Here is a 108,660-nt window from a genome sequence, read left to right as displayed (position 1 = left end):
CAAATAATATAAAATACCTTGGGATAACTCTAACTAAACAAGTGAAGGACCTTTTTGATAAGAACTTTAAATCTCTAAAGAAAGAAATTGAAGAAGATATCAGAAAATGGAAGGATCTCCATGGCAATCTTATCAAAAGCAATCTACAGATTCAATGCAATCCCCATCAAAATCCCAACACAATTCTTCACGGACTTGGAAAGAAAAATATTCAACTTCATATGGAAAAACAAAAGACCCAGGATAGCTAAAAGAATCCTATACGATAAAGCAACCTTTGGAGGCATCACCATCCCTGACCTCAAACTCTACTATAGAGCTATAGTAATAAAAACAGCTTGGAACTGGTATAAAAACTGACATACAGACCAATGGAATCAAATTGAAGACCCTGACATTAATCCATGCACATATGAACACCTGGTTTTTGACAAAGGAGCCAAAACTATACAATGGAAAAAAGAAAGTATCTTCAACAAATGGTGCTGGCATAACTGGATGTCAATATGTAAAAGATTACAAATAGATCCATATCTGTCACCATGCACAAAACTCAAGTCCAAGTGGATCAAAGACCTGAACATAAATCCAGTTACACTAAACTTAATAGAAAAGAAAGTAGGAAGCACTCTTGAACGCATTGGCACCGGAGAACATTTCCTAAATAAAACACCAACAGCACAGACCCTGAGCACAACAATTAATAAATGGGACCTCTTGAAATTGAGAAGCTTTTGCAGGGCAAAAGACACAGTCAATAAGACAAAAAGACAGCCAACAGAATGGGAAAAGATCTTCACCAACCTCACATCTGACAGAGGATTGATCTCCACAGTATATAAAGAACACAAGAAACTAGACATCAAAATACTAAACAGTCCAATTAAAAAAATGGGATAAAGAGCTAAACAAAGAATTCACAAAACAAGAATCACAAATGGCTGAAAGACATTTAAAGAAATGCTCAACATCCTTAATCATCAGAGAAATGCAAATCAAAATGACTCTGAGATACCACCTTACACCTGTCAGAATGGCTACGATCAAAAACACCAATGACAACCAATGTTGGAGAGGATGTGGAGCAAAGGGAACTCTCCTCCACTGTTGGTGGGAATGTAAACTTGTACAACCACTGTGGAAATCAGTATGGCAGTTTCTCAGAAAATTAGGAATCGAACTACCTCAAGACCCAGCCATCCCACTCTTGGTCATATACCCAAGGAATGCTGATTCATAGCATAAAGATACATGCTCAACTATGTTCATAGCAGCACTATTTGTAATAGCCAGAACCTGGAAACAACCTAGATGCCCGTCAACGGAAGAATGGATGGAAAAAAATGTGGTACATATACACAATGGAGTACTACTCAGCAGAGAAAAACAATGAAAGCATGAAATTTGCAGACAAATGGATGGAACTAGAAAAAAATCATCCTGAGTGAGGTAACCCAAACCCAGAAAGACAGTCATGGTATGTACTCACTCATAAGTAGATTCTAGATATCAAATAAAGAACAATCAGAGTACAACCCACAGAACCATGGAGGCTATATATATAGCATGGAGGTCCCTACGACGACTGTGGTTTATACTAAATTTTGGTTTTACTCAATTACTGAGCAAGCCTCAATGAAACATCTCACTATTAAGTTGTGGTTCCAATTCAATTATAAGCCAAGCTGGCTTTGGAGATGGAATTGGCTCACTCTTTCTCTAAACCCAAGCATATTGCTAGAAGAAAAGGTTGAGAGATTCTTTAGTCCCGTATCAGAAGAGCCCTCTGGTGTGAGACAGAAGGAAACCAATAAAAAGGAACCATTGTCTTCTAAATTCTAATTCTCTCCATGCTTACTCTTGATTTCTCAGAATCCTTTCTTACATGCTATGTCCTCTTTAAATCCAAACCTCCCATTTTTGATAACAAATAAGTTTTTCCAATAGCAATCTCAGAAGTCTCCAGAAGGAAGACGGGGTCCCAACAACAACAACTCTACCCAATCCAGAATGATGCCATGGTAATCATCATCATACTACACTTCTTGCCAGAATTTCAGACAATCTTACCCATTACTCTAAAACTTGCTGCAGAACCTACAGTTAGTCTAACTGAGATTTAACTATCTGAGCTTTCTCACAGTACCCAACAGAGATAACATCACCCCCTAAACAGCAGGAAGCAATTCTAAGAAAACGACGCCCCTTCTCCCTTAGGTTTCATAATTCTCAGGGTTATGGATGATGGTTATAGGGTTTAGGGTGGAAGAAAATATTAGACTCAGTATTCTAAAAAAAAGGGGGTAGAAGAAATGGAATGGATAGGTATAAGATATTATGGTAGATCATTGTATATACTAGTAAACAAATTTAGTAAAATAGCAACCTTAGATAAATTGCACTGTATTTTGTACTGTTATAGATTCTTATATGTTGATACAAATGTAAACTATTTTTATACTCCTGTTTAAGATAATTTGTATATTGATACAAATACAGAACTATATTTGTTATAATGTACATATATTTCTACTCTTATTTGAAATATTTTTATATTGATACAAATGTAAATTTATATCTGTCATACTTTATGTATGTTCACTTCTGTTTAGGATATTTGGTATATTGATATATATTTAATATTATTGTCATATTGCATATCCCACTATATATTTCTACCTCTGTTATAAATATCTTGTGTATTGTCACAATTTTGAAGTCATTGTTCTTCACCATACATTTGCTTATAGACTGTTTACCTTGTTTACGTGAAGCCTTAGTCCTTAGGTTATTTAGGTAGATAAGACTTACAGATTTATAGTCACCTATGCTTGTCATCTCTATAGTTACGTTAGTAAGGTTATCCAGATTTACAGATACATAGGTCAGATGGACAGGTAATCTTCAAACACTTCATAGACCTAGAGAATATGGCATTTAAATAACTTAGAATTCTGTTGACATGAGACACAATTGCTCCTGGCTGCACCAATTTGATCTTGAGAGAATGTTGGGCTTCTAAGACATTTCCATTTGGAAGTTTGTCTTTTTGGCACAAAATGGCCTACTGGGCAAAGAACTGCCCTTGCCTTGATGGCTGACAGTACAAATGCAATGCTGTCCTTTTTGGACAAGCGGGACACAAGGAAAGTGACCACTGTACTCTGCCAAGACAGGGTAAGATGGTCTTTCAGAATTCCTGCTTCTGAAAATGGTCTGTCAGATACTCTAGGCCTGTAGCTAATTTGAATGCACCAACAATGCTGAGAAACATTAGGCGACTGTCCAGGCTGCCAGCTGTCTCTGTCTACTCTTGAAAGACTCCCGAAAGTTGCTTGAATCCATCTACCATTTCTCAGGTACCATTATGTTCCTTTCCAGGTCTTTGATGGGATGGAAGACTAGCAGTTATAGTTACAACTTAGTATATATAATATCTTAGATAGAACATATTAAGTATTAGATTCAGGTTCTTTAGGATAGGACACCTTTTGGAATGATCTTTATAACATTCCATTTACCTATGCTCTATACTTCTCTGGACTTTAGTATGTGTTTCTTGCTTGATATTGTTTGCATTGGTTGTAGTTCCATCTTATCTAGGTCATTATCCCTCATTATTCCTGGACAATATTTGATAACCATTCCTTTGTATATAGTCTTGTATTCGTTTAGAACCTTCTTATTTAGACAAAAAGGGGGAGATGTAGTGGGTAGCCATTCCAGGAAATTCCAACCCCCATTGAGACTCTGGCAACTGTCACGCCAGGGGAGGCGCCTGGAGACCTGAGAGCTGGATGGGCGAGCGCGCTCAATGCTGGGACCTTGAACATTGGAGGTGGACCGAGCAGAGCTCCAGAGACCACCACTGGACTGCGACACACCTTCCCCAGACCCTGTGACCTACCTACCCCTTAGTTTGTGAGTTACACCATTAAATAAATATCCTTTTAACTACGTGGAGTGGCCTTAATAATTTCACCAATAACCCATGTCTGAGAAGCCTTCTCTGGTGGATACCCCACAAGGGGACTCTCTATCTATGCAGGTATGGGGTCCCCCCACACTCCTGTAACCACACAGCCATGCTCCATAAGCTCAGTGAACTCACCTTGACAGAAAAATTTATCACTGGTGTCCTAGCTAAGGGAGGTAATCCTTCAAACACCTGCTGGAACTCAGGTCGATCCTCCTGTCTCAGCCTAAGTGGGACAGCACAGCACCCATTTTCACACAGTATCTGCCGTCTGTGTTTAACTGAGGCCATGAGTACTGAAGGAAAAATGTATTTGTACCCCAAAATCTCCTGGAAGTCTTGCGGACACCTGTGACTTCCCTGATGAGTTGGAGGCACACTCCCTCCTGTGAGCACGTGTCCTTTGTGGGGTCTATGCAGGGACAGCTTTCCATTTGGGCTTTTTTCTTTATTTTTTTAAGCTTATTTATTTGCTTTTTTACTTACTTATTTATTTACTTGTATTTTTTTTTTGAAACAGGTTCTTTCTACAAAGCCCTGGCTGCCCTGGCTGCCCTGGACTGTGTAGACCAGGTTAGCCTGAACTCACAAACCCACCTGCTTCTGCTCGAAAGCACTGGGATGTAAAGGTGTGCACCACTATACCCGATCTACTTAAAAAAAAAATACACATGACCTTTTAAAAAACTATTTAACTTTATTTTTATGTGCATTGGTGTGAAGGTATCAGATCCCCTGGAACAGGAATTATAGATGGGTATGAGCTACCATATGGGTCCTGGGAATTGAACCTGGGTCCTCTGGAAGAGCAGCCGGTGATCTTAATTGCTGAGCCATCTCTCCATTCCCTCCAGTCTGCATTTTTAAGGAGGCTCTCACATTGCACAGGCTGGCCTACAGTACTCAAGAACGACACTGCGCTCCTGACCCTCCTGCCTCCATCTCCCAAGTGTGCTGCCACGCCCAGCTTACTCTGTACCTCACTCTACCCACTGAGCTACAGGCCCACAGGTTGCTGTTGCTGACCTCAGGTGTCCTGCTGTAAACAGAGTTTCTCTGTCCCACCCCATCCTGCAGCCACTTCCAAATAATCACTCAGAGGCTTAACATAAATTACAAGTGCTCGGCCATTAGCTCAGGCTTGTTACTAGCTAACTCGTACACTTAAATGAACCCATATTTCTAGTTATGCTTTGCCACGAGGCTCATGGCTTGTCACCCCATTTTTACACGTCCTGCTTGCTCAGTGGCTGGCTGGTGTCTCTCCTGACTCTGCCCTTCTTCTCCGTGTATCTCTGTTTGGCTTTCCTGTCCAGCCTTATTCTGCCTGGCTATAGGCCAAATCAGCTTTTATTATCAACCAATGAGAGCAGCACATATTCACAGTGCAGAAAGAGATCCTCCCACATCATTCCCCCTTTCTGTCTAACCAAAAAGGAAGGTTGTGGTGGCATTCCTGCTGAGCTCCTGGCCTGGCTCCAGAGAGCAGCACCTAGACCTAATCCTTCCTTTGTTTAACCACACCTTTTGTTTCTCTTACCTTTTGTTACCCCTATCACCCTGTTTGAATCTTGTTTGAGAGTCAAGGATCAGAGAGTCCCCCAAGAATCAAAGGCCTATGCAAAACTTGGTCTAGGAGACCCGGAAAACCGAGGTACCTGATAAACCAAGTAATTTGCCCCTGGCATTTGGTCTCTGGGAGCTCCTTTTAGGCTGCTTTGAAGGTACAGAAATTAACTATCTAGAGTGTAAAGAAGAGTAAATAAATATGCCCCAGGTGAAGGGAAAAGGGGTTCAGTCTTGAGGCTGGACCCCCTTGTAGCCATGAAAGGCTAGATTAATTCTTAAGCTGCCTCTGTGTCTTCATTCCATGGACCTGCGTGAACCCACACACCTGTGTAGCGACTCACACAGCAACAGGTTTTAACTTTAACATAGTAAAATTACATATAGCAAAACAGTTATCAAGCAAGAATTACAGTTACAATATTTAGTCTATTTGAATTTGACAAAATCATATAAAACATTCAATTATTTATTCTATCTTGGTGAGTCTAAGGTTTTATATCTAATTTATACTTTATCATAATTAAGGAAATTATAACTATAATTATTTAGTCTTCAACTCCATCAAAGACCTGAGAAGGAGCAAGGCGGTGGTGGCACACGCTTTTAATCCCAGCACTTGGGAGACAGAGGCAGGTGGATCTCTGTGAGTTTGAGGCCAGCCTGGGCTACAGAGTGAGTTCCAGGACAGCCTGAGCTACACAGCAAGTTCCAGGACAGGCTCCAAAGCTACACAGAGAAACTCTGTTTCAAAAACAAAAAAACAAAAACAAACAAACAAACATAAAAAGCAAGAAATAACAGAAACAGCTGGCTACCTGGACAGTCACCCAAGGTTTCTCTGAAATGTTGGGGCATCCAAATTTGGCTTATAGGCCTAGAATATCTGACAGACTTTTTTCGGAAGCAGGGAAATTTGAAGGACTGTCCCATCCTGTCCTGGCAATTTTCAGCAGTCCCTTTTCCTTGTGTCCTGCTCGTCAAGGTTGGACAGCGTACTTACTGTCAGCAGTTGAGGCAAGGGTAGTTTCTTGCCCAATAGACCAATTTTACCAAAAAGAAAACAAATTCCATATGGAGTGTCTTTGGTGCCCATCATCCTCTTGGGAGCAGATTGGTGCTGCCAGGAGCAGATGTATCTCATGTCAAAAGAATCCTAAGTTATTAAAACATTTTAATAATGTTTTATATTATAGCTATAATTGGTAGGTCTTTGAAGTATTTGAAGATTGGTTACCTATTTGGAGTATATGTCTGCACACCTAGAAAACCTAACTAACATGACTACAGGTTTGACTATTATAGATGACTATTAATCTGTATTTTAAATGATACATTATATTTTTAATTGAGCTGTATAAACACAATACCTTAAATAAGAGTAGAAATATACATATAGTATAACAAAATTGACTTTAAATTTGTATCAATAAACTAAAATCTATACCAATGTAAAATATTTTTAGCTTAACAGTTGTTTTTTGGATTAAAATAGATCAATAATCTACCATTTTTTCATCATAATAATCTACCTTTTCCCCATCATTTCTATATCATATCCCCCTTTCTTCTTTAGAAAGAGATTGACTATGACCATTAACAATTTACAACGAACCCCCCTTAAATGGAAACAAACATTCATAAACAATATTTTGGGAATTTGGGTGTAGTTCTCTCAACTACTTCCTGTTGATTGGGGGTGTTGGCAATCTAATGGGACCCTGAGAAAATTTAGAAATATGGTCAAGTCCTGATGGGGTATTTTGTGTGGCTGGTCCACCTCAGCCACCTTGAAGCTGTTTGGATGCAGAACTCAGAGGAAACGGTAACAGAGTATTGAACTGTTGGATCATCTAGGCCATGTGTTTTTATTGGTGTCTGGTTCCCTTGTTCTGAAAATATATAAGCTTTTAAAGGTGACATATACACCTATATTAATATAAGTATAAACAGTGTATTGTACACAAGCCAGCCACAGATAATTTCTTATTTTATGTTTGAGCAGGTAAAATATACATCACATGTCTTGTAGTTACTTTACGTTAATTTTCCCATGTCTGTACTCAGGATTTTTAGGGGATCTTCCTTGATCAAGCCTGATTTTTCATTTCTTTTTGGTTTTTCGAGACAGGGTTTCTCTGTGTAGCTTTGCGCCTTTCCTGGAACTTGCTTTATAGTCTAGGCTGGCCTTGAACTCACAGAGATCCGCATGGTTCTGCCTCCCAAGTGCTGGGATTAAAGGTGTGTGCCACCACTAGGTGCCTGATTTTTCTTAACCCAGAATGAGTCCACAGCCTCTTATCTTCTGTGGAAACAAAAGCAGAACCTCCTTCCCAAAGCAGCATATCTTCAGACTCCAATTTTGAAGTCAAGATATTTTCAAATTATATAGATTTATATATATATATATATATATGTATATATATATATATATATATATATATATATATATATATATATATAGCAGTCCCCACAATCAAATGTCTCTCAGCAGTTAGCTTGTTAAAAATCAAAATATCCAAAGAAAACACAGCATACATAATCCAGACTGTGCATTTTTCATCCTCTTGTGGCTCATTTTCTTTATATTACTTTACTCCCCTTTCTAAGGACTTTATTTTATTATTTTAAATCTATATTTTTAATCTAAGGCTGTATAATTTTTTTCTTCTTTTTCAAGCCTACATATGGTGGTATTTTATTTGTACTAAAAGGTGATTTTAATTGTATGTTAATAAATGAAGTTGCCCAGGAGTCAGAGCTATTAGAGCCATAGCAAGAGCGTGGCGGTGGTGGCACATGCCTTTAATCCCAGCACTTCGTAGACAGAGCTAGGTAGATCTCTGTGTGTTCAAGGATACAGCCAGCATTGGAGACACACGCCTTTAAGACCTGGAGGGCTGTACTTACAGGCAGTGATGAGGCAGTCACGTGTTTGGGTTTACAACCAATGAGAAGGCAGAACAGAAAGACTATTTAAAGACATACACACAGGAAGTAGGTCTTTTTCAGAGAGGTAGGACCACCACAGGAGGAAGGGTAAGGTTTTAGCTCTGAGGTCTGACCTCTTGGCTTTCTCTTTTACATTGGTTCTGTGTTTCTTATTTAATAAGACGGTTGGTTACCTCTACACCTACGTACATCTTTTAAATACACCGTGACCTGTTTAGAGGCCTTTCTGTCTGAATTTGTCCTTATTGTTCATCTCTAGCCCTTTCTGTCTGTCTGAGCAGAAACCCTAACCCACCACAGAGCATGTAGCTGTGTTCTCAAGCCTGTGGGCAGCAGCTGAGACAAACCTCTTTCTGCAGCCCATGTAAGACTAGGAATCCCCCATGTTGCAGCTCAATCCACATGCCATGGTGTCTTTGTACTGCAGCTCGCGTGAAAGATGCAACTACGAAGTTGCCTTTGGCTTCTGTCTGTGTTCTAGTGTTGTGTGATATTTTGTTTGTGTTCTGACAAACAAAGCTTGTCTGGAGATCAGAGGGCAGAGCTAGCCACCAGTTAACCATGGAGGCCAGGCCGTGGTGGCACACACCTGTAATCCCAGCACTTGGGAGGAGGAAGCAGGAAGATCAGGAGTTCAAGGCCACCCTGGGCTACATGAGATTGAACCAGTCTAGAAGAGAAGCAGGTGATGGTGGAATACACCTTTAACCCCAGCACTAGTGAGGAAGAGACAGGGATATAAGATGGGTGGACACAGGATCTCGGCCCCCATTCGGTCTGAGGATTTGTTTTTTATTTTATTTTATTTTGGTTTTTTTTTTAAGACAGGGTTTCTCTGTGTAGTTTTGGTGCCTGTCCTGGAAATCACTCTGTAGACCAGGCTGGCCTTGCACTCACAGGGATGTGCCTGCCTCTGCCTCCCAAGTGCTGGGATTAAAGGCGTGCGCCACCACTGCCTGGCCTATCTGAGGATTTGTAGAGGTAAGAAGTCTCTAGTGGCTGTTGCTGTGCTTCTCTGATCTTTCACCCTCGATATCTGACTCAGGGCTTTTATTTAATAAGATTAATGAGTGTTGGGGACTATTGGGGTCCAGCCCCTAATAGTCTCCTTTCCAGGGTCCGCGGAAGGATCTATCAACCAGCTGAGAATCTATTCTTTAGGGTCGGTAAATCAGTCTACGCATGCAGAGTTCTTTGGTCCATTCGCTTTAATTCCTCTGGCATAACATCCTTTATACACAGCTTCAGTTCTGTTCTCATGTCTAGCTCCTTTCTTGCCTGATTTCTCTATATTTATCTACTGTCCCCTCTAGGTTCTTTCTTAATTCCTTCATTTAGTTCTGTCCCTTCTAGGTTCTCATCTATCTAGTTCTTCCCCCTATCAGCTCCTCTCCCGTCTCCTTCTCTCTCATCTGGCTCTTTCTCATCTTGCTCTTCCCCATCTGACTCTTCCTCATCTTCCATCTCGTTCCTCTAGTCCTCTCTTCTAGCCTTTCAAACTAGTTCTTCCCCATCTCAGTTTGTTCCTTGAAAGTTCTTACCTGTCTAGTTCTTCCATTCTCTTCTTTTTTTTCTGTCCTCTCGTGCCCTGGGAGTCCTGGTATATATACACTTACAAGCAGTATTCCCTTAGCAGTGCAAAGCCAGGCTTCCAGGGTCAAATGGAGGGGTGATAAGAATCACACAGGGAGGCAATAACCGTTAATTATCATTTGCAACCCCAAAGGGAAGTGACCAATGGGGAAATGAATTAACTAAAGGCTAAATTCAGGTAATATCTAAGAAGAGGGCTCTTATGTGCTCAACTATAATCTTAAACGTGGTTGGTAGAAAGTGTTAAGAATCTATAAGTTGCTAGGTCAATGGGAGAAAATAAAACTGTCTTCTTTTTTCCTGTAGCTCCTATCTGTCCAAGCTGTCTGCCATTTTTCTGCAGGGTGGGGGAAAGTGTGTTCAGTCTCTAGGCAACCTGTGCACAGCTAGATGCCTATGGTGATAGTTAAAGGGTGATCTGGAACTGGCGGTAAGGTTTGGGAAAGGAGGAAGTAAGGCTTAATTGGCACATCCGCCAGGCCTTCTCAAACAGGTAACCTGGATGCTTAAGTCTGTTCTTAGAGAGTACAGAGGTATCTCTGATAAGGTACTTTCCTCCATCCGGTGATGGACCTGGCCGGATGCTACCAATAATGATAATTACAGGGAGGCTTGAACTGGGGTTCTGGCTGAGCATAGCTGTTAGCACAGAAGGTTATCTAAATATTCCTAGAAGTGGTTAGGTAAGTAGTTAGAGGTCTATAAAGTTAGTAAGGCTGTAAGAAAGGAGGGGTCTGAGCTAAATTGTGTAAAGCTATTACTTAATGTCTACCTGACCTAGGCGGTGTCCCCTTGTGGAATTTACCTTAAGCCAGGAGACTCGCCTGTGGGTTGTTATCACTGTTAGTCCTCGGAAATTGGGTGACCACCTGGGTGATGTCTCCTTTAGTCCTTGAAAATGGCTAGGGGAGATATCTGATTCCAGAGAAAGCCTTTCCTGAGGCTGTTCTCCAAATACCTGGAATGTGTATGTCCAGAGAGTGATCAGTCCACACTGTTAGCCCTTCTTAGGGAAAAATCAATTGGGAAAACTATGAAGGCACACATGATTTTCATAACAGAATACAGCTGATATATAACAAGCCAAGTAACACCAAAAACTCCTTGGGATTTGGCTTCCTCTGGAGGAATTCCCTGATTCCTCCAGGTAGTGACTTTGCCATAACCAGCTGAGTACTTATGATATTCCTGCGGCCTGCAGCAAATGAGGATTCTAGAACCCTTTTTAAAGCTTCCTCAGGCTTTATGTGAATGTTCCTGCAGCACATCGGAGTGCCATATGTAAACAGAGGTGAAACTTTTGTCCCTTCTGCCCAATTACACCCGGTAGTCACTCCCCAAATTAGCATACAGAGGCTTATATTAATTATAAATGTTTGGCCGAAGGCTTAGACTTATCACTAGCTAGCTCTTATATCTAAATTAACCCACTTCTATTATTCTATGTAATATTATGTGGCCCACGGCTTACCAGTTCCTTCACATCTTGAAGTGTCTGCCTCGACTCCGCCCTCTTCCTCTGGGTCCTCAGTTTGATTGAACCACTTCACCTTATCCTGCCTTGCCACAGGCCAAAACTGCTTTATTATCAACCAATGACAGCAACACAATTCACAGCGTACAGAAGGATCCTCCCACAGCATCCTGCCGAAACTGGAGCTCTAAACACAAAGGCTTCGTGTGCCTCTCCAGTGTCAGACAAAACCCAGGTTTGTTTCCAAAGGTGCCTCATGCCAACGTAGAAAACACCAGGGTTATTTCTCCCCTCGTCCACGCCCAAGTTTAGACAACCAAGAACAGCCGGGCTGCCTCAGGGTCATGTCTGCTAAGCTTTAAAATGAACAGGGTGTGAGACAGAGACGCAGCAAGCATGGTCTTTGTTCAGAAAAAGAGAAGCAAAGGCTGAGGGGAAGGGCTGAGGTTCACAGGAGGGCTGGAGGGAAGGCTCACCCATTGGGTGAACTCACTGCTGCTCCACGGGACCCACACTCTATTCCCAGCACCCACGGCCAGTGGCACACACTGTAACGCCAGCTCCAGAGGATCTGGAGCCCTCTTCTGGCCTCCAAGGGCTCTGGCATGCATGTGCACACACACATACATTCAAATGAAGATCTATGACACGTTAGAGTGCACCACCCTGGGCCCTCAGGAGAGGAGTGTGGGGTCTCACGCCAGGGCTTAAAATCTTGCAGACAGCCTGACATCCGCCTGTTGTTTTAACTTCGGCACAGTGGCTGCACCTTAATTATTATTAACTATTTCAGCCAGCAGTTATGACTCTGAAGTTACTGGCCTGCTTCTCTGGCAGCAGACTGGCTGCTCAGGTCACAGCCTGGCAGGAATTCTGTTCCCACAGGCAACTGGCTCTATCGCTGCCGCTAAAGGTAGCTTTAACTAAATCTCTATCATATTTATAAATAAGACTGGAGATTCAGAGGCTGGGGCGAAAACCTGCAGGCTCAGAGAGGCTGAGTAGCACCCAGCTACCCTGCTCTCCTTGCTGGTGTCCCCCAAAAGAGAGCTTTCTTCTGACCAAAGTTAATTTATTTAATTAATGCAAATTTGGGGTTCACAGTGTGATCAAACATCCCCCAACACCCGTCCCTCTGGGCTCATAGCCCACTTTGCAAGGATATAAAGTACACAGCTTGGCTTTTAAGCACAGTCAGTCTTCAGGGCTCTTATTATGAAGTGAGAATTATTGTTTCTGTGGGTAAACTCCAAGTGTGAGTTTTCTCTAAAGAGGGTAGGTGACAGGGCTCATCAGGGAAAGGTGCTTGCGGCCAAGCCTGACAACCTGAGTTCAAATCCCAGGACCCACATGGAGGGAGGCGTTGTATGACCTGGCTAGATGTGAACAAATATCTACTAACCCCAATGGGGAACCAACCACAAAGTACCAATTCCAACTTGAATGAAACACTGAGTTTATTTGGGTCACCTACAGGAGTAGAAAAGACAGACAGCTGCTTCACCAAAGCCCAGCCCAGTAGGGGTGACAGCTCACGGCTGGGAGCCTGGAGAGCAGCCCGACAGGCTGGTGTCCTTTCCAGGATTCTCAGCTTGTCCAAGCCTCTCTCAGCAGCTCTTACAGCTCACGCACTCGGGGGGCGGGACCTGGTGCATCTGGTCAGTTTTAGGGACTTCCTGAGGTGACTGAGCTGCTTCCTTCCTCAGCTGAGGGAGCTTCATTGTGGGAGGGAGGCGAGCCTCAGAGACAGCCTCCAAACTGTCTCTGAGCTCTGCACACAGCACTCAGGAGTCCCTCTTCCCACACGTAAATGAAAGTAAAAAATATTTAAGTTCAAGGCTGGAGAGCTGGCTCCACTACTCCAGAGGACCCGGGTTCAGTTCCCAACACCCACACGGCAGCTCACAACTGTCTGTGACTCCAGTTCCAGGGCTTCTGACACCCTCACACACATACACGCTGGCAAAGCAAACACCAATACACATAAAATTTAAGTTTACGGTCATCCAGGCTGAGCTGCACGAAACCAATGTCCAGAAAACTCCAAAATTTAAAAATAAATAACAAAGGCTGAGGCCTCACCTCAGCTGGCAGGGTGCACACCAGGCATGCACAAGGCCTTGGCACCCATGCTGAGCACCACATAAACCAGGTGGGCAGAGCTTTAAGACACCCCGGGCCATGCAGTGGGTTTTCGGACACCTGGACTACAGGAGACCCTGTCTCATAAATAACATAAAGGACTTGCAGAGGACATGAGTCCAGTCCCCGGTACCCACGTGAGGGAGCTCACAGCCACCTGGGGCTCCAGCTCCAGAGGAGTCAATGCTTCTTTCTGGTCTCCAAGAGTACCTGCATTCACACACACACACACACACACACACACACACACACACACACACACACACACCACACACCTGCACGCACGCACGCACGCACACACATACACACACAATTAAAATCTAAATAAATCTTAAAAGAAAGAAAACAAAAGACTCCACGCGGCGGGTACCAGGAAGTGTTTAGTGCCGGAGCATGGGCGCATGCGCAGCCTTCCAGACACAAGCCTTGACAAGTGAAGAGAAGGTTCCATCCAGGCCGCCCCTGCACCTCCAGGCAGGAGACCCTATCTCGGGGCTGCGAGGCTGGATGTCAATCAGCAGTGCTGGTGAGGTGGGTGGCGGCCGGGGGCACCCGAGGCCGGATTAGGAGACGCTGGGGGGCAGGCGCGCCGCTGCCGTCTTCTCCACCACGAAGCCATAGTTATACTGGGGGAGCGGGGAGAGGGGCTGAAGGAGGCGCTGGGGACTGGAGGGGTACACTGGGAGTGACTGAGGAGGGGGGACAGCCCGGGGCAGCTGCCCATCCCTGGGGAGTGGGGGACCGGGTGGGGCCCCAGCACTCCATGCAGCCCGGCGCTTACCTCCTTCTCAATGTCCGCCAGTGACTTAATGGTCAGGTCCCCGAAGGCAGAAAAGTTCTAGCGGACACAAGTGGGAGCGTGAGGCCCGAGCCCCACCGGACCGTGGTGTGTGTGCGCGCCACGTGTACGCACAAACACTCACCACGGCCAGGAGTCGGTCTCTCCTGCTATGTGGGACCCGAGAACTGAACTAAGGCAGCAAGGCTTCGTGGCAGGGGCCGGCTGAGCTATCTCTTCAAGCATGCCCCCAACTTCTCAGACGGCGTCTCAGGTAGCCCAAGCTGGCCTCAAACTATGTAGCCAAGGACGCGCTTGCTCCAGAGCCCCCTGCCTCCACCTCCCGAGGACTGGGATGACGGGCCAGCAACACCCTAGCCGGCCCTAAGTCTCCCATCTTTCAGGACTTGCTCCACAAACACTAGCCTTAGCCTCACCCCACTCCTCACAGCTACTCTGGGATCCCCTGGTCTCCATTCCCCACCCGTTCAGGTCACGGTCACTGTGCTGGGTCAAATGGCAGCGAGAATGTCACAGCCCCTTAAACGGGCTGACTCAAGCGCCCGGATCCCAGGGACGCTGACTCACCAGAGGCCCGCAGCTTTTGCCCTCGAATCGGGGGTGCAGCGTAAAGGGAACCCCATCCATGGCTGCAAGGAAAATCCCCGGAGATGCTGCGGTGGGGTTGGAATGGCTCGCTAGACCGGACAACCGTCCTGCAGCCACCTCTTCGTCGCCGCTTGTGATCCTCTGGTGGGATCCCATTGCTTCCTGCACACCAGGGAGCAAGAGCCGATTCCTCAGGCACAAACCCGCTGCTTCGCTCGACCTTTGAAATCTTGGACTCCGCTGCGGCATTCCTGGGAGGATTGGTGGGCCTCACATGGCGCTCCGACTTTGTTAACCTCAGCCCAAGAGTCCACCTCAATCAACACCCGACTAGGCCTCGCCTAAATGCTAAGCAGGACTCTGCATTTGGTCTCAGTTGTGGTGCTCACGTAGCTAAAATTTCTAATCTGCCGAGAAGATTTTTGTTATGTCATTGGTGTGCGAGTTCACACACCCTGGTTTGCCCTCGCTGCAGTTAGCTGCCACCAAGGGGGGAAATTACAGTCTGCTCCACCGCCACATGGCGGCTTCACAACCTTTTACTCAGTTCCAGGCGATCTTCCTCTCCACCCCACCCAGCCATGGCACACACATGCACACAGGACCGCATGCGGGCCAAAAAACATTGCACGTACATAAAATTAAAATAAATCTTAAAAATGAAAAGCTTGGTGGGAGGGCCGGGGAGAGGCCCCCACGCAGTGGGAAAGTCATAGCTCCACCCAGGCTGCAGTGTCTCCACCCTGGCTTCACCTGAGATTGCCATAGAGACTGGACGCCTCATAGATGGAGTCATTCCTCCGCAGAGTGGATGCCCGGGAGCCTAGCCTGGACAGCGTCCGCTCGGGATGGCTGCCTTTGCTGGGGAGCAGGGGACAGTGACCTCAGTCAGGCTGGAAGTCTTCCTCTTGGCCCATCTGCCCACCGGGGTGCCTGGGCCTCACCTGGGCTGTCTGGGTGGGTCCAGCGAGAGGCCCTGCATATCCTGGCTGATAGTGCGGGGTCTTGGGCACTGCCTTGGCGCCTTGGACTTCTTGCACCAGATGGCAAAACCACCCATGTCCCTGGAGCAAGGGGCGGGGACAGGAGGAAACCAATGCTCTGAGAAGCCGGGGCTGGCAGGGCGGGGCCTGTATCTCTGTGTGGCCACCATTTGGGGTATTTTTCTTTCCGAAGCGCTACCTCACCCCAACCAGCGTACTGACTTTGGGCCCCTGAGATCCTCGTCCCCACATTGCAGAGGGATGAGAAAGTAGGTCAGATCTGGAGGTCAAATGGCAGGAAGGAGCTGAAGGCCGGGGATGCTCTGTCCTACCCCACTCTCAGGTATCCAGGCACAGCTTTGGTCTTCCCGCTCAGCTTCACGTCACACACAACCATGTCAGCAGCCCCCAGGGGCATCAGCTTCACACACATGCGCTTCTTCTTGGACACAGAGGCCTCTGGGAGTGGGGGCAGGGGAGTGAGAGAGGGGAGCAGGCAGGGAGGGGGCACCCAGAGGGGAGCACCCAGAGGGAGCACCAGAGGGGAGCACCCAGAGATGCTCACCAGCAGTGTGTCGGGACAACACCTGGGAGCTGGGTAAATCATAAATGGTGATCACAGGAGGGGATGCACTAACTTTTGGAGTCATCGAAGCTGACTTTTGCTGAATATTTGTGGGGTGGCTGTGGAATCGACAGTGGCGTATCTATTTTGGCACCCCAACCTCACTTTCCCTGGTCCTATAAGAGTGTGTGTGTGTGTGTGTGTGTGTGTGTGTGTGTGTGTGTGTTGTGTGTGAGTGTGTGTGTGTGTGTGTGAGAGAGAGAGAGAGAGAGAGAAAACTTCTCTTAAAAAAAAAAAAATCCAGCCCAAGGCTGTTGTGTGTGCTTCTTGGGTGGGAAAGGCTATTTGTATCCTATGTATTTGTGTTTATGAGATAGAGTCTCAAGTAGCCCAGGCTGGCCTCAAAATCACTATGTAGCAGAGGATGGCCTCCTGAGTACTGGATGGCATGCCCATTATGTGGTGCTGCGGATGGAGCCAGGCTCCATGCACAGTGAGAAGCTGCTAGCCGGGCTACAGTCCCAGCCCTGGCTTTTGTGACAGGGTCTCACTCTGTTAGTCTATGCTGCCCTGGAATTCACCACGAAGCCCAAAGGGGCTCTGAACTAGAAGCAATCCTCCTGCCTCAGCCTCTCAAGCGCTGGGATAAAGAGCAGCAGCCCCATACCCGGCAGGTTAAGACAGTTGCAAGGCGCTGGGCATGATGGTTCATGCCAGTGAATCCCTGAAGGAGAGGACTGACGTTCCAGGCCAGCCGGGACTACACACTGAGACCCTGCCCCCACCTGCAAAGCCAGAGAGACAGCAGCAAAAGGAGGGGGATTTTCGGGACCCTCCTGTCTGCACACTGACCTGACCCTCTGCAGAGCTACTAAAGACACCTGGAGAACCAAGCACCATCGGGGAGGTGGGCGGCCGGGTCGGGCAGGGGGTGGGGGGAAGGGAGGCTGAGCTATGCAGAGAGCGGGGAAAGCCAGCTCCAGGTGTCCCCGCTGTGCAAGGGCCTGGAAAGGAAAAGAGAACGGCGAGGAGGATTCCCTCGGCCACAGGAGCGGAGGGCAAGCAGCGGTGACCAGCGTCCCTCAGTAAGGCGGGTGGGTGCGCCAAAAACATTTGGGGTTGTTGTTTGTTTTGAGACAGGGTTCCGTGTAGCCCAGGCTGGTGACAGGTGTGCCCCCCCCACGCCCCACTTCTCAGGGGAAGCTGGGACGAACCCACAGCCATCCTCTTGCTTCAGCGTGAGTGCTACTGTGACAGCTGTTTAACTTGGGGGTAGTGAGTTGAGACAAAGCCTCACTCTGTAGTCCAGGCTAGACGTGAACTCCCTACCATCCTCCTGCCTCAGCTTCCCACGTTCTTCATTAACAGGTTGTGCCTCTCTACCCAGGGAGGTCAAATTCTGTACCAGACAGGCGCTCCCTAAGCCTGGTGCTCTTCCGTGGGCCCACGGATCTTACTGGTGTCTAGAGGGTCGTTGACCGCAGAGAAGCCGGACGGCAGGGGGCCCTTGTCCATCACGATCTGCATGTCCACTACCACATTGTCCTGAGCGCTCTGGGCAGACGGAGGAGGGCGGACAGCAGGGGTGCAGCGTTAACGGTGTGAGCAGGGAGGAAGGGCAGTGGGTGTCACCGGGCAGGGTCAAGGGAGAGTTGGAAGAGGGTCAGGGGTGTCAGCGGGCAGGGGGAGGGTCGGGAAAGGCTCAGGCTCAGGCTTCCGGATGCCCCTGCTCACCCTCAGGCTGCCCAGCGGGCTCAGGCACAGGAAGTAGCCAGCCTTCTGCGCGAAGCTGCGGCCGAAGCTGGCGGTCGCGCCCTCCACGGTGCAGGTGATCTGCGGGTCGCAGGGATCAGCGGGCTTTGTCCCTTCCCTGCCCCGCCCCTGCCGCCCCTGCCCGCCCCCTGCTCACCGCGCTGAAACCCGGCGGCGGCGGCGTCAGGACTGAAGACCAGACCAGGCCCGCGAGCGGCTCCGCGTCCGCCCCGGAATCCATCCTTCCTGGGAACTCAGGAACCAGCTAACGCCCTCGGACAGCCTGGAACCTCGAACTACAACTCCCAGAAGACCTTGCAAATGTGCACCGCAAAGGCAGCTAGTGCGCATACGCAGAAACTGTGGACCAATCCGGTGGAGCCACGCCCTCCGGGCACACCCTTGAGAGATGTTTGCGGAAAAAGAATTAGAACTTCCGCCCTTAATCACCACTCAGGGCGACGAGGAGGCGGCTTAGCTCCCTGTCGAGACTACACTCCCCAGAATTCCATGCGACACCACCCACCGACCCCTTCTACTGTCTCAGGGAAACTGGTGGCCGGGCGCCGCTGACCTGTCACTCCAACAACTCCAAAAGGCGGGTGCTGGTGGGTGAAATGACCCATAAGAGATAGTTAGCAACAACCAGGCTCATTTAAGTAAGCCAATGAAAACTACAAGAGTGCTTTAATAATGAATGGCTAGATCAAGAGCAGCCAAAGGCCGGGCAGTGGTGGTGCACGCCTTTAATCCCAGCACTCGGGAGGCAGAGCCAGGCGGATCTCCGTGAGTTCGAGGCCAGCCTGAGCTACAGAGTGAGCTCCAGGAAAGGTGCCAAAGCTACACAGAGAAACCAAACCCTGTCTTGAAAAACAAAACAAAACAAAACAAAAAACAAACAAACAAACAAAAGAGCATCGGAAGCCCAGGAGTGCAGCGTTTTTAAAGACAAAACCTTTAAGAACCAATTGTGTCCGTGTGGGGCCGGGGGTTGGAGTCACGGGATAACATATGTCTTTTTGCACATTTTAGCAGTATTTTCCAACACAGGGCAATTATTTCTGCTTTACACTTCCTCTAGTTATTTTAGTTTTATGTTTTAGCTTGCACAAACATTATTTTGGTTAATACATCTGGACCATGGTCAGGGTCAAGGACAGCCCCCAAAGTGTTGCCAAGGCAGGTGTGGCTGTTAGCGGGTGGCAGGCTGAGAGTGTCCCGGCAGGCACAAACGGAATCAGAACAAGATGGTGTCAGTCACGTCAGTGTCCGTGACTTCGAGGTCCTGGGCTATATGAGATCCTGCTATAAATTAGAGATAAACAAAAAATGCTTTAAAATATTGGCGAAAAATAAACGAAAAAAAAAAGAGGAGAAAGGAGAAGTGTGAATACTTTCAGTTCTAGGACCTTTGACAAAGGAAATTATTGTGGCTGTGCAGCTGTTGACTTAAAAACGAGTAAGATGGACCTGAAGGCCTGATCGCAGGCAAAATAAGTTTTGTTTTTTTTTTTTGATGTGGCAGTGATTTTTTGTTTTGTTTTGTTTGAGGCAGGGTTTCTCTAGGCAGCCCTGAATGTCCTAGAACTCACTCTGTAGACTAGGTTGGAACTCAGAGATCTGCCTGCCTCTACCTCTGAGTGCTGAAATTAAAGGTGAGTGCCACCACTGCCTGCTAAATTTTATGGATCTTATAGAGCAAGGGATCCTCTTTCTATGGGGTTGAGGATGGAATGCAGATCCTCACACATACTAGGCAAGCACTCTGCCTCCAGGCTGACCCTGGCCCTGGTATATCTTTTCATTTATGTATGTGTTGCCTTTGAAAAAGGTTATTTTGCTTATTTTGGGGGATGGAAAGACTGCTCAGTGGTTAGGAGCACTGGCTGCTCTTGCAGAGGACCCAGGTTCAATTCCTAGCCCTCATATGGAGGCTCACGACCACCTGTAACTCCAGTTCTAGGGGATCCAACACCCTCTCTGGCCTCCATAGGCACTAGGCATGCTTGTGGTACACAGACACACTTATAAAAATATTCATACATATGAAATAAAATAAATAAGTCTAAAAAATAGAGTGTATTGTGTGTGTGCACACAGCACAGTGCGTGTGTGGCCGTGAGAAGAACGCTTTCTGGGGGCGGAACCCAGGTTGTCAGAGTTAGCGGCTGTTGTGGGGTTCCACCAGAGAAGACTGCTCAGACACCGGTTTAACCCAACAGAAACTCTTCACTAGCCAGCCAGCAACTGCATTGGGTGGTCAGGATCCCAGTGGAGCCCTGACCCTTTCTCAGGCTGAGCTTTTACGCACAAAAACCATGTTCTGGGTGGACATACTTCAGTTAACAAAAACAGTTAGTCAGAAGCAGAACTACAGAAGCCAAAAAGCAAGGTCAGCACATTTAGAGACTTCCCAATGTAAGCGTTATAGCTGGGATGGAAAGGTATCCTGGCAGTCAGGAGCCAAGGAATATCACAAAATCACATCGCACAACAAACCACACAAGAGATTTATTGGGAGGGGAAAAACCCAGGAGGGTGGCTGCCTTTGCTCTGGTGAGAATCAGCAGAGGACTGAGCAGAAGGCAGGGTTTATATAGATTTCCATGGGGAGGGGAGCAGAACTTTCCAGGTTGGGGTTGGTGGGATTTCAAGCCCAGAATTTGGGTTTTTACTCTGTAGGGTTAGGACAGGGTCTGGCCCTTAGGCCGGTTCGACTGTTCTGTGGGTGGAACCTGGAAGTTGGAGGTCCTCAGGGGAGGGGCTGCCCCTTGTGTACCTTGAGGGGCTTACATTCCCCCCTCTTTTGTTTATTATTGAAAAACAATCAGGTTACAAGCAAGGGGGGTGATGTTACTTCCTGTTGAATGGGGGCATTGAAGTCCTTGGGGCAAGCATGATCTCACTGGCAGGATATAAGTGGTGCTGTAGCCAGGAGTCCGCAATCCCGTAACTGATTAATATCTGGTTAGCAATCTTTAGGATCTGTTGTTGAAGAAATTTAGACAAGAAGTTTATAAGACAAGGTGCAATTAGTAGGATTAGGAAAGGGAGGAGGGGGGGTTAGGAAGGGAAGTATCTAGTTCCATACTGGACTGTCAAAGCCACTGGCCAGAGGCATCAAGATGACATGGAAGAGGCAAAGACCACCTTTCTCTGCTGTGAGTAAATCTCACCCTCGCTGACTTTGGAGCATACAGATCATCTGCACAACCCACTGGAGATCCTGGATGAACTAAGAAGAAACCCAGCTACTTCTCCAGTGGGATGAGGAGCAGCTGTTCTTCCTGGAACACCAGGATGTCGTTTTACAGCCTGGTGATCCCTTGCTGTCTGAAGAGACAGACAGGCTCTGCCGTATCTCTCAGAATTTATGTTTTTACTTATCCAAGACTTTTCCCCTAAATCTTGAGAACTGCTTTTAAACCATAAAACCCACTCTATGAGTGAGGTCCCCTGTGCTTTCCCAGAGCCTAAGTGACTTCTGTGTTTTGTTTACCTCAGTCAAACTCCCCAGACCCCGAATCTTGGCACTATCTCTGAGTCAACAGTGCCCATTCTTGTGAAAGAGGCCAGATGGACTTTGTAAGGAATCTCAGTGTAGACATGTCTTAAGCTGTGCACTTGGGGCTGAGTTCATTGTTATCTGAATACTTTATTTCAAAATCATGCTGTGCTTAAATATGGCTGAAGTAAAATGATCTGCGCCAGACTTAGAAGTTCTGGTCCAAGACCGGTTGTAATAAAATCGGGCTGAGCCACGTTTCATTCTTGTCTCTTCGTGGGTCATTTCTTCCCACCTGCTGTAAGGTCTGCAGGGGATCACCACACCCCACCACAGCAGTGGTCAGGTTGAGCCGTTGGGAACAGGTTTCCTGAACTTTTGATATCTTAATATAACAATAGTATGGAGGGAGAAAGAAATCTGAATCATTTTTCATTACCTTAAAACACTTATACCTTCAGAACGGCTGTTTACATGCCTTAAATCACTATCTTAGACCCTCGGGCCTTTCTACACCAGAGAGGCAGTTCCCACAGAGCATTGCAGCTGGCTGGCTGGATCCCAGCGTTGTCACTGGGCTCTGATCTGCCTTTTGTGTCCACTACCTTTTGTTTGAAGGATGTAAATCTTACCGAGTTCTTCCTGAAGGGTTCAAAGCCTCTGCAAAACTTGGTTGCAATGGGACCTGGAAAACCGACTGCTTCAGCCTGTCTCTTTAGGGAGCTCCAGATAAGAGGCTGTGGGATGTGGAAACTGACTTGCTAAGGTGTAAATTGTATAACAATTAAAAAAAAAAACTCTTGCATACAGTGGGTTCACCAAAAGTTGGCTTCCCTGCCTGTGGCTTGCAAAAGCTAAGAATCATCCTAGAGTGACCCTGTTTGTTCCAGGGACCGAGTAAAACTGAACACCTGTTGGTACAACACACTTCCTTGGACCTGCAGAACTTACTTTAGTCTTGTATAATTAGCGGGACCAGCCTTAACATCACACATCCCAGGGGCTCAGGAGAGAGAACTACTAATGGTAAGGACTATTTTCGGGAAATAGAATCTCAGCACACCGAGCTCTTAGTCCAGTCATTTATTCTTCCAAATCTTCTTCTCCGTCCTCCCGTGCCCTGGGAGTCCTGGTATATATACACTTACAAGCAGTATTCCCTTAGCAGTGCAAAGCCAGGCTTCCAGGGTCAAATGGAGGGGTGATAAGAATCACATAGAGGGACAGTAATTGTTAATTATCATTTGCAACCCAAAGGGAAGTGACCAATGGGGAAATGAATTAACTAAAGGCTAAATTCAGGTAATATCTAAGAAGAGGGCTCTTATGTGCTCAACTATAACCTTAAACGTGATTGGTAGAAAATGTTAAGAATCTATAAGTCGATAGGTCAATGGGAAAAAAAAAAACTGTCTTCTTTTTTCCTGTGACTCCTATCTGTCCAAGCTATCTGCCGTTTTTTCTGCAGGGTGGGGGAAAGTGTGCTCGGTCGCTAGGCAACCTGTACAGCTAGATGCCTCTGATGATAGTTAAAGGGAGATCTGGAACTGGAGGTAAGGTTCGGGAAAGCAGGAAGTAAAGCTTAATTGGCACATCTGCCAGGCCTTCTCAAACAGGTAGCCTGGATGCTTTAGTCTGTTCTTAGAGAGTACAGAGGTATCTCTAATAAGATACTTTCCTCCATCTGGGGATGGACCTGGCTGGATGCTGCCAATGACGATAATTACAGGGAGGCTTGAACTGGGGTTCTGGCTGTACATAGCTGTCAGCGCACAAGCTTATCTAAATATTCCTTTAGTAGAGGGGAAATGGTGCCCAATAAACGATGGAAAAGCTGCAACAGCACACAAGAAGCTCATAGCAGGAAACGGCTGATAATCAAAAGCCAAATATCATGAAGGTTCCTTGAGCCTCAGCTTGACCTCTGGAAGGCCCTTGGCTTCTTCCAGGTATTGGCTTTGTCATAATCAGCTGAAATCCTACTTTGTATATTTTTGTGGCTTGTACCGCTTTAGCTGTGACATTCTCAGATTTCCACAACGCTTTCTTAGACCCTCATTACAACTGGGCTGCCTTTTCACCATAAACCTCTCCTGGGCTCTCTAGGACCCTCGGTCTTGCCGCACAGTGCCAAACCTCAGCTGCTTCCCATGACTCCCTCATGTCTTGTTAAACTAGTACCACCTAGGTGACTCTTTTTTTTCCCCCAGAGTTGAGGACCGAACCCAGGGCCTTGGGCTTGCTAGGCAAGTGCTCTGCCACTGAGCTAAATCCCCAGCCCCTAGGTGACTCAAGTTACAAAGTTTGCCTGCCAGCACGAGTACTTTCCTGTTTGATTATGTGGAGTGTAGCTTTAACACCTTATTACATTGTTTTTTTTAATTCCATCATAAACCCTGTTTTATGATGTCTGTTTTCAGGGCAGGAATTATACAAGAATAGAGAAAACAGGCCTGGGGGGAAGCCCAGGAGGGAGAGATAGATGAGGGGGCTGAATCGGCCTTTGACAGCCTGATATAATTTCCTGACCCTGTTAGGACAGGCTGTTGGTTAGAGGTCGGGGACTCCATATATAAGAGCGGCCCTGGACAGATGGAGTGAGGAAGAAAGAGAGGGAGAGCGAGTTTAGCTATAAAAGATTTTCGGATCCTTTGTTTGTGTAGTGGCAGAAGTTGCCACCATTGAAAATCGAGCATGCCAGTTTAGGCCATCGAAATGTACTGAGGTCACGCTGTTCGTAGTAACAGAGTGAGGCTTTAATAAAATCCAAGTCATTGGAGGAAGAGAGGGCGGGTCTCAAAGACGGCCTCTTCTGGAGGGAGTTTCTATAGCTCCCCCACCTTCGCCTTTAAGCCATAAAACCTACTCTTCTGAGTGATGTCACCCACTTTACAACAGCCTGAGTGACCTCTGTGTTACTTAGGGCCAGGCCAGTCCTGACCCCCACAGGCATTGTGTTTACCTCAGTTATTCTCCTTAGACCCTAACTTTGAGCTTTGTCTGAAAGTCAACAATCCTACGATGAAGCCTTTCAAAGGCGAACTTCGCAAGCAGCCACAATATCAACACGTCTTTAGCTTTGTTGTATTCATGGGGCTGAGTTAATTATTATCTGAATACTTTTTTTTTCCAAATTTGTGCTGTGCTAAAGTAAAATGATCTGGGCCAGTTCCAGAAGTCCTGGTCCAGCACCAGTTACGATAAAGTCGGGCTGAGCTGAGTTTCATTCTTACCTCATCCGGATTGGTTTTCCCCGCCCGCTGTGAAGCCTGCAGGGGAACCCCCTCACCACACTGTGTCTCTGGCAGGGTCAGAGGCTGTCTGCAAGGCTGCAACATGGTTGTCCCAATAAATCAGCTCTGGCGGGTCTCAAGGGCCACCGTCCCGCCTTGCAAGACACCTAAGTCCTCTCGGGATGTGGAGCAGGTTCACAGCCACTACTCACTCTTCGGACACTGGGCAGCCGTAAAGGGGGATTCCAGGCAGAGGGGAGTTGGTTTGCTGCCTCAGGTACCCCATCAGGCCTTCAGGAAGACCCAGGGCCCCTACCTTGACTCCACAAGGTAACAAATATTTGGAAATGACCCATCAAGCCAGATGTGCACTGTAATCAGGCTGGAAATCTGGAAAAGTGTACAACCCCCTCCAGAAACTGTCAGACTGGCACCTGCAACTGGGCCTGTTACCTTCTGCCTCCCTCGGTCAGACAGACAGGAAGTCCCTTCCAAACCCCAACAGAAGGGCCTCTCTCCTGGAGTCTCCTTTGGGGTTTGGTTTTGGTTTTGGAGGTGTGGGAGGGGGCAGAGGCGTACATCTAAGGCAGGGTCTCATGTAGCCCCAGCTAGACTTGAACTCACCTTATAGCTGAGGCTGACCTTGAACTCTTGTCCTCTTAAGAGCTGGGGTGGCAGGTGTACAGCACTTCTCTGGGCCTCTCTTGCTCTGTGCTGCGTATGTCCTAAATAGTACCCATCGACTTTCCCCAAAACACGATGCAAGCTCCAGGCCATGTTTCATGGTAATCTGTTATTGGATTTTTCCCAGGGGCCTGCCTTGAGAAAATCCTTCTCAGAGTCCTGGGAAGACACTACATCCGGCGTGGGGTTATCTGAGGGAAAAGAATCTATGTAGGGCTGGAGAGATGGCTCAGAGGTTAGCAGCAGCGACTGTTCTTCCTGAGGTCCTGAGTTCAATTCCCAGCAACCACATGGTGGCTCACAACCATCTGCAATGAGATCTGGTGCCCTCTTTGGGTCTGCAGGGACACATGCAGACAGACCACTGTATACATAATAAACAAACAAACAAACAAATATTCTTCTTTTAAAAAAAGAATCTATGCACACCAGTTTCTTACGTCCGTTTACTTTATTTCTCTATAACAAACTTCTATCTACACAGCGTCAGTTCCATCCTGACTCTCAGTTCTCTGTCCCTTCTGTTTCTGTCCTCTCAAGCCCTAGTAATAACTAAGCTCTTCCGCTCTCGATCTCATCTTCATCCTCTGTTCCTTCATCCTCCATCTTTCCTTCCTCTTCTCCTCTCCTGAGCTGATTCAAACCCACCTACAGTCTGCAGAACTTTTTCTTGCTCCTTACTCCTCGGCCCGAGCCAGTTTGCCTTCTCATCCACAGAAACTCTGCCTTGTTCTCTTCTCTCCGGCCACTCTGCTTGCTCCAACCAGCACCTCCAGTCTTAACTGCACCTGGTTCTGCAAAAAGCCCTATTGTCTTGAGTGAACAGCTCTGCAATGCCACTAGGCCTGAAGGAAAGCAATGGTCTGAGCTTCATTTGCACAAGAAACAAAGCTATGCATCTTCAGTCCACCTGTCTCCTAGGTCTGTAGGGGTGTTACCTCGTAGATCAGCTGTAGGTCTGAGAAGCTCAACTGTTTGCCATATGACCTAGTAGTATATGATTGCATAAGAAATTCATAGCAGAAGACAGCTGACATATTAAAAGCTGAATAACACCAAATATTTCCTGATAAATGGCTTCCCTCTAGAAAGATTCCTTGACCTTTCTAGGTCTAGCTCTATTATATACAGCTGAATTATATTTTTGGTTGTGAGCCTAGCCTTTAACGGCTGAGCCATCTCTCCAGCCCCAGCTGAATCTCTATAACATATTCTTATGGCTTGCAGCAATCTGTGTGTCTGTCTTCCCCCACCAGCCACTGCAGGACCACCATTGAGTGCCTACTGCATACCGAAACACTTCTGTCTCCTCAGGGTCTCTCTAGAAAAGACGGTCCTTCCCATTCCCATTCACAGAAAGCTTGCTGTAACGTGGGTGGCAGGTGTCCCTGTCAGGATGCCCCTGGTGGCAGGACAAGAGCCTGCTTGCTGGCCAGGGCCATGTGGGGAGGCACAGCGTGGGCCTCCCCTGCCTGGCCTGCCGTGGTTTCCTGCAGGTGGCAGGTCATCCTCTAGGACAGATGTTCCATAGACCCATGGCCCTTCCACGGATCAAGGGGACACAAAGGTCACCACTGAGACGCTGGCCACAAACCCTGGCCTTTGCCCTTCAGTTCACAACTCAACCTTGCAGCCTCAGTTTCCCTATCCTGCCAGGGTCCAGCCTCTCAGGTCCTGAGATGGGAAGGGGTGTCAGTGCAAGGAAAACTTCTGACCATCAAGTGGATTGCACTCCAGTAGCCCCGAATAGCTCAAGCTGTCTTCTTACCAGGGTTACATGAAGAGCTCTATTATTGGCTTCTGTTTTTGACTTTAAGAAATACATCACAGCCGGGCAGTGGTGGCGCATGCCTTTAATCCCAGCACTCGGGAGGCAGAGCCAGGCGGATCTCTGTGAGTTCGAGGCCAGCCTGGGCTACCAAGTGAGTTCCAGGAAAGGCACAAAGCTACACAGAGAAACCCTGTCTCGAAACACCAAAAAAAAAAAAAAAAAAAAAAAAAAAAAAAAAAAAAAAAAAAAAAAAAAAGAAAGAAAGAAAGAAAGAAAGAAAGAAAAGAAATACATCACAGGCTGGAGAGATTAAGAGTCAGATTAAGAGCACTGACTGCTCTTCCAGAGGACCTGGGTTCAAATCCAAGCACCCACATGGCAGCTCACAACTCTCTGTAACTCCTGTTCCAGAGGACCAGACACCCTCACACAGACACACACAAAGGCAAAACATCAATGCACATAAAATAAAAATAAATAATTAAAGAAGAAAATACATACTAATTTAAGGAATCCATCGTGATCATTATGAAAGCCCCCATTGTTCCCCTTTATGCTTCCCCAAATACACCTTCCCGCCCGTGCATAACCTTATTCTATACACAGAGTTCAGCATTTGTCAGGCTTAACTAAGTATCCAGCCAGACACATCCTGCTCTCACAGCACTTACGTCAGCTGGCAGCTACTTGTGGTTACAAAGTTAGAAAGTAATAGACATGGGCACAATGCTGTAAGGGAAACAATATTCAAACACAGACAATCCTTTCAAGATATATTTTTATACAGTTCCCTTTTCTACAAGAGGGTCCCATGTCTCAATCTCTCTGTAAAAGGCAGACCTTGAAAAAGCACCCTTGTCCCATGCCGCTGTGCCATACTTCTTCCACCAATATAAGCTCCTATGTACGGGAAGGATAGGTCCATCCATCCCACATTTTCCAGTGTATTTTTTCCTCTTAGAGCACACCAGATCCTACCAATGATTCTATGCTTGGTGTCCAGGGAACTTACTCTCAACAGTTGGCACCATGTGTTTTCCCGAGGCTTTCTCCCTAGTCTGTGTATGCATGCCCTGCTCTCCTTTCCCGAACTGTGAGACATGGTTAATGTTCCAAGTGTTGTGTTCTCATATGTACCTAACTGTCTCCATTGAGTCAGAAAAGTTCCCAGGATTGGGAGTTGTAATTAGCAATTCCAGATAAAAGATTTTGAAAGACCCCCAGGGGAGATCTTCCTTCAGGAGAGACCCCAAACCCAAGGAACACACAGAAACCACAGATCAGATGCAAACAGCAAGAGGGTTTATTAGATACACAGGTACCCGGGGCTAAGTCTCTCGGAGGACTTGCGCCCCTTCCTAGGGCAAAGGGGACTTTTTATAGGATCCCAGGGGCAGAGGCGTGGTTACAGAAGCGAGAGTCATAGTTACAGGGCTCTTATTGGTTGTTTCAAAGAAGGCCAGGGTGAACTTGGGGTCGTGTTCTTTAATTCTCAGAAGTTTGACGTGTGGCTGACTTGGCCTTGCCCAGGGTATAGTGGGTGTTTTTCCAGCCCAGCTGCTTATTCCTCAAGGCCAGGGGGCCAGCCATAAAATATCCTGATTTGACTCAACTGTTTTTCTCCCAAGGCCGCTGACCACAGTTATCTCTCTCTCAAGGCCGGATGGCTGGCCATAGTTATCTCTCTCAAGGCCGGGTGGCTGGCCAGCCACAGCTGTGAACTCCTGTTTTTCTGATTCCTTCAGAATGGCGTTTCTTAGGCTAAGTTATTGGGACAGGGGGGGGGGCATTTTATTGGCCCAACGCCCCATGTCCTCATAATGGAGTGGGGGTCTTTCAATTTAAGAAGCATTAACCCCCTGCTGAATCTTGGGAAATATTTGAGAAAGAGCAGAATTTCCAGGGAAAATTACAGCTGTTGCATGTGTGACTGACAAATAAAACTAAAAACCACCCAAAGAATCACCAATATAATGAGAGAGAAAAAAGCCTGCAAGCTGCATGAATTTTGCAAATTCCTTCACTCTCCCGTGGACTACTGGTCCTTGCCAAGTAAGAGTCCGTTTCCACAGGTGCCTTGCCCCCAGGAAACCCGTGGGACAGGTGGTCATGTGCTGATCCGAGTCTAGGCTGGACTGCTCCCAACACTACCCAGAGACCAAACCAACAACTACTGTGGATAGCCATGGTTCAGATGAGTCCCAAGCCCACAAGCGCCCGGCATCCGGTTACTGGACAGGGAGGGTCAAGAATTTGAGTTGAGTTCCAGAAGTTTCTTTTTCTTTCAGGAGAATTCCACAAAGCCTAATTAATTCCTCCCTTTCCAGAGAAATGAAACCGAAAGGCTATCTTTTACTTGCTGGAAGCACCTCGGCTGCTCGGGGACTGCCCCCAGGTACTCTGGAAGTTGCCATTGGCTGCAAGCCGGACAGGCTGAGGGGCGTGGCCCGGAGAGGGTTCCAGCGCCGGGCTCCGGGCTCTACAAACCACATGGCACCCACTTTCTACCACTACCTGCCGGCGCCCATGGACGAGAAATGGCAGGAGCAGGGCCGGGGTCTCCGCCCGCGGTGCCTGGTGGCCGCGGCCTTGGCGGTCCTGTTCCAGGCGGCCTTGGTCACCCTGCTGATCTACTTCGCCGTCAGGGCGAACGGCGAGGCCTGCAGGGACGGGCTGCGGGCGCAGGATGAGTGCCGGAACATCACGCACCTGCTGCAGCGCCAGCTCACCCGCGCCCAGGACGGCCTGCTGCAGGCGGAGACGCAGGCCAACACCTGCAACCGCACCGTGGTAAGGCCGGGAGCCGTCCCAGGCCCCCGCCCCGCCCCACCCCGCGGCTGAGGACCTTGGCCGGGGTCTCCCACTCCCCACAGCTCCGAAACCGGGGACCTCAGCATCCTCCCTCCCGGGACTGCTTTGCGGAGGGTGATGGAGTTGGAGACGGGACAGCGCCGGGGCTTCTCCGGGGACTCCACTCGGCCCTGATGATCGGAACTTCTTTATTTTTTGAGGAGTCAGGGTCTCGCTACATAGCTCAGGCTACCCTGGGAGTCACTCTGTAGACCAGGCTGCCCTCGAATGCATAGAGTTCCCCGCCTCTGCCTCCCGAGGGCTGGGACTAAAGGCGCGCGCCACCACCTGCAAATACTGAAACTTTGAATGTGTCTCTTAGAGACCTTGACTGGGAAGTGTCGTTGTTGTGTTTGGGGAGGACTTGCTAAATCTGTGTGAGCCGCAGAACATCTGGAACTTTCTAGTAGGTTCTAGCCATGAAGAGCTTTCAAATTTCCGTGGGGAAGTGGGGGCTTGAAACTGTGCCGTTTTGGAGACGGCGCGTTTGTTGCCAGGACTGGTGGGTACCGAGGGGGAACCTGAAAGGGCGCTTGTTCGGGTCAGGAGGTCCTCTGATGACTTGGCCTGAAAGTGTCTAGGGACCAAGACAACAGCCAACCCGTGTTTCTGCCGCTTCTCTGACTCAGGTGACCCTTCAGGATTCCCTGGAGAAGCAGGGGTCCCAGGTCCGGGAGCAGCAGGCCCGCATCCAGGAGCTTGAGAGTGAGAAGGGGTGGGGTCGGGGGGTGCGGGGGCAGGGGCAGGGCTGGGGCGGGGGAGTGCAGGGGCAGGGCTGGGGCGGGGAATGCAGGGGGGGCAGGGGAAGGGCTGGGGCGGGGAGTGCAGGGGGGGCAGGGGCAGGGCTGGGGTGGGGGAGTGCAGGGGGCAGGGGAAGGGCTGGGGTGGGGGGTGCAGGGGCAGGGAAGGGCTGGGGCATGGGAGTGCAGGGGAAGGGCTGGGGTGGGGGGTACAGGGGCAGGGGAAGGGCTGGGGCGGGGGAGTGCGGGGGGAGGGGAAGGGCAGGGGAAGGGCTGGGGTGAGGGGGGGCAGGGGGCAGGGGCAGGGGCAGGGCTGGGGTGGGGGAGTGCAGGGGGCAGGGGAAGGGCAGGAGCAGGGGAAGGGCTGGGGTGAGGGGGGGCAGGGGGCAGGGGCAGGGCTGGGGTGGGGGAGTGCAGGGGGGCAGGGGAAGGGCAGGAGCAGGGGAAGGGCTGGGGTGTGGGGGGTGCAGGGGAAGGGCTGGGGCGGGGGGGGGGTGCAGGGGAAGGGCTGGGGGGGTGCAGGGGCAGGGGAAGGGCTGGGGCGTGGAGTGCAGGGGGCAGGGCTGGGGTGAGGGGTGCAGGGGCAGGGGAAGGGCTGGGGTGGGGGGCAGGGGCAGGGGAAGGGCTGGGCGGGCTGAGAAGGAACTAAGAGGGACTCCAGATCGGGACTTGGGGAGAGGTGGTGGCCCAGAGTGAGGGGACAAACCGAACCCCAGGGTGGAAGAGCCAAGGCTGGGGAGTGGAAATGGGCCGAGGGAAGCACCCTGTCGGGAGGGTGGGGCTGCAGTGCTGGAGGGTCCAAGAGATCTCGCTGCTCCTGGACAGCCCGTAGAAGGGCTTTCCTTGATCTTGCCTTCATCTTGCTTGGCCCTTGCCTTGATCTCCCTCTCCCTTCGGCGCTCCCTACCCCCCTCCCCACCCCCGCCCCCCACCGGCCTTGGCTGATGTCTGGCCTTGGTGTCAGACATTACTTTGGGGTAGTCCCCTGTCCCCGCCCCCCTCTCCCTGCCTTCCCCTCACTGACTGGCCCTCTGTGTCCCTGCAGGCAAGGTCATGACGTTGAACCAGGAGCTGGAGAAGCTGAGGTTAGAGACACAGCCCCCGCCCCTGCCTCCGCCCCCCTCACCCCCACCCCCGCCACTCTCCACTTCCTTCCTCAAGACCGGGAACCCACTTGGCTCACACAATCTATAGCTCAGGTCTGAGCTGTGAAGAAGGCTTAGTGAGGAGAGCTTGCAACGCTAGTTTAAGGACCTGAGTTCGAATCCCCAGTACCCACTTAAAAACTGGCTGTAATTATTATGTTCGTAGCTCCGGTACCGGGAAACAGGCAGAAATATCATGGGGCTCACCGGCCAGCCGGATGCGCCCAGGCAGTAAGCTTCATGTTCAGGGAGAGACCCTGTCTCTCCTGGAAGAGGAAGAGGGTATGCAGGCAAAACTGTAGCCTTCCGTCCCAAAGTTCACTGCCAAAATAGTAATAATAACAATTAATAAAAATCAGGTGGAGCCAGGCACATGGCGCACACCTTTAATCCCAGCACTTGGGAGGGAGGCAGAGGCAGGTGAGTTCGAACTCTGTGAGTTCGAGCACAGCCTGGTCTACAGAGCGAGTTCCCGGACAGCCAGGACGACACAGAGAAACTGTGTCTGGGCAAACAAAACAAAAAGCCTCAGAGGGAAAGCATCCCTAGACCACTGCCATAGGTGACCAATCCCAGCTCCCTTCCTCAGGAATGTGGTGGGTGGGGCAGCCTAGGAGCCTCAGCTTGGTGACAAGGGCCTGAGATCCCACGGGAGAGGAGGAAAGAGGAGCCTGAGTCCAGGTCGACCTGAGTGAGCAACTAGCGAGGTCTCCAGCAAAGTCTCAATGCTAAGACACTGGCTGCTCTTGCAGAGAACCTGGTGCTGGTCCCAGCAACCCGGCAGGACACTGGTCACAACCACCCATAACTCCAGCTCCATGAGCTCCACACCTCTGGACTCTGAGGGCACTGAATTCACACGCACGCACGCACGCACGCGCGCGCGCACACACACACGCACAGTTAATAAAATCAGGGCAGGTGAGGGGATTCAGTGGATGAATCACCTGCAGCACAAACCTGTCAACCTGTGTTTGATCTCAGAACCCACACATGCCTCTGACTCCACACATGTGCCATGGTATGTGAGTCCTCATGCATACACATCACACATGCACCTGTACACACACTAAATAAAATATAATAAAATTTTAAAAGAATAAAAATAAAGTCTAAGGAAAGAAAATGTGACTTTGAAATACTAAGAATAGGGCTGGGAGAATCCCAGTCTAGAATCCCCCTGTGAGGGGCGGGGGCGTTGCTTAGGGTAGAGCCCTGCCTAGACTTCCCCCAATTTCAAACCTGCACAGAAACATTTTAAAAGGAGGCAGGTCATCAGGAGTCAGGTGACCTCTGCCTGAGCCATCCCCTCTCCACCCAGGACCGCTGAGGAAGCTTCTAGAACATCGCAGAAGAACTCTGCCAGCCCCGTGATGCTCTCCAGCCTACTGATGTTCGCAGTGATGCTGATTCTGCTCTTTTGAGGATCCAATGCTTAGTAGGTGAGGAACTGGGTCCGGGGAGGTTGTGAGACCTCGGACATCTGGGGGCGAGGGAGACATTGTGTAGGTGAGTTATACTTGGGCCAAGAGAGGAGCCAGCTCAGGGAGGGGGTCATGGCCCTGCGGTGGGCGGATCGGGTGGCAGTTATCAGTTGACTGGGTCTCTCCTCTCTTTAGGCTACAGCCTGTTTTGACACAGATGCGGCTGCACCTGTTTGAAGTCGCTGAGGACCACGGTGGCTCTGGAGGCATCGTGGCAGCTCCGAGGACGCAGACGCCACTGAGTGGAGCCTGGATTGTACCTCCCTCCCCGACTTGTGACCGGGGAGGGTGAGGGGTGCACCTCCTTTTTTTGTTTTCATGGTTACTGGGGAGGAATTTCTTAGTTCTAATGTTTTTGAGTTCCGAATAATAATTTGGAAAGAAAACTTGCTTCTAAGTTGCTAGTGTCCCTGGGTCCCTGCTTTCCTGCCCTGCTTCCCACCTCTTGTATATTATTAAAGGGCCAGCCTTAATAATATCCTTCCCAGGGGCTCAGGAAAGAAACTACGAACGGCGAGGACTATTTTCAGGAAAAAGAATCTCAGCACAACGAGCTCTTTGTCTGTCTACGTTATTCCTCTGGGATAAAATCTTATCTACACAGCTATAGCTCTGTACTCAAGCCTCGCTCTTCTCTCGCCCGATTTCTCCCTGCCTTTATCTGCTGTCCCCTCTAGGTTCTATCTTAATTCTCTGGTCTTAATTTCTGCCTCATCTAGGTCCTTTTCATCTAGTTCTTACCCATCTAGTACTTTCCCATCTGACTCTTCTTCATCTTCCATCTTGCCCACACGTTCTCTCTGGTCGAAATCCTCCATATCCCTCTCAGTTCCCCGTCCTCAAGGTCTCCACTCCTCTCTTCCTCGCTGTCTCCTTAGACCTCTAAAGCCTCTCAAGTCTCTGAGGTGTTCCCTTATAAACCCAAGTTATAAACCCAAGCAATAGCATCCTCTGGCCGAGCAAAGTCACCAGGCTTGAATTCTTAGGGGTCATAAAGGCAGGTAAGAACTTTCCTCAGGCAGTGACCACCAGGCTTTCTTTTACAACCTGAAAGGAGAGGTAAAGGAGGAGGTCAACAGAGAGCTAATGCCTGGTTAGTATATCAAGAAGGGGATCTGTGTGCTCAGTCCACATTCCTAGAAGTGGTTAGGAAAGAAGTTAGGGGTCTATTAGTAAGGCTGTGAGAAAGGAGGCTCTCACCCTAAATTGCACAAGAAATAAAGCTATCCGCCTGACCTAGGAGACAAGTGTTTCGTTTGGCCTGGGATGCTTAAGTCTGTTCTTAGAGAGTACAGAGATATCTCTGATAAGGTACTTCCTCCGTCTGGGGATGGACCTGGACGGACGCTGCCAATGGCGATAGTTACAGGGAGGCTTGAACTGGGAGTTCTAGCTGTGCCTCAGCTTGACCTCTGGAAGGCCCTTGCCCTCTTCCAGGTATTGGCTTTGTCATAATCAGCTGAAATCCTACTTTGTATATATTTCTGGCTTGTATCACCCACTGTCGGGGGCCACCCTGCAAGCTGAGGTGGACACATGATTACTGACCACACCTGTCCACCCGCCCACTCGGCGGCCTCATTCAGTGGGTACAGAGGGTGGTGTTCAGGACTACGGCTCTCACCTACTGGCTGAGGCCAGAATGACTCTCCATGCTCCTCTGTCTCCCGCAGTGAGCTCTGGGCGGCAGGGGTTTGTCCTGGAGAGTAGGCTCTGATGGCGGTGAAGGAACGGACTTGCTCATTAGAGCGAGGGCGAGGAGGCAGAGCCCTTTACCTAGGCTGCCAGCAGAGGGCGTGGCCCAGACTGCAGGGGCTCTTCCCACCTCAGAAGACCTGGATCAGCAGTGGGTCTTCCCGCTGCAAATGATTTAGTCCGTCCTCACAGCCATGCCCAGTCCCTTGGGTTTTAGTTAATTCCAGATGTCGTCAAGTTGACAACCAAGAACAAACATCATGGAATTTACACCAGTTTACACTCAGTTAAGCCGCCTTCTGCGTGTGTGTGTGTGTGTGTGTGTGTGTGTGTGTGTGTGTGTGTTTGAGAGAGGGTTTCTCTGTGTATCCCTGGCTGTCCTGGGACTCTGTACACCAGGCTGGCCTCAAACTGACAGAGATCCACCTGCCTCTGCCTCCAAAGTGCTGGGATTAAAGGCGTGCGCCACCACCGCCCGGCCAGTTAAGCCTTCTTGAGGACTACTGTCCCCCAGTTTCCATCTCTCTCTCAGTCTCCAGTGCCTAGCTCTGATTACCCCTACCCTCCGCCCCGGGATATCTCTTCCTTCCTCCACATCCTCCTGGGACTCAGCTATTGTCCCTGCCATTTCCTGCCTGTGACACTGAGGTTCACAGTCTTGTTCCCTTGACCCCACAGTACCCACTGGAGACAGGGCTCCCCTGGGGACCCCCAAATGACCCTCACAGGCACCTGTAATCCCTTTGTGCCTTGATTCTTGTTTGCCTCACATCATTGTCCTTGCCTCGGTAAACAGTTGGTGACCATGCCCTTTCCCGTGTCGGGCAGATTGTGCAAGCTCTTCTAAACCCTCACACCTGAGGTCTTGCTCAACCCTGCTGTGTGTGTGTGTGTGTGTGTGTGTGTGTGTGTGTGTGTGTGTGTGTGTGTTCTGGAAACCAAACCCAAATCCTGATCCCTGAGCCACGCCCCCAGCCCCCTCACTGGGGGATTCTAGGCGGGGCTCCACCCTGACCACGCCCCCAGCCCCTCACTGGGGATTCTAGGCGGGGCTCCACCCTGAGCCACGCCCCCAGCCCCTCACTGGGGATTCTAGGCGGGGCTCCACCCCTGACCACGCCCCCAGCCCCTCACTGGGGATTCTAGGCGGGGCTCCACCCTGAGCCACGCCCCCAGCCCTCACTGGGGATTCTAGGCGGGGCTCCACCCTGACCACGCCCCCAGCCCCTCACTGGGGATTCTAGGCGGGGCTCCACCCCTGACCACGCCCCCAGCCCCTCACTGGGGATTCTAGGCGGGGCTCCACCCTGAGCCACGCCCCCAGCCCCTCACTGGGGATTCTAGGCTCCACCCTGACCACGCCCCCAGCCCTCATTGGGGGTACTTAGAGCTGTCCCTTCTCTGGTGGTCTTGGACGGTCCTCTGAGGCCGACACCCAGCTTGTGGGCTGTTGACTGTGACTTTAGGAGGGGAGCAGGCAGGGTCATCATCTATGCTGGACAGGTCCCCACACACTGCAGACCGTTCATCACCCCGCGTCATCCATTGCTGTGTAACTTAGGCTAATACAATCAGATTTCTTGGGGTGAATTTTGGAACAGTAGAAGTGGGGGACCAGGCTTCATTGGGTGGCTGCCCCTCCCTTGCAGACATTTTCCAGAAGCCCTGACCTGTTCGCTGCCTGCTGCTCCCTCCCTCCTTTCCTGTTTTCTGTGAAAATTTCCTGTGTCTGATTGGCTAGGGAAGGGGAGGGCGGGACTTTTTCATCTACTTGGGTCACTGTCTCCTTCACACTGGACCCTCGAGGCTATGGAGGAGTTAGAGGAGAGGAAGGAGACAGCGGTGCAGTGGACACAGACAGACAGACACAGACAGACAGACACACACATGCACAGACACAGACAGATACACAGACACACAGGCACAGACAGACAGACACACACACACTGACACAGACACACTGACACAGACAGACAGACAGACACACTGACACAGACAGACACACTGACAGACACACACACACACACACACTGACACAGACAGACAGACACACACACTGACACAGACAGACAGACAGACACACTGACACAGACAGACAGACAGACACTCACACACTGACACAGACAGACAGACAGACAGACAGACAGACACACACACACACACACACACACACACACACACACACACACACACACGGGTCTGGGGAAGCGCTGGGCTTGCATGGGAGCCCCGGCTGACCCGGCGGTGAGGCCTCCCCTGGGCATGGAGCAACCTCTCCAGCTGTGACCTCTGTCCTCCTGGGTTCCTGGAATGTCCCCGTGCATGGCTTCCACCCCCAGCTCCTCAGTGCCGAGAGGGCTGGCGAAGGCCGCTTGCCAACCTACATAGGAGGACAAACCCTGACATTTGGTCCCTTTTACCCCGAGTCTGGACCTCAAACCTGTGCCCGACTCGGCAGAGGGCTGGGCTGGGGACTCCAGAGGAAGCCAGGCTGTGCTCTGGGTTCCTGGTTTGCGGTACAACCTCTCTGGGCCTGACTTGATTTTCATTTCTCTTCTCATCTTTATTTTCCTTTCTTCAGATTTTTTTATTCTTTTTCATTTCTCCTTTTTTCCATCCTTTCCCCTTCTTCTCTCCTTATTTATCTTTCCTTCCCCTTTCTCTTTAAATCTCATCTTTTTTGTTGTGATGTAAATAGAATTGTTCAACCCAGCGGAAATTCCATCCAAGCACAGAAAGACTCAGTTCGTCACTGACTGGACTGGCTTCCCCCGGAGGCCGCTGACCAGAGGCAGCCACGCCCACGTGCATTTTCAGCTGGAGAGTGGCGACCTTCCCCAGGTGTCACCTCGACACTGGTCGCTGTCATTTCATCACGTGTTTGGCTCTTCCCACTTCTTGGGGATTCGGCTTGGTCTGCTGGGTCCTGACCTTCCTGTCTGGGTGAAGGAGCCGCCTGGGGGCTGCCTGACAGAAGCGATTGAGTTAAATCCGGGCCAGAGTCTCCCAGCTTAATTCCGTATTTCTATGAACTCAATATCTTTCATTTTGTTGTTTTTGTTTTCAGACCGGGCTGGCCTCAAACTCATAGCGATCCTCCTGCCTCTGCCTGAGTGCTGGGATCAGAGGCTTGGGCCACAGATCCTGGCTTAATGCCTTTGAGTTTATTGTAAATGTATTTTATTTATATTCTAATTGGGGTTAAACCTTCAGCCCCAGGTCTCTTGTAGCCCAGGCTAGCCTCTTACTCCATCATCCCACTTCCCCCCCCTCTGGGCCGACAGGTGTGTGAGACTGCAAACAACGTCCATTTCACGAACTGAAGGAGGGGCACACCTAGATCATCCTCAGCTCACACTTAGTGTGCACCAGAGTCATCCTCAGCTCACACTTAGTGTGCACCAGAGTCATCCTCAGCTCACACTTAGTGTGCACCAGAGTCATCCTCAGCTCACACTTAGAGTGCACCAGAGTCATCCTCAGCTCACACTTAGAGTGCACCAGAGTCATCCTCAGCTCACACTTAGAGTGCACCAGAGTCATCCTCAGCTCACACTTAGTGTGCCCCTGCTGTGTGCCCGGCCTGTGTGATAACAGGGTAGATGTTAGGGGCTCAGCTGGAATGTGGGGGGCAGCCAGGAAGGAGACTCTGGTAAAGTGCAGGCAGGAACCTGGGCGTCTGACGACCTTAGGTGCCCCGGACCTGAAAGAGAGACGAGCCGACCTGTGACTGGACAGCCCCTGCATTCCTCCGGTGCGCACACAAATACATAAAATGTAATAAAAACATAAAAAAAATCTTTTTGTAAGAACCTTGAAGCCGGGCGGTGGTGGCACACGCCTTTAATCCCAGCACTTGGGAGGCAGAGCCAGGCGGATCTCTGTGAGTTCGAGGCCAGCCTGGACTATCAAGTGAGTTCCAGGACAGGCTCCAAAGCTACACAGAGAAACCCTGTCTCGAAAAACCAAAAAAAAAAAAAAAAAAAAGAACCTTGAACCCCACTCTCATGGAAAGATTGTCCACATGGGTCCGAGCACAGCCAGCGTGGAGACCCCCTCCCATCTTCCAGCCTCAGTTTCCCCATTAACAGAATGTGCTCACCTGACACTACGGAGCTTCCTAACCATATTTGGTCTTTTGAGTCCCCCCACCCCCACCCTCCGTGGGCTCCTGACTCTCATCAGTTACTGAGTTCGGGGGAAACCGAGGCTCAGAAGGGCCTGGTGAAAAGGCTCTCGGTCTTTCCTAGAGTGCTCAGAGCTGACTGGTCCTGTGCACCCCTCCCCAGCCCTCGGGAAGCCGCCGCCGGGCGGGGCGGGACCGTGGGTGTCCCCGGAACCCCAGGGTGCCAATTAAGTGCTGGTGGCCCGTGTGGGGTCAGAGCCACGGTGGGATGGCAGAGCCGGGCCCGGAGCCGGGGCGCGCGTGGCGACTGCTGGCCCTGTGCGGGGCTGCGGTGTTTCTGGCGGCAGCCGCGGCCGGAGGGGCGCTGGTGGCCTGGAACCTAGCGGCCTCGACGGCCCGGGGCCCCCGCTGCCCTGAGCCCGAGCAGGTGAACGCCACGGTGTGGCCCCCAGACTCGGCGCCCGAGGTCGAAGAACTGCGGCGGCGGCTGGCCGAGGCCGAGCAGCGCCGGGAGAGCCTGGCCGGGCAGCTGCAGCGCGCCGAGGGCGGCCGGAGGGAGCTGGAGGCGGCGCTCAAAGCCTGCAAGGACCGCCAGGTAGGGGCAGGGGAGAGCCAGAGATCGGCAGAGACCCCGCTTGCCGGTCGCTGGGGCCTCAGTGTCCCCGACTCTCCAAACCGCCGTGGCTTCTCCTGTCTTCTAAAATGCCAGTCCTCTTGGAGCCTAACTTCTGACCCATGGCGCCACGGGGCCCCGGAGCTTCGGGAGACCCTGTCCCGACCCTCCGTGCCGCTCACCCCCACTCCAGGCTCCAGCCGTCTTATTTTGAGAGAGGGACACTTACATCACCTGTAATTAGGAGACTAAAGTTGGCCTCTTGGGGTGGTACCAGCCGGACCTCCCTTTTCCGGGGACCACCCCCTCAGACTCTTAACTCTCCTGACCCCACAGCCTCACGAAAGGGAGTGACAGTATGGTGTCACACACGAGGGAGGCAGAGGCAGGGAGGTCAGGAATTCAAACTCTTCCTCGGGAGCGTGGAGAGGTGGAGGGCAGCCTGGGTGCGGGAAGCCCCATCACAAAAGGAAGCTCCCAAACCCAGCGATTCACATTTATTAAACAATGGCTGTGGACCTTTCCAGGTCTGACCCAGCACAGTTTGTACACCTGATTTTGGTGGACACTGACCTGTGCTGGAAACACAAGACTTAACCACTGCCGGGCTGGGGCTATATCCTGACCACGCCCCCAGCCCCTCACTGGGGGATTCTAGGCGGGGCTCCACCCTGAGCCACGCCCCCAGCCCCTCACTGGGGATTCTAGGCGGGGCTCCACCCCTGACCACGCCCCCAGCCCCTCACTGGGATTCTAGGCGGGGCTCCACCCTGACCACGCCCCCAGCCCTCACTGGGGATTCTAGGCGGGGCTCCACCCCTGACCACGCCCCCAGCCCTCACTGGGAATTCTAGGCGGGGCTCCACCCCTGACCACGCCCCCAGCCCATCACTGGGGATTCTGGGGGGGGGGGCTCCACTTTTTACTTTTAATTTTGAGACAGGATCTGCCTCAGATGCCCAGTATGTCCTGGAACTCAGGCTGTGGCCATGCCTGGCTGGAACTTCTGATCCTTCTCCATCCACCTCCCAAGCGCTGGGGTGATGGGCGTATCCTGCCAGGTGCAGCTGACATCTGTGTTTTAAAAATCTAAATGTCCTGGCAAGCTGAGGCAGGAAGACCACAGCTTTGAGGCCAGATTGAGGTGCAAAACGTCGTGGCTCTAATCCCAATACTGAAAAGTCAGGACGGCCCCTGCGTGCTCCCACCTTCCCAGATGAAGGGCCTGAGGCGAGGGAGGTCAAAAGCGCCTGTCCTCAGGTGTGAGTTCTGACCCTGCCCAGCTCAGCCAGGTCGGTTTTGCATGAGGGACCAACGTGAGCCTCAGAAACCCAGGCACTGTCACCCATCACATCTGCCTGAGCCGGCGGCAAGTCCTAGAAGGAGTTCACAGAACCGAGCCTTCTCTGCCGTGCAGAGTCTGGGGTTCACCGAGCTGCTCACTTTCCCTTTCTCCCTCCCGCACCGCTGTCTGCAGAGCCGGCTCCAGACCCAGCTGAAGACCCTGAAGATTGAGGTGGATGAGGCCAAAGTCCGAGGCGCGCAGATGGGGCTGGAGAACGGGGAACTGACAGGTAGGTGGACTGGGGGAGGGAGGCCGGAGGAGGGGGTTAGAGGCGGGAGGCAGGTCCCTGGAAACGCGCAGTCATGGGGCTGCAATCGCTGTGCCAACCTCTAAAAAGACATTAAAAGTATAACCGAGGGGCTGGAGAGATGGCTCAGCAGTTAAGAGCACCGGCTGCTCTTCCAGAGGACCTGGGTTCAATTCCCAGCACCTACATGGTGGCTCCCAACCATCTGTAATGAGATCTGGTGCCCTCTTCTGGCCTGCAGGCATACATGCAGGCAGAACACTGTATATGTAATAACTAAATAAATCATTAAAAAAATAAAACTGTTATTAAAAAAAAGTACAACCTATAAGGGCAAGAAAACAGAAACAGGCCAGCAAAAGGCTCGAAAATAATACAGACCGGCCAGTCTGTCTGTGGCTTGGCGAGGCAGAGAGGTTGCCTAGCATGCCTGGAGCCCTGGGCTCCACCCGCAGCACGCATAAACAAGGCCTGGTGGTGCACAGCTGTCACCCCAGGACCCGGAGGCTGACACAGGAGGATATCTGTGAGTTTGAGGTCAACTTGGGCTCCACGGTAAGACCCAGTCTTAAACAAACAAACACAAAATCAAACCCCAAACAGCAAAGGTTGGTATGTGATGGTGGATGCTTGTTACTCCAGCCCCTCCGGGGGCAGGACTTGAGAGTTGGGAGTCAGTCTCTCAGTAAATCGGAGGCCAGCCTGGGCTACATGAGACCTTGTCTCAAAAGCAGTAATAGCATTAAAGCGACAACGACGACGAAGATGGAAAGTCATGTACATTCCATCTTTTTGTTTTGTTTTGTTTTTCCGAGACGGGGCTTCTCTGTGTAGCCCTGACTGTCCCGGAACTCACTCTGTAGCCCAGGCTGGCCTCGGACTCACAGAGATCCGGCTGCCTCTGCCTCCCGAATGCTGGGATTACAGGCGTGCGCCACCACCGCCCAGTTTAGTCACGCACATTTTAATTCGAGCATGCACACGGCGCGCTCCGTCCTTCTGTCCCCCGCAGAAGCCCTGGAGCGCTGGGAGGCAGCAGCCACGGAGTCCAGGCAGCAGCTGGAAGCGGCCCTGCAGCGCGCAGGCGCAGCAGAGGCAGACGGCGAAGCTTGCGTTGGCCGCGAGGTGGCGCTGAGGGAGCGCAAGTGAGTTGAAGGGCGGGTCGCGGGCGGCGGACGGACAAGGCCGCTGGCCAATGACGATGCAGAGTGTATTCTTTAGGCGTGGCTTAGGGACTCCGGGCCTCTGCAGGTGGGGAGGGAAGGGTGGCCAGCTGGGCCGGGCGGGGAGAAGCTGGAAATAGCTCAGGATGGTGAGGGGCATAGGTTGTCTGGGGGTCCCCGGGCTGAAGGTGCCAGTTGGGGGAATCGATGTGGGGCTCAGGGAGGAAATACAAGGATGCAGGAAAAGGGTAACGGGAAGAGTCAGGGGCCCGGGGAGGATCTTGCAGGGGAGGGGTCTCTAGTGTGTCAGAGTCTGGAAGAGAAAGGGGGCCGTGCAGGGTCCCCACACGGACACGGTGTCGGGCGTCAGGCGCTCACCGTCCCCTCCTTTCTGCAGTTCCGCCCTGGAAGCCGAGCTCCGCAACCTGCGCAGAGGACCCCGCCCCCGCCCCCGCTCAGGATCCAGGTCCAAACCCAGCATCCGCTCCCACCCGAGGTCTGGACCCACTAAGGGCTGCCGGAGGCCACCTCGTGACCCCCAGTAGGATGGGAGCCTCGGGCCAGGACTGACAGCGTGGGTGAGAGGCGTGACCCACGGCGTCCACGCTCAGCTCTCCACCCACGACTGCCCACGTGGCAGCACACAGAAGGACTCAGTCCTCCTCTCTCGGAGCACACGGGACTAGACCATCATCGCATAGGGAACCCGCCTCGCTTGCTCAGGCCCCGATGTCCCTGGTAACCACGATGGGACCTTCAGCCCATGGTCAAGAGGCTTTGGGGCACACAGAACTCACCAGAGCACCGAGGCAAACTCGAGTGGGAAGGTTTACAAATTCTAAGAAGCCATGAGGATCAGAGCCAAGGTGAGGAGGATGCCTGGGGCCTAGAAAGTGACCATGTTGTGGAGGAGACGCCCAGGAGACAAGAAAAGACAGCGCAGGACGTAAAAAGGGGAGCTGTCTCCGTCACATGGGGGAGGGGCTCTCTCTGGGCTCAAAAGAATCCTAGGAAGATCCACAGTTCTCCTCCTGTCTCCCTCCCCCGCTTTCCCTCTCTGTCTTCATTTCTTTCTCTCTTTCCCTTTCAAATGGGTCTCATGTAGCCCAGGCTGACCTCACACTAGCTATATAGCCTAGGCTGCCCTGGACCTCCGGATAGCCCCCTCCCCCGGGGCTGGGATTAAAGGCCTGCACCACCTCACCCCGCTCGACAATCTAATGTGTGCTTAATTTCACGTTGTTTGTGAGTCTTAAAATTCACATTTAACAAAGAGCTAAAGAGGCCCACAGAAATCCACAAGGATACCCCCACAAAAGACTGCTGGCAATGGTTGAGAGACAGCCGGGCCTGACCTGCTCTGGTGATGGGATGGCCAAACACCCTAATAGCTGTGCCATAAACCCATCCAAGGACTGAGGAATCTGGATGCAGACCTCCACGGGTAGGCTCCTGGTGGAGCGCTGGGAGTCTAATTAGTGAGAAGGAGGAGGGTTTATATGATCGAGAATTGTTGAAACCAAGGTTGGATGAAGCACAGGGACAAATAACCAAATGAATGGAAACACATGAACTATGAACCAAAGGCTGAGGGGCCCCCGGCTGGATCGGGCCCTCTGAATAGGTGAGACAGTTGATTGGCTTGATCTGTTTGGGAGGCATCCAGGCAGTGGTACCGGGTCCTGTGCTCATTGCATGAGTTGGCTGTTTGAATCCTGGGACTTATGCAGGGACACTTGGCTCAGTCTGGGAGGAGGGGACTGGACCTGCCTGGACTGAGTCTATCAGGTCGATCCCAGTCCTCGGGGGAGACCTTGGTCTGGAGGAGGTGGGAATGGGGGGTGGGCTGGGGGGAAGGGGAAGGAGTGGGAGGGGACAGAAGAGGGGAACCCGTGGCTGATATGTAGAACTGAATGGTATTGTAAAATAAATAATAATAATAATAATAAAAAAATTCACGTTTAACGTAGTTTTTCTGCAACGTCTTCCTATGTAGCTCAGGTTGGCCTGAAACACACCGTCCAGCCTCTACTATGAGTACTGGCTTTATGGCTTTACTGGCGTACTTCACCAAGCCTGGCTCATTTTCCCTTGAAACTGCTTGTCCACATTTAATGTGACTGAGAGAGACATTTCTGGGTTTTCTCCATCTGTCCAGATTCCTTAATTTACTCTTTGTTTCTTGCTGTTCCCTGGTGCTGGAGATCGCCCCAGCTTGGCACACACCAGGCAGGCGCGGTCCTGTCTACATCTCCAGCCTCAGCAACTCAGAGCACATGCTGCCCTTGCAAAGGCACTGGGTTGCTTTCTCAACACCCACGTCAGCTCACAAACATCCAGAACTCAGTCCTGGGGATCCAGCACTCTCCTCTGGCCCACTTGGGTACTGCATGCATAGGTGTGCCGATTTATGCAGGCAGAGAATATACAAAATAAATAAAAAATTAAACCATTTATTTATTTACTCATTTATCTACTCATTTAAGACAGGATCTCTCTATATTATGGCCCTGGCTGTCTTGGAACTCACAAGAGATCCTTCTGCCTCTGCCCCCCCAAGTGCTGGGATTAAAGGCGTGGACCGCCAAGCCTGGCCAAAAAAAAAAAAAAAAATCCAAACACAAAAACCTGTCTTTCATACATCCCAGGAACACAATGCACAGTCTGGAGAGGAACCCACAGTCTGGGAACAAGGACGCTGAGATCCAGGTCCACTGTCTATCTAGTGAGCCTGATTCTCAGACAAAAGCAAACACAACTCAAATTGTTTGTAAATACATTGTTATCTCTGCCGTGCAGAGATGGCACAGTGGTTAAGAGCAATGGCTGCTCCTGCAGAGGACACAATGGGTCCCCAGCACCCACATCCGGCGGCTCACCCCGCCTGTAACTCCAGCTTCCGGGAGTACGACGCCCCCTTCTGGCCTCTGCTGTTGGAGCACGGATACATAAAATAAAAAATATTTTGAAATGTGATACAGAAGTGGGACGTGGTGGTCCATACCTTTAACTGGGAGGCAGAGGCAGGTGGATCACTGTGAGTTTGAGGCCACCCTGGTCTACAGAGCGAGTTCCAGGACATCCAGGGCTACACAGAGAAACCCTGTCTCCAGAAAAGAGGAATAATAATAATGATGAAATGTGATGTGATGTGGGGAAAGACTGGGAATGTATCTCAGTGGTGGAGCAGTGGGTAAGAAGCCCTAGGCACAGTATCTAACAATAAGAGAGAAGAAAAAAGACACTTTTTTCTCTCTTTTTTTAAGGCAGGGTTTCTCTGTGTAGCCCTAGCTGTCCTGGAACTCGATTTGTAGACCAGGTTGGACTGGAACTCACAGAGATCCTCCTGCCTCTGCCTCTCAAGTGTCACCCAGCTCAAAAAAGACATTTTTTGTTTTCCTTTGGTAAGTTGGAAATCAGATCGGAGGGGTTTCTAGGCGCCATCTCGTTTCTTGCCATCAGGGGTCGCCGCAGCCTGCAGAGCCCGGAGGTGGGGTCTGAGATCCCCTTAGCCCCGCCCTGAGAGCTGGGAAACTCCTTTTATGATGGGGCAGGCACTGGGCGGGATGAGGAGCTCAGTCAGGGTCAACCTTGCCTACACAGGAAGTTTGAGACTATCCTGAGCTACATGCGACCGCCACAAACATTGTCATCCCAAGAGATTGCTCCCGCCAGCGATTGCTCCCGCCTGTAATCTCAGCAATCTGGAGACTGAGGCAGGAGAATTACCAGGCTTACAGGGAGACTCTGCTGGAAAAAAACTATCAGAAAATACCGTGTCTGGGCGTGGAGGGCAATGGGAGGCTGTGGCAGGGGACACAAGAAGCCACCGGGGCGGTCAGGGTGAGCCAGAACTGAGTCATGTGACCGCCTGCCTCTCCGCAGGCCACACCGATCCTGCTTTTCTTCTGCCTCTGACTGTTTTGAGACAGGACAGTAGCCCAGGCTGACCTCCAATACACCATGTAGCTGAAGATGACCCCAAATCCTGATCCTCCCGCCTCCATCTCACCGGTGTTGAGGTGACCGGAGGTGCCGGGACAGAGCCCAGGGCGTCACGCATGCTGGACGAGCTCTACCAGCTGGCTACAGCCCCTGAACCGGTTTTGTTTGTTTCTTTAGGGTGCTGGGACCCTGGCATAGCCTGAGGGCACACACAGCAATCCCGCCACCCCGAGTCAAGAGTCTAAAAGAATGATTACATTTCTCTATTAATCTGTGTGTGTGTAGATGCAGCGGTGCTCGTGCGGAGACCTCGGAGGAGAGGGCTGTGGAGACGAACGAGGGCCCTCAGGCCTGGCGGGAACGCCCTAGCCGCTGGCCGGCTCCCAGTGTCCCTTGTGTCTACTCCGTCTGCAGCCCACGCCTCTGGAGTCTGGGCTGTGCCCACCAGACCCCTCCTGGGAGTACAGGAGCTGGGGTGGGGGTGGGGCAGCAGCAGCAGCCCCAGGGTGGTGACGACAGGCCTCCCCTGAGAGTCTCACCCCAGGGGACTCAGAGTCCTAAGGCGCTGCCCCCAATCTCAACCCAGCTCTGCTTCACTTTCTCCTTTTTTTTTTTTTTTTTTTTTCGAGACAGGGTTTCTCTGTGTAGCTTTGCACCTTTCTTGGATCTTGCTCTGTAGCCCAGGCTGGCCTCGAACTCACAGAGATCCGCCTGCCTCTGCCTCCAAGTGCTGGGATTAAAGGCATGCGCCATCACCGCCCGGCTCACTTTCTCCTAAAAGCAGAAAATACATTCATGGAAAACTGAGAGGGAGGTGTGCCTGACAGGCAGGAAAACCATTCCCACCACCAGGCTGGGTGGCTGGCACGCACCTACAATCCCAGCACTTGGGAGGAAGAACCAGTCGGATCTCTGGGAGTTCGAGGCCAGCCTGGCTCCAAAGCTACACAGGGAAACCCTGCCTCGAAAAACCTAAATAAATAATTAAATTAAATTAAATTAAAAATTAAAAAAAGCTCTTTCTTCCTTTATAATGTTCCTGGTGGCACACTCTGTCACCCAGCACTCTGGGAGCTGAGGCAGGAGGATTGCTGTGAATTCAAGGCCGGCCTTCAAGTAGCCTCACACTACCTGGAGTACATAGTAACAAATGTCTCAAAACAATAAAACAAAAAACAAACAGTGAAATTTTTTTTCTAACCAAGACATGACGTTTTTTAAACCTCCTGTCTCCGTGAAGACTGAGCTGCGTAGCTGTGGCAAGTGCCGACTTCCTCCGAAAGGTTCCCACCTAAACAAACAGCTCGGCCGAATTGATTGTTTTCCATTTAGAGAGAACGAGGGGGTGGGGAGCATCCAGGAGGATCCTGAGCCGAGCATCCGAAGGGACGCAGCATGGGCAAAGTTTCCTGTGACCATGACAAATTGTTCTCAGGAAAATCACAGAGCGTCCGTCCCATCGGGGAATGCGGTTGACCTGGCAGGGCGGCTTCCCCTCCCCCTCCCTACGGGACAACCTGGCCAGGGATGCAGCAGGGCTTCAGAATGTCTATTTTTAGAGACCTTATACAGTGCGGCAGGAGCAGTCAAGGAATTAACCTTTGGAAGGACGCTCTGGAGGCAGCTATGTCCAGTGGGGATGGGAGGTTGGACCGGAGAGACTGATTGCCGATCTTTCCCCACCGAAAGAAAATAATGGAGGTGCTGTCCAGACCGGGACTGGGAACCAGGGCTGGGAGCCCGAAGGCAAACGCCCCATGGACCTGGGAGGCTCCAGGCAGAGCAGCTGAGCGGGTGTGGAGTCCGGCTTCCATCCCCAGAGAGGGTCTCCGGAAGGTGCTTGCCTCTGAGCCTGAGGACCTGAGTTCAGGCCTTGGGACCCACCAGAGAACTGACTCCTGCAGGTTGTCCTCTGACCTCCATACGCATGCGCGCACACACACTAAAGTAAATGCAAGCTTTAAAGTTTTAAAACAGGCAAGAAAGGAAAAAAATCTTAAAGACATAACTAAGCAAAAAACAAGGAAGATTCATTTTTTTTTCTACCTAAAAAATAAATCTTAAGCTGGGTGTGGTGGCGCACACCTTTAATTCCGTCACTCAGGAGGCAGAGGCAGGTGGATCTTTGAGTTTGAGGTCAGCCTGGTCTACAGAGCAAGTTCCAGGACAGCCAGGGCTACATATCGAGACCCTGTCTTAAAAACAAACAAACAAGCAAACAAATAAATAAATCTAATGGGGGCCCTGGTGAGATGGGTCAGCACTTAAGAGAACGGGCTGCTCTCACAGAGGACCCAGTCCCCAGCACCCAGAGGATCCAATGTCCTCGCTGGGCTCGGAGAACACTGCATACTGCAAACACCTGTTACTCCAGTCAGTACTCCCCAAAGCGGCCTGGGCCACGTGAAACCTTGTTTCAAAAAATGTGTCAAAACTGTGAGACTGGATTACCAATGTGGAAAGAAAATATCATTTTGATCTTGATAGAAATGAAGTTAGTATGTATGTTAAAATGTAACAATTGCCCAACATGACCACCATCAGATCCAGGATCAAGGGTGGTTTTTTGATTTTCTGAAAGTTTACAATTGCCTTTCTTTTTCCTTACCTAACATTATTTATTTTATTATTTTATGTGGATGGGTGTTTTGCCTGCATGTGTATCTCTGTATCACATGTGTTTAGTGCCTGTGGAAGCCAGGAGAGGGCTTTGGATCCCTTGGACCTGGAGGTACAGAAGGTTTTGAGCCATCATGTGGGTGCTGGATATCGAACCCAGGTCCTCTGCAAGAGCAGCCAGTGCCATCTCTCCAGACTACGACTCCATTTGTTGTTGCTGTTGTTTGTTTGTTTGTTTGTTTTCAAGACAGGGTTTCTCTGTGTAGCTTTGCCTGTCCTGGAACTCGCTCTATTGACCAGGTTGGCTTTGAACTCACAGAGATCCTCCTGCCTCTGCCTCCCCAGTGCTGGATCAAAGGCGTGCGCCACCACACGGCACAACTCTATTTTTAATACATTTTATCTATCTATTTGTGTATGGTGGGCAATCACACATGCACAGCACCCATATGGAAGTCAAAGGACACCTCCTTCCACCACGTGGGTCCTGGGGATCGAACTCAGACTGTCAGCCTTGGCAGCAAGCACCTTTTCCCACGGAGCCATCTCGCTGGCCCCTCAGCTGACTCTGTGTTTGTAGGTACATATATAAAACACCTCGCATACATTATAAAGCACTGTCCACTCTTCGAGAACTAACCCCAGCCCTGCCTCCTGCCTGAGCCCCCCCACAGGACCCTCGTTACTTACATTCTACCCATCACTGTGCCTGCCCTCTGGGTTCAGAGACTGTGGCCCCGCCCACTGCCTCTCAGCCTGGCATCATGTGACAGTTATACGCTGTGTGGATGAGAGTTTCACACTTGGTGCCTACAGAAGTCCCACGGCTTACTTATTTTAAATTTCGTGTCATTCTATTTCATGTGTCTGGGTGTTTTGCCTGCATGTATGACTATGTACACCTGTGTGCATGGTGCCGTCCGAGCCCAGAAGTGGGCATCAGATCCCTGGGGACAGGAGTTACAGGGTGGTTATGAGCTTTATGTAGGTGCTGGGAATCGAACCCAGGTCCTGCGAACTGATAAGGCATGCTCCAGCCGTCTCACAGTTTATTAAGGCTGAATATGTGTCCAGCTCTGTAGGAAAGCCTTGGAAGTGAGCGATATTGGGCGCTGGGAAGATGGCTTTGTGGATAAAAGCTCTTGCCACAAAACCCGAAGGCCTGTGTTCAGTACCCAGAACCCACAAAAGGGGGAAGCGGATAACTAACTCCCCAGAGTTGTCCTCTGACCACAGACATATCCTCTGGGGTGCCCAAGACACCATAGACCACCATAGCAGTAAAGATGGAAGAGGAACTAGGTGTGTGGCGCTCCGTGGGGAGTGAGCTCCGCTAGCACGGAGAGACCCTGAGATCCCCGCCCAGCACCATAAACCAGGGGGGGTGCTGCACACTTTGGAGGGGGAGGCAAGAGGGTCAGGAGTTTCAGGCCGTCCTCAGCTACACAGCCACTAGGAGGTCAGCCTAGGCTACATGAGTCCCCCCTCTTAAAGGGAGCAAAAAGCTGCCCTCTGTAAACAGGATAAAACCGGAATTTCGGGGGAGGAAGTTGCTTTTCTGGGGTCACGTGCTGGCCAGGTGGCATACCAACTTGAGGCCGAACTGTGCCCCCCTCCCCCCACCCCGCCTGCCTGGCCAACCTGGAGCCACAGCCGGTTGGGCCCCGACTGCGGCCCCCAGTCCCGCCACCCCCACCCCGCGGCCATCCAGGAAGGGTCTAGAATCAGGAATCACCGGGTGGCTGCAAAGGCCAAAGGTCACGCAGGGCTTCCTGTCCGCCCCTGGGAACTTCCTCCTTCCCAACCCCACACCCGCCTGCCCAGCTCCTTCTCCATCCCATCCCTTCCCAGACGCCCCGGCGGCGCAGGCGACCTTCCCCCGCGGGACCCCACAGCTGCCAGCTCCTTGCCCCTTGCCCCACAGGTCAGGGCTGCCTAGGAGGCAGGGACAGCAGTGGGGGAAGCAGGTGAAGGATTCCAGAAAACTCCCAGCACTTTTGGGGGCGGGGGCACCCCGAGTCCTTTTCTCTGTGACCCTGAAATCTCACATCTTTGTCTGGAGGTTGACCCACACAGACCCTAGGACCTCTCCGTGAGCCCTACCTACCCACAATGCTCACCTCCAACTCCTGGGACCCTGATCACACACAGCAGGCCAGAAACATAAGCACACTGTTGTCATAGAGAGGGGGAAACTGAGGCACAGATTGGTGCAGCCCTTGCCAGAGTTCACAGAGGTGTCTCCCCTTTCCAAGATCCTGCTCTCCTACTTCAGACCTGGGGGGCGGGGATTCTAAGCAGGGGCTCCACTTGCGAGCCACGCCCCCAGCCCCTCACTGGGGGGGTCTAGGCAGGGGCTCTATTGCTGAACCAGGCCCCAGTCCCAGAACACTATGTGAGCTGGTAGAATGTTTGAGGGAGGTGGCATCACTGTCCCCCAGGAGTCAGGTGTCTGTGGGGTTCTTCTGTGTACTAACTGAGCACTTACTGTTGCCCATCGTGGAAAACCTCCCCGAGTTCCTGGGTGGGGGACTCACGCCCGCAGTCCCTTGCCTTGGATCCCATCCTCGTGTGTGTGTGTGTGTGTGTGTGTGTGTGTGTGTGTGTGTGTGTGTGTGCGCGCGCGTGCGCCTGGGAGCTGCCCATGGTGACTGTTGGGTTTCCTGGGATTTGACTGGTGACCTGGGCATGTTTGAACCCAGCTTGCCACACAGTAACAGGGCCAGTCTCTTGTCACTGCTGTGCTTCAGGTTTCCCTTCCACACAGCGGGCCTAGCCATGGGCATGTGCAGAGGGCATCGCCTGGCCGGCCTATGGCCTGGTGGTAGTGGTGGAAACTGAGGCCGGGCCAGGCAGAGGAAGCCAGGCCAGTCACCCAGCGGGTGCCGCACCCTCCATCTATCACGCTGTCCAGACTGCCAGTCCTTAACAGCCAGGGTGGGAGTGTTGTGATAACCCACAGCCCCCATTTCCTCCTGGCCAGGAAGGAGCCAGGCAGAGGAAGCATTAAGAGAAGTAATATAAACACTCCCCCCTGCTTGGCGCGGCCCAGATCTGGCCAGGCAGGCGAGCAGGGACAGGCAGGGCTCCCCCAGCCGACACTGCGCGCACGCATGGGGCTCGCCATGGATCGCAGCCCGTACGCCCGCACCGGGGACACGGCGCGCGGCTGCTGGTACTACCTGCGCTATTTCTTCCTATTTTTGTCGCTCATCCAGTTCCTCATCATCCTGGGCCTGGTCCTCTTCATGATCTACGGCAATGTGCATGCCACCACGGAGGCCAGCCTGCGGGCCACCGAGATCCGCGCCGACAGCCTGTACAGCCAGGTGGTGGGGCTGTCGGCCTCGAAGGCTAACCTGACCAAACAGCTGAACATCACCGCGCACGCCAAGGACTCGGTCATGCAGCAGCTGCAGAACGCACGACGTGAGCAGGACCGCATCAACGCCAGCTTCCGCCAGTGCCAAGGCGACCTGGTAAGAGGCGGCCTGCGCGCCCCACATTCTGAATTCTTCTTGAGGAAACCATACTCGCCCTCTCCATTCTTTATTTCGAACATGGTTTCATGTAGTTCAGGCTGGTCTAGAACTCGCTGTGTAGCCCAGGATGTCCTGGAGTTCCTGACCCTCATGCCTCTGAGATGGCAGGCCTGGTTTATGTGGTACATGCTACACCATTGAGCTACAGCCTTTCTCTGTCCTTAACCCCAGCCCCGGGCAGGGTCTCACTATAGGCTGGTCTTAAACTCTGGGCAATTCTTCTGCCTCAGCCTCCTGAGTGACCCATGCAGCCAGTGAGGATCTTTGGACAGTGTGATTTTCACGATGGCGGACATCGACTGCCAGAAAGGTTTGCTGCAGGTGGCATGGTTTCTAAAGTTAGATTTATTTATTCCACTTGCATGTTTACCCACATGCTGTGCCTATGTGTGGAAATCAGAGGACAGCCTTCCACCATGTGGGCCCCGGAGAGCAAGGCAGGCGGCAGCCACAAGCCCCTGCCTGCTGAGCCGCCGCCCCGAGGCCTGACGGCTCTATTTACTTATGTATTTATTTAACAGAGGCAGGGTCTCACTATAGCTCCGGCTGTCCTGGAACTCACTGTGTAGCCCAGGCTGGCCTCGAACTCACAGAGATCCCCCTGCCTCTGCCTCCCGAGTGCAGGGATTAAAGCCACCATACCCCGCTCTCCAATCATCCAAATTAACAACAAGGTTTCTCTTGAGCTAAACCAGGAATTCATAATTTATGGCTAGGCCAATCCACTGCGGAGGCAGAGCACCTTCTCAGTAAGCTTTGTGGGTGAAAGCTGGCGGGCAGGAGCAGGTGCAGACCCCAGTGTTGACCTGCAGTTGGGGTTCAGCTGGGCGTCCTGGGCAGTCACAGGTCCTGCTGCTCCAAGTGACCTGTCTGCTCACAGCCGCTTCGCAGAGCTGGGCAAATGGACCCAGAAAGCTTGATTCTTCCTCATTGGGACTTGGGTGAACCGAGCCTGGGTGTGGCTCAGAGCTCAGCCCTTGGCCAGCATGTGTGAGGGCCTGTGTTCCGTGCCCAGCACCGAGCACACAACCAAAAGAAATGCCACTCTGGGCCAGGGTGGCACACACTTGTCACCCTAACACTTGGGGGCTGAAGCAGCAGGAGCAGGAGTTCAAGTCAGCCTAGACTACCTAAGAGACACACACACACACACACACACACACAGACACACACACAGAGACAGACAGACAGACAGACAGACAGACTGACACACACACACACAGAGACAGACAGAGACTGAGACACACACACACAGAGAGACAGACAGACAGACAGACTGAGACACACACACACACACAGACACACACACACACACAGACACACACACACAGACAGACAGACAGACAGACTGAGAGACACACATACACAGAGAGACAGACAGACAGACTGAGACACACACAGAGAGACAGACAGACAGACACACACCACACACACACAGACACACACAGACACAGACAGAGAGAGAGACAGACAGACAGACAGACTGAGACACACACCACACACACAGACAGAGAGAGAGACAGACAGACAGACTGAGACACACACACACAGAGACAGACAGACAGACAGACACACACACAGAGAGAGACAGACAGACAGACAGAGACACACAGAGAGACAGACAGACACACACACACATGCACACACACAGACACACAGACAGAGAGAGAGAGACAGACAGACAGACAGACTGAGACACACACACAGAGAGACAGACAGACTGAGACACACATATACACACACACACAGAAAGAGAGAGACAGACTGAGAGAGAGATACACACAGAGACTGAGAGACAGAAACACTGAGAGAGGGGAGGAAAGAGACAGAGAGAGGGAGAGGAGAGAGAGAGGGGAGGAGAGGGGAGGAGAGGGGAGGAGAGGGGAGGAGAGGGAGGAGAGGGGAGGAGAGGGGAGGAGAGGGGAGGAGAGGGGAGGGGAGGAGAGGGAGGAGAGGGGAGGGGAGGAGAGGTCTCAGGCTCTTTCCCAGGTGGGGCTGAGCCACTGTGTCCTGCAATGGTCGCAGAGACCCGGAGACCGCTGTCCCCACACAGCCCCAGCATGTCCGACATACCGGACTGTGGTCACTCGACACCTCCCCACGCCACGGGGAGAACAGGACACTTCAGGCTGGGGCAGCTTCTGGCCCAATAGCGGGGTGCTGGCCGCCGCCAAATTAGGGGTGAAGTAAGGACTCCCCTGGAGAGGACCGGGTCCTAGGCTGCCCCGGGACAGAGGTGGTCTCCTCCCTCAGAGCAGGAGCCTGGAAGCCCAGGCAGAGCTCCCTGGCCTCTTGTACTTTCTAGGCACTTACCACCCGGGCCAGGATCTGGGGACACACTTTCCTCCACCTCGTTTCCCACGCTTCCTCATTGGAAAACACAGGGCCCGGGCCCCTGGGTTTTAATTTCCACATAACTAACTTATTTACGGCTCCTGGAGCTGGACCCTGACCCGGAGCCTCCTCCTTGCTGAGTGCAGACTCCATCACACCCCAGCCCTGATCCTACAGTTTAAAATTTTCCAGCCTGGGCTACATGACCACCTCACTCAGAACACTGGGGTTCCTTGGCAAGCTGCCTTCCCCATGATGAACAGGAGCCCAGAAGCCACTTGGGACGCACCTTAGTGGTTTCTGTCTTGTCCCCCACTTCCCCAAAGCACGAAGAAATGTGATTTTGATTTTTCTGCTTCTTCTCCCCATTCTCTGTTTCCCTCCCCATCCACATTGTGCCTCCTCTCCTTTTTTTTTTTTTTTTTTTTTTGAGCTGAGGATCGAACCCAGGGCCTTGCGCTTGCTAGGGAAGCGCTCTACCACTGAGCTAAACCCCCAACCCCTCCTTTTGGTTTTGTTTTAAGATAAACTCTTGCTCTGTGGCCAGGATGACCTTGAATTTACTGTGTCCCCCTGTCTGGAAGGACAGGCACACACCACATCTTGCTTCTGTGGTGGTGGGCACAAAACCCAGGGCTCAGCCGGGCGGTGGTGGCGCTCGCCTTTAATCCCAGCACTCGGGAGGTAGAGCCAGGCGGATCTTTGTGAGTTTGAAGCCAGTCTGGGCTACAGAGTGAGTTCCAGGACAGGAGCAAAGCTACAGAGAGAAACCCTGTCTCGAAAAACCAAAAAACCAACCAACCAACCAAACAACCAACCAAACAAACCAGGGCTCTGTGTTTGCTGGGCTGGCATTCTAGTAACTGAGCTGTGGCCTCTATTTGTTTAAGAGTCTTGCCAAGCGTGATAGCACACACCTTTAACCCTAGCACTTGGGAGGCAGAGGCAGGGGGATCTCTGTGAGTCCGAGACCAGCCTGGTTTATATCGGGAGTCCCAGGACAGCCGGGATTACAGACTCCATCTCAAACAAACAGACAGCCTTCCTCTGTGATCCAGGCTGGCCTCAAACTCCTGGCGATTGTCCTACTTCAGCCTGCTGAGTGCTCAGTGCTCAGGTTACAGGTGAGAGCCGCCGCCACATCTGGTTTATGAGGACTGGGGTTTGAACCCAGGTTTTTGCCTCTTAGGCAAGCACCTTACCAACTGAGTGAGCTACAAGCACTCTACCAGAGGGGCTCCCCGCCAGCTCTAGTCAGACTTTTGGAGGTCACTCAGAGCCACAACCCTCTAAAGGTGTCGTGGCGGCCACTGTGTGTGCATCCCTGGAGATGGGTGCTGAGCTGTGTCGCGTGTCCACACCTGCAGGTCACCTACATGAACTATCACCCGTTCATGGTCGCCATCATCCTGAGCGAGATGCGCTGCTGGGACCAGGTGAAGGAGAACAACAAGACCTGTGAAGGTAAGCGGGTGCTGGCGGGGGCGGAGGGAGGGGGGACAGCGACCACGCAGCTCAGGGGCCAGCCTGGGCTCACCCTCCTCGCCCCCGCCCCGCAGCCTTGCTCTTCAAGCTGGGAGAGAAGGCTAAGACGCTGGAGATGGAAGTGGCCAAGGAGAAGGCAGTGTGCGCCAAGGACAAGGATAGCCTGGTGGTGGGAAAGCGGCTGGCGGAGGAGCAGCTGGCGGCCTGTGGCAAAGAGCGCGAGCGGCAGCAGCAGGAGAAGCAGGTGGCCGAGGAGCAGCTGCAGAAGGTGCAGGCCCTGTGCCTGCCGCTGGACCAGGACAAGTTCCAGGCGGACGCGTTAAACGTGTGGCGGGACTCGCTGATCCCGCGCTCCCTGGAAAGCCTGGGCTACCACTACACGCTGGGGCCCGAGATCCGCCGGATGTGCGAGCACCTGCCCAGTATCATGAGCGCCAAGCTGGAAGAGCTGGCGCGCGGGCTGCGCATGGGCATCGAGCGCGTGACCCGTGAGAACGCGGAGCTGCGGCGGCAGAAGCTGGAGGTGGAGCGCGGGGCGCAGGGCACGCAGGAGGCGCGGGCGCGCGCCCAGGCGGAGGCGCAGGCACGCGAGAGCCAGCTGCGGGCCGAGTGCGCGCGCCAGACGCAGCTGGCGCTGGAGGAGAAGGCCGCACTGCGCGCGCAGCGGGACGGCCTGGCTCGCGAGCTGGAGGCGCGCAAGCGCGAGCTGGAGCAGCTGCGCACCGAGGTGGCAGTGCGTATCAATGCGCTCGACTCCTGTCTCAAGGCCAAGGTGGGCCTGGTCCACTGGGTGGAGTTGGTGCCCTGGATACAGTCTGGGAGGGTCAACCTGGGAAGGGGTGGGAGCTGAGGCCGGAGGATGTCGCTGAAGGAGGGAAGCTGGGCCGGGGCGAGGGCCAGGTGGGCTTTGCCCTGGACGGATGGCGGGAACCGGGTTTGGAGTGGATTTGAGTCCAGTTTAAGGATTAGAGGTACCAGTGAGGGTTGCAGGTGATGTCGGAGCTGTGGGGGCCTCGATTTCCCGCCCAGTTTCAGGCTCCTTGATGATGCCTCAGGTTGGTTTGGGTTAGGATCTTGGTTCCTTAGTCTCTAATCCCAGCACTGGTCATTCGGGGGCAGAAGGACCTCTGTGGGTTTGAGGCCAGCCTGGTCTAAATAGTGAGTTCCAGGACAACCAGGGCTACACAGAGAGACAGTCTCAAAACACCAACCACCACCTACAGAAAAACCACCTAACTAGGTTGCTTAGGCATTTGTAGGGCAGAGGGACCAGCTCCTCCAGCCTCTCCTGCTCTTTTCCCAGCCACAGCCAGCCATCCCGCCAAGAGTCTCCGGCCCAGGCCCCAACTCTCCGTCCATAGGTGAGTGACAGCAGAAGGGTCAGGAGGGGACACCTGGCTCCCCACCCCAGCTCTCCTCTCTTGGACTGCTCACAGGAACCCTCATTTTCCTATAGATCCTGCTACCCTGGAGGAATTCAGGAAAAGGATCCTGGAGTCCCATCGTCTTCCAGTAGTCAAGCCCGCTGTCCCACCCAGGTGAGATGCCAACCGGCTGAGGTCTCCATCCCAGAACTGGGGATAAAGGAAGCTGGGTCAGGGCTCAGGGTGGAGGGAGCCAGAATTCACACTTGCTGCCTCCATAATGGAGCGCCTGCTGTATACTAGGGCATGGCCAGTATACCAAGCATGACCATACTCTAGACAGGCAAGGCAGGGCTTTGGAGGGAGGGGATACTGTGAGCACAGGGAGAACAGGGGGGTCGGTGTCCTGGGCAGCCGGAACAGTCAGCACAGGTTTGGAGGCTGGGCTGGGTAGAGAAGGTCCACGGAGTGGAGAATGTGGGACTCTGAGTCTCATTGCCCGTGCATCCTGTACGCGTAGGTGTAGGTGCAGGCCGGAGCCCAGCCCTGCCTGCAGCCTCATAGCCATCCGCTGTGGTTTTACTTTTCCCCCTGTTCATTTGTTCTGTGTATGGACGAGCTCGTGCCACGACACTTGTGTGGCTCAGAGATCAACTCGCCACGTGGGTCCTGGGATTGAACGTGGATCCCCAGGCCTGGTCCACCATCTTGCCAGCCCATCCACCATGGTTTTTCTCTTGAGTCAGGGTCTCTATGTGTAGGCAGACTGGCTTGAAACTCAGATCTGGTCCTGAGTGCTGAGATTCTTTAATGTTCCACCACACCCAGCCAGCACGGTTGTTGACCCAGGGTTTCTCACTGACCGGCCACAGGAGCTGAGAGCTGCCATCTCCACCCCAGCCCTGTACAAGTGTGCCCACTGTGTTCTGGGATCGAACTTGGGTCCTCCTGCCCTGCAGCAAGGCTTCACTGAGCTGTCTCCTTACCCAGAGCCTCGCGATTTACTTTTACGGAATGGAAGCTGGGCTGGTGAGAGGCCCGGTGAGGAGAAGAGTTTGCTGCCAAGCCTCACAGCCCAGGTTCCATCCCCGAGTCCCACACAGCAGGAGGAGAGAATGGACTCCCGAAAGGTGTCTCCACACTCCGGCCACGGCATAGCTGCACCCCACACACGATAAAAATAAGAAAATAAATAGACATGTGAGCCAGAGTAGTGGTATCCTGGGAGCCTGGGCCACAGTGTGGGACCCTGTCTCCACTGAAAGGCAGTTCAAGGTGAAGACCATCAAATGTAAATCACTTTACATTAACTGTAAAGTGAAGCCCACAGTCAAGAGAGGGGCCAGGGCTGTCCTTGGAGCATGCCTCGGGCCTCTGGCCCAATGCCCACCCCCTCACCGAGTCACCAGCCAGTCATCCGTCGGAGACACCGTGTGTGTGCGTCAGAGGGAAGTGACTCAGGGCCCTGGTCTCTGCAGGGACCTGGCCACTCTGGTTCAGGTCGTGTAACTTGGGTGACCCGGTGGCGGCTCAGGTCCTGAACCCACCTGCAATCTCAGCATACAGGAGGCTGAGGCAGGAGGATTAGGAGCTCAAGGACATCCACGACTCCCGAGGAATCTCCTTCCTGTTTGTTAGCAGTTTGGTTCTAAGATTCAGAGCAGTCTCTGGGATTTGTACATGGATGAATTGTCTGCATGTCTGTCTGTGCCCAAGAAGAGGGAATTGGCATCAGACCCCATTTTAGATGGCTGTGAGTTGCCATGTGGGTGCTGGGAATTGAACCCAGGTCCTGTGAAGGAGCAGCCAATGCCCTTTAATGGCTGTGCCATCTCTGCAGCCACAGTCTTTGGGATTTTAAACCAAATCTTGTTGGGTCCCTAGACCTAGATTTCAACTCCCTGAACCATCTCATGGTGGCCAGACCTGGGTCTGTTTCTCTCAGCCTCTTGGTAAACTACCAGGGAGCTTCAGAGATGGCTCTGTAGTTAGGGGTTTTGTTTGTTTGTTTTTATTTTTTGAGACAGGGTCTCTTTGTGTAGTCCTGACTGTCCTGGAACTCACTCTGTAGACCAGGCTGGCCTTGAACTCAGAGATCCACCTGCCTCTGCCTCCTCAGTGCTGGGATAAAAGGCGTGTGCCACCACCACTGAGTGGCATGAAATTGATTTTTAAAGAGATTTATTTATTAATATTGTTTGACATAGGTTCTTACTCGGTAGGCTTGGTTGTCTTGGAACTCACTATGTAGACCAGGCTAGCCTGGAACTCAGAGATCTGCCTGCCTTCCCAATACTAGAATTAAGGGTGTGTGACAACTCACCCTGCCCCACTCTGTAGCCCAGGCTGGCCTCACACTCAGACCTTTGCCTCCACCTCTTCAGCTGGTGCGTAACACCACGTCGACTATTTTACTTTTATTTGTGTGCGTAAGAGGGCGCTGGACCAGGCCCTCTGAAGAGCAGCAGGCTGCGCTGCCCCTCCAGCCACAGTGAGTGGCTTGTTTTTGATTTATGTAACCGGGGTTGGCCTCAGGCTCCAGGTCATCCTGCAAAAAGGTAGAAGAGTGAGGAGTCCGCCTGCGTGGCACAGGCCTTTGAGCCCAGCACTTGGAAGGCTGAGGCAGGGGAATTACAAGTTCACGACTACATAGTGAATACTTTTTTTTTTTTTTTGAAAGAAAGGAAGGAAGGTGGAGGAGAGAGCAAAGAAAATACTGAAGATGATGACTAGAGACAGCAGAGTAGACCCTGCCTCCTTGCAAGCCCCCCCTCCCCCCATCTTGGCTGGGAAATTTCTATTCTGAGCTCCACTTCTCAGAGGATGAAACTAAGGACTTAGCCAGGGTCACGTACAGGCCTAGGACTGTCAGCTCTCACTTGAGAACCGGAGAAGCCTTGCACATTGTTTATCTTGAATGACGCCTGTGCCGAGGGACAATGCTCACTCAGGCCGCCCCCCCCAGCCCCCCTCCCCATTAGCCTTCAAGTGCCAGGAAGGGCCTTTCCCGGGACTGGGGCCATGGCCTCAAGGGGCTTCTTCCTCAAGGGTACAGCTTAGCTTTGTTCCTCCGTCCCTCACTGCCATGTTCTCACAGTCGCTAGGCAGATGGAGGAACATCTCCACTCTGGTTGTTTTGAGATGATGTCCGGCTATATAGCCTTGCTGATCTCAAACTCAGAACCTTCTTCATCAACTTTGAAAGTCTGGGGTGGCACAGGCCTTTAACCCCAGCACTTGGGAGGCAGAGAGGCGGATCTCTGTGAGTTGGAGGTCAACCTGGTCTACAGAGTGAGTTCCAGGGCCACACAGAGAGACCCTGTCTCAAAACAAAACAAAAACAAAAAAGAAAATAAGTAAGTAAGTCTGGGTTGATACCTATCTCCACATCCAACTTTGTTGTCATTTAATTAACTAGTTTCATTATTTTGGGACAAGATCTCACCATGTAGACCAGGCTGGCCTTCAGCTCACAGAGATCCGCCTGAGTGCTGGGATTAACGGGGTGTACCACCACCCCAGGCACCGTACACCCCCTTACTATTTATTTATTTATGTTTATTTTTTGTGTATGAGTGTTTTCTGTGTGTCTGCCTGTGCACCTGATGCCTGTGGGGTCCTGAAGAGGGTGTCAGGTCCCCAGGAACTGGAGTTTCAAGTGGTAGCCACCATGCAGGTGCTGAGAACCAAGCTGGGCTCCGGTCTCCACAACCTCCTTTTGTTGTTTTTTTGAGACAGGGTTTCTCTGTGTAGTCCTGGCTGTCCTAGAACTCACTCTGTAGACCAGGCTGGCCTCGAACTCACAGAGTTCCTCCTGCCTCTTTCTCCCGAGTGCTGGGATTAAAGGCATGTGCCACCACCACCTGACCACAACCACCTTTAAAAAAAAAATATATCAACATCCAAATGTCTTCGTGTGTGTGGTGTATGGCCTGTGTGTGCCACATGCTGTGGAAGAGGACAATCGTGTCCTTTGTCATTGTCTGGCTAATGCCCTTGAAACCAGGTCTCTCACTGAAACTGGAGCCTCTTGGGCCCCAGCCCCAGCCTCCTCCAGGCACTGGGGACACAGCTGCTGGTGTAGACACACCTAGCTTTTTGTGGTTGTTATTTTTATTTATTTATTTTTGTTTCCCTGAGACAAGGTCTCATTGTGTAGCCCAGGCTGGCCTCAAATTCACAGAGATCCTCCAGCCTTTGCCTCTAAGGTCTGGGTTTAAGGGTGTGCTCCATCTTGCCTGGCCCCAAGGATTCGAACTCAGGTCACCATGCTGTGGAAGTAACAGCTCTTCCCCACCCAGCCATCTCCTTCTACTCTGTTTACAGTGCTGACAAGTGTGTGTGTGTGAGTGTGTGTGTGTGAGTGTGAGTGTGTGTGAGTGTGTGAGTGAGAGTGTGTGTGAGTGTGAGTGTGAGTGTGTGTGTGTGTGTGTGTGTGTGTGTGTAGGGGTCGAGAACTCAAATGTGGTTACAGCGATCAAAACAACTGTTCTTCCTTTTATTTAAAAATTACCATCAGATTTGCTTGCATGTGTGTGAGACCACAGTTCTTGGACACCTTGTAGGAAGGAGTCAGTTATCTCCTTCCAGTGTGTGGGCCTCAGGGAGTGCACTCAGATCTTCCGGACTCAGCAAGCGCCGCGCCTGGGCCAGTTCACGCTGCTTTTAAATGAGACCAACGGTCTGCTTGTCCCAGCCAATTCCTCTCTATGCCAGAGGTTCCATTCCCAACATTTGGTTTGGGATTTTGTTTGTTTGTTTGTTTGTTTGTTTTCTTTGGGGGGGGGCGGGAAGGGTTGAGACAAGGTCTCATGTAGTCCAGGCTGGCCTCAAACTCACCATGTAGCTAAGGCTGGCCCTGAACTCTTGACCTTCCTGCCTCCTCTGCCGGTGTAGCCCTGATACTCAGGTCTCACAGCCCCAGGAGCTCAGAAGCGGGGTGACATGGGCCGAGGACCAGTCAGGAGGGGACCACTGAGACCCGCTGAGCCGGATGGCAGCCGCACGCTGGTGCCTGGCAGCCCAGGAGCCTCAGGAAGTGGCACAGGGTCCCACACGGCCACTCCCCTGCCTCCTACCCTCAGCCTCCACTTCCCAGGTGCCCCTGCCCTGCCCTGGGGACTTCTTACTTGGACCAGCGTCTGTCATCTGGGTCCCGGGCTACAGAGGCAGGGGGATCTCTGGGCGTTTGAGCCAGCCTGGTCCACACAGTGAGTCCCCATCTCAAAAACAAACAAAGGAAGATAGGCCTGGACGAACCCGTGAATGCACCAGCCAAGTGTCTGGCCCACGGAAACGGATGTGCTTGTGAGGTTTTTCAGAAATTTTTAAACGGTGATTGATGGTGTATGTGCACACAAGTGTGGAGGCTGGAGGACAACTTGTAGCGGTTGGCTCTCTCCTTCCGTCATGTGGCTCCTCGGGGTCAATTTCATATCAGGCTTGGCTACAAGCCCCTGTACCCGCTGAGCCCTCTCGCTGGCCCATGGTTTTATTTTCCTTAATTTCTGACAATGTGGGAAGACAAACTACAGAATCTTCCACAGGGGCCAAGCTCCCCGAGGAAGGGACTTTTAACCAGACACCTAGACAGGGGAGGAGCCCGGGTATTCTGGGTAGTGCGCCTGGGATCGAGGGGAGAACAGTGGCTGTGTCAAGGACTTCGGGGGTCCCAGAGGCTGTGGGCAGCGCCGGGCTTGGCCCACATGGAGACGAACTGGTTCAGTCTGGTTGACTTGGGGGAGGTGACCTGGGCAAGGACAGAGGTCACCAGGCAGGGATCACAGCTGGAGCCAGGGAGGGGACCAGAGCCAGGCAGACCGTGAGGCCTGGGGCCCCAGGGAAGAGCTGGGGAAGGAAGGGAGGGGGGAGGAAGCCAGACTTAGCTGCAGACCCCCCCTCCCCACCAGGAAACGCCTCAGCGCCACCCCTGACCCCACCGGAGCCCCTTTGCCCGGCGGGGGGGGGGGAGGAGGGGAAGGGGAGGGGGAAGGGGGGAGGGGAGGAGAGCATTCCAGCCGAGAGATGTGGGGGACCGGGCCGGCGGAAGCCTCCTGGAATTGTTGGCACCCGGGTGGGGCTGGTGTCCCGGCTGCAGGGGGGCAGGAGGATGGACCTTGGTGTCCGCTGTGAAGCTGAGGACTTTGTTGGTCCTGAGGGTCCGTGGAGGGCGCGTGCGTGGGCCGGGCTCACCCTGCAGCCTCGGACTGAGTGAAGGAAGGAAGGAGAATCCTAGTGTGCGGGAAGCTGGGGCAGGGGGACTGTGAGTTTGAAGCCAGCGTGGACGGCACGTGGAGACCCAGGCTTCAGGGCCCAGAACCCTGTGGGCCTCCCTGAATCCCAGGCTCGGTCTGTGGAGCAGAGCCAAAGCTCAGAAGCTTGGGTCTAACCTGGAGCCCCCGGGAGCCCCGAGAGGCCTGGGGAGCCGCGTCATGCCCCTGCCGCGGACCAGCCCCGGGCCCCTCAGCCTGTTGACTGACCGTGCCCTCTGCTCTTCCTTCCCCAGCGGCTGAGGAAGCAGCTGCTGCAGGACCCTGGGCAGCAGACTCGCCCACCCGTGGATGGGGCCAGCCAGATGCCCATGGCGCTGGACACCTCCTCCGCCCCTCGCTGTCCCTGCCCCCGCCGCCCCCCAGACACTGGGTTCAAGGCCTGTACCCCTGTGGGGTGACCAGAACGGCACCCGCCTGCCCGTAAAGCACCCACAGCTCAGCTGCCTCCCCAGGCACCTCCTCTGGCCTCGGTGTCCTTTGGTGCCTGACCCGAGAGGTGAGAACAGGAAGTCCCAGCCTCGGCTCCCTTGGGACTTTCCAAGCTGCCCCTAAAGGCCCGGGTGATTCCAGGTCCTCTTTTAGTTCCCAGGCCTCCCCTGGATGGCTTCGAGGCCCCAAGAAACACAGAATTCATTAGGTTTTTAAACCGTGTTCCAGGGTCCCCAGGCTCCCCTCCTCCCCACAAGGAAGGGCCTGGACCACAGGGGAGGCCCGTGGATCTCCCGGACCCCAGGGGAGGCCCGTGGATCTCCCAGGGCCTGTAGGGCTTGCTTCTCCACACTCCGCCTTGCTTGCATCCCTTAAAGATATCCGTGGCACACAATAAATACCACAGAGTCTTTAAGGGCTGGTTTCTATTCTTTATTATTTTCTTTATCTGTTAATGCGGCCTCACTGTGTGCCAGGCTGGCTTTGAGGGCTGCTGTGTGCCCAGCGGCGCTAAGAGGCGGCTCAGCCGTCTAGGGGCTGGCTGTGGCTCTTGGAGAGGACCAGAATCTGTTTGCTAGCTCCCGCATGGCCGCTCACGGCCTTCCTACGTCCAGGGCATCGGCACCATCTCTTGACCTCAAGGGCAGCAGGTATGGGACAGTGCATTCGTCTGCATAAAGTAGAGGAGTAAATCTTTCGATGGATAGACCGCTAGGCGTGGAGGTGCCCGCCTTTCAGCCCAGTCCTGTGGTTTAGTTGGGAGAGTGCTTGCTGCTCAGTTGTTGAGTGTTGTAGCTCAGCCGCTGGAGTCCTTGTGTGGCGTGGCCGGAGCCCTGGGCTCCATCTCTCCAGCACCATAGAAACTGGGTGTGGCAGGGCATATTTGCTGTTCCAGCACTGAGGATGAGGCAGGAGGATCAGGACTTCAAGGCCAGCCTGGGCTACAGGAGACCCTGTTTCAATCATCGAAAATTAATAAAAATTAAAAGCTATACTACCGACTAGTGGTGCGGACATTGGAAGGAGCATTTCCTCAGGCTTGGTACAGATGCAAACCCAAACGTGGCCCTTATGGAAATGAGCTTGGCGATAGGTCATAGGATGAAGCCTAGCATGGTGGAGCAGGCCTGTCAGCACCGGTGGGGGTGGTGCTGAGGCAGGGGACTGGAGTGCTAGGACAGCCCTCTGACCCTGCGGCTCCTTCCCAAGAAAGAGCAGCGAAGCAGGAGCCGAGGGAGAGGGGGCGGAAGGTGCTCAGAAGCGGCCGCCCCTCGGCCCCCAGCCCTGGCCTGGGTGGGAGCCGGGGATGAATCACGGGCCGGCAGTGCCACACTCGGCCACAGCTCCTCGGGGACAAAGCCGCGATATTTCCTGGATCCGGAAACGCGGGCAAGAGCCCGTCACTGCAGGAAACACTCGGCTGGAGCTGAGCCAAGAGGGCCACCGGGGGTCAGCCTGGGAGGCCGCCCGGACAGCCGGTCTGGAGGCCCCAAGGAACTGGGGATGTCCCTGGCCCCGAGCCTGAGCCCGGGGATGAAGCTGACCTGGTGACCACAGAGAGCCTGACAGCCACAGTCCTGGGTTCGAATCTCACTCCATCTCAGCCTCCGTTTCCTTTTCCTAGACACCGTGTCCCAAATCTGTAACCTCAGCTGCTTGGGAGACTGAGGTAGAAGGATTGCTTAGGCCCGAGAGTTCCTGGCCAGCCTGGGCCACACAGCGGAGACCCAGCTCTAACAACCGCAGTAACGGTCGCAACAGTGAGTGCAAAGCTCAGACACACGGGCCTGCTGACTGAGACCTATTAAAGAAAAGAGGGGCTGGGGATTTAGCTCAGTGGTAGAGCGCTCGCCTAGCAAGCGCAAGGCCCTGGGTTTGGTCCTCAGCTCAAAAAAAAAAAAGAAAAAAAAGAAAAAAAAAAAAAAAAAAAGAAAAGGAAAAAAAAAAAAGAAAGAGGAAAAAAGAAAAAGAAAAAAAAGAAGAAAAGAAAAAGCCTGTCCCAGCCACTGCCTCAGTAGGGTCCTGTACTGGTCCACAGCCATCTTTCTATCATGGCGTCTGTTGCTCACACCCCCCATGGCTCCCCGTTACCCTACAGTCTAGCCTCTCATCCCTTTGTCAGCTCCCAGACCTGGTCCAGTCCTTGCTGTTCTCTGAATTTCCGACTTAAAGAGGAGCAAGGCTCATTTGCTTGGTTTGCGTTTATTTTGTTTTGAGACCAGAGTCTCATTATGTAGCCCAGGCTGGCCTCCGACTCAGAGACCCTCTGCCTCTGCCTCCCAGGTTCTGGGATTGAAGACACGGGCCACCACACCCGGCTGGCCCCGTTTTCTAAGACTGTCGTGACAGGTGGAGCTGACCTTTTTCAGCAATCCTCCTGCCTCAGCCTCCAGGATGTGGGGACTACAGGCGCACTAACATGCCTAGCAATGCTTGTCCTTGCCTGAGAAACTTTTCTTTGTTCAAGACCAGGATTTGCAAAACACAAACCCAGCCCGTGGCAGGGCAATGGCTCTGTGGGTGAGCATACTTGTTGCCCAAACGGGGAGCTGAGACACCTTCCCAGCACCCCCATAAAGGCTGGGGCGACCATACACCTGTAACCCCAGCGTTGTGGGCGGACGGCAGGATGCTGAGTGCTGGCCACCGGTCCTGAGACAGCCTGAAAGGTCTCCACCTTGCCCTCCTCTGGCTTGTATGTCCCCTTGGATTCGCATGCTCACATGTGTGGACAGCGCCACACACTCACAAACGACATGGGACAGCCGCTTGGCTCGGCTTTGTCTGCCCAGAGCCCTCCTCTAGGCAGCCTTCCAGGATTCCCTAGGTGATGATAGCCTTCGTCCCTTGGGCCCCAGCCTCGCCCTGGCTCCCAGGCCCCAGGTAGTGCTCCCTGGCGGAAGGGGTCCAGGGCCCGGCCGAGTCGCCTCCGCTGGGTGAGGCCCTGACTCTTTGGGGATTTCCTGCGTCCTCTATAAATAACCCCCCGCCGCTTCCCACAAACTCCTCACCCTTCTTGGAAAAAAGGGACAGCGGCCAAGGCCTCCGTGCAGCTGTGTGCCAGGCCGAGGCAGGAGGCCCGCGGCGGGCGAGCTGCCCGGAGGTGCGGCCCCGCCCAGCGCCAGGCGCCACAGCTCCTGGGAGCCGCGGGACCCTTCCCCTGTTTGAGGCAGGATCTGGCTTGGTGACCCAGCCTGGCTTGGGACGAGCGAGCGCTGCAAAGACAGCCGTCCTCATCGATGAGGACGCGGCCTGGGGACCGCGGGGTTACGCGGGGGGCGCTCGCCCCCTGCTGGCCGGCCGCCGCTCCACCAGGCGGCCCAGCCTCACGGGCGCCACCTCGCGGCCTCGGCGGCGCAGCGCAGACGTCTGCAGGGTCCGTCTGTCCCAGAGCCTCCTACTGGAAGACAGGCCTGAGTACTGTTCCCAGCACCCTGCCGTGAACGATGCCCGTCCCAGATGCTCGAGGCCATCGCCCTGAGGCCGGGCTTTCCGATCTGTATATTGGGAACATTTGTGCGCGGCCTGGTGGTGCACTGGGGAGGATCCTTGAGTAAGGCCAGTGCCGTCTACAAAGACCCTATCTCAAAAACTAAGAATAAATACAAATAAAATAAAAACATTTGATAAGAGGCTGGCGAGGCGGCTCTGCAGATAACATCTGTAGCTCCAAGAGGACTCGAGTCTGGTTCCCAGCGCCCATGGCTCCCAAACTCACACCCCCCCCCCCATAATTAAAACTTGCTGCCAAACCGGATGGCCTGAGAGCCACGGTACCATTGCAGAGGACTCCGGCAAGTTGTCCTCTGATCCCATGTGCGCTGTCCCCATAAACAAACTAAAACAGAATGTTCAGTAGGGCCAGGCCTGGGTTCCAATTAGCCGTTTTTTGCATCGGCCTGTGGTGTCGGCGAAGATTGTTCAGGGCGGGGAGAATGGGAAGCCGTGTGTGCTCATCGGTGAACAGGGCCGATCCCCTCCCTCCCGGTCAGGGGGAGAGCGGAGGCCTGGGTGACTTGTGGGTGAGGCGGAGTCACAGCTGCTGAAGGACTCACACACCAACCCCTCCCTCACTCTGTCCAGGAGGGGGCTTGGGTAGGAAGACTGACAGGCAGCGAAAGGCGGGGGGGGGGGGGAGGCGCGGAAGGAAACGACATTTTCTTTGCCGGCACAGTCAGGTCAGAAAAATCCCAGACACGCTGATTTAGGAGGAGGACTCGGCAGCAGCGGGGGTAGGGACGAGAGAGAGATGGAGAGGACACTATCAGGCCACAGTAGACACTCAGATGGAAGGGTCACAGCGGACGTATTACAGACCATATATGCTGCTACAGAAGTAAAAATAAATAAATAAATAAATATATTTGATTGACATATGATGCCACAGAGAGAACTCATAGGCAAACTTCTGGAAGGTAAGGGTGACTGGTTCTCATGAACAAACATTTCTGATGACCTGAACTCTTCATACTCCTTTGGTAATTAAAAATAAAAATTATGAAGCCAGGGGCGTGGCTCAGGGTGGAGCCCCTGCCTAGAATCCCCAGTGAGGGGCTGGGGGCGTGGCTCAGGGTGGAGCCCCGCCTAGAATCCCCAGTGAGGGGCTGGGGGCGTGGTCAGGGGTGGAGCCCCGCCTAGAATCCCCAGTGAGGGGCTGGGGGCGTGGTCAGGGGGTGGAGCTCTGTCCAGAATCCTCCAGTAGCAGGCTGGGGGCGTGGCTCAACACCTAACAGACAAAGGTCTCATCTCCAGCAATACAGTCTCTTGGCGTGGTGATGTAGGCCTTCATCTCAGCACCCAGGGGTAGCTCTCCTGGGATCCCTGGCCTGTCTGCTCACTGTGGAGGAACAGACCTGAGGGCTGCAGACCCCAGTGCTCTTCTGCCCTCTGCTGCCATCTTGAATCAGTATCTAGTGGGAACCTGAGGCCCAGGCTCTGGCCCTCACTTGCCCACACAGAAGTCCCGGAAGATGAGGTCTAGGATCTCCTCGGTGCCTCCTCCACCCGTGAGGTGGCTCAGGTGCCTCCGAGCCAGGCGCAGGGCCTCTGCCGCCAGGGCCAGGTCTGTCGCCGGCTGGTAGTGTCGCAGGGCGTCCAGGCAGCCCTGGAGGTGGTGCTGGTGCCTCGCCCGGGTCAGGAGCGGCGGTCCTGTGGATGGGTCCCCGCACCTGCCAGAAACGAGACCCGCTGTCTCACTCGCTGGGCAGCCGCACCCCATTTGCAGAGAAACTGAGGCTGAGGGACCGGCCTGAGCCCAAACCAGCAGCTCTGCCTGCACCTGAACCTGGGTTGGGGAAGCTGAAGGAAGCCGAGGGTGACTCACACCGCAGCCAGCTCGGTCTTCAGGGCCTGCAGGAGGCCATCGAGCCCTGCTCCGGTGCGGCAGGAGAGCAGCAGGTACGGCAGCCCGAGGAGGGCGGCGTCGCTGTCCGCGGTCCTAGCGGGAAGCAGGTCAGATTTGTTGAGCAGCAGCAGGAGGCGCTGTCCGCAGCTGTCGGGTCTCTGTGCTACCAACCGGGCCGCCACGGTGTCCAGGAAGCTGCGGCTGGAGGGGGAGGCCAGGTCGGAGGCGTCCAGTACCCCCAGGATGAGGTCAGCCTGCTCCAACCTGGGAAGGGAGGAAGCCATGTTGTGGGGCTCAGCCATGGAAGCCTGGGATGGCACTGTGGGTGCTGAGCAGAGGGACAGACACCGCAGGGCGTGGCCCAGAGCCAGGGCACACACAGCTGCGGGCTCGGGTGAAGGGCATGGCAGAAAACGCTGGGGACGTGGTCAGTGGAGCAGTGGGCAGCGCACAGCAGAGGACCCGAGGTCAGGGCTTTTGGTGAAGAAGGTTGGAGGGTGCAGTTGACAGGGTGGAGCAGAGCGAGGTGGCCCTGGAGGGGGAGTGACCAAGCAAGGCTTAGGGACGGGAGGAGAGTAAGCGGCTCCAGCCAAGCTTGCATGTCAATCAAATTACGAGGCCCCCTACCCTCGATGTCAAGGACGCTTAAAATCTCCCGTTATTTCAGGAATAATGAAACAGACTTAAGGGGAGGAAAGGGCCCCGGGTCGCCTTGGTCCCAGCCCCGCACCCACCTCTGGTGGGCCCTGCGCACACCCTCCTGCTCGACGGCGCCCACGCCTTCCCGCAGCCCAGCGGTATCACTCAGCAGCACAGGGAACCCGGCCAGGTCCACGGGGGTCTCCAGCACATCCCGGGTGGTCCCTGGCTCTGGGGACACGATGGACACAGGTTTCCGGCCTGAAGGGTTGGGAGGTGAAGAAGAACAGGAGGGTGGAGGTAAGCGCCCCCACTTTCAGACTAGACCCCTGCCCAGGGCCCGGCCCCGCCCTTGCCCGCATCCCACATACTGAGCAGATTCACCAGACTGCTCTTCCCTGCATTGGGGGGTCCAGCGACCACAATGTGCGCCCCTGAGCGGAGCCTCTGACCACGCCTGGCATCTCGCAGGTGGGAACCCAGTGCAGCCTCCAGGGCTCGAACGTCTTTGTCCGCTGGGAGGGAGAAGGCAGGTGGAGAAGAGGCAATCAGGAGGATCTCAGGGGGCCAAGATGCCAGCCCCACCCCCCCAAGGCAGACATACCCTGCTCCAACACATCCTCTTCCAAATGGTCATCCTCTCCGAAGTCAATATAGGCCTCTACATGGGCCAGAGCCTGGGAGGAAGGAGAAGATGTCATGGGTGCTCCTGGGAACTCGTGGTCTTCTCTAAACCCAGCTCCAGCTTGACCTGAGTGACCAGACTGGCAGTTCACAGGCCTAGAGCTTTCTCTACAGAACGGGTGGAGGGGTGAGCAAGCAGGCCTTGCCTTGGTGAGGGTCTCCGCCCAGCCTCGGCACAGCTGGCCCAGTTCCCCATCCAGCTGCCTCAGGGCCTGCCTCCGCTGGGCCTCAGTTTCCGCATGGATCAGATCTGCCAGTCCCTCCACCTCAGTCAGGCTCAGCTTTCCGTGGGCGAACGCCCTCCTGGTGAACTCTCCGGCCTCAGCTGGTCGTAGTCCTGGCACACTACCTGGAAGCATCACAAGGTCCTTGATCCCCATCCTACGGCAGATGCCTGACGGCGAAGAACAAACTGAAACCTGTCTGGGTTTTGAGGTGATACGCATGAGCTGCTGGACCCCACTCTCGTCAACCCCCCCCGCCCGCCCACTGTAAGGAACACCAGGAAACTCACTGGTTCCCCAGGCCAGACTCCGACGGGCCCCTTATTTGGGTCTGACCCGGGTATCCTGCCTGAGGGTCAGGAGATTCTGTTAGAACCCAGGCCAGCTGCTGCTCAGGTCGCCTGCAGCTGCTCCTCCCACAAAGGCCCCAAACTGACAGACTAGTAACCACCAGAGGTTTCCTGTGCAAACCAGTTTGACAGACACACATCAGGCAAAGCATTTTCTTCCTGGAAAGGCAAGACCACCCCCCTCCTCCCACCACCCAGGAATCACAGGCAGGCTGGTTGTTAGCTGGTACTGTGGGTTTAATCAACTCCATGCTTAGGACCTAGCCCTTCCTCCGAACGACCTCCACCAAACGCACCCTGCTCTTGAGCCTCAGCTGTCTTCACAGCCTTCCCCATACTGCAGTCTGTCTACGGCATTAATCCTTGGTGTGTGTGTGTCTGTGTGTGTGTGTGTGTGTGTTGATTTCCTGATGTGGCAAACCACACCAGGAAGTCAAAAGACAGCGTACATGAATCAGTTCTCTCCTTTCACCGCAGGGATCCCGGGATTGGAACTCAGATGGGTCTTGACAACAATCGCCTTTACCGGCTGAGCCAGCCATCTAGAAGGCCCACGTTAATATGATAAACCTTTCCCCCCAAATGACACTCTGTCTTGCTGCCTACACCTGAGACCTTTCAGTCTCTCCGGGAAAAGTGTCACCCAACAGAGCCTCTCACCCAACGCCTGCAGGACTCCGCTGACCACCGCGGGACCTCCATGCACGTGCAACTCCACGCAATCCTCACCCGTGAAACTCTGGGGGCCTGGTACGGCAAAAAGCAGAGTCAGACAAAGGGCACGGCCTGGGCTGACTCCCGGAGGGGGCTGAGCCCGGGTCACGAGCGCTGTGGGATCCTGGATCGGGCCCCTCACCTGGGAACCAGAGGACGAGCGCGCGGTCCAGCGGCTCCCCGGAGCGCGGGTGGCGGAGAAGGCGCAGGCAGGCGCTGCGGGCCGGAGGTGGCTCCCGGGACGCCGTGAGGCTGCGGAGCGCGAGCCCGCTGGCCGGGCCGCTGGTGCGGATCACGGCGATGGCGCAGCGGCCCTGGCCGGAGCTGAGAGCGAAGATGGTGCTGCCCGGGGCCCAGGGCCTGGCGCCGCTGCTCCGGCGTGCGCACAGCCTGGGGGCCGGGGAGGAGAGCAGTGAGCGCACCCGGCACGCCGAGCCCCGGGGGGAACAAGGGCGAGGGAACGTCGCCCGGGGATGCCCCGGATGCGCGCTGCGGCCGGCGGATGGACGGGGCGGACCGGAGAGGACATGGCCGCTCCGGGCGGAGGAACGGGGCCCTGGGGCCGAGAGCGGCGCCCCGAGCCGTGACAGCGGGTCTGTCCCACCCACCTGCGGGGCGCCCGTGCCGCCCGGGTCGCCAGGGCGCTCAGCCCGCGCCACATGGGTCTCCAAGTCACAAGCGCCCTCCCTGCCCGACCTTCCTGCGCGGCTTCACGTTCTGGGGGGAAGTCCCGCCCCCTTCGCGGCGTGACTGGCAGGGCGCTCAGCCACTCGATTACCATTGGGTGGGCTACGGACGGTGGTTCCTATTGGCTGATAGCAGGGTGTGTGCGGCGTGAGTGTCCCCCGGAAATACGAGACCGAAGTTTTCGGTTCCTAGAGCGGCGGGGCGGAGCCAGCCGGGGGTGGGCGGAGCCAGCCGGGGGAGGGGGTAGGCGGGCTGTCCCGGGGCGAAGGTTCGGGTCCCCGGCTTCCCCCGTGTACGCGCCGTCGCTGCAGAGGAGCCAAGAAGCCACGTGTGCTGTTTTCACGCTCATCCGCCGAACCTGACAGCCCGAGCTCGATCCCCGGGACCCGCTTAGCGAAGGAGCCCAAGTTGTCCTCCGCCCCCCACACGAGGGGCAGAGGGGGCGAAGGAGGGAGGGAGGGAGAGGTGGGGAGGGAGAGACAGAGAGAGAGAACTGCGCCCAGGTAGGGACCGGAAGCTCAAAGCATCTTGATGACAGTCGGGGATGAGTTCCGGGCAAAGCCACGCCCTAAGTCAGGGGAGAATCTGGTCCCAACTTTTGGGGAAGTTTCTTCCCGGCCCTTTCTGGGTCTCTCCGCTCCCCGTCCCCCAGCTTTGCCAGCTCCGAGGCGAGCGTTTTCAGCCAGGAGCCATCCCCTGGCCCGGTGCCTCCTCCAGGAAGGCCTCCGGGCGGCTCCACTCCAGCCCGGGCTTCCCCGCCCTCTCCGAGGCCCCGGCCGGCCGCAGCTCCGCCGTGTGCCCGTGGCTCCCCGGAAGGCCCCCCTGGGTTACCTCCAGGTTAACCCGGGACAGCCCCGACCTGGGGGCGGAGGCGGAGGCTGGAGCTCCGGGCACCGGGCGGGCGGGGCCGCGGGCGCCTTCGCCGTTAATTCTCGGGTTCCGGCTCCGGGCACCGGGCGGGCGGGCGGGCGGGCTCCGGGGACTCGCTGCAGGCCGGCTGCGGCCGCGAAGCCCTCGGCTGCCCCACTTTGCGGTCTGTGAAACGGGAGCGGAGGCGCTGTCCACCTCCGTGGTCCCGTCTGATCGTGTGGACAGCAGATGCCCACTGCAGACCGGGCCTGCCTAGCCTGGGCTCACGGTCCTTCAGAGGGGGCCGTTCAGGACCGTGGGCGGTGGGGAGACCCGACCCTGCACGGGGGCTCCGCGGGTTACGGCGCTCGCCGCCGAGCCTGGAGACGAGTTCGATCCCCCTGCTCCCCGTGGTGGAGGGAGAGGATCATTCCCTCCAGTTGTCTTCTGCCCGCCACACGCTGGCCAAAGCGCTCCGGACCTCACACACAAGCAAATGCTCTTTTCAAAGTCGGGGGCTCGGAGGAAAAGGGGGGCCGCCGCGCGCCGGAGGCTCGGCTTCGGGAAGAGCCTTTCCCCAGCAAGCGGGGCCTCGCTGGCTCACACCCCGCTCAGCAACCCCCCACCCCACACACACTCATACGAGTTTCAGACAAGCCGTGTTTCGTTTTCTTTTTGGGTTTTTCACGACAGGGTTTCTCTGTGTGACACACTGGGACTCCCTGTGCGGACCAGGCTGGCCTCGAACTCAGAGATCCGCCTGTCTCTGCCTCCCGATTAAAGGAGGGCGCCGCCATCCGGCCAGTGGGCTGATTTTTTTTTTTTTTTTTTTTTTTTTGGTTTTTCGAGACAGGGTTTCTCTGTGTAGCTTTGCGCCTTTCCTGGGACTCACTTGGTAGCCCAGGCTGGCCTTGAACTCACAGAGATCCACCTGCTTCTGCCTCCCGAGTGCTGGGATTAAAGGCGTGCGCCAACACCGCCCGGCTCAGTGGGCTGATTTTTAAAAAATTTATTTTTATTTACGGGTGTGTACTGTCTGGGTCAGGTGTCGGGCCGGAAGAGGTTGTCATATGCCCTGGAGCTGGAGTTACAGGGTGCGGGAACCGAACTCGAGTCCTCTGGAAGAGCGCAAGTGCGGAGCCGAGGGTCCCGGATCGCTCAGAGTGGCCGTGGACTTGCGATGGAGCTGAGGATCGCTTTGAGATACGGATCTTTCTGCCCCCTGAGTGCAGGCCTGGGAGCTCGGTGCCAGCCAGCTCAGGGGTCTACGACCGTGCGGTCCTGCGGCCCCCATCCCGCCACGCAGAGACGGAACGCAGAGCCTTGCGCATGCTCGGCCCGTCTGCGCTGCCCATCTGCACCCCGGCCCCTGGCCGACTACTTACTCCATTTCCTCTGTGTGAGGCGGCGCGCGCCGGGGTGCACTCGTGAACGTGGTCGGCTCTCCACCACGGGGATCGCGGACTTGAACTCGGGACCTCACACCCGGCCTCAAGCGCCTTTATGCACTGAGCCGTTTTTGGCAGGCTCGGGACCATGTTTAGTGGGTAACCTTGGCGCCTGTATCCAGATCCTTTATGGAGGCTGCATTGTAAAGATCACAAGGGCTGCGTGGGTGCGGAGGGCGCACAGCGGGTTTGAGGCCAAGGCCCCGGGGCAGGCTGGACCTGCTGCGCGTGCTCACACCCTTGTCGCGTGCTCACACCCTTGTCTGGGTAGTTGAGGCATTGCTCTTGGAAATGTCGCCCAACCAGGCCCTCCCTCTTACGCGTCCTGCAGGGAGGGAATCACGGCCAGCTCAGATTCCACACCACGTGAGCGGTGTCCTTTGCACATGGGTAAACCGAGGCTGCGGGGCCGTGACGGTGGAGGAGACGCCTTCTCAGTGCGGCCGGGAACGAACACCACAGATCCAAGTGGGCGGGCGGCGAGGGAGCGCAGAAAACCGCACGGGCGGGGACGGGAAGCAGAGGCGAGGCGGGCGGGACCCAGGGTGACGCGCGCGCGGGCTGCGAAGAAGAATCGAGGTTTGGCTCGGGCGGGGACGCCAAGCAAGTGAGGCGCGGGGACGGCGCGCGGCGCGGGCGGGCGGGCGAGAGAGGCCTTTGTCTCCTCCTCCTCCTCCCGCGCGCTCGGTGGTGCCACTCGGGTCCCCATGAGCCCGCGTCCCCCCGGCGCCCGGGCGTCCCGCAGCCCCTGACCTGCCCTGTCCTCGCCATGGCCGAGGCGGCCTCGGGCGCCGGGGGCACGACCCTGGAGGGGGAGCGGGGGAAGAGGCCCCCGCCCGAGGGCGAGCCTGCGGCGCCTGCGTCTGGAGTCCTGGGTACGTGAACTGCGGGTGGCACCGGGCAGGTGCACGGCTGCGCCCCGGGGCTGCAGGGGACGCCGATCGATCGGGGTCACACATCCAGAGCCTGGCATGTGGCCCGGGGCCGCTCCCCGCGGCGCTGCGGCTGCGGCTCGGCGCGGGGTTGGAGCAGTGCGTCTGCACTGGGGGTCCTGGGTGCGGGGACGTGGACACGCCCCTCGGGCGGCCCCGGCTCGGCTGGAGTGAGCCCTGCCGTTTGGAGACTCCCAGCACCGGGAAACAGGGTGCTATGAACTCGCACGGTCCTGAGTTCGAATCCCACCTTGGTTAGGTGACCTTGAGCGCCTGGGTACACTCTCTGGGCCTCAATTTGGTGACCTGCGAAATGGGGTTAAGGATTTTACTCTGTTGGTGCGGCTGCTTTAAGGACCGCGCTGTCATACCGTGAAGCGCTCAAGGTTGCTTGTGGGCACCCCACTGATTGTGGTTTGGGAGGCGGAGCTGGGCCTCAACCATGAGTAAGATTTCTAAGGCAGGCCCTAGGGGGAAGGGCCTGGCTGGTGCAGGGGACGTGGAGAGAGGAGAGCAAGCCCAGGCTGCGGGTGCCCGGCCCTGGAGAGCTTTGATGAGGACCAATCCGTGCCCGGAGAGGCCTGATCTCAGCCCGACCTGCCGCGCCGGCCCACAGATAAACTGTTCGGGAAGAGGCTCCTGCAGGCCGGCCGCTACCTGGTGTCCCACAAGGCGTGGATGAAGACGGTGCCCACCGAGGACTGTGACGTGCTCATGACCTTCCCAGGTATGCACACCTGCCTGCCCTGCCCCAGAGGCAGCCTCCGCCGCTTTGGCCGACATGTCCTCCCGAGCACAGACCCATTGGCCCCTGTGCCCCTCGGCAGACACCACTGACGACCACACGCTGCTGTGGCTGCTGAATCACATCCGAGTGGGCATCCCCGAGCTGATCGTGCAAGTTCGCCACCACCGCCACACGCGTGCCTATGCCTTCTTCGTCACAGCCACCTATGAGAGGCGAGTCCCCTGCCTCCGCCTCCCTCTGGCTTTGTCACCCTGCCCCGCGGAGGGCCAGCTGTGCCAACCATCCGTTTGTCCCGAGATGTGGCTCGGGAGTCGTCCTTAGCTTGGGGATGGTGAGCCGGGGTCCCACGGTGAACCCTCTATGCCCTGCCCCGCCCACAGCCTGCTCCGAGGGGCCGACGAGCTGGGTCTGCGGAAGGCAGTGAAGGCCGAGTTTGGCGGGGGCACCCGCAGCTTCTCCTGCGAAGAGGACTTCATCTACGAGAACGTGGAGAGCGAGCTGCGCTTCTTTACCTCGCAGGTGACCGCCCTGCGCCCACGCCTCTGTGCCCCGCGCCCCGCGTACCACGCTCACCCCTGTCTCCCCACAGGAGCGGCAGAGCATCATCCGCTTCTGGCTGCAGAACCTGCGGGCCAAGCAGGGGGAGGCGCTGCACAACGTGCGCTTCTTGGAGGACCAGCCAATCAGTGAGCAGGGCGGGCCCGCCACCCAGTTACCTGCGGAGAGCTGGGCGTGTCTGCTAGACGGTCGTGTAGGAGGGCGGGGCTTACGGGCAAACTAACGAGGCTAGGAACCAGTGGGGCAGCCAAGGAACCCAATGGGCGTGGCCGCGCCGGGCACCCGGTGCCAAGGCGGGAGGGGCGGTCCAGGTGAGGCTTTCCCGTAGGTCCCTGGGAAGGTGAGGGCAGGACCGCGGACAGCGCCCAGTGCTCGGTGGTGAGGCCCATTGGGAAACCGGTTCTCACAGGTTCACTTTTCTACACCAGCCTGGCATTTTTTAGACAATCAGGGCCAGAAACGGGGGTTAAATTCTAAAAATGCACCCGATGGGCACGGTGGGGACATGCCTGTGCTCTCCCAGCCCGTGGGAGGCTGAGGCCGAGAGCCTGTTAGGTCAAGACCAGCCTGGGCTACATAGTGAGACCCTCTTAGTTCCCGGCCATCCCCGCTCCTCCCAAATCCATCTCCCCAGGGCGTGGGCCGCCACACCCGGCTTACGCCACGCTGGGGATGGAACCCAGGCTCTTGTGTATGCAAAGCAAGCACCCTACCAACCGAACCACATTTCCAGCCTCCTACGGGCTTCAGAACAGGCAAAAAGCTGTGACACTGGTTCCCCCAAGGTGGGCTGCCCGGGCTGGTCACGTGGTGCAGGGGCAGAGGTCATTCTCACTCCTCCTCCTGCAGTCCCGGAGCTGGCTGCCCGAGGCATCATACAGCAGGTGTTTCCGGTCCACGAGCAGCGCATTCTGAATCGTCTCATGAAGTCCTGGGTGCAGGCCGTGTGTGAAAACCAGCCTTTAGGTGTGGCTCAGTGGCTGAGGAGTGGGCTGGGGTCCCAGGCGACACTTGGAGGTGACCCAGACTCTCTTGTCCCCTGGCAGATGACATCTGTGACTACTTTGGGGTGAAGATCGCCATGTATTTTGCCTGGCTGGGCTTCTACACGTCGGCAATGGTTTACCCTGCCGTCTTCGGCTCTGTTCTGTACACATTCACCGAGGCGGACCAGGTGCCGGGCCAGGACTGGGGCGGCCTAGCTTCCCCCAAAAGCCGGCCGCGTCATTGACTCGGCTCTCCTGTCACCTGCAGACAAGCCGGGATGTCTCCTGTGTCGTCTTCGCTCTCTTCAACGTGATCTGGTCAACACTGTTCTTGGAGGAGTGGAAACGGAGGGGCACAGAGCTGGCTTACAAGTGGGGGACGCTGGACTCGCCCGGGGAAGCTGTGGAGGAGCCACGACCCCAGTTCAGGGTCAGTCTGGAGCTGAGGCTCAACATCAGACAAGGTTGTAGAGGGCACTGTGCGTGTGTGCTGGGGTTGACACCAGAGAAAGGTGTGTGCACCTTGACGGCGGTGGTCTTGAGGTTTGAGATCCACCGTCGTGTGTGCTGGGGTGGACACCAGAGAAAGGTGTGTGCACCTTGACGGCGGTGGACTTGAGGCTTGAGATTCACCGCCGTGGGTGCTGGGGTGGACACCAGAGAAAGGTGTGTGCACCCTGACGGCGGTGCATTTGAGGTTTTGAGAAGGGTGCGCCGAGGAGCGTCTCCTGAGAGACCAGGCTTGGCGGAGGGAACCTGGGCCCCTGGGGTCAGGAGGTGGGTGTGGCCCCGGGGCACATACGCTACCCTTTCTGCTGTCGGCCAGGGCATCCGTCGCATCAGCCCCATCACTCAGGCTGAGGAGTTCTACTACCCGCCCTGGAAGCGCTTGCTCTTCCAGCTGCTCGTCAGCCTGCCTCTGTGCCTGGCCTGTCTCGTCTGCGTCTTCGTGCTGATGCTCGGCTGCTTCCAGCTGCAGGTGACCCCACAGCCCCGGCCCTGCCCGAGCCTCTGGCCGCCGAGCTTCGCTAGGCTGATCCCCCTGCCTCGGCCTGTCCCCTGTAGGAGCTGGTCCTGAGCGTCAAGGGTCTGCCCCGCCTGGTTCGATTTCTGCCCAAGGTCATGCTGGCCCTGCTGGTCAGCGTGAGCGCCGAGGGCTACAAGAAGTTAGCCGTGTGGCTCAACGACATGGGTATGTGCAGCCAGGGGAGGTCCGCGCCTTCCCGGGGACCCCCAGAGCCCCCGGGAGGAGCAGGGTGGCACCTCACTCGCCTCCTCGGCCCCTAGAGAATTACCGGCTAGAGAGCGCTTACGAGAGGCACCTTATCATCAAAGTCGTCCTGGTGAGTGAGCCTGCATGTCCAAAGAGGCTAGGAGGACGGGAGAGGGGGCGGGGTGACCCGAAAGGCGGGGCTGCAGGATGACCCCGGCCGCCTGCCTCCCAGTTCCAGTTTGTCAACTCCTACTTGAGTCTGTTCTACATCGGCTTCTACCTCAAAGACATGGAGCGCCTGAAAGAGGTGAGGGCCTGCCCAGCGCCCCAGGGCCAGCACCCTGGCCCCCTGGGGATGGGCCCGTGGAAGGGTCCAGGGCTCTCCAGCCCCTCCCCCGCCCCTCCATCCTTCTCTCCTCTTTGTCCGTCTGTCCGTGTATCCTCTCTCTGCCCGTCGTTCCCCTCTCCCATCCGTCCGTCCGTCCACCTGTCCCGTTGGTCCCTCCACAGCTCCTGCTACTCCTGTCCCTGACCCAGAGCCTCGAGCGGCAGCTGCGGGCGGCGCTGGTCCCGCTCGTGGCCCTGCGGTTGCGCCTGCTCCTCCTGTCCCTCCGGGGTTTCCTGCTCGCGGCCCGGGCCAAAGTACGGGCAGGTGGCAGCCTCCCCACGGTGTGGGCAGTGTGGCTGTGCTGCGGGTGGGGCACGGCCAGCATAGGGTGCATGCGCGCAAGGGTCTCCGGTGCAGGAGGAGGGCGGCCCGCCGAGGCGCCCGGGGCCCTAGGCGGTGCCTGGGCGGGGTGGAGATAGTTGCGCTGAGATTCCTGGCCGGTCTGCAAGTTGTCTGCGTCGTGCACTGCGCACCCGCGCGTGGCAGTTGCATTGGGGCTGAGCTGCAGCCTCATGTCCAGGGTTGTCGAGGGTGCTGCAGGAGCCGTGCGCGGCTTCGAGGGTGTGACCCCCGCGGTGCCCGGCCCCGTCCGCCCCACGCGGCCTCTTTCCGCCCGCAGATGCTGGCCACGCTCCTCATCACCCGGCAGCTGCTGCAGAACGTGCGCGAAGTGCTGCAGCCGCACCTGTACCGCAGGCTGGGCAGCGGCGAGCTGGGGCTGCGCGCCATCGGGGAACTGGCTCGGGCCCTGCTAGGCCTGCTCAACCCCTTGCGCCCGGACCTCCGACGGCACCTGGAGGCCCAGGCTGACGAGGGAGGAGCGGGGAGCCACAGGTGCCTGGGCGGAGGCTGCGGGGCGCCGGAGGAAGAGGAAGAGACGGTGGTGGTGGAGCGGAGGCCCGCAGGGGAAGGCGGAGAGGTCCCAGATGGGAGTCGGGGTGGCAAGGAGGAGGAGGAGGAGGACGAGGACGATGAGGACGACGAGGACGACGAGGACGAGGGCGAGGAAGGCGGCCTCCTGGACTGCGGGCTGCGCCTTAAGAAGGTCAGCTTTGCCGAGCGGGGCGCAGGGCGGCGCAGGCCAGGCCCGGGCCCCGACGGCCTCCTGGAGGAGGGGAGCCCCACCATGGTGGAGAAGGGGCTGGAGCCTGGCGTGTTTACGCTGGCTGAGGAAGACGATGAGCCGGAGGGACCTCCCGGCAGCCCCGGGCCAGAGCCCCCGACGGTCTTACTCCGTCGCGCGGGCGGTGAGGGCCGAGACCAGGGTCCTGATGGAGGTCGAGACCCGGAGCCCGGCTCCGGCGACACGGCTGGGAGACAGAGGCACAGCAGGTCCTCCTGGATCGACCCGCCCGAGGAGGAGCATTCGCCGCAGCTCACGCAGGCGGAGCTGGAGAGCTGCATGAAGAAGTACGAGGTGAGAACGTCTGCATGAAGAAGGGCGGGGCCGCCGCCAGGTCGGGACTTAGAGGACAGGCTGGTCCACGGGAAGCCAAAAGTGATTAAACAGGGCAGTGTTGATGGTTTAGCTGGTCCAGTGCTTGTCTGGCATGCACAGAGCGCCACATAAACCCGGCATGGTGAAGCATGCTGGTCTTGCCAGCACCGGGAGTTGAAGGCAGGGAGATGAGAAGGTCAAGGTCAGCCTCTGATTTATAGTAAGTTCTGGTCAAGCCTGGGCTACAGGAGACACTCCCTTACAAAAACAAACCAGAGGTGGGGCGGTGGTGGCGGCGGCGCACGCATTTAATGCCAGACTTAGGAGGCAGAGGCTGAAGGATCTCCGTAAATTCGAGGCCAGCCTGGGCTACAGAGCGAGGTCCAGGATAGCCAGGGCTACGCAGAGAAACCAATAAATAAGCAGGACTGGAGCGCTGGCTCAGCGGTCGAGCTGATCCTCAGATTCCTGCGCCCGCATCAACCCTACAAAAGCTCTAACTCTAGCTGCAAGGGACCCGGCACCAGCTTCCAGTCTGCGCACGCACGGACGCACAGGAATCCACACGGACATGAGTAAAATACAGTTTAGATAAAAAAAAGAAAAGAAAAGAAGGGCGAGTGGGATGGCTGGGATGGTAAAGGCGCTTGCCACAAAGCCTCGAGGACCTCAGTTCAAACCTCGGGACCCCTCGGTGGACGGAGAGAACAGACGACCAGCAGTTGTGTTCTGATGTCAACAACGTGCTGTGAACCCCACTCAAAAGACAGGTGGACAGTGCCTGAGGTCTGTTCACAGTTCACCCTGGCTTCCATCAAGCTCACACGGGCCTGGAGCTCACACAGGCCCGGAGCTCACACACACACACACACACACACACACACACACACACACACACACACCGTGCAAACTACGCAGAGAAACAAAAAGCCTCCCCACCCCTGCTGCTGCCACAAAAAAGCACATGGGGTGCACTGTTGTTGTTACAGTCGGGGTGCACTGTTATAGTCGGGGTGCACTGTTGTTACAGTCGGGGTGCACTGTTGTTATAGTCGGGGTGCACTGTTGTTGTTACAGTCAGAGTGCACTGTTGTTACAGTCGGGGTGCACTGTTGTTACAGTCGAGGTGCACTGTTGTTACAGTCGGGGTGCACTGTTGTTGTTACAGTCGGGGTGCACTGTTGTTACAGTTGAGAATGCACTGTTGTTGTTACAGTCGGGGTGCACTGTTGTTACAGTCGGGGTGCACTGTTGTTACAGCCGGGGTGCACTGTTGTTACAGTCGGGGTGCACTGTTGTTACAGTCGGGGTGCACTGTTGTTACAGTCGGAGTGCAGTGTTGTTACAGTCGGGGTGCACTGCTGTTACAGTCGGGGTGCACTGTTGTTACAGTCGGAGTGCACTGTTGTTACAGCCGGGGTGCACTGTTGTTATAGTTGGGAGAGCACTGTTGTTGTTACAGCCGGGGTGCACTGTTGTTACAGTCGGGCTGCACTGTTGTTGTTACAGTCGGGGTGCACTGTTGATGTTACAGTCGGGGTGCACTGTTGTTACAGTCGGGGTGCACTGTTGTTACAGTCGGGGTGCACTGTTGTTGTTACAGTCGGGGTGCACTGTTGTTACAGTCAGGGTGCACTGTTGTTACAGTCGGGGTGCACTGTTGTTACAGTCGGGGTGCACTGTTGTTGTTACAGTCGGGGTGCACTGTTGTTGTTACAGTCGGGGTGCACTGTTGTTGTTACAGTCGGGGTGCACTGTTGTTGTTACAGTCGGGGTGCACTGTTGTTGTTACAGTCGGGGTGCACTGTTGTTGTTACAGTCGGGGTGCACTGTTGTTGTTACAGTCGGGGTGCACTGTTGTTATTACAGTCGGGGTGCACTGTTGTTACAGTCGGGGTGCACTGTTGTTACAGTCGGGGTGCACTGTTGTTACAGTCGGGGTGCACTGTTGTTGTTGTTTTTACTCTTTGGTCTTTTGGGGGAATCCGTCACCCAGCCCCCAAGTGAATCACACATGGAGACTTAATTCTGACAAATGCCTGGCCTTGGCTTGGCTTGTTTCTCGCCAGCTTTTCTTAAATTAAAACTGTCTTCATTTGCCTCTGGGACTTTACTTTTTTCTATGTCTGTAGATCTTTTCTTTCCTTCTCATTAGGTGTCTGGCTGGGTGTCTGGGTGTCTGGGTGTCTGGCTGGGTGTCTGGGAGTCCGGCCCCTTCTTTTCTCGCTCGTTCCTTTTCTTGTTCCTTGAACTCCTTTCTCCCAGATTTTTCCCTCTGTTATTCTCTCTGCCTGCCGGCCCCACCTATCCTTTCTCCTGCCTTGCTTCTCCTTCAGTAGACCATTGGGTGTTTTAGACAAGCAATGTAACACCGCCTCACAGAGTTAAACAAATGCAACATAAAAGAATGCAACACATCTTTGCATCACTAAACAAATGCTCCACAGCATAAACAGATGTAACACATCTTCAAATAATATTCCACAACACTGGATGTGAAGGTGGAGGCAGGTTTGCAAGTGGATGTGTCAGGGTGACATGGGACCCCTGGTGCGGTGAGTGCGAGAGCCCAGCCGGCAGTCGTGGCCCTTGGACTTGTGCAGGCTGAATCTGAGGTGGGGAGGGAGCCTGCGAGGGCCCAGTGGGATGAATTGAGGGGGCAGCGCAAGCCTGATGGGAGCCCTGTCCTCAGGACACGTTCCAGGACTACCAGGAGATGTTTGTGCAGTTTGGCTACGTGGTTCTCTTCTCCTCTGCCTTCCCGCTGGCCGCCCTGTGTGCCCTCGTCAACAACCTGATTGAGATCCGAAGCGACGCCTTCAAGCTATGCACCGGCCTACAGCGGCCCTTTGGACAGCGTGTGGAGAGCATTGGCCAGTGGCAGGTGGGCCAGTCAGGGAGGCCCAGAGGGGATGGCAGTCCCTGGCTCGACCCCGCCCTGAGCCTCTTGTCTCCTCTGCAGAAGGTCATGGAGGCGATGGGTGTGCTGGCCATCGTGGTGAACTGCTACCTCATCGGCCAGTGCGGCCAGCTGCAGCGCCTCTTCCCCTGGCTGAGCCCAGAGGCGGCCATCGTGTCTGTGGTGGTGCTAGAGGTGAGGCTGGCGGGCCCGGGGTGGGAGCTGGGGGGAAGCCAGGCATCCCTGAGCCTGTGGCCTCCTCTTCTGTCCCCCACAGCACTTGGCTCTGCTAGTCAAGTACCTCATCCATGCGGCCATCCCTGACATCCCGGGCTGGGTGGCCGAGGAGATGGCCAAACTGGAGTACCAGCGACGGGAAGCCTTCAAGGTACAGGGCTGGGGTCTGGAGGGGACAAATTCCAGGCTGAGCCCTTAGAGGACATGCACAGGCTGCAGGGGGGCCGCCCAGCTCCCCACCCTCAGGCTCTACACCCAGAGATCCCGCCAACTTGGATGAGAGTACCCAGTGTCTGTAGGGTGTGGAGGACACAACTGTCATCCCAACACCTTGGCGTGGAGGCAGGTGGATCAGGAGTTCAGGGCCAGCCTGGGCTTCATGCTGTGCTCTCTTAAAAAACAAAGCAGAATAGGCACCTACCGCCATACCTGTTTTTCCTTTTTTAATTCTTTATGTATTGTTAGTGGGTCTTGGGGCCCCATCCCCAGACCCGCAGTTAGCTGGGATCACAGATGTGGAGCACAGTGTCCCCTCAGAACAACTGTCCACACAGTATTCCCAGTGACTCACCCCGAGGCTTTCTTTTTTAGATTTATTTTACTTTATCTGCATGTGTTATGTGCACCATGTGCATGAAGTGCCCCTGGCGACCAGTAGAGGGCGTCAGATTCAGTGAGCTGCATCGCGGGTGCCAGGGACTAAACTGGGGTGCTCTCCCGCTGAGCTGTCTCTCCAGCCCATTTAGGGGCATTTGAAGTCTACAGGGAGGGGCAAGCAGAGAGAAAGCAGGGTGCCACTGTAGAAGGGGGCCGAGCATCCGTGGTACCAAACTTGTGGATCCTAGAGCCAATGCCTTGTGGGTACCTCCTGCTCACAGTAGCGGGTGTTGTCTAGATTCTTGACAAGCTCCAAGCTCTCAAGAATGCTCATTCTCCAGATGCCAGCCCGCCTCTTCCAAACCCCTCTGCAAACGGCACGAACAGCTAAAGAGCTGCACCTTCTAGGAAAGACTCAAGTGTTCCAACCAGAGCCAGGGTCCTAGGCTGTCACTCTACCTGAGCCACGCCCCCAGCCCCTCACTTACGGATCCTGGGGGGCGGGGGGACTACTGCTGATCCTCATCAGTTCCAAACAGAATTTTAATTAATTTATATTGGCGGGGCCCTGAGTGGTGGCTCATACCTGTGATCCCAGCCCTGGGAAGTTGAGGCTGGAAGATTCTGAATTCTAAATTCCAGCTACACAATGAAGCCTTGTCTCAAAAACACACAAAGAAAGGGAAAGAAAGGGGAGGACGGGACTCCTTTGAGAGAGCCGGGGCTGGGGGTCCACGGCCCCCCACGTGCCCTGCCCTCTGAGCAGCGGACCCAGCGTTTCTTGGCCTCGGGCACCGGGTGGCCAGGCCGGGGGTCGGTCGGGGCGCTCAGGCCGTGTCTCCCCGCAGCGGCACGAGCGGCAGGCGCAGCAGCGCTTCCAGCAGCAGCAGCGGCGACGGCGGGAGGAGGAGGAGCGGCAGCGGCACGCGGAGCAGCAGGCGCGGCGGGAGCGCGACGCGGGCGGCCGCGAGGAGGCGCGCGCGGAGGCCCCGGGCCCCGACCCCGCGGCGGAGCGCGGCGCGGCCAAGGCCAAGGGCGGCGAGCGGCCCCGAAGGCCCGGAGCGCTGCTGCCGCCCGGCCCGGTGCTGCGGCTGAAGCAGATCATCCCGCTGCAGGCCGGCCGCCCGCGCCCGCCGGCTGCGCGCCCCCGCCGCGCTCGCCCGCGGACACGCGCCTGCCCGCCTTCCTCAGCCTGCGCTTCCTCAAGGCGCCCGAGCGCGGCCCGTCCCCGCCGCGGCCCGGGAAGCTCTTCGCCTTCACGGCGCGCGAGTCGGCGGCCAACGGGGCCCCCGGGGAGGCGCGCGCGCGCACAGGAGCGCCGGGGACGAGCCTGCGGCCGCCGAGCCGGAATCTCGGCCCGAGGACGCAGGTCACAGGCCTTAACCGGGGCGCGCGTCGCGAGGGCCGTGGGCACCGTGGGGCCCCGCGAACCGCGCTCTCCCTCCGCAGGGCTCGCCTCGCCGCCCGCCGGCTGCTGGCGCTGGGACGCGCCCTGGGGCTGCGGCGACAACCGCCCCGCGTCCCCGGCGCCGCCGCGGAGGCCCCCGCGCGGCCCGCGCAGCCCGCCTGCTGGCCCGCAGCCCGCCACTAGCCCCGCCACGCCCCTGCCGTCCCCTCGACCGGATGGGGGCCACGAGCGGAACCCCACAGTACAGAAAAGTACACAGGACGGGCGGTTATTTATTTGTTTTTAATTTATTTTGTCATATTTTTGTAAAACGGCAGAAATGCAATAAAGTCTATTTCAACAGTGCTCGAGGTCAGAGCGGTGGAGGGACCGGGGGTCCGGGGACCCGGAGCCGGTGGCTGAGCCCCCCGGTTCTCCCGGGATGAGGCCTCTAGAGGGCCCAGGGGACGCCGCAGCGCGGCAGTCTCGGGCCTGGGTCCAGCCGCACGCACATGGCACCCCACGCCCCAGATGGGGCACGGGGATGGAGCACGCGTGGGGGTGGGTGCCCAGGCAGGGTGGGCAGCGGGAACAGCCTGCGGGAACCGGGAGCCCCAGGTGGCACTCGAGGCTGCATGGGAAGGCAGTGTCTGGGAAGGCAGAATCTGGACCCCGGCCTGCGGGCGGCAGGAACCCCAGTGTGTGTGAAAGTGAGGCGGGGCACACAAGGGTCGATGGGGAGGCTGCGGTGCCGTCACTGTGTGAGGAGGCTAAACGGCTACTGGGGTCAGAACCGGCCTGAGCCGGTAGGGCCGCAGCCGGGTAACTACCCTGGGGAACATGGACGCTTTGGCCTGTGTGCAGGAACCCCACAAGCCCACGCCCCACACCTGCAGTGTGTGCCATGCCACACCCGAGGTGCACAGCCACTCCAGTCCAGGCAGCTCCCCTGCCCCCCAGGACAGCGTGGCCACCTCCCCCCCCCCCCCCCCCGTGTCCCCGGATGAATGCTGCCGGTCCCAGCCTGGCTGGTGAGCCTCCCACATGACGTCCAGTGCCCTATGGCTCTGACCTGGGCGCTGTCTCCCAACGAAACGTGACCCAAGGAGCCCTGGGCAGGGAGGTGTGGCAGCCCCGCGCCAGCCACTCGGGTCCCAGTGGCTCCAGCCGAGGTGTGGACCAAAGACGCCGGTGGAGTAGGAAAGATCCTTTTATTGGGGTGGACGCGGAGCACGGGCTAGTCCATGATAAAATGACTTAGGAGAAAGATCCAGAAAGGCCAGCTCTCTCCTGCCCTGGCGTGGGCTCAGAGTGAGGCCCGGGCACGGGAAGCACCCGGGCACCGAGACCCGGCCGGCCTGCGGGTGGGAAGGAGCGCGAAGGCCGCTCGGTGTGTAGGGAAACCAGGCCGCCCTGGGCTCTGGACCCTGACGTGGTCTCTGGCGGGTGGCCGGGTGGGGGACACCACTGTGCTTTAAAACAGCGTCTACCGACACCTCACGGCTAGGCCTGATGTCCCTTTAACCAATGCTTGACACGAGTTACAGCATAAATAAAAACTCAAGGAAAATAAATACATGGGTCCTATGAGGTTGGAGGTCGGAGGGCGCGGGCTGGGTGTGGGGCTGCGCTTACACACGCGGGCGGGAGCGGACAGAGCAGACAGACGTGGGGCGCTGCGTGGGGTCTAGGTGTCCTCGGGCATGTCGGGGCTGTCAGTCCTGGCCACCTTGCGGGGTGGCGCTGAGCTCTCGCCCTCTGCCTCTACTTGCTCTTGGTCTCTCTTCTTGGCGGCATTCTGGAGGGGCGGGGGAGAGGCCGGAGTGAGGGCAGGAGTGAGGGCAGCCGATAGATAGCACGGTCCTTTCTCCCTCCTGTGGGCTGTTTTTTGAGACAGGGTCTCTCTACATAGCTCTGGCAGTTCTGAAACTATGTAAACCAGGCTGGCCTCACACTCCAAAGATCCTCCCCACCACGCTCAGCCCATGACCCTTTCTCAAAGGTCTACGGATCATCAGCCACATGGGAACACCCTGCAAGGTACTTTAACACAGTATCTCAGCTGGCTGAGGTCGCACAGGCCTGTAGCCTATCACTTGGGAGTCGGATGCAGGAGGATCACTGTTAGTACAAGGCCACCCTGTCTCAAGACACAGAGTCATGGTCTCGCACATTTGGCTGACCCGAACACCCCACCAGCTTCCCGAGGGCTGGGGTGACGGGCATGGCCCATGCGAGGTGAACTTTTTGGTCACATACATTTCACCGTTACAGTAAAATACCCAAAATAGAGACCTGGCTGGCGACTGGGTGCAAGCTGCACAGTGAGGATGCCCCGGGTTCCTCCTCAGTCTCCCAAGCACTAGGACCCCAAGAGCATGCCCACTGGAATACTTCTCCCCAGTACTGAGCACCTGAAGAACTCCTATTCAACTCTCACGGCCCCACTCAAACATCCCCAGCCCCTGCCAAGAACCTTGCCTTTTTGTCCCATTGCTGGTGCAGGTACCGCAGGAGGATGTTCGTCTTTTCTGTCACAATGACTGAGAAGCAAAAAGAGAGAATGAGGAAGATGGAGGTGCTGTGACCTCCACGTGGCCTCCAGGCCTGCCTCCTTTTTCTGGGGTTCAGACTCAGCACCCCGTATCAGAAGTATGAGAAACCTGCTGCTTCCCTTCTGAGCCCAGGGCTCCGAGTCACACCCTCAGCACTGCTGCCCTGGGTCCACCCGGGGAACCCGTGCTCAGGCTCCTGGGCAGGACCTCCCTGGGCAGCCTGCTTTGGAGCTGCTGGGTTTTGTCCTGATTTTGGTGCCCGGGATGGAGCCCAGGCTCAGGACAGAGGCCAGCACCCTGCTGTGAGCCTCTACCTCCTTCTGTATTCTCCCAGGGCTCATCTGAGACACCACCATGCGGCGAGACACCAGAGGAAACAAACACGAGGCTATGGTGAGGTCTGGGTGCCAGGGGTGAACCCACGGCCTTGCTCACGCCAGGGAGCTGCACGGCTCATGAGCCTTGCTCCTTTCCAGCGCAGGTTCAGGTTTGGTTGGTTGTTTTTGGAGACAGGGTTTCTCTGTGTAGCCCTGGCTATCCTGGAACTCACTATGTAGACCATGCTGGCCTCGAACTCAGAGATCCGTCTGCCTCTGCCTCCTGAGTGCTGGGATTAAAGGCGTGCGCTGCCACCACTCGAATTAGATTCATTTTATTTTTAAGAATTTATTTTTATAAATAAATTTATAAATTTATTTTAAACTTGTGCATGTGTGTGGGTGGGGTTATGCATGTGTCCCAGGAAGCCACAAGAGGGCATGGGATCTCTGGGTGAGGCCTACTGTGGCGCTGGGGCCTGGCTCAGCTCCCCTGCAGCAGTAGCCAGTGCCAACCCTCAGCGTCTGCACAGCCTCTTGCATGCTTTCCATCTGCGCTAGGCGGGTGCGCACACTGGTCAGAGGACAACTGTGGGAGTCGGTTCTCCCTCCCACCATGTGGCTTCTGGGGACCATGGCAACAGCAGGTTCCCATGCCTGGTGGCCAGCACCTTTACCCCTGAGCCATCTTGTGGAGTTTTTGGTTTGTTAGTTCTGCCTGCATTTGTGCCTGCAGGCCAGAAGAGGGCACCAGATCTCATTGCAGATGGTTGTGAGCCACCATGTGGGTGCTGGGAATTGAACTCAGGACCTCTGGAAGAGCAGCCAGTGCTCTTAACCTCTGAGCCATCTCCCCAGCCCTGGTTTCTTAATTTTTAAGACAGGGTCTTACTATGTAGCTTTGGCAGACCTGGAACTCGCTCTGTAGCCCAGGCTGGCCTCAAACTCCCAGAAATCCACCTGCCTCTGCCTCCCAAGTGCTTGGATTAGAGGTGTGCGCCACCACACCTGGCTTCTAGGTTCTTTCTTGGCAGTTAAAGCACCAGGCCTTGTTCTCCTAGGCCACAGCCCATGGCCCGGACATCACTGGCCACAGGCCCTTCACCACGTCCACAGCCACAGTCCTTGTGGTCTCTCTGGGCATGTGTATGTGTGGGTGCGCACCTGCCTTGGCCAGAGACCAACTCTGGCGCTGGCCCTGGCCTGCCTGGCAGGGGTGGACGCCAATTACAGACCCCTGCCGAGGCGCCTGGCTTTCTCATGGATTCCAGGGATCTAAGTCAGGTTTAAACTTCTCCTCCTCCTGTCCAGAGCGCTGGTTCACAATGGAGCCCAGGGCTCTACCTCCCAGCTCAGCCCCAGCTTACAGTCTCGATACGCAGATAGCAGGGGCCACCCTTGCCCTCCAGACACCAGGGAGACCGCGTCTGCTCGCAGGCAGCCTTGCCCCTCCGCAGGCCCTTCCTGGCGGCCGGCCGTGGAGGCCGACGGCTGCAGTACTCACTTTGTTCTGACGGGTACTCTCGGGTCGGCAGGTACACTGAGGGACGGCGGTTCTGTGAACGGGGAGCGGTGGGTTAGCTGGCAACCCTCGCCCTCAGGACAGCGACGCCACCCCCGGCCCCACACTCACCGAGGCCTTGCACACGGAGTCCGCGTGGAACCTGCTGAAGTTGCTCTTGTTGTAGACCGGCAAGCCTTTCAGAAAGTCTGCCTGGAGACAGGGGTGGGCGTGAGGCCTCTGCTGCGGCCCGAGAGCACACCAGGCCCGCTGCCCGCCGCGCTCCAGCGCCACAGAGGGCAAGGGGCCTCCCAGGGGTCCACAGGACCTGTGACCAGGCCAGAGGGGACCTGAGGCTGCCTGGTTATTAAACTATTTTCCTACATGTATTCGCTGTGCTATGCATGTTTGTGCGGGAGGGTGTGTGTGATGACAGGTGTGCACACTGTGTGTGCGCCCTCCTTCCTCCAGGGCTCCCACCACCGCCACGCTCGGCCACCTCCAGCCTGCAGCTGTTTAAGTACACTTCCCCTGGGTACAGCATGCACACCTGTCATCTCAACGTCCAGGAGGCAGACACGGGGATGCCTGGGCCACAAAGTGGGACCCTATCTCACAACAACAACCACCACAGCAATCCCAGCAGAGGCAGGTGGATCTCCGAGTTCAAGGCCAGCCTGGTCTACATAGTGAGTTATAGGGCTACACAGAGGAAACCCTGTCATGAAAAATCAAAAACAAACAAACCAAAAAAAAAGCAGTAATGAGAGACTATTCAGAAGATGGGCTCAGTGGTGCATGCCCCCCATCCCAGCCCTCAGGTGGGGGTGGGACAGGGGCTGCCTGGCCTGGGAGCCTATCCCACAACACACACGGAGGGAGCTGGCTGCTGGGGCAGGTAACCCTGTCTTGAGTTCGCCTAGCTCAGGGAGGCAGCCAGGATGTTTGTTCATTCTCCAAATGTCACTCGGGCTGGGGAGGGGTAGTGGATGAAAGTGCACAAGCCTGTGGCTCCGGGTGTGATCCCCGGGAGGTGTCACTGTGTGTGCCCCTGTACAGACGGCCGCGGGTCCACATTACTGCTTCCCTGTAACATTCCTAAGGCTCAGGTCCGGACCCCCGGGTGACCTTCCAGTGAAGCAGAGATGCCTGCATCAGTGGCCATTCTCCCTCCCCCCTTCCCCCGCCGGCCTGGAATGTCCCTGCTCCTGCTCTGGGGCCAGCTCAATGTCCCAAGAGCTGCGCCTGACCAACCCAGGGTGCGGGGTCCAGTGCTCCCCCTCCCAACCCCCCAGGGTTCCCTGGCCGGACCAGTGCTACACACTGGGGTGGGGGGCGCTCCAAAGCAGAAGAACCGAGGTGTTTGGGGCCATTAGTCCAGAGGGTTCTATGTGTGGCTTGGTGGCAGAGGCCAGGCTGGTCTGGGCTCGAGGAGCTCCCTGGGGCAGCCATGCAGAGGGGAGCCTGCCCTGCTTATGTCCCCCACTGTCACCCCGGCACTCGGGAGGTCCACAGGGACACCGGTCTCAAAACAACAAGTAAGTAATCTCCACTCTTCCCACGAGCGCTGGCCTGTCTCATCTCTGGCTTGTCACCCAGCTGGGGCATGCCCCCCACGTTTCCCGCCATCTCAACGACTTGCCTGAGCTGTGCCCAGACTGCGGTGCATGTCTGCAGCACGCCTCACGCCTCCCTACGGCCTCGCGGGGGCTGGGCCCAGGCAGAGCTCGGAGAAGACCCCACAACCCCACAGCAAAGCCAGGCCTGCTGCTGGCTAAGTGACCTGGACGCGACCTCCTAGCGAGGCTGCATCCCTCCATGCAGTGTGCACTGCCATTTCCAAGTACAGCTCAGGGTGGCAGCTGAGACACGCAGGGCAAAAGTTGGGGACAGAGGTCCCTCAGAGCGGGGCAGGTCTGAAAGAAAAGACAGGACCTCCTCGGGTCAGCTGGCACACACGGCCTCAAGACACAGGGGCCATCCCTCTCACGGGCCTCAGGGTCAAGGGAAGCTGTGCTCCAGGAGGCCACAGCTCTGGCGGAGGCGAAGCTGGTGCAAAGGTCCTGGGACAGCAGGAGCCTGGGAGGCAGAGGAAGTGAAAACAAGCCCAGTGTGCCTTGCTGAGGGGAGAGCTGAGTAGGTGGGGGTGAGGTCACAAAGAAGGGCATTGCCCCCTGGATGGAAGCCAGGGAGAGATTCACCACAGGGAGCCCCAAGGATGCTTTATAAGCTAGAAAGTGTGCAAAATGTCTTTGAAAAACCCATGATTCTAGATGAATTAAAGGCGGCCACGGGCCTGAGATGGGAAGGGGGAGGGAGGAGGCTGGACGGGGCCTCCGGGAGGTGGCAGGCTCAGAAGCAGGGTGGGTGGCAGGAGGAGATTCCTGGTGTGGAGAAGGAAGTTGCAGAGGTGAAGCGGGGACCCCACAGCCACGTCTCCCCCTTCCAGGGACTCTTCTGTGTGACTCATGCCCCGTTCTCCAGGGTGTGGGCTGGCATCTGGGGTCTGGACTCACCCCTGCCCAGCCCTGAGGTGTGGCCATCACCCTGGGCCGGAGAGGAGGAGCCCCAACCCCAAAGAACCCCGGGGCCCACGACCCAGGGGAAGTCTGGGGGCTCCCGTCAGGTCACAGGGTGGGAAGACTGGGGACAGCGCAGGAGGCTGCCCCTCGCCGTCGGGGGGCGCGGTGCTCGCCCCGCCGACGTCCCGTTCCAAGGGTCGGGCACCCTCGTTCTGCAGACAAAGCTGCTCCCTCCCTGAGGACGGAGGGAGGGACGGGGACCCGGGAAGGCGGCCGGCGCGGTGTCGCCCCTCCCGTGGTGACAAAGCCCTGCCTGACACGGGGCCATGCTGCCCAGACCCGCCCCTCAGACGCCCGGAACCGGGGGAGCCGCGTCGAGGCACAGCCCGGAGCGGGGGGCTCGAGGGACCCCACCCCACCCCAAGTGATTTCCGGGGGGGAGCGAGGGAGGGGGGGGACGGACACAAGAGACAGTCGCGACCCGGAAATGAAAGAGTTGCCAAGGCCTGGACGCCTACCTAGGGTCAGGGGTCGCAGAAAGCGCCGGGGTGGGGTCGGCGGGCAGCCCGCGGGGGGTCGGGGGAGGGGCCGGGGGTCATAGGTCAGCGCGAGGGGCGGGACCGGGGGTGGGGGTCGAGGGGAGGGTCTCGGGCGACGGCGGAGGCCCCGCGACGCCCCGCGGGGAAAGGCCGGCCGCACGGCCGCGCTCACCATCGTCCGCGTCCTCCGCCGCCCCGGCCGCCGCCGCCGCCGCCGCAGCCTCCTGCCCAGTCGCGGCCGCACAGCCACTTCCAGCCGCCGCGCAGCTCACGCCGATGGCGACAGCGCCGCGCGTCATTGGCCCGTGCGGCGGCCCCGCCCTCCGCGACGCCCGCGCCCGGCGCGCTCCCATTGGCCAGCCCGCACGCACGCGCGCTGCCATTGGCCTCCGCGCCGCCGAGTTAGGTTGACGGAGCAAACCCCGCCCGGGACTTGAGATGCGCGGCGTGGGGGGGGGGGGCGGCGCACTTGCGATCCGGAAGTGGGCGGAGACTGCGCGCGAAGTCTCCTGGGAGTTGTAGTTTTACAGCTCGCTCGTGGTCCCACAGGTCTTCTCCCTCGTTCTGTGTCTGGCTCGGATTTTTCTAAGACGTCCCTGGAGGGGCTCGCTTTAATGAGGCCACCGAACTCCCGGCCACCTCCGCCGGGTCTCAACCTACAGGTTTTTATTTACTTATTTTTTGAGGTCACGCCATGATCTCATAATACAGGCTGACTTTGAACATGCAGCAATCCTGTCTGGGAAGGCAGGCGTGAAGTTCTTGTTGCTTTAGGTAGAGCTAACATGGATTTAAGAAAACGTAAAAAGCCGGGCAGTTTGAAAGCCAGGTGGTGGCGGCGCACACCTTTAATCTCATGTTCTCTTAGATGTCCTGTTCATGACAGAACTTTTGATAAAAACTTTTGCTAGGGGAGCTGTCTGGCCAGCCTAATTTCATGTATTTCTTGAGACAGGGTTTCTCTGTGTAGCCCTGGCTGTCCTGGAACTCGTGCTGTAGCCCAGGCTGGCCTGGAACTCATAGAACCGCCTGCCTCCGCCTCCCAGTACTGTTATTAAACGTGAGCTCTGCGCCCGCCACCTGGCTTTCAAACTTGAATTTTCATATATGGTCTCTGAAGTAGCTACTAAATTTGAAGTGACAGCTCACTATATTAAAAACCAAAGCCAAAACCTTGTGCTTTTGTGGTGTGTGTGTGTGTACGTGCATATGCACGCAAGGCCTGGCACTGTGTGTCTTCATGGCTCTCCAGCTTACTTATTGATCTGTTTATTACATTTTATTATAACTGTGTGTGCATGATAAATGTGTGGATGGCAGAGGACAACTCTGAGGAGCAGGTTTTCTCTGTCCACCTTCACATGGGTTCTAGAATCAACTCAGGTTCCCAGGTTAGACCAGCAAGCCCTTTACCTGCTGAGCCATCTCACTGGCCCTCCTTTATCATGTAGCCCAGGCTGGCCCTCCCTACCTTGCTATGTAAGCTGAGGATGATCTTGATCTGATCGCCCTGCCTCTGAAAGGCTGGAACTGCAGGTGTGCACCCCCAGGATTTATGGGGTACTTGGGAGGGAACTCGGGGCCTCTCCATGCATGCAACCATCTACCGACTAAGCTACAGCCTCAGTCTTCCGTTCATGTTTTGTGATGGGGTCTCTCACTGAGCCTGGAGCTGGACCCAGGGTCTGCCTGCCTCTGACTCCCTAGTGCTGGGGTCACAGACGTGTCTGGCCTTTTGTGGGTACTGGGATCTAAACTCAGCTCAAGTTGCCCCGAAAATACTTTACTCACTGAACCTATATAGTTTATGTCAACTGGACACAAGCTAGAATCCTCAGAGTAGGGAGCCTCAATTGAGAAAACCCTTCCATAAAATGGGGCTGGAGGCAAGCCTGTGAAGCATTTTCTTTTCCTTTCTTTCTTTCCTTTTTTTTTTTTTTTTTTTTTTCTGACAGGGTTTCTCTATCTAGTGCTGGCTGTCCTGGAACTCGCTTTGTAGACCAGGTTGGCCTCGAACTCAGAGATCTGCCTGCTCCTGAGTTCTGGGATTAAAGGTGTTTGCCACTCCCACCCAGCTGGATGTTTTCTTAATTAGTGATTGATGAAGAGGGCCCAGCCCATTGTGGGTAGTGTCATCCCTGGGCTGGCGGTCCTGGATGCTGTAAGAAAGCAGGCTGAGCAAACCAAGAGGAGCAAGCCAGTAAGCAGCACCCCTCCATGGCCTCTGCATCAGCTCCTGCCTCCAGGTTCCTGCCCTCTGTGAGTTCCTGTCCTGACTTCCTTCAGTGATGAACAATGACGTGGAAGTGTGAGCCAAATAAACCCTTTCCTCCCCAACTTGCTTTTTGGTCATGGTGTTTATCACAGCAATAGAAACCCTGACTAAGACAGAGCCTTTTTCCCACTCTTTAAAAAGTCAGGGTCTCAGGGCTGGCGAGGTACATCAGTGGTTTAGAGTACCTGGTGCCCTTCCAGATGACTTAGGTTACAATCTCAGCACCCACATGGTCTGTGGCCATTTTATTGGTTTCTGATGATGGGGAGGGCTCAGTCCATGGTAGGTGGTGCCATCTCTGGGCTGGCGGTCCCGGGTCCTATAAAAAAGCAGGCTGAGCAAGCCAGAGGAGCAAGCCAGTAAGCAGCACCCCTCCATCAGCTCCTGCCTCGAGGACCCTGCCTGACTTTCTTCAGCCATGGACTGTGAGCTCTGATGGGATTGCTTTTGGTAGAAATCAAACTAAGTCACAAGTAAAATGCATACACAAAATAAAAGATAAGAAAATCTAAAATTAGAAAAATGTGAGAGTGGGTGGTCTTGAACTCCTCATCCTCTTGCCCTCCATTGCATGCTTGCTGGGACAGATGTGCAACATCAGTCAGATCTAGCTCAGTCTGGCTCCAACACCAAGGTTTTAGTTCTACCTGAGGGGTCCCAATTCCGGCTTCTTCCACCTGTGTGGGTACTCACCCCTAACCAATCCCTCCTGCAGACTCAGCCCCTTCCCCCAGGAAGCCTTCCCGATTGCTCTGTTGTCAGAGCCAAGTCAGCGCGTATCCTCTTTCAGGGTCCTGTGGCCACTACGATTCCACTTTCAGATCTGATTCCCGTGTGCCCCAACTGCCCGGCTTTAAATCCACGTTACCACCAGACAGAGTCCCTTCATGACAAGCCGGGGGCCGGAGACACGCTCAGCATGTAAAGGCGTTTGCGGAGTGCACACAGTAAAAGGACAATCGGTGGCTTCCAGTCCGGACATCAGGCCAAACAGAAGCCAGCACTCTGTGTGGGGACAAGGATCCTGGGGGCTTAGGCCTTGCCCGCCTCACAGCTGAGGCCCCAGATCCCTGACCCCCGAACAGAACTGTAAGGACACACGCAGCGCGCCTACAAACGTGAGGTTTATTAGCGGCTGGAATCGCCGCGGGCGGTGCGATGTTCCAAGGAGCCCGGCTGGCAAAGACGCCTTCAGAAACCGCTGAGACACCGCGGGAGGGAGGGGGCGCCACCGCCGTGGACCGGGGGGCGCGGGGACCCCGGGACTCTGCAAGTTCTGAATTCTTCAGACTCCAAAAGCCTCCGAAGGGACGGGCCCCCAACTTCGCGCCCTCGGGCCGTTCCCCGCGGGCGCCCGACGCCGACCTCAGTGGCTCAGGGACTTGCGGCCCTTCAGCATGCGGCGGAGGATGACCTGCACGCCGGCCGGGGTGCTCAGCCGGCGGACCCAGCCGTGCTTGTGCTTGCGCTTGATGTTGCTGGGCTGGTACTCGTTCCCGCGCGTGCGGCCGCGGGCCTGCTGCAGGGAGGGGGCGCCCCAGGCGTCCGGGAGCCCCATCCAGACCCTGGGTTGGAGCCACCTGGGAGACCAGAGAAACGATGAGAATGAACGCTGTGTGACCCCAGCGCGTCGCTCAACCTCTCCGAACCTCAACTTTGTAACGTGCAGGGTAAACAAAACACCTTGTATGCAAAAGGCGCTACATAAGTGCGCGTGGTTGTCGAGGGGTCACCCTTGTTTCCAGATCTGGAGCAAGGCACCCCCTGAGCACTCACCTGTCACCCAACTGCGCCACCGACCTGCAGGCGGGGGACCCAAGACTCCGGACTAGGAAAGCCATGTCTAGCGGCGGTCACTACGCTCCTGCCGCCGCCAGTTCTTAGACCGTAGGCTCCGCCACAATGCCTTCTGGGAAATGTAGTTCCATGTGTTGCCGCGAGGCACTCCGGGAGCTGTAGTTCTACGCCTGCGCAGGATAGTTTCTAGAGGTGGTGTCCTCAGTATAGTTCTCCGAAATGACCAGCAGGTGGCGAGCGAGTGTCGGCTCCTCAATCTGCTCGTGCGTACGGCATTTTGTCGAGGTCTTCTGGGAGTTGTAGTTCTTCGCCTTGGCCATTGGTAGAGGGCGCCCCAGGGTGGCGGTGACGCTGCTGGCCTTTTCAGTCGCCCTCACTGGGGACAGACAGCTGGCACGCAGCCGGCTGGCGGCTTCTCCGCGACCGCAGCCAAGGCTTCTCCTCTTGGCGCTCAGCCCGGATGCCCTTGAGTCCTAGCTCTTTGCAATCTGGAAAACTCGTGCATTGTGAAGATGCCCTGGCTAGTTTATTCCCTCAGGCTGGCCTAGAGGAATTTTCTTCCCGCAGCTCAGATCTGGACTCCTGCTCACACACCCTCCGTGGCTCCCCATTGCTCTAAGATGTCCAGCTTGTCAGCAGTCACGCGAAGCACTGTACACGAGCATCTCTGAAGTTGTCACTATGCTCTGGTCCCTACCCGCCCTCTAAAACGGCCACTTGTGCCTAAAAACAATCGGGGGGACGTGTTGCATACCGTGTGTAGAAGGGACGATGGCGAGTGTCTGGGCTGCACCTTGAGCCCAAAACCTGTGAGGAAGGAGGGTCAGCCTGGGTTCCCTGGCTTCCTCTCTCCTAGGACTCAGTCTTGGTGTGGCCGAGACCCCACCGCTGGGATACAATTCCCTTTCTCTGGCTCCCTAGCTCCAGCACTTCAGTTTCATTCCCAGGACTCCGCCTCTTGTTCAAATGCCAGCTCTGACCTTTTTTTGAGTCTCAGTTTCCCGATCTGAAAGTGCAGAGATTTGGGAGTCTGTTTGCAGAACGCAAAGGTCAGCAGAGAGGGTGCACAGGGCCCCGCGGGAGGCGGAATCTGGCTGAGGAGACCCTGTCCTAGACAAAGCATGTCCCCCCACCCCCGACCCCCCATACCACTCGCTGCCCCCGGGTGGCAAGCCCTTCACATCCCTGGTGCAGGCCCATCCCTCCCCCCACCCCCCATGTCCTCAAGCCCTTCACAGGGGCGGGGTTGCTTCTCGCAGAGCCCGCGCTAATCCTGGAAGCGCAGCCTGTGGTTGGACAGTTATCTAGGCCAGGTCGGCTCACGGCGACAATAGGCCGAGATGCCCGCCTATCGGCTCGAGGCCCTACCCACGCTGGGTGGGACTTACAGGGCTGGTTTGCTGCGCTGCTGCGGGATGCCCCTGCGCTGACCGCCTGGGGCCCGCGCCTGCCCGCTCTAATGCGGCCGACCTCGCACCACCATGTAAGCGGCACCTGCAGGTGGACGCTGGCTTCTCCGCCCGGGACCCCTGCGCCCTGCCTCGGGCCCCGGGCCCCTCGATGACCTCAGGTGAGCTGAATCTGTTCCTTTAGAGAGAAGCCACCAGGCTGCTGGGCCTCTACTGTGTGTGTGTGTGTGTGTGTGTGTGTGTGTGTGTGTGTGTGTGTGTGTGATAATCGCCAAGCTCCGCATTCGTGCTGCTAGGATGCTGCAGAACCCCAATGGCCTTGACCCCACCGCGGGGATGATGAGCGCCGGTGAGAACCGGTCGGGCTCTGGGAAGCAGGACGGGCGCTGTCCTTTAGAGAGGCCTCTGCAATCGGGGTTCCAGGGCCCTAGAGGTGGGGTGCACGGCCTGCTTTCCCTCAAGTGCATCCATGGCCACCACGAGCCGGGAATTTAATGAGCATCACCCCAGCGGTGCCCAGGCCGTGAAGGGAGAACGAAGCTGGTCCCATTCCCATGCCTCAGACAATGGGGGTGCGCTGCGCCGGTATCCCCGGAGTTATGTAACAGCCTGTGGTTGTCATGGACACCGGGGGGGGGGTGGCCAAGGGAACCGGATGGAGGCCCAGAGGCCCCTAGGCAAGTCCTGTCTCCATCCTCCTGGCTGCCACTAGGGGTTGTGGCCACCCCTCAACACAGGGTACCAGGGTGCTGAGGGCAGCCGCCTCCAACCGCGCTCTTGCACTGTTAGCTCAAGCTCTCTCCCTCCTGGACCTGGGACTGGATAAAACCTGAGTTCCCGTGGCCAACGTCCTTCCTGGGCTTCATCTTTGGTCGGATTTGCAGCCAGAGGCCTGAGCTGGGAATTTTGACCCTTTAGGATGGAAGCCAGGCTTGGTGGTCTGACATCTTAGCACCCAGGAGCCTGGGCCACAAGGTTGAGGCCAGCCTGGGCTACAAAATGAAACCTATGTAAAAAGGGTGGCGGTGATGAGGTTCACACCAGTTATGCCAGCACTAGGAGAGGCAGAGGCAGGAGGATTGCAAAGAGTTTGAGGCCCAAGACTACAGAATGAGCCCTGTTTCAAAAACAGACAAAAACCAGGGCTGTTGTGTTGATGAGTACCTGTCACCCCAGCGTCTGGGGACGTTGAGGTGGGCAGATCGCACAGAGTGTGAGGGTCCCCTGGCCTTTAGAGACATTTCAGATAGGACACTAAAGAAAGCACACCTGCGTGCCGAGCCTGCTACGGCTCCAGAGGTGAAAGCCAGAGCCAGGGCGGTTTGGGCAGCACAGGGATTCCAAGCCAGCCTGTGCTACATGCGCTCCTTTCTCAAAACCGACCAAGCGAATCAGCTTGCAAGCATGCTTGCATAAATAAATGTGTGAATAGACGAATGCAAGCATGCTTGCTTGCACGCATGCATGAATGATTGCATACAAAAAGGTATGGATTTGTGAATGAATGAATGAGCCTAGGATAAACTCCAGCTGGTGTGGCAAGGGTGTCCTCAGGAATGGGCATTTGCGTTAACATCCTCTCCTGGAAGCCCCCCATGCTCTCTCCATTATCAGTGGGCCGCCGAGAGGGCCTTCCAGGTCCTGCTTGCCAGATGCATGAGCAGAGCCAACTGACCCTGAGCTGGCCGCTGTCTCTTTCTCTCCGGTTCCAGGACACACCATGCTGACCGGAGTGACAGATGGTTTCTTCTGCTGCCTGCTGGGGACGCCCCCGAACGCTGTGCGGCCGCTGGAGAGCGTCGAGTCCAGCGACGGCTATACGTTTGTGGAAGTCAAGCCTGGCCGGGTGCTGCGGGTGAAGCACGCCGGCCCCGCGCCGATCCCCACGCCACCACCGCTGCCGCCTCCCGAAGACGATCCTGGGGTCAAGACCGGCCTTGTGCGCTGCCAGCGCCGCATCACGGTGTACCGTAATGGGAGGCTGGTGGTGGAGAACCTGGGCCGCGCACCACGCGCCGACCTGCAAGGCCGCAGTGGCTCCGGGGACCCGCCCGCGGCGCTCGAGGTGGAGCTGGCGGAGCCTGCAGGGGGCGACGCCCGGGCCACCCCAGGCAGTGGGCGGCGACGGCGCCCCCGGCGTCCCAAGAGGACGATCCACATCGACTGCGAGCAGCGCATCACCAGCTGCAAGGGCGCGCAGGCTGACGTGGTGCTGTTCTTCATCCACGGTGTGGGCGGCTCGCTCGCCATCTGGAAGGAGCAGCTGGACTTCTTTGTGCGACTTGGCTATGAGGTGGTGGCACCTGACCTGGCGGGCCACGGAGCCAGTTCTGCCCCGCAGGTGGCAGCTGCCTACACCTTTTACGCACTTGCAGAGGACATGCGGGCCATCTTCACGCGCTACGCCAAGAAGCGCAACGTGCTCATCGGCCACTCTTATGGGTAAGACCCAGGGTGGGCTTCTCACAAAATGCTTCCTTCCCCCTGGGGGTAGGTTGAGAAAGGGCCACATGTAGTCCAGGTTAGCCTTAAAATCATTATGTAGCTGAGGCTAACCTTGAACACCTGATACTCCTGCCTCTTTATCCCAAGGACTAGAATGAAAGGCTTTTATGCCTCCGTACCCAAATTCTCTCCTTGCAAAATGTGACTGAGCTGGAGTTGTGGCTCAGGGGTGGAGCCCTTGCCTAGGATCCCCAGTGAGGGGCTGGGGGCGTGGTCAGGGGTGGAGCCCCTGCCTAGGATCCCCAGTGAGGGGCTGGGGGCGTGGCTCAGGGGTGGAGCCCTTGCCTAGGATCCCCAGTGAGGGGCTGGGGGCGTGGTCAGGGGTGGAGCCCCTGCCTAGGATCCCCAGTGAGGGGCTGGGGGCGTGAATCATGGGTAGAGCCCCTTCCTAGGGTCCCGGGAAGCTGGGAGTAGCTTGACACTAGAGCTCTGACGTAGCAAATAATGTTTGTCATTGGAATCTGCCAGCGGGTCAGGTGTGGTGGCAGATGTGTGCCATACTCAGGAGGCTAATGCTGGAAGATAGCTAAAAATCTGAGGCCAGTCTGGGCTGCAAAGTTATTTCCAACCCAGGGCTTCACCTACATAGCAAAAACCTGTGTTAAAGCCGGGTGGTGGTGGCACACGCTTTTAATCTTAGCACTTGGAAGGATGAGGCAGGTGGATCTCTGTGAGTTCAAGGTCAGCCTGGTCTACAGAGCAAGGTCCAGGTCAGCCAGGACTATACTGAAAAACCCTGTTATGAAAAATGAAAAACAAAAACAAAACAAAACAAAAAGAGACTGGGCATTGTACTCACCCCAGAACTTCTAAGACTAAGACAAGATCAAGGCAGGAGGATTGCTATGACTTCCAGACCAGCCAGGGCTACAGTGTGAGACTCTGTCTCAAAAATCAATAAACAGAGTTGAAAGCCAGGTATGGCAGCCCTCATCTCCCATCCCAGCACTTGGGAGGTGGAGATAGAATCGGAATGTCATGCCAGCTACATAGCTCCGAGGCCACTTTAATACACATGAGGCCCTGTCACACTCACGTGAATGTATCCCCCACCAGGGCCAAGGCTGGGAGTGACTTAGGGGTAGATACTTGGTGTACACAAGGCCATGGGTTCAATCCCTAGCACCTTCAGAAAAAAGTCAACAAATAAGACATTTTTATATCCTTAAACATTTAAAAATTGATTTTTTTTTTTTTGAGACAGAGTCTGTCTTCATATCCCTGGCTATCCTGGAACTCACCATGTAGACCAGGCTGGCCTGAAGCTCACATACATCCAACTGCCTCTGCCTCCCTGGTGACTGGATTAAAGACATGTGCTACCATGCCCAGCTTAAAAATTAATTTTTAAAAGCTGGGCATAATGGGTCATGCCTGTAATCTCAGCACTTTGGAGTCTGAGGCAGGGGCATTGTCATGGTCTCAAAAAATGTCTATTTTTTACCAACATGTAGTAATTGCCCACACATACAGGTAACTGCATAGTGTGTGTGTGTGTGTGTGTGTGTGTGTGTGCAGCCTAATGGTCAGGCCCATTCCTGCTTCTCTCTCTTCTGTCTGGAGCCCTCAAGCTATTAGCTGGCTGGACACAGTGATGGAGGGTGAGCAGGGCAAGCCCTTGACCCTGGGAGTTCAAGGTCAGCTTGGGCAACAGAGCCTTGGTATCTTTTTTTTTTTTTTTTTGGTTGTTTGAGACAGGGTTTCTCTGTGTAGCTTTGCGCCTTTCCTGGGACTCACTTGGTAGCCCAGGCTGGCCTCGAACTCACAGAGATCCGCCTGCCTCTGCCTCCCGAGTGCTGGGATTAAAGGCGTCCGCCACCACAGCTCGGGGAGCCTTGGTATCTTAACAAGAACGAAAATAAAAGCCACATAGGGTGGAGAAGGCCTGTAATCCCTTTGCTCCAAGGACTGGGACAGGAGGATTGCTGTGAATGCCATGGTAGCCTGGGCTGTACTGTGAGGATGTTTTCGGGGAGGGGCATAGACCTGTGTCTGGTGCAGAGTTATTTGGTGCCCAGTGATTCCGTCCTGCAAGGAGCTGTAGGGTACCAGTGCCTCCGGATCTGCCCTTGACCATCCGGCAGAAGTGCTGGAGAACCAATGAGGGTGTTCCAGAATCCAGCTGCAGCCAGAAGGGCTAATGGCACTCCCCTAAATTCTGCTTGGAAAGGTGTGGCCTGCCTTTAGTCACTCGGACGGACGACGCAATGGTGCCACATGCCATTTAGCAAGCGCCTGCCCCAGGGGGCACGTTCCCACTTGGGGAAACTTCAGGGTAAGGAGACAGCGAAGGCCACTGAGCATAGGCAGCCATATCAAGTTATACAGGAGCGTGCCTGGGAGGCAGGCGCATCTCTGGGAGTTCGAGGCCAGCCTGGTCTACACAGCCAGACAAAGCTTCATAGTGAGACCCTGTCTCAAACAAGAAATACCCCAAAACTTACAGTGGGTACATGCTGCAGTCCCAGCGCCAGGAGGGTGGAGATGTGCCCTGGCTCTGTGGGGGCAGTGTGGGTCTTCCTGAGGGCTTGCCTCAAAAACTGAAGGACTAAGCCCGTAGCTCAGCCGACAGAGCACATGCCCGGCATGCATAAGGCCCTGGCTCCCATAACCAGCACTGCATACCTGGGCATGGAGGGGCACTCCATCTGTCGGCCAGGTGAGCTTGCCTAGTGATCACGGGAGGGAGTTAAAGCCCTCACTATTCCTGCCTGCTGACTCGGGTTCTCCCACTCTGCACCCAGGGTCTCCTTCTGTACTTTCCTGGCCCACGAGTACCCAGATCTTGTACACAAAGTGATCATGATTAACGGTGGCGGCCCCACGGCGCTGGAGCCCAGCCTCTGCTCCATCTTCAACATGCCCACGTGTGTCCTGCACTGCTTGTCGCCCTGCCTGGCCTGGAGTTTCCTCAAGTGAGTGCCCTGCCCCTGGGGTCCGGGAGGAGTTCCTGATCTATGGGGGCTGACTCTGGGGATCTGTAGGGCTGGCTCTGGGCGTTGGTCCCACCATGGTCGGGCTCCAAGGATGTCTTTGCACCCCCAGGGCCGGCTTTGCCCGCCAAGGGGCTAAAGAGAAGCAGCTGCTGAAGGAGGGTAACGCGTTCAATGTGTCCTCCTTCGTGCTACGGGCCATGATGAGCGGCCAGTACTGGCCTGAGGGCGACGAGGTCTACCATGCGGAACTGACGGTGCCCGTGCTGCTGGTGCACGGCATGCACGACAAGTTCGTGCCGGTGGAGGAGGACCAGCGCATGGCTGAGGTACAGGATCCAGGGGTGTGGCCTGGGCGTGGCTTAGGGCGTGGGTGTGGTCCCAAGACTTGCATCCTGCTAGGACCTGGCTTTCCAAAACGGAGTAGCAGAGTGGGTGTGGACTTCCCAGATGGGTGTGGCTTTCTGACGTGGGCATGGTTTATGAGTGGGTAATGGCTTCCATTGGTTAAGACATCTGGATGGCTGTGGCCTTTGGAAGGGTGTGGTTTTTAATGGGTGTGGCCCTGTTTAGAGGTTTTTAGGTGGGGATGGATAATGGATGAGCTGGCCCTGGGTGGGCATGATTTTGGCGTTGGTGTGACCCCTGTGTGGATGTGGTCACAGGAGGACCCTGCTTCTGGACTGAGCCTGAAGGAGAATGTAGATGGCAGGGCTGCTCCCAGCAGGTATTCACAATGCTGCCCTCCTCACCCAGGGAGCAGGTCCCTAACTCGGGGAGGAGGTGGAGATAGAGATTGGAGTACAGGATCTGGGATTCTTAGGACTGAAGCTGGTCAGGATGGATACGCGGGAGGATGGAGGAGGATCCTTACCAAGGGCAGATCTGGAGACTCTTAGAAACATCAAAAAGCATTTGTGGACAGGGGAGGAGGGTAGAGTTTCCTTGGCTTCTCCGGGTGGGTGGGTGGGGTCCAAGGATGCTTTACAGCACCCTACAATGCAGGCGATGTACGACCCAACCCCAAGCAGAGCCAAGGTTGAGAAGTCCTACCCGGGGCACACTGCAGGCGCTGAATGGGTGGTGACCGAGTGAATGAATACCTGGCGAGGCTCCAGCAGGGTGAGATTCAGGGTAGACAGCAGGAGGGACTTCTCTGTGTGCCTGCAGATTCTACTGCTGGCCTTTCTCAAGCTCATCGAGGAAGGCAGCCACATGGTGATGCTGGAGTGTCCCGAGACGGTCAACACGCTGCTGCACGAGTTCCTGCTGTGGGAGCCGGAGCCCGAAGCCGAACCAAAGCCCGAGCCACAGCCGCCGCAGCCAGAGCCGGCGCCAGGGGAGGAGAAGTGACCAGCGGCCTCAGGCCTGCAGGATCTTGAGTAGCTGAGGCTCCCTTAGATTGGGCATGGGCTGGATGGGTGGGGCCTCACGCCAGTGGGCGGGGCCTGGATAGACGACGCCCCAGGGCCGGCCGGGCGCAGCCAGTGTTGGAGACTCAGTGCCCAGTGCAGTCACCGCGTCCTCTCCACGCGTGACCACAGGGCGTGACCTTGTACAGAGCCCCCTCCCTATCTCCCCAAGTCCTCGAGGCTGCAGCGGGTGGGCTGCCACCCCCACTCGGTCTTCCCCTCCGCTGCGCTCCACTTCGCACCGGGAAGCCCCAAGGGGAGCTCTGGGGAGGGGCTCCCGTCCTGTCCGGGGACACCCGCCGTACCACCCCCATTGCTTGGGACTGGAAGCTGGGCCCCCAAGAAAGGAGGGGCTGGAGCCACAAATCCCCGCACATGGCAACTTGTAACTCAATAAAAAAAGTGACAATCCAAAGTGGCCTCCAACTCGTGATCCTGCGTCAGCATCTTGAGGGGTGAGATGAGGCTCAAGCATTGTCTCTGGCCCAACCTGTCTCTGTCTTTCTCTCCTGCCCCTCCTCCCTCCTCCCCTCCTCCAAACTTGCTTTTCTGGGACGACCAGACCTGGCAAGACAGGTTTCTCTGAGTAGACCTAGCTGTCCTAGAACTCTGTAGCCCAGGCTGGCCTCGAACTCAGAGATCCCGCTGCCTCTGCCTCCCGAGTGCTGGGATTAATGGCGTGCGCCACCACCGCCTGGTGAATGTTCTAGAGTACTTCCTGTTTCCCTCCCGCCACAGGGACCTCACTTCCCAGCAGCAGCAGGAGCATTTATCACAAGGTTCACCCTTGGCCTGAGAGGGATGCACTCAGTCATGAACACACGTGTGCATCTACACACACACACACACACACACCGCCTTCTAAAGCCAGAACTGGGGATGCTGTCACGCACCAGCCCCTGCTGGCTGCTCGGCCCTGGATGTCCTCAAGCTGCAGCTCTCGCTCCCCTCAGCCAGGAAGAAAAGCAGATGCGCCCACCTTCAGAGCGACCTCAGGTGGAGAGGCCTCGATACGTTTTAGTAGGGCCTTTGTGCCAGATGACCAGAATCTGTATCCCTGAACAGAGCAAACCTGAGCTCAGGGTGACTCCACCCAAAAAGAATGTAACCCACTGGGGACTGTCCCTAAGTGCAGTTAAACAATGAGGCAGGAGAGGGGAAGCCTGGGGAAACTCAGGCCGACTGGAAGGGAAGGCTGGGACAGGAAGGATCAGAGTCCGGTTGGGACAGAGGGGCAAATGAGAGGGAAAGGAACACTGTCCCCAGAGCCACCTGAACCCACATACCAAGATCTCTGTGATGAGCCATAAGGACACAAAGTATACCAACCACTGAGCCACGCCCCCAACCCCTCACTGGGAATTCTAGGCGGGGCTCCACCCTGAGCCACGCCCCCAGCCCCTCACTGGGGATTCTAGGCGGGGCTCCACCCTGACCACGCCCCCAGCCCCTCACTGGGGATTCTAGGCGGGGCTCCACCCTGACCACGCCCCCAGCCCCTCACTGGGGGATTCTAGGCAGGGCTCCACCCTGACCACGCCCCCAGACCCTCACTGGGGGATTCTAGGCGGGGGCTCCACCCTGACCACGCC

At 55.4% G+C, this 108,660-nt stretch overlaps 9 protein-coding genes across 16 annotated transcripts; 5 read left to right on the top strand and 4 right to left on the bottom strand.

Annotated features, from left to right (window-relative positions):
• Positions 1–14,065: 14,065 nt before the first annotated feature.
• On the bottom strand, positions 14,066–18,694 carry Mvb12a (multivesicular body subunit 12A). 2 transcript variants are annotated; one of them, XM_028855944.2, is made up of 9 exons: positions 18,548–18,694; positions 18,373–18,471; positions 18,096–18,192; positions 16,406–16,532; positions 16,035–16,154; positions 15,844–15,951; positions 15,070–15,131; positions 14,485–14,541; positions 14,066–14,329 (listed from the first exon to the last, which is right to left on the bottom strand). In XM_028855944.2, the coding sequence occupies exons 1-8, from the start codon at positions 18,629–18,631 to the stop codon at positions 14,510–14,512; spliced, it is 729 nt and encodes a 242-aa protein (XP_028711777.1). In that variant the 5' UTR covers positions 18,632–18,694; the 3' UTR covers positions 14,066–14,329; positions 14,485–14,509. The 2 variants fall into 2 exon arrangements, with proteins under 2 accessions (XP_028711777.1, XP_028711778.1); XM_028855945.2 differs by having other exon boundaries at positions 15,070–15,137; positions 15,851–15,951.
• Positions 18,695–29,958: 11,264 nt separating this feature from the next.
• Bst2 (bone marrow stromal cell antigen 2) lies at positions 29,959–34,239 on the top strand. Its single transcript, XM_028855950.2, has 5 exons — positions 29,959–30,373; positions 31,063–31,138; positions 32,219–32,258; positions 33,640–33,760; positions 33,938–34,239. Exons 1-4 carry the CDS (start codon positions 30,074–30,076, stop codon positions 33,740–33,742), a joined length of 519 nt encoding a protein of 172 aa, XP_028711783.1. The 5' UTR covers positions 29,959–30,073; the 3' UTR covers positions 33,743–33,760; positions 33,938–34,239.
• A 5,585-nt stretch (positions 34,240–39,824) lies between these two features.
• Ccdc194 (coiled-coil domain containing 194) lies at positions 39,825–44,334 on the top strand. Of its 3 annotated transcripts, XM_037211576.1 has the most exons (4): positions 39,825–40,218; positions 41,714–41,810; positions 42,841–42,973; positions 43,389–44,334. In XM_037211576.1, the coding sequence occupies exons 1-4, from the start codon at positions 39,892–39,894 to the stop codon at positions 43,534–43,536; spliced, it is 705 nt and encodes a 234-aa protein (XP_037067471.1). In that variant the 5' UTR covers positions 39,825–39,891; the 3' UTR covers positions 43,537–44,334. The 3 variants fall into 3 exon arrangements, 1 of the variants encoding a protein (XP_037067471.1); XR_005093067.1 differs by lacking the exons at positions 39,825–40,218; positions 41,714–41,810; positions 42,841–42,973 and adding an exon at positions 43,051–43,079; XR_005093066.1 differs by lacking the exons at positions 39,825–40,218; positions 41,714–41,810; positions 42,841–42,973 and adding an exon at positions 43,080–43,140.
• An 8,255-nt stretch (positions 44,335–52,589) lies between these two features.
• On the top strand, positions 52,590–65,396 carry LOC114682126 (plasmalemma vesicle associated protein). Of its 2 annotated transcripts, none has more exons than XM_037211821.1 (6): positions 52,590–53,034; positions 56,799–56,895; positions 56,991–57,649; positions 58,220–58,277; positions 58,373–58,454; positions 64,786–65,396. In XM_037211821.1, exons 1-6 carry the CDS (start codon positions 52,669–52,671, stop codon positions 64,790–64,792), a joined length of 1,269 nt encoding a protein of 422 aa, XP_037067716.1. In that variant the 5' UTR covers positions 52,590–52,668; the 3' UTR covers positions 64,793–65,396. The 2 variants fall into 2 exon arrangements, with proteins under 2 accessions (XP_037067716.1, XP_028711781.1); XM_028855948.2 differs by having other exon boundaries at positions 56,991–57,688.
• Positions 65,397–69,578: 4,182 nt separating this feature from the next.
• On the bottom strand, positions 69,579–74,461 carry Gtpbp3 (GTP binding protein 3, mitochondrial). 2 transcript variants are annotated; one of them, XM_028855941.2, is made up of 9 exons: positions 73,545–74,461; positions 73,079–73,326; positions 72,883–72,969; positions 71,795–72,042; positions 71,569–71,641; positions 71,336–71,479; positions 71,060–71,225; positions 70,305–70,589; positions 69,579–70,149 (listed from the first exon to the last, which is right to left on the bottom strand). In XM_028855941.2, the coding sequence occupies exons 1-9, from the start codon at positions 73,715–73,717 to the stop codon at positions 69,924–69,926; spliced, it is 1,650 nt and encodes a 549-aa protein (XP_028711774.1). In that variant the 5' UTR covers positions 73,718–74,461; the 3' UTR covers positions 69,579–69,923. The 2 variants fall into 2 exon arrangements, with proteins under 2 accessions (XP_028711774.1, XP_028711775.2); XM_028855942.2 differs by having other exon boundaries at positions 71,795–71,997; positions 73,545–74,460.
• Positions 74,462–76,587: 2,126 nt separating this feature from the next.
• On the top strand, positions 76,588–87,369 carry Ano8 (anoctamin 8). Its single transcript, XM_028855904.2, is given in 19 exon segments — positions 76,588–76,795; positions 77,469–77,579; positions 77,680–77,812; positions 77,981–78,119; positions 78,190–78,286; positions 79,008–79,124; positions 79,205–79,332; positions 79,413–79,574; positions 79,971–80,123; positions 80,210–80,336; positions 80,432–80,487; positions 80,590–80,664; positions 81,365–82,162; positions 84,876–85,067; positions 85,146–85,277; positions 85,360–85,470; positions 86,765–87,029; positions 87,032–87,205; positions 87,208–87,369. Coding segments are annotated over 19 exon segments (3,168 nt in total). The 5' UTR covers positions 76,588–76,689; the 3' UTR covers positions 87,300–87,369.
• Positions 87,370–88,495: 1,126 nt separating this feature from the next.
• On the bottom strand, positions 88,496–95,020 carry Dda1 (DET1 and DDB1 associated 1). 3 transcript variants are annotated; one of them, XM_028855929.2, is made up of 5 exons: positions 94,910–95,016; positions 91,809–91,889; positions 91,680–91,731; positions 89,785–89,846; positions 88,496–89,101 (listed from the first exon to the last, which is right to left on the bottom strand). In XM_028855929.2, exons 1-5 carry the CDS (start codon positions 94,910–94,912, stop codon positions 88,991–88,993), a joined length of 309 nt encoding a protein of 102 aa, XP_028711762.1. In that variant the 5' UTR covers positions 94,913–95,016; the 3' UTR covers positions 88,496–88,990. The 3 variants fall into 3 exon arrangements, 2 of the variants coding, with proteins under 2 accessions (XP_028711762.1, XP_028711764.1); XR_005093114.1 differs by having other exon boundaries at positions 88,997–89,101; positions 91,543–91,731; positions 94,910–95,020; XM_028855931.2 differs by lacking the exons at positions 91,680–91,731; positions 94,910–95,016 and adding an exon at positions 92,227–92,355.
• A 3,098-nt stretch (positions 95,021–98,118) lies between these two features.
• On the bottom strand, positions 98,119–98,943 carry Mrpl34 (mitochondrial ribosomal protein L34). The gene is made up of 3 exons (XM_028855900.2): positions 98,789–98,943; positions 98,365–98,592; positions 98,119–98,328 (listed from the first exon to the last, which is right to left on the bottom strand). Exons 1-2 carry the CDS (start codon positions 98,851–98,853, stop codon positions 98,379–98,381), a joined length of 279 nt encoding a protein of 92 aa, XP_028711733.1. The 5' UTR covers positions 98,854–98,943; the 3' UTR covers positions 98,119–98,328; positions 98,365–98,378.
• Positions 98,944–100,057: 1,114 nt separating this feature from the next.
• On the top strand, positions 100,058–107,483 carry Abhd8 (abhydrolase domain containing 8). Its single transcript, XM_028855920.2, has 5 exons — positions 100,058–100,379; positions 101,931–102,660; positions 105,468–105,638; positions 105,769–105,985; positions 106,827–107,483. The coding sequence occupies exons 1-5, from the start codon at positions 100,370–100,372 to the stop codon at positions 107,007–107,009; spliced, it is 1,311 nt and encodes a 436-aa protein (XP_028711753.1). The 5' UTR covers positions 100,058–100,369; the 3' UTR covers positions 107,010–107,483.
• The last annotated feature ends 1,177 nt before the right edge of the window (positions 107,484–108,660 follow it).

The sequence above is a fragment of the Peromyscus leucopus genome, chromosome 17 (genome assembly GCF_004664715.2).
Source record: "Peromyscus leucopus breed LL Stock chromosome 17, UCI_PerLeu_2.1, whole genome shotgun sequence".
Classification (NCBI taxonomy): Eukaryota; Metazoa; Chordata; class Mammalia; order Rodentia; family Cricetidae; genus Peromyscus; species Peromyscus leucopus.
This window is presented reverse-complemented; position numbering and strand designations above follow the sequence as displayed.

Bases quoted from the DNA above. Each gene is read 5' to 3' on its own strand.
- Mvb12a (XM_028855945.2), bottom strand. From the start codon at position 18,631: ATGGATTCCGGGGCGGACGCGGAGCCGCTCGCGGGCCTGGTCTGGTCT. The intron at 16,155-16,405 runs GTAGGACAGAGC...CCCTTGCTCCAG, and splicing joins CCTGGATACCTGAGAGTGGG to GGACATGGGTGGTTTTGCCA. The intron at 14,542-15,069 runs GTGAGTCAGCGT...TGTGTCCGCTAG, and splicing joins GCAAAAGCTGCGGGCCTCTG to AACTTTTCTGCCTTCGGGGA.
- Bst2 (XM_028855950.2), top strand. From the start codon at position 30,074: ATGGCACCCACTTTCTACCACTACCTGCCGGCGCCCATGGACGAGAAA. The intron at 31,139-32,218 runs GTGAGAAGGGGT...GTGTCCCTGCAG, and splicing joins CCGCATCCAGGAGCTTGAGA to GCAAGGTCATGACGTTGAAC. The intron at 32,259-33,639 runs GTTAGAGACACA...CTCTCCACCCAG, and splicing joins CAGGAGCTGGAGAAGCTGAG to GACCGCTGAGGAAGCTTCTA.
- Ccdc194 (XM_037211576.1), top strand. From the start codon at position 39,892: ATGGCAGAGCCGGGCCCGGAGCCGGGGCGCGCGTGGCGACTGCTGGCC. The intron at 40,219-41,713 runs GTAGGGGCAGGG...CGCTGTCTGCAG, and splicing joins AAGCCTGCAAGGACCGCCAG to AGCCGGCTCCAGACCCAGCT. The intron at 42,974-43,388 runs GTGAGTTGAAGG...TCCTTTCTGCAG, and splicing joins GTGGCGCTGAGGGAGCGCAA to TTCCGCCCTGGAAGCCGAGC.
- LOC114682126 (XM_028855948.2), top strand. From the start codon at position 52,669: ATGGGGCTCGCCATGGATCGCAGCCCGTACGCCCGCACCGGGGACACG. The intron at 53,035-56,798 runs GTAAGAGGCGGC...CCACACCTGCAG, and splicing joins GCCAGTGCCAAGGCGACCTG to GTCACCTACATGAACTATCA. The intron at 56,896-56,990 runs GTAAGCGGGTGC...CCCGCCCCGCAG, and splicing joins GAACAACAAGACCTGTGAAG to CCTTGCTCTTCAAGCTGGGA.
- Gtpbp3 (XM_028855941.2), bottom strand. From the start codon at position 73,717: ATGGTAATCGAGTGGCTGAGCGCCCTGCCAGTCACGCCGCGAAGGGGG. The intron at 70,590-71,059 runs GTGGGTGCGGGG...CTCCCTTCCCAG, and splicing joins GTGCGCAGGGCCCACCAGAG to GTTGGAGCAGGCTGACCTCA. The intron at 70,150-70,304 runs GTGAGTCACCCT...CGTTTCTGGCAG, and splicing joins AAGACCGAGCTGGCTGCGGT to GTGCGGGGACCCATCCACAG.
- Dda1 (XM_028855929.2), bottom strand. The intron at 91,732-91,808 runs GTGAGTGTGGGG...CCCCGTTCACAG, and splicing joins ACTCCGTGTGCAAGGCCTCG to AACCGCCGTCCCTCAGTGTA. The intron at 89,102-89,784 runs GCAAGGTTCTTG...CCGCCCCTCCAG, and splicing joins ACCAGCAATGGGACAAAAAG to AATGCCGCCAAGAAGAGAGA.
- Mrpl34 (XM_028855900.2), bottom strand. From the start codon at position 98,853: ATGGCTTTCCTAGTCCGGAGTCTTGGGTCCCCCGCCTGCAGGTCGGTG. The intron at 98,593-98,788 runs GTGAGTGCTCAG...CTGGTCTCCCAG, and splicing joins GTGGCGCAGTTGGGTGACAG to GTGGCTCCAACCCAGGGTCT.
- Abhd8 (XM_028855920.2), top strand. The intron at 102,661-105,467 runs GTAAGACCCAGG...CTCTGCACCCAG, and splicing joins CTCATCGGCCACTCTTATGG to GGTCTCCTTCTGTACTTTCC. The intron at 105,986-106,826 runs GTACAGGATCCA...GTGTGCCTGCAG, and splicing joins AGGACCAGCGCATGGCTGAG to ATTCTACTGCTGGCCTTTCT.